This window comes from Delphinus delphis, chromosome 19 (assembly GCF_949987515.2).
Source record: "Delphinus delphis chromosome 19, mDelDel1.2, whole genome shotgun sequence".
Lineage (NCBI taxonomy): Eukaryota > Metazoa > Chordata > Mammalia > Artiodactyla > Delphinidae > Delphinus > Delphinus delphis.
Genome location: NC_082701.1, coordinates 26,544,843 through 26,689,021, shown reverse-complemented (window position 1 = coordinate 26,689,021; position 144,179 = coordinate 26,544,843). Strand labels below are relative to the sequence as shown.

At 42.2% G+C, this 144,179-nt stretch overlaps 4 protein-coding genes across 6 annotated transcripts in view; 3 read left to right on the top strand and 1 right to left on the bottom strand.

Moving 5' to 3' along the window:
* The window catches only part of ACACA (acetyl-CoA carboxylase alpha), a 233,868-nt gene extending 216,290 nt beyond the window's left edge, over positions 1-17,578 (bottom strand). Inside the window, 1 exon segment of the mRNA XM_059997545.1 lies at positions 17,450-17,578. The gene's annotated coding sequence lies outside the window, so the exon portion shown is untranslated.
* Positions 17,579-28,201: 10,623 nt separating this feature from the next.
* Positions 28,202-39,649, top strand: C19H17orf78 (chromosome 19 C17orf78 homolog). Its single transcript, XM_059996629.1, is given in 9 exon segments — positions 28,202-28,262; positions 28,894-28,971; positions 30,198-30,254; positions 31,613-31,804; positions 31,807-31,902; positions 34,624-34,773; positions 35,748-35,872; positions 36,471-36,593; positions 39,572-39,649. Coding segments are annotated over 9 exon segments (960 nt in total).
* A 17,093-nt stretch (positions 39,650-56,742) lies between these two features.
* Positions 56,743-104,547, top strand: TADA2A (transcriptional adaptor 2A). Of its 3 annotated transcripts, XM_059996353.1 has the most exons (16): positions 56,743-56,792; positions 58,811-58,938; positions 67,375-67,481; positions 68,874-68,933; positions 77,640-77,731; positions 80,516-80,673; positions 81,870-81,958; positions 83,520-83,592; positions 89,761-89,824; positions 91,166-91,209; positions 94,442-94,552; positions 96,276-96,347; positions 98,365-98,497; positions 99,301-99,344; positions 101,479-101,552; positions 103,081-104,547. In XM_059996353.1, exons 2-16 carry the CDS (start codon positions 58,914-58,916, stop codon positions 103,264-103,266), a joined length of 1,332 nt encoding a protein of 443 aa, XP_059852336.1. In that variant the 5' UTR covers positions 56,743-56,792; positions 58,811-58,913; the 3' UTR covers positions 103,267-104,547. The 3 variants fall into 3 exon arrangements, with proteins under 3 accessions (XP_059852336.1, XP_059852338.1, XP_059852337.1); XM_059996355.1 differs by lacking the exon at positions 67,375-67,481; XM_059996354.1 differs by lacking the exon at positions 94,442-94,552.
* A 10,922-nt stretch (positions 104,548-115,469) lies between these two features.
* Positions 115,470-141,324, top strand: DUSP14 (dual specificity phosphatase 14). The gene is made up of 3 exons (XM_059998526.1): positions 115,470-115,578; positions 138,858-138,940; positions 140,023-141,324. The coding sequence occupies exon 3, from the start codon at positions 140,115-140,117 to the stop codon at positions 140,709-140,711; it is 597 nt and encodes a 198-aa protein (XP_059854509.1). The 5' UTR covers positions 115,470-115,578; positions 138,858-138,940; positions 140,023-140,114; the 3' UTR covers positions 140,712-141,324.
* The last annotated feature ends 2,855 nt before the right edge of the window (positions 141,325-144,179 follow it).

Below are 144,179 nucleotides of genomic sequence, written 5' to 3'. Positions count from 1 at the left end.
CTTAAATAAACAGTTACAGTACTATAATAATTTCTAGGTGTAGAAACATAAAAGAAGGGTACATTATCCAAACCTGGAGGTGGTAATGGTGAAGAAAAAGATCAAAGAAGACTGCTTGGAGTGGGAAGGCATTAGCAATGAAGAACTAGGGAGAAAAGCAAGGAGGGAGAGGAAGGAGCATTCCATGTAGAAGAAATCACTGAATAAAGACCTAGATGGGGACTTCGCTAGTGGTGCAGTGGGTAAGATTCTGCACTCCCAATGCAGGGGGCCTGGGTTCTATCCCTGGTCAGGGAACTAGACCCTGCATGCATGCCACAACTAAGAAGCCTGCATGCCACAGCTAAGAAGTCCACATGCTGCAACTAAATGATCCCGCATGCTGCAACTAAATATCCCACATGCCACAATGAAGATCCTGCCTGCCACAACTAAGGCCCAGCACAGCCAAAATAAATAAATAAATAAATATTTTTTTTAAAAAGACCTAGATGGTAGAGGGACTTCCCCAGTGGTCCAGTGGTTAGAACTCCACGCTTCCGCTGCCAGGGCCCGGATTCATTCTTCAATCCCTGCTCAGGGAACTACACGGGGTGGCAAAAAGAAAAAAAAAAAAACAGCAACGTATTTCTTTAGGGTATGATAGTCAGAGAAAATAACATGGTGTACTTATCTGTCCTATTCCTCATTTCTCAGTCCAGGGATATAGAATATTTATCAAGGAGGAAGCTGGTACAAACTTCTCACCTTTCAAGAAATCTTTAATGAAGTCTTGCCAAACTTTTGGATAAGGATGGTAGGTTGAACACATATCCACTTTTGCTCCTGCCTGAAATCCCACTAAAACAACAATCAAGGAATTTTTTAAAAGCCATAAGCCATAAAAAGACACTCCTTCCCACCTCACCCCAAAAAAGTCAGGGGAGACAATAGCAAGATAATTTTCTTAGAAGGCAGATGGAAGAGTGATAAATGACTACACAAACCGAAGAAAACTAAATCATGAGCCATCTGTGGTAAACTTAGAATAAATAAAATTTACATCATGGAATCTCCAAAATGTCCAGGAAGTGGAAGTGAAAGATGGAACTATGAAGAGGACTGGCTGAAATTCCATTTCAGAAGCTTCAGATCCTTAGATTTTCTTCCCAGCTGTAAAGCCAGGTGCCTGCTGCTCTACCATCTTGGTAAGAGACTGAAGATTTATACTCTAGAGAGGGTTAAATGGAGGGTTTCTAGGCTGAGGGATGCCAGCAACAGTAAAGGGGAAGGCACCATATTGAAAATGGAGAGATTAAGTAAACATGTTGAGTAAGACCTCCCAGCCTTCTTTCCCTAATTTTCACCCTCCAGGAGGAAAACTGAAGGATCCTTCTTTGCAGAATCTAACCAGACCAACGAAAAAAAGCCTCAAGTAGAACATTAGAGATCCCAAATTAAGATGCCCAATTAGATCACCCACAGTGAAATTAACAGTCAACAAGCCTCATTTATATTTTCATAATCTTGAATCAGCTTTTCAATCCTCTCTAAATTGTAGCAGTCAATTAAGGATTACTAGATGTCTAAGAAAAACCTCCAACATGAAAGAATTTTTAAAAAGTAATGACTACCTGTAGAAACAAACTCAACTTGGGCTTCCCTGGTGGCGCAGTGGTTGAGAGTCCGCCTGCCGATGCAGGGGACATGGGTTCGTGCCCCGGTCCGGGAAGATCCCACATGCCGCGGAGCGGCTGGGCCCGTGAGCCATGGCCACTGAGCCTGCGCGTCCGGAGCCTGTGCTCCGCAGCGGGAGAGGCCACAACAGTGAGAGGCCCGGGTACCACAAAAAAAAAAAAAAAAAAAAATGCAACTTGAAGAGATTATGCAAAAAAAAAAAAAAATTAAAATTAGGGGGAGGGGAGGGGAGGGGAGGAGGGCAACCTGACTTCTGTGGTATTTTCCCCCCAAACACATAACCCTAGTATAATCATGAGAAAACATCAGACAAATTTGAATTAAAGGACATTCTACAAAATACTTGAACAGTCCTCTTCAAAACTGTCAAGGTCATTAAAAAAAAAAGACTAAGAAACTATCACAGATCAGGGGAGACTAAGGAGACATCACCACTAAATGCAATGCCGTTTCTTGGATTAGATCCTGGAACAACAACAATTAAAAAAACACATAAGTTTTAAAAAAAACTGGGGAAACCTGAGTAAAGTCTATAGTTTAATTAATAGTACTGAACCAATGTTAACTTCTTGGTATTGACAAAAGTACTGCAACTATATAAGATATTAACATTAAGGGAAGGCTGGTGAAGGGTGTGCAGGAAACTTATGTACTCTCTTTACAGCTTTCCTGTAAGTCTAAAGTCACTTCAAAATTCAAAAAAATTTAAAAATTTTAATTTTAAAAGACTATCATTATCCTGAGAGAACTAAGAGAAGATATTACTTACATGAAACACAATGGGATATTTTTAAAAGAAACATTTAAAGAAAAGAAAGAGTTCTCAAAAGTTAAAAATACAATCACAGCAATGAAAATACTCAAAACAGAGTTAGAAGATAAAGTTAAGAAAAATCTTTCATAAATCAGAATAAAAAGACAAAAGGATGGACACAGCCTCATCCACCAGCAGAAGCAAGAAGAACTACAATCCTGTAGCCTGTGGAACAAAAACCACATTCACGGAAAGACAGACAAAATGAAAAGGCAGAGGGCTATGTACCAGATGAAGGAACAAGATAAAACCCCAGAAAAACAACTAAATGAAGTGGAGATAGGCAACCTTCCAGAAAAAGAATTCAGAATAATGGTAGTGAAGATGATACAGGACCTCGGAAAAAGAATGGAGGCAAAGAGCAAGAAGGCGCGAGAAATGTTTAACAAAGACCTAGAAGATTTAAAGAACAAACACCTAGAAGAATTAAAAAACAAACAAAGAGATAAACAATACAATAATTGAAGTGAAAAATACACTAGAAGGAATCAATAGCAGCATAACTGAGGCAGAAGAATGGATAAGTGACCTGGAAGACAGAATGGTGGAATTCACTGCCACAGAACAGAAAAAAGAAAAAAAAAATGAAAAGAAATGAAGACAGCCTAAGAGACCTCTGGGACAACATTAAATGCAACAACATTCACATTATAGGGGTCCCAGAAGGAGAAGAGAGAGAGAAAGGACCCGAGAAAATATTTGAAGAGATTATAGTCGAAAACTTCCTTAACATGGGAAAGGAAACAGTCACCCAAGTCCAGGAAGCGCAGAGAGTCCCAGGCAGGATAAACCGAAGGAGAAACATGCCAAGACACATAGTAATCAAACTGACAAAAATTAAAGACAAAGAAAAATTATTAAAAGCAACATGGGAAAAAGGACAAATAACATACAAGGGAACTCCCATACGGTTAACAGCTGATTTCTCAGCAGAAACTCTACAAGCCAGAAGGCAGTGGCAAGATATATTTAAAGTGACGAAAGGGAAGAACAAGATGAAGGAAGTACCAGATGAAGGAACAAGATAAAACTCCAGAAAAACAAGCAAAAAACTCTGTACAACCGGGCTTCCCTGGTGGCGCAGTGGTTGAGAGTCCGCCTGCCAATGCAGGGGACACGGGTTCGTGCCCCAGTCTGGGAAGATCCCACATGCCGCGGAGCGGCTGGGCCCGTGAGCCATGGCCACTGAGCCTGCACGTCCAGAGCCTGTGCTCCGCAACAGGAGAGGCCACAACAGTGAGAGGCCCGCGTACTGCAAAAAAAAAAAAAAAAAAATCTGTACAACCAAGATTACTCTACCCAGCAAGGATCTCATTCAGATTTGATGGAGAAATCAAAACCTTTATAGACAAGCAAAAGCTAAGAGAATTCAGCACCACCAAACCAGCTCTACAACAAATGCTAAAGGAACTTCTCTAAGTGGGAAACGCAAGAGAAGAAAAGGACCTACAAAAACAAACCCAAAACAAGAAAATGGTCATAGGAACATATGTATCAATAATTACCTTAAATGTGAATGGATTAACCAAAAGACACAGGCTTGCTGAATGTATACAAAAACAAGACCCACATATATGCTGTCTACAAGAGACCCACTTCAGACCTAGAGACACATACAGGCTGAAAGTCCGGGGATGGAAAAAGATATTCCATGAAAATGGAAATCAAAAGAAAGCTGGAGTAGCAATACTCATATCAGCTAAAATAGATTTTAAAATAAAGAATGCTACAAGACACAAGGAAGGACACTATATAATGATCAAGGGATCAATCCAAGAAGAAGATATAACAATTATAAATATATATGCACCCAACATAGGAGCACCTCAATACATAAGACAAATGGTAACAACTATAAAAGAGGAAATCGACAGTAACACAAAAATAGTGGGGGACTTTAACATCTCACTTACACCGAAGGACAGATCATCCAGACAGAAAATTAATAAGGAAACACAAGCTTTAAATGACACAATAGACCAGATAGATTTAATTGATATTTATAGGACATTCCATCCAAAAACAGCAAATTACACTTTCTTCTCAAGTGCACATGGAACGTTCTCCAGATAGATCTCATCTTGGGTCACAAATCAAGCCTCGGTAAATTTAAGAAAACTGAAACTATATCAAGCATTTTTTCCGATCACAATGCTATGAGATTGGAAATCAGTTACAGGGAAAAAAACGTAAAAACCACAAACACATGGAGGCTAAACAATACATTACTTAATAACCAAGAGATCACTGAAGAAATCAAAGAGGAAATCAAAAAATACCTAGAGACAAATTACAATGAAAACACAACACTCCAAAACCTATGGGATGCAGCAAGAGCAGTTCTAAGAGGGAAGTTTATAGCAATACAATCCTACCTCAAGAAACAAGAAAAATCTCAAATAAATGATCTAAACTTACACCTAAAGAACTAGAGAAAGAACAAACAAAACCCGAAGTTAGTAGAAGGAAAGAAATAATAAAGATCAGAGTAGAAATAAATGAAATAGAAACAAAGAAAACAATAGCAAAGATCAATAAAACTAAAAGCTGGTTCTTTGAGAAGATAAACAAAATTGATAAACCTTTAGCCAGACTCATCAAGAAAAACAGGGGGAAAAAAAAAAAGAGAAAAGGATGAATAATAAGAGAGAAAAGATGAGAGTATTAGAGAACTTATTCAGAAGGTCCAACATATGAAGAAGAGGCGTTCCCAAAAGCAGGAACAGAACAAAATAGTGGAAAGCCTTTAACTGATGTAATAATTCAATAAAGTTCCTAAAACTGAAATGCATAATTGCCAGATTAAGAAGGTCCATCAAAGGCATACTACAACAAACAAAAACAGACACCAAGGGACATCACTGAAATTTAAAAAAGTGAAGACAAAGAGAAGATCCTATAAGCCTCCAGAGAGGAAAGAAAGGCCACATACAAAGGAGCAAGAATCAGAATGCCCTTCAGACTTACCAACAAAAACAGTGGAAGCCTAAAGGTAGTGAAACAATGCCTTCAAAATTCTGAAGGAAAATTATTTCAAACCTAAAATTCTAGATCCAATCAATGTTTCAACAACTGTGAGGATAAAGATAGTTTTAGACAGAAAAATCTCAAAATAATTACCTCCTAGAATGAAGCAATTAGAAACATATTTCATTTTACAAATGGCAGTGCCATAATTGATACAGCCAAGAATCATAAATGTATGTTAAAACCACTGGGTAAGAGATTATTCAAAAACAGGATATTCCTGTGGTCTTAAAAAAATCACCTTACAGAAGAAGACTCTGGGAAGATGGTATAGTAGGAAGTACTAGGACTCTGTCTCCCTACCTAGACAACACTTGCACCGGCAGAATCTGTCTGATGTAACTATTTTGGAATACTGGAATCTACTGAAAGCTTGCAACTTCCAGGGGCAGATTTTGGAGGTTAATTGTGGTTAATTATGGTCAATTGCATTTCTTAGTATAGCAGCAGCTATCCATCCACCACCCTCAGTTACATGGCAGTTATCACCCAACTGTGTACATGTTTCTGGAGCAACACACATGCAGGTTGCGGGAGCCAAGTGGGAGAAAATAACCCTGTCTTCCAAACACTGGGGATCTGTGCTCTGATCACTGATTGCTGTTTCTGATCACATAGGTGGAGACAAAGAGGTAGACAGCCACAATTGTTACACCTCCTCTCACTGTTGCAAGTCCCTCCTCCTCTAGCTGAAGTGACTTCTAGGGGACTTAAAGAACCAGTGCCTTTTTATGTCCCCTTCATTTTCCTTTTTCCCCCGTTTGGGAGCCAGACACTAAACACTAGTACATTCAAAAACTACTGCATATACAGGGAAAAATTAGAAAGTGACTTAACATGCCCAGAGGAAGACTCAGGAAAAGACTTGAAGAGACCTAAAGTTTATACCTCAGGTTGACCTTCAACACAGAGACAGCCTACAACAGTCAAAGAAACAAAAATCATGATAAGAAAGCATCAAATTCTGGGAAGAAAGAGAATCTGATTTCCAGAGTTACCACATTATTAGAATCAAATGTCCAGTTTTCAACAAAAGATCACAAGGCATACAAAGCAAGAGGAAAATATGGCCATTTCAAAAACAAAAAACAAAAAACTTAAACCAACAGAAACTGTTCCTAAAAAATACCAGAAAGTAGATATTCTAGACAAAAATGTTAAAACAACTGTTTAAAAGTTACTCAGAGAACTAAAGGAAGATGGGGAGAAAGTCAAGAAAACAATGTCTAAATAAAATGGAAATATGAATAAAGAACTAGAAAACCTAAAAAGAAACCAAAAAGAAATTCTGCAGCTGAAAAGTACAATAACTGAAATGAAAAATTCACTAGGGGACTTAAAGGCAAACTTGAGCAAGCAGAAGAAAGAATCTGCAAACTTTAAGACAGAACATGTAAATTATCAAGTCTGAGAACAGAAAGAAAACAGATTGAAGAAAAGTGAACAGAGACTAAGGGAGCTGTGGGACACCATCAAGAAACCAAAATATGTATTGTGAGCTCTCAGAAGGAGAAGTGAGAAAATAACAGAAAATATTTGAAGAAATAATGGCTGAAAACTTCCCAAATTTGATGAAATACATGAATATAAACATAAAAGAAGCTCAACAAACACCAAGTGAGACAAACTCAAAGTGAGCAACATAGACATACTTTATAATCAAACTTTTAAATGTCAAAAGACAAGGAGAGAATCTTGAAAGCAGCAAGAGAAAAATGACTCATCACATACAAGAAAACCTCAGTAAGATTACACGCAGATTTCTCATCAGAAACTTTGGAGGCCAGAAGGCTGTGGGCCAATATAGTCAAAGAGCTAAAATAAAAAGCTATCAACCAAGAATCCTATATCCAGCAAAGCTGTCCTTCAAAAGAGAGGGAGAAATTAACACATTCCCAGATAAACAAAAGCTGAGAGAGTACATTACCACTAGACTTCCCCTGCAAGTAATGCTTAAGGGAGTCCTTTCAAGGTGAAATGAAAGGACACAGACAGTAACTCGAACCCACAGAGAAGTAAAGATTTCAATAATGGTAAATATATGGGTAATTACAAAAACTAGCATTATTGTAATAATGATTTATAACTTATGTTTTGTTTTCTACAAGATCTAAGAGACTAATACATTTAAAGAAAAGCAACAATCGTTAATCTAAAAACTAGTATTATTGTTACGTTGGTTTGTAACTCCAAATCTTGTTTTCACATAATTTAAGAGACTAATGCATTTAAAATAATTATTAGTGTATGCTTTGGGGCACACAATGTATTAAGGTGTAGTTTTGTGACATCAGCGACCAAAAGAGGTAAGGACAGACCTGTAAAGGAGCAGAGTTTTGGTATGTTATTGAAGTTAAGCTAGTATAAATTCAAATTATGGTGTTATAACTTTAGCATTTGTTAAACATAATACCCATGGTAACCACTAATAGCTACAGAAAATATACAAAAGGAAATGAGAAAGAAATTTAAACATCTCACTATAAAAACACAACTAAACACCAAAAAAAAAAAAACCCACAAAAATACAAAAGAAAAATAAAAGGTTTAATACCTACAAATTCAATGCAATCCCTATCAAAATCTCAAGGACATTTTTTGCAAAAATAGGAAAAACCTATCCTAAAATTCATATGGAATCTCAAGGGATCCTGAATAGCCAAAAAACATCTTGAAAAAGAACAAAATGGAGGACTCACGCTTCTGATTTCAAGACCTGCTACAAAGCTACCATAATCAAAACCATACGGTATTGGCATAAAGACAGACGTAAAGACCAGTGGGATACAGAAGAGATCCCAGAAATAAACCCTTGCATTTTTGGTCAAATGATATTTGACAAGGGTGTCAAGACCATTTAATGGGGAAAGGACACCTTTTTTTCAACAAATGGTGCTGGGAAAACTGGATCTCCACATGCAAACAAATGAAGTTGGATACTTACCTAAGACCATATACAAAAATTTAACTCAAATGGATCAAAGACCTAACGTAAGACCTAAAACAATAAAACGCTTAGAAGAAAACATAGAACAAAAGCTTCACAACATTGGATTTGGCAAAAATTTCTTGGCTATGCCATCAAAAGCACAGGTAACAAAGGAAAAACAATAGACAAATTGGACTTCTTAAAAATTAAAAAAAGTTTGCACATTAAAAGATTCTATCAGGGCTTCCCTGGTGGCGCAGTGGTTGAGAGTCCGCCTGCCGATGCAGGGGACATGGGTTCGTGCCCCGGTCTGGGAAGATCCCACATGCCGCGGAGCGGTTGGGCCCGTGAGCCATGGCCTCTGAGCCTGCGTGTCCGGAGCCTGTGCTCCACAACGGGAGAGGCCACAACAGTGAGAGGCCCGCATACCGCTAAAAAAAAAAAAAAAAAAGGCTCTATTAACAGGGTAAAAAGGCAATCCAAAGAATGGGAGAATATATTTGCAAATCATATAACTGATAAGGGATTAATATCCAGAATATATAGAGAACTCCTAAAACTCAACAACAAAAAACAACCCAGTTCAGGGACTTCCCTGGTGGTCCAGTGGTTAAGACTCCACCTTCCAATGCAAGGGACACGTGCTTGATCCCTGGTCAGGGAACTAAGATCCCACATGCCCAAGGAAACTAAGCCCGTGCTCCATAACTACTAAGCCCGTGTGCGCCACAACTAGAGAGAAGCTTGTGCACCACAGTGAACAGCCCACATGACGTGACCAAAAAAAAAAAGGATCTCATGTGCCGCAACTAAGACCCAACACAGCCAAAAATAAATAAACAAATAAATAAATAAATATTTTTTAAAAAACATAAATCAATTCAAAAATGGGTGAAGGACTTGAAGAGACTTCTCTCCAAAGAAACATACGAATGGCCAATAAGCACAACATCAATATCCTCAAATTACTTACCATTAGGGAAATACAAATCAGAACTAAAATGAGAAGCCACTCCACAGTAATTAGGATGACTACTATCAAAAACACAGAAAACTGGGCTTCCCTGGTGGCGCAGTGGTTGAGAGTCTGCCTGCCGATGCACGGGGACACGGGTTCGTGCCCAGGTCTGGGAAGATCCCACATGCCGTGGAGCGGCTGGGCCCATGAGCCATGGCCGCTGAGCCTGAGCGTCCGGAGCCTGTGCTCCGCAACAGGAGAGGCCACAACAGTGAGAGGCCCGCGTATCGCAAAAAAAAAAAACAACAGAAAACAAGTGTTGGTAAGGACGTGGAGAAATCAGAACTCTTCAGGTACTGTTGGTGGGAATGTAAACTGGTACAGCTACTGTGGAAAACAGTAATGGTGGTTCCTCAAAAAATTCAAAATAGAATTGTCGTATGATCCAACAATTCCACTTCTGGGTATACACCCAAAAGAACTGAATGCAGGATCTGAAAGAGATATTTGTACACCCATGTTCTTAACAGCATTATTCAGAGTAGCTATAACTTGGAAAAAACTCCAAGTGTGCACTGATGGATGAATGGATAAGCAATATATGATATATACATACAATATTATTCAACCTTAAAAAGCAATATGCTACAAAGTGAATAAATCTTGAGGATGAAATAAGTCAGTCACAAAATGACAAATACTGTATGACTCCACTTATATGAGGTACTTACAGTAGTCAAAATCATAGACCGAAAGTACAATGGTGGTTGATGGGGGCTGAGGGAGAGGAAAATGAGTTATTGTTTAAAGGGTATAGAGGTTCAGTTTTACAAGGTGAAAAAAGTTCTGGAGATAGATGGCAGTGATAGTTGCACAGCATTATGAATGTACTTAATACCAAACTGTACATTCTTAAATGGATAAGATGGTAAATTTTAGGACTTCCCTGGTGGCACAGTGGTTAAGAATCCGCCTGCCAATGCAGGGGACACAGGTTCAATCCCTGATCTGAGAAGATCCCACGTGCCGCAGAGCAACAAAGCCTGTGCACCACAACTACTGAGCCCACATGCCACAACTACACACCTAGAGCCCGTGCTCCACAACAAGAGAATCCACCATAATGAGAATCCCGCTCACAGCAATGAAGAGTAGCCCCCCACCTCAGGCTTCCCTGGTGGCGCAGTGGTTAAGAATCCGCCTGCCAATTCAGGGGACACGGGTTCGAGCCCTGGTCCAGGAAGATCCCACATGCCGCGGAGCAACTAAGCTTGTGCACCACAACTACCGAGCTTGCACTCTAGAGCCCACAAGCCACAACTACTGAAGGCCGCGTACCTAGCACCCGTGCTCCACAACAAGAGAAGCCACTGCAATGAGAAGCCCACGCACCGCATGCAAGAGTAGCCCCTGCTCACTGCAACTATAGAAAGCCCCCGCGCAGCAACAAAGACCCAACTCAGCCAAAAATAAATAAATAATTTTTTAAAAAGATGGTAAATTTTGTTATATATATTTTACCACAACAAAAAAAACTGGAAAGTCACCTCACAGATTACATGTTAATTAATGTAATTAAAGGGAACAGGGACTTTTACAATGAAGAAATATGGTGGACACCATCATAACTAGGTGTTCAAATTAAACTTCACCAATAACAGGACAAATGGACATTAGGTGCTTCTTGGTGTGATGCAGTTAGAAGTATACGATACTACGAGTAGTATCGTATACTTCTTCTATCGTATACTTCTTCTATCGTAGTATTTTTGACAAAGATGGTTAACTTCAATCTAATAATGATGAAATTGTCAAACAAACCCAGGTTATAGGAACTTTTACAAGACAACTGACTTGGAGTCTTTAAAAATGTCAATGAAAGATAAATGCTATGAAAGACAAAAAAAGAGTAGGGTGACTGTTCTACATTAAGGAGACTAAATACACTTGAGAACCAAGCGTAATAAATGACTCTTGACTGGATCATTAATTAAAACATACACAGTTATAGGGAATTCCCTCAGTCCAGTGGTTAGGACTCAGCACTTTCACTGCTGAATTCAATCCCTGATCGGGGAACTAAGATCCTGCAAGCTGCACAGCGTGGCCAAAAACAAAAACAAACAAAAAAACCATACACAGTTATAAAGGACATTACTGGGTCAAGTGCAGAAATGTAAAAAAAATATATATATATATATATATATACATATATATATATATACATATATATATATTAGATACTGTATGCCTATATATTAGATATATGAACTTTAAATTTGGGGAATCTATAATGGTAAGTGGAAAAATATTTACCTCCCATGCACGCTTTCTCAGGATGCCACTGGAGAATATTCTCCACCAAAATGAGGGAATAAACCAATAATGGGGAAAACATGGGAAATAATTTCTCCATAGCAGAGTAGAAATAAAGAGAACCCCCAGAATGACAGTGAAGAGTAAGCCAGGACAACAGCTATGTACTGGAAGTAGAAGGCAGACAATTTATAGGTTGGAGCCAGTCAGAAGACTCTAAGATTTTACAGAAGATAAAAATTAATAGAATAGCTGATCATCTCAACATTCTCAGAGATTTAGAAAATGATGAAGAGTAAGGTTGAATAAATGACAGATCGGTACAGAGAAAACTAAGCAAAAAAAAAAAAAATCAAGACCATTATTAACTCCAAGGAAAGAGTTGTACAGGAAAGAAATCATGGGATTTTATGCAACCAAATTGTGTATAGCAGTTACACATTCATAAAACTGTAAAGACTGAATATTGATAGAACAAAAGTTACAACATAACTTGACTGGGTAGTTGATAGTGGGAGATGGGAAAGGCAAAGGTGAACAGTGAGGGTAAGGAGAGGAAAGAGAACCAAATCCTCATCTTCCACAGTAGGAATCCAATTAATACCTAAAAATGAAAAATCAAGATGTAGGAAGACCAGTTTTTTATTTACAGACAAAGGGGTGTAAGAAATATATCAGCTAAAATAAATGAAAGTGGGAAGGGGCTAAGGACTGCTGTTTTATTGTAACAAACTTTGTGGAACAATATGACTTTTATTTTTTTAATAAATTTATTTATTTATTTATTTTTGGCTGTGTTGGTTCTTCGCTGCTGCCCGCAGGCTTTCTCTAGTTGAGGCGAGCGCGGGCTATTCTTCATTGCGGTGAGCGGTCTTCTCATTGCGGTGGCTTCTCTTGTTGCAGAGCATGGGCTCTAGGTGCGAGGGCTTCAGTAGCTCTGGCACGCGGGCTCAGTAGCTCTGGCACGCGGGCTCAGTAGCTGTGGCTCATGGGCTCTAGAGCACAGGCTCAGCAGTTGTGGCACACGGGTTTAGTTGCTCCACGGCATGTGGGATCTCCCCGGACCAGGGATCGAACCCGTGTCCCCTGAATTGGCAGGCAGACTGTTAACCACTGCACCACCAGGGAAGTCCCAATATGACTTTTAAACTATGTACACATATCACTTTGATGAAAATAAAAATGTAAACAGTTCATCCTATAATGTTAAGTGAAGAAGCCAAAGATGAAGAATGGTGTGTAAAGTAAGTATAATTTGTATTAAAAAGTTGGCAGAGTGGGAAGAGAATACATGAGCATCTGTTTGAATATGAATAAAATCTTTGGTAATTATTAAGAAATAATTAACTTGAAATTTAAATTAACATGTCTGATAATTACTATTAAGAAATTATAATAAGAAATAAATAACACTGCTTGACTCTGGTAAGGGGAACTGAGTGGCTGCAAGACAGTTAGGACAGAGCCTGTCACTGTATACGCTTTTGTACATTTAAAATTTTGAACTATGTGAACATATTACTTATGTATTAGCATAACTAAAGATTTTAAATAAGTTTAATGAAAGGCTTTACCCATTAGTTTCATGCTACTCTGACTCATCTCATATCTGCCTGAGCATTTAAGTAGACAAATGGCACGTCATTCACTCATTTATTAATATGTGTTACTGTGTAACTGACTCTGTCGTCTCCTCAATGAATAGCTGGAAGTTTTCAACAGGAGTATCAGATAAAATATTTTCATATTAAGTGTAAAGCTGGACTAGAAAAATCCTAAGGTACATTCAAAAACTAAAAGTTCTCTTCAGTACTCGGATTTTTATAAAATGGAATCAAAGGGAAATTAAACAGCTTGCCTTGTCAGGCCCAGGTACTACTAAATGCTGAAGCACAAAACACAAACAACCCAGCTATCTGTCATCTTGATGCCAATTTACTGATATAACACCTAGTAAACTTAAAAACTAATCAAGCTCCTATCAACCTACTAACCCCCCAACATGTGTGCCAACTTATATGACTTAAGGACAGATTTGAGCAGTCTACAAAAACTGAGGGTAATTTTTAGGAACTCCATTAATGAGTGCATTCCCTATTTCTACCATAAGAGATAGCCAAATATTCATAAATGAAACCTTATACTTCTTGAAAAAAATTCTCTAAAACTGAGTCTGCTTTTCAAACTTAACTCCATGAATTCATTCAGAATTTTCAAACTTCATGTTACCATTTCCAAAAATGAAAATCATTATACAAGCTTATTCTGTCTGGGATGACCACTCTGCCACGCAATTTCAATTCCTGATGTCATGTGATGGTAAACACTACTGTGGTTCCTTATATAAAGGAGGGTGAGTGCAGCATGCTGAAAGGATGGAATAAGCCTAAATCCCAAATAACATCATTGGAAGGCCGAACCAATTGGGACCACCAACCTTTGGGTAAGGCATTAACATCCCTTGTTGTTGAAGTCTCTTTTCACTTGCTTCCTTAAACATCCTGAGACTAGAGGCTAAATGGCTTTATGGTAGCGTGAGTAAATAACAAACTGGTAAGAGAACTGGGTATCATTAGAGCATACACAGTAAGATTGACTTGTTGAACTCATAAAAACCCATGCCCTATCAATCAGATTCATACTCTTTGTGTAAGTGAAGTGGCCTTATGACACTACTTGTCATAGTTGCCTCTATTTAACATCATCTCACACAGTCCATTAGATCCAAGTAAAGTAGTGAATACTCACTAAATTTTAAAATTAGTGAAACAAACAAAAAACGAGTTAAGCAATAATCTGTTAAAGTGGAAGATCAATGAAGGCTTCCTTTAAAAATGTTACTCACGGGCTTCCCTGGTGGCGCAGTGGTTGAGAGTCCGCCTGCCGATGCAGGGGACACGGGTTCGTGCCCCGGTCCGGGAATATCCCACATGTCGCGGAGCGGCTAGGCCCGTGAGCCATGGCCGCTGAGCCTGTGCGTCCGGAGCCTGTGCTCCGCAACGGGAGAGGCCACAACAGTGAGAGGCCCGCGTACCGCAAAATAAATAAATAAATAAAATAAAATAAATAAAAATGTTACTCACCTCAATAGTTAAATTTTTTTTGGCCAGTGAGTGTTTGGTGTTCATTTACTTCTTCACAATCTTATTGTTTTAAGGGCTTGGAAAGACGCTTGATGTGTATCTGCTGTTATTATTAATCTTTAAGAACATGTTAGAAATGATATAAAAACTTTTTCTGAATTGTAAAAAGACTCCTCCAACTAGAAATACTAAATTCCAATGTATTATTCCAATAACTTTTATTTTAATTTACTTCTTTTCTAAACCAAGACTTTTAGGATATTAGCTATCAAAAAAAAAATTTTTTTTTAAGAAAAAAACCACTAGCCCCTGACCTGTTAAACCAGTCTGTGTGACAGGTAAAAAAGTTTCCTAGAGCTTCCCTGGTGGCACAGTGGTTAAGAATCCACCTGCCAATGCAGGAGACACGGGTTCGAGCCCTGGTCCGGGAGGATCCCACATACCGCGGAGCAGCTAAGCCCGTGTGCCACAACTACCAAGCCTGTGCTCTAGAGCCCATGAGCCACAACTACTGAGCCCATGTGCCGCAACTACTGAAGCCCACGCGCCTAGAGCCCGTGCCCTGCAACAAGAGAAGCCACTGCAATGAGAAGCCCACACACCACAACGAAGCGTAGCCCCGACTCGCCGCAACTAGAGAAAGCCTGCGCGCAGCAAGGAAGACCCAACGCAGCCAAAAATAAATAATTTTTTTAAAAAAGTTTCCTAGTCATTGACTGAAAAGGAAATAGAATGTTACGTAGTGATCTACACCTGAACCATGTCCACAGCACTTTGAAAAGGTAAGGATCTGATGAGAGAGTTTTAAGACTGGCTTTCGCAATGCCAGTTCTTTGACATAATCTAGTCATCTGAACTATAAGATCATTAAGCCAAATGTCACAATTTCTCAGTATTTCTTCAAACTTTAAAAATAATTAAATCTTATGCTAGATGTATTTCTATTCTGCACTGGTAATTCAAAACAAAACTTCTACAACATGTAAACACAAGGGACTTCATAAATTCTTTGCCTTTGACATCTTTCATATGCCATTTTCCAATGTTTGGTAATTTTTTTGGAGTCACAAGAGTCCTCCTGTTATTGGAAATGAGGAAACCGAGGCAGGAGAAGAGAGTTGCTATTTTGTAGTAAGCAGGCATCCTGCTCTATTAGACCACAGTGCTTTTTTAAAAGTGCCTATCAAGGGGCTTCCCTGAGCTTCCCTGGTGGCGCAGTGGTTGAGAGTCTGCCTGCCGATGCAGGGGACACGGGTTCGTGCCCCGGTCCGGCAAGATCCCACATGCCGCGGAGCGGCTGGGCATGTAAGCCATGGCCGCCGAGCCTGCGTGTCCAGAGCCTGTGCTCCGCAATGGGAGAGGCCACAACAGTGAGAGGCCCGCGTACCACACACACACAAAAAAAGTGCCTATCAAATAGGCAGCACAGAAAGTCTTCTCCTCACAGACATCCAAGGCATCCCCACCAAGAAGCAAGAGACAGAGCAGAGAATTCCTACCCCCCCCCCACACCCCAGGAAGAAGAAAGCATGTAACCAAAGCATGCTTCTCAATCTGCACTGTGGACTGGGAGAAAAAAAAAGAATGAAAACAGAGTCAAGGGGGACCAACTTCTGAGACTCAAGACTAGGCTATTAGGTTTGTTTCACACATTGGGAAATTACTGAAACACTGCTTAAGGAGAAATGGAATCAGGAATTCCTGGGGTCTTTTGATTTCAATCTTAAACCCCCAAACAAAAACACCTAAAGTTAAAGTATTTCGGCAACCTGAGCAGTTTTTAGCTTATTCTTACTTGTTTCTATAAAACCCACAAGGCCTACTTGGAGTCCCTGATATTTAGAGCTGATTCCAAGTGTCGGCTAGCGGCCACCTTCCCGCGTCCAAATCCAAAAATAATGTTGGCGCTGACCCGGGCAAGACCTTCAGGCACGTTTTCCTCTGGAATCATTAGCCTCACACCACCTTGCGACGTCCTATCTCCGATAGCTTCCCTTGGTAAGTATGGCAAAGGTGAGGGATAGAGTTAAGAGCAGGCATGTACCTTTACTACGTCCCACACAGAAAACGTAATAAAACCCTGGGAGCAGGAACTGGCAAGGGACACCTCGTCCGGCCCTGGCTCCCACCACGATACAAAGACACAGCGAGAGCAACAGAAGCCCGGGTCTCTGCACCCCACACCTCACTCTGCAAAAGAGGCAGAGTTCCAGCGCAACTGAACCCAACCCTCAACATCCCCTTCCCACGTGGGTCCTTCTCCCTTTCCCGAGCGCAGGGTCCCATTAGAGACAGGGGTCTGGAAGGGATCAGACCACGCCGGGGCTGGGGCGGGAGGATGAGGGGACCCGCTCCAGGCAGTCTCACCAGCCCCTTCCTAGAGGCCCTGGGCTGTACACCTCCCAGTTCCGGGGTCTGAGTTCCCACGCCCGGAGACCCCAGGCCCCCCAGGTCTCCCCAGAGGGGAACTCGAGGCCCCAGAACTGCGGGGAGGGCTGGGCTGCCAAGCACCGGGTCCAGACGGGATGGAGTCCGGGCCGCGTGCAGCGGAAGATGGGAGGCGGCCCCTCGCAGCCGCCGCCCCTCCCCGGGGCCCAGCCTCTCCCGGTCCCGGATCGCAGGCTCCGGGGCGGCCCTCCCCTCACCTCAAGGCGGCGGCGGCGTCCGAGGTCCGGCGGTACCGGAGCCCCTGCGCGGAGGCGGTGCTGGGCGGGAGGAGACGCCGGCAGCCCCGGCGATGGCTGACAGCCGCGCAGCACCAGGCCGGCCCGGCACACGGGGGAGGGGCGGGGCTTCACGGCGCCGGCCCCGCCCCGCCCCCGCTCCCACCTCAGCCGGCGAGCCCCGTGAGGTGACTACGTCCGGGGTTACTCGAGGCCGTTCACCTCCGACCCCGCTCCCGGCGGCGGCGCGGGCCGGGTGGCAGCCAGGAGAGGCGCGGGCCGGGAGGGCCCGGCGACAGCCAATGGGAGAGAGGCGCGGGGCGGGGCGACGTGAGGCGATGCAGATGGTCCGAGCGCCGCTCTGCCATTCGGGGCCCAGCGGCTAGAGGGCGGGCGGGTCCCGGGTGGCCGCGGGCCCTTTCTCCGGGGGCGGTGTGCGGCCGGCCGGGCGCCTCCCCCTCCCGGCACGAAGGGGGAATGGGGGACTGGCCCCACACGCCCCTCCCACCCCTGAGAGACGCGGGGGTCTGCCGGCTCGCTGCGCGGGAACGGAGCCCGGAAGGGATCAGGACTGACTGGGGCTGGCGGTGTGCGTGAACACCTCACCGTGTTCAATCCCAGCGCCCCGAAGAGGTGGGTATCGCATCCGTGAATTGCCCAGGATCACACAGCGTGGTTTCCAAGTTAGTGCAGGCAAATTAACGCCTGTTCTGGGACAACATAACCGGCCTCGCTGGGCTTGCCCGCCCCAAAGGAGTCTGAGGGGCTGGATCCTGAAGCATTGAGGGGAAGCCTCGATGAAGGAAGCTCTGTAAGAAGAGCAGGGTGCCAAAGGACAGGCTCCTGTGCCTGCCCCGAGCCCGGAAAGTGATGGCAGTCAACTCCTGACTTCTCCGAAAGTAACCTCCACGGTGGTTACACCAGGCCTTTGAGAAGCAGCCAACCAATTTTTCTAGTTTTGCCAGTTATTTTATAGCAGGACTTTCATGGTGGCTGTGTGTTGAAAATTAATAGTAACTGGAAAGAGTCCCAACATATAATACAACTATAGGGCAGGAGAGAAAGAAAATTAGAGAAAATTGCACTTCAGAAGAATGGGTGAGTTTAACTCCTTCCAACCCTGCCCAGAGTACTTTTCTGATCCTTGCACAAGCTTGTGCTAAAGGTCCAGAGGCACAGAGGATGACAGTTTGGTGCCAGAAGAAGTTCTGTGCCAGAGGGCGAAAAGTGAATAGCGTATAGATACACCACCTGAGGTCAGAAGTTCTTGGGTGGAAGCAGAAGCAGGAGGATGGAAAGGGTGGTCAACAGGAAAGAGTATTCATCTAGGAGCCCTCGTCATACCACTAGGTGCTGGCTCCTCCAAGAGTTTACCAACCTACTTTAAAATAATAGAGACTGGAAACAGAAATTTAGAAAGAAAATGTGAACTTTACAGAGAAGTGACCCATGTTTCACAATAACTGTCATTAGGTACATCTGTCAGTTGAACAAAGAGCGGAAAATCACGATGTAAAGATAACTGAGCAAAACCTCAAGGTTTAACAAGATGTTTGACTTGACTGACTCGCAGAAGAAAAAAAAAAAGTCCTGGGAAGAGGGAAGCTTTGCCTCTCCCTGATAGTGCTCTATGAAAGAAGTGACTTTGTAAAGATCCAGAAATCTTGAGGTTGCCTGTTTTATTTTTCATCTACCTTTCCTAGTTCCTATTACGTATAATAGGTTCTTTCTTAGCGGTTTTGCTGTTTATCAGCCTCAGGAGCACTGCAAAACCAGGGAGTGGTGCTCAAAAACTGTCCTTATGGGAAACTTCAGCAAGCCCTTACATGGCCTGCTTTTTGACCTCACTGAACTTTTGAAGTAACTGAGCTCTCTAAAGAACTAGCCAAGGAAAGGCCTAATGAATGAGCTGCCGTGAAAGAAAATGAAGAATGAGTTAGGATACACCACTTACATATGATATAATAATCTAATTATTGTTATCAAACGGTAAGACAACTGGGCAGAGAGGTATGTCTCTAAGACAGTACACCTGGAATTTTAACACCTCCTAAGTGTTGTGCTGTTTGGTGCATGCCACAACCTGCCTATCTCTACTACAGGCTCTTTAGAGCTGTTTCATGGGTACTTGCCACACAAGCTTATGTCTGTAAAAAGTGGAGGAGGAAAGCTAAAGGGTGGAGAGAACTTTGTACAAGACTAACAGGTGTGACAGAAGGGAGTGAGTGGCACATTTCGAGATGCTGAAACTAGAGGCTGTAATGGGCTGAATTGTGTTCTAGGCTGAATTGTGTTCTAAAATTTCTATGTCCAAGTCCCAACCCCCAGCACCTCAGAATGTGAGTATATTTGGAGATAGGCTCTTTCTTTAAATAGGAAATTGAATTAAAATGAGGTCATTAGGTGGGCCCTAATTCCAAATGACTGGTGTCCTTATAAGAAGAGGAGATTAGGACACAGACACACATACAGGGAAGACCATCTGTGAATCACAGTTGATGAAGCACTTACCAGAATGTGGCTGTTTTGCTGGAGAAGATGGCCATCTACAAGCCAAAGAGAGAAGCCTGAGAAGAAACTCTGCTGACACAATCTTGGACTTACAGCCTCTAGAATTGTGAAGAAATTAACTTCTATTGTTTAAGCCATCCAGTCTGTAATACTCTATTACGGCAGCCCTAGAAAACTAATAAAAGTTCCCAAATATCAAATGGCCTTCAGGTTTTTCAAGAAGGTTAGATAACTTTATCAGGGACTTTTTCCTAAGAATTCTAGCTACCTTCCAACCTTAAAGATGGTCTCTCGGGACTTCCCTGGTGGTCCAGTGGGTAAGACTCGGCATTCCCAATGCAGGGGGCCCAGGTTCTATCCCTGGTCGGGGAACAAGATCCCACATGCATGCCACAACTAAGAGTCTGCATGCCACAACTAAAAGATCCCGCACGCCGCAACTAAGACCTGGCACACCCAAAATAAATAAATAAGTAAATAAATAAATAAATTTTTTTAAAAAAAGATGGTCTCTCACCCTACTACAGGGAAAATAAGAAAAGCCTGAGGGCATCCCTGTCTTTAAGATGATCCCAATCTAGTTGGGAAGACAAAACTAAACACCAAAACAGAGCGTCTAGATCTTATTCCTTAAATGATAACCATGTAAGTTTTATAAGAGCCATAGATAGGAGAGAATAAATTCTCAAATCTGAGTAAGCCCAGAAATACATAACAGTATGTGTGTCATTGTCTGGGACATTTTAGCACTTCATTGTCAATTCTACTTTAGTTTATGGTAGTGTTTCTCAAAGTATGTTCCACAGACCATCTTGAAACAGAATCAGTAGGTGCTTGTTAAAAATACAGATTCCCAGCCCCACTGTAGACTTCTTTTTAAAGCAGTAATTATTCACCCTGGAGTTAAGAACAACAGTTTAGGATTTATCATTATTGTCCCCCTCTTTGCTACCACATGTCTCTGATAAACAGCAATGTGTCCTACACACCTGTACTTCCTGGACAGGAAAGTCTGTCAGGTCAGGCCAAAGTTGAACCAAAGGAGGAAAGAAAGCGCCCGAATAGAAAATGGACCCATGAAGAGCACCCTGTCCTGGTAGCTCTCTGGCCATGGTTCCAAATTCCTTAAGTGGCAATGTCAGTGATGGACCTTTAAGACAGAGGATAGAGGATACACTGGGATGTTATTTACCACTGGTTCCCAATATAGAACATATACTCTTATCCGGCTTCCAGCTCTTGCCATGCCTACTCTTACCTTTGCTTATGCTAGCAAACTCATCCTTCCCCCTTCCTAATTTTCTGAATTTTTCTAGTCCTTAGGAGCCCATTTTCTCTAAGAAGATCTCTTTTACATGTCCAGCTCCTACTGATTTATCCTTCCTCTGAATTCCTCTAGCAATCTGTTCACCACCACGTGGTTCAGCATTAGGCTAAAATTTTTTGTGTCTATGTTGGTTTTAGCTCTCCAGCTGAATTTTAATCTTAAAGGCAGAGAGCATGTCTTATAGTGTGGTACTCCCCCTCCATAGCTAGGTAGAGATATTCGTACGGGCTTCATTGACTAAAATAAAGGCTGGCTCTGTACCTGAGAGGCCACTTGCTCCTGATGTCTGCTTGTCCGTCTTCAGGTCACTTCTGGGAGGCAAAACCTCCAGTAGGATACTTAGCTGCTTTACAGACGGACAGATTTCATCAAGAAAGTCAGTGCCTTGAGCAGAATTGAGGCTCCAGTTGCAAGACAGAAGAAAAAGAAGACACTAAGGCCTTATCAGAACACTATGTTCCTTTGCTCTAGTCAACCGTTCAGGTTTGTCCAGGGTTAAAAGCCTGAGGGAACTTCACACCATAAGGTCAGAAAATGTCTTCAGGGAGGCCACCTTATAAGTCTGGTCCTGATGATGAAAGGTAGGATTACACAACGAAGGACGGTGTTCCCAGTGGAGACTCCCCACGATGTTTTCACATGGACACTTGGGTTTTCACAAGGCATATCAGCTCTCCCTCCCTCCTTATTATCCAATCCCAGACACTTCCAGTCCCTATCTGTGCTATCCATAATTGGCAGTCACCAAAGCCTAGCTGCCTCTTACATGACACCTCCAGCATCTTTTTTTTTAAAAAAAGCCCTTTCTAAGTCCTATACACTTCATAACTAAATACCTAAAGAAAGTATAAGGGGACCTTTATCTGAAGGCAGGGAAAATAACTTGTTGAGGTATTGCCCGATCCTGGGATTCTAACTTTTTTTTTTTTTTTTTTTTTTTTAACGGTACGCGAGCCTCTCACTTCCATGGCCTCTCCCGTTGCGGAGCACAGGCTCCAGACGCGCAGGCTCAGCGGCCATGGCTAACGGGCCCAACCGCTCCGCGGCACGTGGGATCCTCCCGGACCGGGGCACCAACCCGCATCCGCCAGCATCGGCAGGCGGACTCTCAACCACTGCGCCACCAGGGAAGCCCCTAACACTTTATATTGATCAGCTTTAAACCTTCTCATCTCTGACCTCACTCTCCTGCAGGCCTGTGAGAGCGCTCCCGGTGAGCTTACTCCCTGCTCCTGCCTCACCTTCTCTTCAGCTTCCCCAGCGTCTCCATTTCTCCCGTGTCCGACCTAGCTTTCTCCTGCTGCATTTCTCCTGCTACCTCTCCTCCTTCCTTCTCACCTGTCTACCCCAAACAAACACCTTCACCCTCCACTACTATTATTATATATGAAACACAGTAAATAATAAAATACACTAATAATTTTTGTAGAGCCTTTAAAGGAAAACTGAGCCATTGCTCAACTTCCTTTTATCCTTTTCATCCCTTCAGTCTTAAAGTTTCCCTGTATCATAACTTGTGCCAGAAGATTTCAGTGTCTTTTTTTTTTTAAAGACAGGTTTTTATATTATTTATTATTTATTTATTTTTGGCTGCACAGCATGGGGGATCTTAGCTCCCCAACCAGAGATCGCAGAGTCTTAACTACTGGACCGCCAAAGAAGACCCCATCCTGTCTTTTTATTTTTATTATTTTTTAAAATAAATGTATGTATTTGTTTTTTTGTTTGTTTTTTGTTTTGTTTTTTTGCGTCACGCGGGCCTCTCACTGTTGTGGCCCTTCCGGTTGCGGAGCAACATTCTCCGGACGCGCAAGTTCAGCGGCCATGGGTCATGGGAGCAGCCGCTCCGCGGCATGTGAGATCCTCCCAGACCGGGGCACGAACCCGTGTCCCCTGCACCGGCAGGCGGACCCTCAACCACTGCGCCACCAGGGAAGCCCATATGTATTTGTTTTTATTCTTGGCTGCATTGGGTCTTCATTTCTGTGCACGGACTCCCTCCAGTTGCGGCGAGTGGGGGCCACTCCTCGCCACGGTGCACGGGTCTCTCACCACGGTGGCCTCTCCCGCTACAGAGCACAGGTTCCAGGCGTGTGGGCCTCAGCAGTTGTGGCATGTGGGCTCAGTAGTTGTGGCTCACAGGCTCAGTACTTGTGGCCCACGGGCTTAGCTGCTCCGCGGCATGTGGGATCCTCCCGGACGAGGGCTCAAACCCATGTCCCCCGCATTGGAAGATGGACTCTTCATCACTGCGCCACCAGGGAAGCCCCATCCCTGTCTTTTTAAATCTCACCTCTGGTTAACATACTAGACCAGCAAGTAGAACGAGCAACACAAGTCTTGTCTATAGTGGAACTACTGTGCTGATGTGCCCAAATTTCTTAATGAAAACGAAAAGGGGTCTTCCCTGGTGGCGCAGTGGTTGAGTCTGCCTGCCGATGCAGGGCACACGGGTTCGTGCCCCGGTCCGGGAAGATCCCACGTGCCACAGAGCGGCTAGGCCCGTGAACCATGGCCACTGAGCCTGCGCGTCCGGAGCCCGTGCTCCGCAACGGGAGAGGCCACAACAGTGAGAGGCTCGCGTACCACAAAAAAAAAAGAAAAAAAAAAAAAAACCCGAAAAGGAAGAAAGAGGATAAAGGAAACCAAAATGAATGAAAATAAAATGTAGTTTAAATCAATGAATGAGATGGCCATATCAATTGACTAGCATAGTTCTGGGAATGAATACAGGCAAGCAGACCTGAGAAGAACTGGTTCTTGGTATTGGCAATCTTAGCCAACAGAGCAGCAGGGACACAGCCTTCTCTGTGTTCTGCACTGTAAAGGGCTGAGTTCTTTAATCAAGTAAACCAGGCTTTAAATCCTGACTCTGTCACTAATCAGCTCCGTGACTTTGAGCAAATGACCTCCTTTCTGAGCCTCAGTTTCCTTGTCTATAAAACTGAGGTAGAACACATACCTTGTGAGGTTGTGTTTTGGATTAAATGTTATAACCAAAATGTAAAGTTTCTAATACAAAACTTGGAACATAGTAGGCATGCTGAAAATATTACTTTCCCCTTTCTCTCTGGGCCCCTCTCCATTTCCACTAGTGTTCAGTTAAGAACAAAATATCCTATGGACGCTCAATGAATTCAGGAATGATTATGTTATTAAATTCACTACCCCAGGCCAATATTCCCAGGGTAACAGAGCATGTGATCAGGGACCTAGGGTTAATCTGAATCCTTTACCCTTACTTGCAGGGAGCAAGTAAACAGGAGAACTGGCTGTGGCTGAAGCATCAATCAAAGGGTTGGCACTGTGAGGGTATGCCTGGCCCTGCTAGGTCCCACGGTTGTACCACACTGAAAAGGCAATTCGGCCCCTTTGGGACAACAGGAACTTTCATATACTGCAGATGGGAGAGTAAATGGGGACAACATCTTAGAAAACAGGTTGGCATTAATTAGTGAGGCTGAACCCTGCATATGTTATAACCCAGTGTCCATTTCTGGGTTTACACTCTGGAGAAACTTTCAAATGTGCCCAGGAACACTGTTCCTCATGGCCCCAAACTGGAAGCAACCCAATGTCTCTCAGCAGTAGAACAGATAAATAAGTATGGTACATTCATACAGTGAAATATTATAAAGCAATGAGAATGAACACATTATTGGTACACGAAACAGTATGGATGAGTTTTACAGACATAATGTTGAGCAAAGAAAGTCAGACACAAAAGAGTGTGTTTCCCGTTATACATAGTTCAAAAATAGGCAAAACTCATCTGTGGTGGTAAAAAATCTGGATAATGGTTACTCCTGATGGTGGGTAGTGACTGGGAGACAACATAAAGAGAGGTGTATTCACTTTGTGTTATACATAATAAAAAGTTTACTTTAAAAAACATAGGGTATGATCTATCCATTTATGTAAGTGCAAGAGCAGGTAAAAAAATTTTTAAGTATTTTTAGTGATACATATGTAGATAGTTCACTATTTTTATAAATTTATTTATTTTTTGGCTACGTTGGGTCTTCGTTGCTGCACGCGGGCTTTCTCTAGTCGCGGCGAGCGGGGGCTACGCTTCGTTGCGGTGCGCGGGCTTCTCGTTGCAGTGGCTTCTCTTGTTGTGGAGCACGGGCTCTAGGGACGTGGGCTTCAGTAGTCGTGGCGCGTGGGCTCAGTAGTTGAGGCTCACGGGGTCTAGAGTAGTTGTGGCGCACGGGCTTGGTTGCTCCACAGTCAGGACTTGAACCTGAGTCCCCTGCATTGGCAGACAGATTCTTAACCACTGCGCCATGAGGGAAGCCCCGATAGTTCACTATTTTTAAAAAGCATGGGAAAATAATGACTGGGAGAAGGGAAAGGAGTGTGACCAGAGGGACAGACATACAAGGAGCTTCTTAGCTACTGGCAACGTTCAATTTCTTACTTTGGGTGATGATTACATAATGTTCACATTATTATTATTATTACAAATATGCTTATGTCCTATATACTCTTCTATATGTATGCTATATTCCACAATAAAAGAATTTAAAATAAATCCAAACGAACAAATAAAAAACATACACCCTTAAAAGACAGAGTAGCAGAGTGTGGCATTGAGATGATAATTTTAGAGCTGGAAGAGGCCTCCGAAATCATCCTGTCCAACCATTTCATTAAAGGAACTGAAACAGAGGCCAGAGAAGGTAAGTGACTTCCTCAAAGTGATTCAATTACAGAGCCTAAGTACTCCTCCCACAGACCCACCCTGTTTCCTACTGTCTTCCAGAGTTACATCTCTCACCTGCACGCAACATAAAACTCACCTATGTTATAGCTTTTTTTCCTCCTAAATTTGAAATTTTTGTTGTGGGGAAATGAGATCAGGAGAGAAATCCTCTCCTCCACAGATACTGCAAACACTTAGAAAACCAGTCAAAATGTCTGTAACAGGAAAGAAAAAAATGTCTAGTAGTAGAGAAACAGTTCTGGGTCTGTTTTTTCTACTACTGGATATTTTGACTCGTTAATGAAGCTCTCCCACTTCTCTGTACCCCACAGTATGGCTGCCCCAACCTGCAGGCTGACTTTTGGGAAGGGTCTGAGAGTGGGTAAAAGAAAACTTCTGCTTCATTTTGTACGAGCACAAGGTCTCTTTTGGGAAGAGTGAGCTCTTCTGCCACCTTGTGACAGAGAACGAGAATAGCCCTCACAGCCTTTCCTACCCCTGCTCCAAGGTGGCAGCACTGTAACAGGGCATCCAGGAACTAATCTACAGAAAATTTCAGACAGAGAGACAGCAGGGGAACATGTCTGACACCACAAGGGAAAAGAGAACAATGCAATTACGTTAAGGAGATAGTAAGCAAAAACCATGAAGCCCAGGAAAGGCAGTGGAGCCCCTTTATTCTCTGCCCACCAGCCCTGCTAGGACAATCAGGCAACTGAGACAGTGCTGGTCTGGACCAATCAAGATTTGAGGCACTGATGTTACCTCTACTCGGCTGGCTTCACTTCTATCCTCCGTTCCATAGCCAAATGTCTTTCAAAGATGATCTACACTTCTTCACCTCCAATTCCCTCTCAGCCGCCTCCTACTTCCACCATGCCGCTGGAACTGCTCTTACAGAATTGTCAAATCCAGCGGACAGTTTGTCCAGTGGACAAATCCATTCCTTCCTTGAATCACCCTCCTTTCTTGGCTTCTAGAACATCCACTCTCCTGGTTTTCTTAGCTCAGATGCCACCTCCTGAGAGAAGTCTTCCCTGACCACCCTACTTAAAGTGGCCTCCGGGAATTCCCTGGTAGTTCAGTGGTTAGTCTGCGCTTTCACTGCCGAGAGCCCGGGTTCAACCCCTGGTTGGGGAACTAAGATCCTGCAAACTGCCAAAATAATAATAATAATAAATAAAGTGTCCTCTGTCATTCCTCCTTCACCTCATCACCTGTTTGTTGCTTCATGATGATTGTCACAATCTTTAATTATCTTGTATGTGTATTTGTATATTATTTATTGTTAGCCCTCTGTACTATTTTATTTTCAACCATGTTTACTGTCTGCTTCCCATTGTTTCACATGAACTCACACTTGGCCTTGCTCACTGCTAGAATAGTGTCTGGCACACAGTAGGTGCATAATAAAGACTTGCAGAAGGGGCTTCCCTGGTGGCGCAGTAGTTGAGAGTCCACCTGCCGATGCAGGGGACAAGGGTTCATGCCCCGGTCTGGGAAGATCCCGCATGCCGCGGAGCGGCTGGGCCCATGAGCCATGGCCGCTGGGCCTGTGAGTCCGGAGCGGGAGAGGCCACAACAGTGAGAGGCCCGCGTACTACAAAAAAAAAAAAAAAAAAGACTTGCAGAAGGAAGGAATGAAAGGCACTGTGGCTGCATGTTCAGCAGTTCCTCCCCTCCGTCCACATTTCAGGAAACATGTCCTTCAGTGACACCTCTGTCCTTTCTGTTTTCCCAAGATTTCCCTTCATGCTCAATTTAGCCAGATTTCAACCTGAATTAAAATGTCAGGAAACAGGGTAGTATTTAAATTATGTTTTGACTCAGACCTCATGAAATATCCTATGGAAAGTCCCTTGAATCAAGCTCCCTTTACATCATTATCAGAGCGTCAGCCTCTAGAACCTTCTTACCCATAATCAAACTTATAATGGCTCCAATGGAGTAAGTACATTCACAGTGGGTAAAGAGACTTCAGAGGGTCTTAGTAGATCTTCATTATTGCTATGATCCCCCTAGCTATGCTATCACAAAGTCTACAATTTTAGAAAAATCTGAAGGATACAATTTTAGAAAAATCTTCTACAACAGTTATCTGTGTAGGAAAGCCTTCCCAAACTGCAGGCAGTATCACTCACCTAGTGTACTTAGCTCTTCCTCACAACCTCTCAGCCCAGTAGTCATAGGAATGTGGTCCACCTACACTCACTTCACTATTCGGGAGTGTGAAAATGTGCAAAACCAGACAGGTATGTCCGTACTAAGGTAAGTTTATGTTTATAACTGTGAAGGGATTCTAGAGATCGCTGGGTTGGAACGCTCCATTTACAGAGGGGAAAACTGCGATCCATAGAAGTCAAGAAGTTTTTCTCACTGTGCCGCACTTAACCACACGGGCTGAACTGGAAGCCAGTTCTGTTGATTCCTAGTCCAGCGCCCTCGCCAGTGTAACTCACTGACTCACTCAGTCCTAGTTTCCTGCTCTATTCTAGAAATCACTTTCCTTAATAGAAATCTCTCCATCTCTTTATGTCGGTGTGTGAATAGCCGTGCCTGTGTCAGTGAGCATGTATGCGAATGTCTACGTGTCTCTGCGAGTATTTGTAAAGCATATCACTGGGTGTTTATATCCTTTCTCCCGGGGAAAGCTCTAGGTAATTACAGCTCCTTACGTCGGCACCAGCGGTGAAGTCAGGTGAAGATCTTCTGAATCAATCATTAACAAACAAACTTGGTCCTGTCTCCTGTCAGGAAATGTGGCAAAATAATTAGGGTGGAACCAGACTCTCCCAGGGTCAAACTTGGTTCCAGGCAGTGCAAGAATTTAGAGACGAGGCTATAGGTGGCTGTGACAGACCAGCAGTGTACTGTCTCTACAAGGAGAACGTGCCCAAGCTAACACGGATGCCGTCTTGGTTTTCAGCCTAATCATTACATCCTACGATGCTAACAAGAAAGGTTAAGTACTTCTCTAGCCTAGTATTCTGGGAAATCCAAAGAGAAGCCTAGCAAGTGTTTAGGGGTCTATTCCGCCAGATAGAGATACAGCCAATACTTAGCAAATGATGTTTTCTCCATGTTATTCAACTCAGAGAGAGAGCTGTTTCATGGTAAGAAGTCTTCAGAGAGTGTGACGCATTCTTCCATTTTGTTCACGTAACTAACATTAAAATTCCTTTCACTGTTAGATGGCTTTCTTTCCTGCAAAGTACTGTCAGAGTTTCAGTATTGTCATCACCTAAGACTCCTAAATTCATAACCCCTCATAAGATGTTGTCTTCCTTTTTAAAGGCATTACATCCAAATAGACGGGGATGCTCATGGATGGGAAGAGCTGAGAAAGGGTAGTCTGAGGGTGGAATGGCACCGCTTGCTGCTCTTTGATAACTGTTTATTTAAGACATGATTGGGCTTCCCTGGTGGCGCAGTGGTTGAGAGTCCGCCTGCCGATGCAGGGGACACGGGTTCGTGCCCCGGTCCGGGAAGATCCCGCGTGCCGCGGAGCGGCTGGGCCCGTGAGCCATGGCCGCTGAGCCTGCGCGTCTGGACCCTGTGCTCCGCAACGGGAGAGGCCACAACAGTGAGAAGCCCGCATACCACAAAAAAAAAAAAAAAAAAAAAAAAAAAAAAAAGACATGATTTTTCAAAGTGTCCTAAACAGTTCATCTCTAAAATTAGCTGACCAAAGTTAAGGCCAAACAGCATAAGGTGCAGCAGTAACAAATTTAACAAATGAAGAAAACTCACAACACCCTGTGAGTTATGTGCCAAAAAGCATAAATAACTATAACCTATCATTTAACCTATCATTCTATGGGAACCTGGAAAGATATCTTGTCCAACGATACACTTATTAAACTTTCAAAAGTTTTAATACAAGAAGGTAGATAGGAAGGAGAAGAAATAATAGGCAGTGTTTGAAGGAATGGGTTGGTTAGTCTTTCATTAACTTAGTTAACTCTTTTACCTTCTTTCTCCCTAAGGATAATAGACTGGTACCCAGTTTTCTTTGTACTAGGCTAACTCCCACTTGCATAAATCTTGAAGTCCTTTTGAGGGAATGTCTGATCTCCCCAAGTGCAAGTTGTATGAGAAGGAGCTGCATTCTTCTGTATCTCCCTCTCCAGTGCCCGGAATTCTCAAGCAGAAGTACCCAGTCAACCCTGACCTTTTTTTTCCCCCAGAACTCAGAGACAGCAGCTGCCAGGTGGAACTGCTGCCTGGTCTCTTCCTCTCAAAGGGCTATGCTAATGCGAGGTAGGGAATGGGCCCTTGAAAAATCGTTTTGCCATTCCTGAACAGTTTTACCTTTAAAAGATGCTTGTCTCCCCCAGTCCGAGCCCAGATCTCAAATATCCTGTTTAAAAGCTATGTATCCCCCTGTGAGGCTTTCTGGAAACCCATTTTTATCTTGTGTTTTTTAAAAAATTTATTTATTTATTTGGTTGCGCCAGGTCTTAGTTGTGGCAGGCGGGCTCCTTAGTTGCGGCTTGCAGGCTCCTTGGTTGTGGCATGTGAACTCTTAGTTGTGTCATGCATGTGGGATCTAGTTCCCTGACCAGGGATCGAACCCGGGCCCCCTGCATTCGGAGCACGGAGTCTTATCCACTACGACACCAGGGAAGTCCCTGGAAACCCATTTTTAAATGAACTGCTATTGACTCACAGACTTAGAGAACGAACTTACGGTTACCAGGGGAGAAGGGTGTATGTGTCGGGAGGGGGGATAGTTAGGGAGTTTGGGGCTGACATGTACACATTGCTAGATTAAAAATGGATAACCAGGCTTCCCTGGTGGCACAGTGGTTAAGAATCCGCCTGCCAATGCAGGGGACACGGGTTCGAGCCCTGGTCCAGGAAGATCCCACATGCCACAGAGCAACTCAGCCCATGCACCACAGCTACTGAGCCTGCACTCTAGAGCCCACGAGCCACAACTACTGAGCCCGTGTGCTTCAACTACTGAAGAGCCCACGCTCCGCAAGAAGAGAAGCCAAAGCCACGACAATGAGAAGCCCTCACACCGCAACGAACAGTAGCCCCCACTCAATGCAACTAGAGAAAGCCCGCATGCAGCAGCAAAGACCCAATGCAGCCAAAAATAAATAAAATAAATAAATTGATTAATTGAAACAAAAAGTTCTTCAAAAAACAAAAAAGAATGGATAACCAAAAGGACCTACTGTATAGCACAGGGAACTCTGCTCAGTATTCTGTAACAATCTAATTGGGAAAAGAATTTGAAAAAGAATAGATACATGTAACAAAAAATAAATTAAAAAATAAAATGTTCACTTATACAATATTAATTAATTAATTAATTAACTGTTGTTACCTAAGCCGTGGCTGCATAAATCAAAGAGAAGGAGGCGGCACTCAAGTGGCTCTGCGTTAGAAAAAACAACCTAGGAGCATCTCTCTGGGCTGCATTTACTGCAGTCACCAATCTTCATGGGACCCACGGCAGGAAGGGGGAAAGGCAGGGCTTGTATATTTAGTACATAGAAACATGCTGAGGGAGAACTGAAGGAAAAAGAGAAGAAAGTACAGCAGTGGGCCATGAACAGAAGTGGGCTGGCTGGGCACCATTCAGATTAAGAACTGGCTTCATTTTCCTACCTGGCTTTTCTCCTTCCAGAAGCTCGGACAGAAGCCAAATCGCCCACATTCATCCTAAATCAGGCTGTGGCTACCTTGCAGTGTCTTGGTTCTAGGAGCAAAGTGAAAGTCAACCTTGTATATTTGGAAAAAAGGCGAAAGGTCAAGCACACTCAGAAGAACCTGAGAGTCGTGCTGTTCCCCGCAGAAACAGCACTGCCCCCCCCCCCCCGAGCTGTCACCTAACCCTCACGTCCAAGGTTCAGATTGGATCCCTTGTGACAGGCAAAGGTGAGCTTGGAAAATGCGATGGAGGTAGGCGCTGCCTTCTGGCTGACGTCCTTGGAGGCAGGTAGAGCTTAATAGCAGCTAAAGCCTCAAGGAAATGGATTAGCTCTCTCTCTTTAGGCAAATCTATGTAAATTTTTAAAATGTCATTTTAGTGCATGGATTAGGCTCTTTGGAATTTGATTAGTATGAACTGATTCCTATGGTCTGTTTACCCCATGAGAAACTGTGGCATACAAGAGAAATAACATCAAACAAGTGTTTATTTCTCCAATGCTCAGTTTCCATAGCTACAGATGAGAGATTTGACAAGATGATCTAATTTCTAGATATGTAAGCCCAACATCAATATGTAAGGCCTCTCAAATAGCCCTTTCAACCTGCTAGTATTATTACAGAATAATCTCTAAAGGAGATTTCCACTTAAATATAATGTACCTAATGTTCCCTATTTAAAATGAATTATTTTGCAATAAAGCATCATCCCCTAAATTATCCATTTCATAACTTTGCATTTCTTGTAGACCTCCTTAAAGTGGGGGAATTCTTGCTCAAATATGCTTAGCCAAAGAAAAGCTAATATTGCAATTCCATCAGCACTGGGAATAGACTGCTTGTATTTACAAACTTGCCCCACCTTAATACTCAGTTACCTAGCAGATGAGACCTAAGAGATGAGCTGCCAACAGGGATGGACATTAATTTAGAAGCTGGGCAGAACTGGAACTACACTGACGGATGAAAAGCCTATTAAGTAGATTTTGAAACAGTGGCTCCCCGGAGGTGGGAAGACATGCCACACTGAAATCCCATTATCCCTGTGGCTAGAGGGCACAGTTCTTCTATGCAGAGACAGGATCTCTAGGTTTTGCCTCCTCTTTCAATCATAATATGACTCAGTTTGCAAAGTGTTTTTCACACCTGCTTTCTCATTTTTGTTTCCGATCTTCACATCACTCCTGTGAAATAGGTAGACCAAGAATTATTTTATTATAACCATCCTGCTGATAAGGAAACCAAAACTCAGAGAACTTATATGTTACTTTTCCAGAGTGAGATTTATCTTCATCTCATCTGACCCAGAAACACATATGCTGTCACTTCAGAGAACTGACTGGCACTATGCTGAAAAAAATGCCACATAATTCTCTTGTTTTTCCTTTTGACCCTGTTGGCTCTTTGTCTCTGCTTATCTTTGCCAACACTGTCTTCCTGATTAAACAAATCAAGGACTACTTCCCCTATAATTTGTGTACAGTACCTGGTACTGTGCCCACTGGCCTCTGAAGTAAAGAACTGTCATTTTCACACAGACTTAAGACCTGGGAGAATGATTCAGAAAAGTCAAGTAGGACGTACAGATCTCAATTTAATAGGCAATGACAGGAGGCCATTAAAAATAGAATAGGAACCACTGTTGGAACTGGATTAGATCAATTTGGGAGGCACGTGAAGGTGGTTCCAGACCACAGCCAGCATCCATCTGCACCCCATCTTTTCCACAGCTGTTTGAGTCACCATCACCTCTCATTTGGATTCTGCGAGAGCCTCCTAACAGGTTACTCTGCTTCTCCCAGGCCCCCCACTACAGTCTGTTTCCAACTCAGCAACCCACTGATCCTTTAAAAACAAAGCCATCCGGTCACTTCTCTGCGCAAAAACTTGCAACGGATCCCCACTTCAAGCAGAACAAAAACCAAAGTCCTCAAACTGGCCTACAAGGCCCTAAGTGATATGGACCCATTTCCTTCAGAAACTCCCTCATCTCCTATGACTGTCGCCTTGCTCACTCCACTGCAATCTCTCTGGCCTCTGCGCTCTTCCTCTAAAACTAAAACATGCCAGACACACTCTGCCCCAGGGCTTTTACACTGTTCCCTCTGCCTAGTTCCCCAGCATCTGCTTGGCTAATCCCCTCACCTCCTTCAAGTCTCAGCTCAATTCTCATCTTCTCAATGAAACCAGCCTATCCTGTAGGTCGCCCAACCACTGCCCACCCGCACCCCTCCGACTGCCCCCTTACCTTTCTCTACTTTGTTTCTTTTCGTAGCACTTATCCCCTTCTAACAAACCATAAAATTTACTGTACTTATTGTCTGCTTCCCCCAGCCCCCCTCAGCCCTCCTTCCCCCTTGCTTGTTCCCATGGTAGAAGGTACCCAGCTGATATATCCAAAGTACGGAAGCAGTCCCTGGCACATACTAGATATTCATTTTTAAATATTTGCTGAAAGAATGAAATTGAGGGGACATGAAGCTGGGAGGTCTCCCCTTCTTCCAGCTCCCCCTTTCCCCAAACCTCTCTCAAAGTCGTTGACTTAGACTCCACTAGACAGACCTGCCGCAGTCATTAAGGCAAATTATGCTACTTCATGTTCTTCCTTGGACTTTGGAGCCATCTTTTTTAAAGAAGGAAACTTTCAGTGGTGCTACACCCTCCATCCTTATTATCATTATGCCCTTACGAGTATGGCCATACTCCTTCACTCTGAACGTACATTAGTCAAAGGCGCCATGGGAATTTAATCCATATCTTATTAGTATCTCTATCCTCATTTATTCTTTGGCATTATTAAGGCCCACACTTTAAACCTATGGACAGATCGATGGGGCCACAGTTAGAAGTTCATATCAGCTGGGTAGAGCTAGGGTTTTGTCAGGTAAAATCAAAGGCAGGATAAAGTTTTCTCAGTTGTCCTTTCATTGTTTCTTTCTTGTTTTATAGCTTTTTTACCAGGGATCTCCCACTGTAAGGTCTACCCAGTGATGGGGGCTTCATCAGAGACTTTTCCCACCACTACCACCTTCGTAACTCCTGGGAAAAAAGGAGAGAAAACTACAAGGATTGATGATTTTTCTAGTCCTCTGAAACAAGGTACAGAATAAGTAGAGGTAAGACAAGAACGGAAAGAAAAAGAAACATTTTCAGTCCCAACACCTGCCTGGGTCTCCTAGGATTTTCCCGGAGGTTGAGAAGTTACACAGTTTGCATTAGAAAATCACTCCATTTCTTATGGAAAAAAAATCAGCGTCTCTATAAAGAAGGTCCCAGAAATGTTTGTAGCTTGACACTATTAATAATCCTTCACCTCCACACAAGTTGAGCTCACCTTGTAGCCAGATTCGGGGACAGCATAAAGGGTATTGGTGTGGTGGGTAATTCCAGCCATCGTGTGAATAGAGAGGCGACATTTAAACTCTAAGCACTCGTTACAGTGATGACAACAACCAAGAAGCATGTTTTCATCTGCATTGTTTTTACAAAGAGCCCTCCCTAAATTGGCCAGGACTAAAATTCTGTAAGATTTCAGTTTGGGTTACATCCCAGTTCCAACAGGAGAAACGTAAATAGGAGATTAGTATTAACAAGATGCATATGAGCCATTTGTCCCCAAATTTGGCTTATGACCCAAAAACAATGGCAATTTACCTCTGTCCCTCACATGCCCCACTAAATTGAGAAGAGCACAGGAAATGTGATTTGCTAATCCCATACAGTATGTGTGTCGAGGCACAAGGACAGAGACCCTGAGAGGGCTGCTGGTGACAGACTCCCTTGCGTAACTTTTCTTTCCATGAAAGCAGTGCAAGAATCAATCCTACTTGATCATGGAAAAATTCCAAATCCTAGTAAAGGTGACTCTGGGAAGAGACTGCAAAGGAGGTTAGAGCAGAGCCCATGATGCCTACTCCACTCCTGACTCTGAACTGGAAGTTCAGCCTCTGTCTCTGAATCAGGCTGGGCCCCTATTCGTCTTGTGAGCCAGGAGACCTTCAAGTCAAAAGGTCAATCTTTTCCTTCTCTCAAGTTCTCTTTTCTCCCTTTTCTATTCCTCTCTCTCTTTTTAGACACAGATGAGGACCTAGAGAAGAGGCAGAAATGGAGCATCGTGGTCAAATTTCTGATTGCAGTCACCTTGTTGTTCAGGGGAATTGCCATTATAGTGTTCATCATTTTTGAAGTCCCATGCCCTGTAAGTTTGCTGATGTACTGGGTCCTTGGGCTTGATCTATAAAGACCTCCTTCTGTCCCAGAGGCAGGCTGGCATAATGAGAAAAGCACAGACTTTGGAGTCTGGACACACCTGCCACTCTACACTCACTAGCTGAGTGGCTTTGAGAAGGTTGTTTGCCTTCTCCAACTGCAGCTGCCTCATCTTTAAAATGGGACTAATGATATTTGCCTCTCATGGTGGTTATGAAGTTTAATGGAGATTCTGTGGGAAAGGCTCCTGGCACGTAGAGGTGCTTGCTAAATGCAAGTTCCTTTCCTCTGCTGTACTTGTGCATTCTCTAGGGAGGATAGAGCCAATAGGAATGTATATTTTCTTTTTCCTTAGAAGAGATGATTTTCAGGAATTCTTTGGAGGTCCAATGCTTAGGACTCCATGCTTTCACTGCCAGGCCCGGGTTCGATCCCTGGCTGGGGAACTAAGATCCCATAAGTCGTGTGGCACAGCCAAAAAAAACAAGAGAGATGATTTTCTTTAAATGGCCTGATGTGAGGTTTGGAAGATAATCAGATGCACAGCAGCCACCTGAAGTTAATACCAGGTCATTTTCTCCCTTCAGAGTCAATGCCTAGGAGCCAGAGAGCTATGCCAATGCCAGAGGTTGTGGAGAAGGCAAGGAAAGGAAGGCCAGCAACCTGGTGTAGCTGAATCCCAGACTGACTCTCAGCCCAAAAAGGAAAGTGTTCTCTGTATGGCTATTGTCATTTGCCTAGAGAAAATGGGGTTAATATATAAATCCTGGGAGACAGGAAGCTGCTTGAACTATGCAGCAAATGTGGGTAATTCTTTTATGTGTCAGGAAATGGGCAGGTATTTGTACTACTGTTTTCTTAACATCTGCAGGGTCATAATACAATAGGGTACTTATTGAAAATAGCTATTTATGGGCATCAGATATAATAAATCAGAATGGCTAGAGTGGGACCAGGAATCTTATTTTTAAGGTTTTTTTTCACTGGACCACCAGAGAAGTCTTTTTTTTTTTTAGATTTTTAACAAGCTCCCTAAGTAGAGGTGGTTTTACTGTGAAATTAATGAAGCTTAAACTCAGGACCCACGGGACCTGCACAAAGGCTTTGAATCCAATTTTGTATTTTTAAAATCTGTATTCTTTTTCTTTAAAAAGGGTCCCTGAAATTGTAAGAGCTTCAGAGCCCACAACCTACGTCTCCATCCCTGCCCCTGGGTAACTCTGACATACAACGGGTAACTCTGACATACAACACAGTTCAGGAACCACCACACTTGAACACAGCCTGAATACTTGGCAAAGCACCTTCTTTCTTCCCTGCCCTGGGGTTTCCTGGCAGGATTATAAATCCATATTGCACTTTAGTGTGTAAGTCAGACACCACACCACCGGCTCAGCATGGCTGCTTTAAATAGTTTTCCCACCAGGAATGGACTCAGCCTTTGACTACAAGAAAGTGATGGGTGCCTTCTCTACATCTAAAAACCCACTGAAACAAAGAGATGAGGTCTCCAATACTTTTTTAAATTAAAGAAGGTGGCCACTTTTGTAGAATTACAGCACTGAGAATGGGTCTCAAAGATTATATAGTCCAGGATGGGACACACTCTTTAGTTCCATGTCAACTGCACATATCAATAATCAAGCAGAGGACTTCCCTGGTGGCGCAGTGGTTAAGAATCTGCCTGCCAATGGAGGGGACATGGGTTCAATCCCTGGTCTTGGAAGATCCCACATGCCGCAGAACAACTAAGCCTGTGCGCCACAACTACTGAGCCTGCGCTCTAGAGCCCGTGAGCCACAACTACTGAGCCCATGTGCTGCAGCTCCTGAAGCCTACGCACCTAGAGCCGTGCTCCACAACAAGAGAAGGCACCACAATGAGAAGCCGCGCACCGCAACTAAGAGTAGCCCCCATTCACCGCAACTAGAGAGAGCCCGTGTGCAGCAACGAAGACCCAATGCAGCCAAAAAATAATAATGATAATAATAATCAAGCATAGTGCAACTGGAAGATGAATACATTCCAGAGGTCTAGTGCACAGCATAGAGATTACAGTCACCATATTGTACACTCTAAAATTGCTAAGAGACTAGATCTTATACATTCTCACCACAAAAAAGCAATGGTAATTATGTGACGTGATGGGATGTTAGCTAAAGCTACTGTGGTAATCACACTGCAATTTACAAATGCATCAAATCAACACGCTGGACACCTTAAACGTACACAATGTTATATGAAAATTAAATCTCAATTAAAAAAAATCAAGCATGGGGCTTCCCTGGTGGCGCAGTGGTTGAGAATCTGCCTGCCAATGCAGGGGACACGGGTTCGAGCCCTGGTCTGGGAAGATCCTACATGCCGCAGAGCAACTAGGCCCGTGAGGCACAACTACTGAGCCTGTGCGTCTGGAGCCTTGTTGTGCTCCGCAACAAGAGAGGCCGTGATAGTGAGAGGCCCGCGCACCGCGATGAAGAGTGGCCCCCGCTTGCCGCAACTAGAGAAAACCCTCACACAGAAACAAAGACCCAACACAGCCAAAAATAAATAAATAAATAAATATTTAAAAAAAAAAAAAAATCAAGCATGGCACTCTTTCCACCCAGGCATGGCATCAATCTTTTTTATCACAGTGCTTTAGGTATCCAATGCCAACTTATTTGTCATCTCTGGTCTAGGTTAATATTTTCTATAATCCTGTTTCTGCTAATGTTAGATGATGAGCCCAGGTAAATCAGTATAATTCTATAATTTAGTGTATTTTTAGTTCTTTAATCCAATCAACATTATCATTTCTACTGAACATTGAAAGAAACAGGCCTGAAGGGGACTAAAAAGTCTAGTCCAGAATTAGAAGAAGCCACGTAACAGCAACTCTGATTGAATTTCTCCCATGAACAAAATAAGATACTAAATGATAAAGGAATTAATTTTAAAAAAGAAATTTTATACACACTGCCTCATTTGAGCCTCATAAAATCCTGGGAAGTAGCTAGGGTGGGTATCTACATCTTACTGATACTTAAACTAAGGCTTAGAAAGGTTATTGACTTTCCCATGGTCACACACCTAGTGGAAATAGAACTAAAATTCAGGTCTTTTAATTCCTATACTGGATTTATTGGCATATTCATCTCTTCCACAAAATTTTACTGAAAGCCTTGAACTGAAGTTCCCTGCCTTCAAGAGGCTTACAGTCTATGTTCATAAACAGTTAAGCATTTAGAAAGTACATACAAAATCAGGTGGGGCACGGTATAATGAGAGTGGGATGGGATTAGTAAAAAATATGTGGTCCACATTGACCCAGATCTTTGCCCCTTCTCAAACAGAGTGAGATTGTTTGGGCCTGATTCCAGGAATGAAGTCGAATCCCTGTGCATCTGGGATCCAAAGTAGCTGCACATCCAGGGCCCTTTCCATTCAAGGCAAATCGGTCAAACAAGGGATGGCTGGGCTGTTTATTAGGAGGTTATTGGTTTCAACAAACTGTAGGTTCTCATACATAAGTGCACTTTGCTGATACTTTCGCAGTGTAAAGCACAATAACTTTTCCTAGAATCGATGGGTAACAAAGGCGAAATGATGCGCACAGGGTTTAGTACTAAGCTATCTCTTCGTTGGTACATTAAGAAATACCCATTTGCATCCTTCTTTATCTTTCATATTTCCTTTCAATCTCTAGCTTGGACAAGATGCTCCCAAATCATCAAGCCCCAAGAAAGCGGCAGAGATCACTGTGGTCCATGAGACATACTTCTGAAAAGTTCTGCTCTGCCTCACACACTGAATGAAAGATACTACATTGTCTTCTCCCTACTATTAATCAGTATGGGCAGATTCTTGCTAATTTTACCCTCGTATCTTCAGCAGGGACATTACGATCAGACAGTAATGCCAGGCCAATGAGGGGGAAGCCTGGGCTCCAGAGTTACTCTCATGCCTTTGCTACTGACTTAGCCACAAGCCTCTGAAATTCACTTGGTAATCCCACAAAAAATGGATATTTTTTTCACCCCATCAAATGAAAACAAAAAGTCTTCCCTCTGAGCACTATGAATGGACCCACTTACTCTCTTTGACAAAAGGTTTAAACACAGCCTCCAAGGAACTGAGCAAAGCAGCCCTTGGCGTGGCACATTCACCAAGTCCTCGATTGTCCTCTCTGCTGACCTCACGCGCACTGGCTCTCAGCCAGCTGAGGGTGGGGCTCCTGTTTTCCCAGGCTGGCATTCATAGGGCTTTATGACTTAGCCTCTGCCACTACATGCAGCCCTCCACACACTGGGAAAGGGAACGTGACCCTAAGCATTCCAGAAGTCCTCCTCGTGACTCATCCCCAAAGCACTGAGGGACTGCGTACAAATAGGATCCAGACTGGGAATTCCCTGGTGGTCTAGTAGTTAGGACTCGGCACTTTCACTGCTGTGGCCTGGGTTCAATCCCTGGTCGGGGAACTGAGATCCTGCAAGCTGTGCAGCACAGCCAAAAGACAAAAGCAAACAAACAAAATCAAATAGGATCCAGACAAGGTCTGCTGATAATCCAGAATTCCTAAAGTTGGTCTGACATTATACCTTACCATCACAGTGAGCTGCAGACATTCTGAACAAGGATTCCAGAGCAACATGATTATGTGCTCCTTCTCACAGAGGCATGGCTCTAAGTCAAGTCTGACTTACTTAAATGAGTTTGGTGAGAAAGTGAAACAGTTGGTTTTTATTTTAATACTCAGTGCAATATTTTACTGTATTTCTTAGCTGTGGTTTCTTCCTTTCCCTTACCTCAGCTAAGAGATAGTTTAAGAAAGGCTCAGTTTATAGAATTTATTATGAAATTAGATTTTTATTTATACATTGTAATTTTTCATAAAACTCAAAACTGGATTACAATGCATATGACTTTTTACAATGAAACGAGACATCTACAATCTATTTTGTGTATCAAAGAATATTCTACTTGTTTTACCATTATAAATTGTCCTACTTGCAAAATTTTCTAAACATGTTAAGTAAAAAACTGTCAACTAATATATCAATACTTTCAATGTTAAGCTAATTGAGTATTACCTAACAATGAATTTTTGCAACAACTAATCTTTTTTTTAAATTAATTAATTATTTATTTGTTTTTTATTTTTGGCTGCATTGGGTCTTCATTGCGGTGCACAGGCTTCTCACCATGGTGGCTTCTCGTTGCAGAGCATGGGCTCTAGGCACGCGGGCTCAGTAGTTGTGGCTCGTGGGCTCTAGAGCGCAGGCTCGGTAGCTGTGGCGCATGGGCTTAGTTGCTCCGCGGCATGTGGGATCTTTCCAGACCAGGGCTTGAACCCATGTTTCCTGCATTGGAAGGCAGATTCTTAACCACTGCGCCACCAGGGAAGTCCCCAACTAATCTTACAAATTCAAAATTACTACTCAAACCTGTGTTCTAAAAACTGCATTTTGGAAATGTTTTTATTATGATGGTGGCATGAAACAGCTGACCTTAAAATAGAGCTTCAGTGAAAAAGGGACTGGCATGAGGGATACAAAGGGTGTTGTCCTGATTCTTTTCATGCGTCTGAAACCATTCCATTTCATTTTGGTGAAATGTGCCTATTCCTAAGTAATTGTTTTCTTAATTCTCTGGTAACAACAACAACATATACAAATCATATCCTCCTTTCTTTCACTTTAAGTACTGTCCAAAACGGTACAACATCTAGCCTTAAGCCCTGATTTGATATTCAAGCTAACCCTAGAAGAGATGGAACCAAGCATGGATGATGATAATTTTCAAGGAAGCCCTAGAGATCCTCTAGGTGTCCTAAAGTTCCACAGAGCATGCTTTGAAAATATGTTAGGCGGAAAGGAAAGACCACTGAGGCTGGCATTTGAATAAATGAGTATCACCCTCCACTGATTCACAGCATCACCTCCAGTTTATCCTGCCATCTGTGGCTCAGTCTAACCATGAAATAGGGGGTAAGAACCCACTCCTTCTCAAGACCACTAGGGAGGATGATTTAAAACATTCCATACTTAAAGCTCTTGGTCTAAGACTGATACCTACATTCATCCCCACCTTCCCAGGCTTTATCCACCAGAGAATGTCATTTCCTTTAATCCAGAAACAGGAGATAAAACCTGTGGCAGAGTCTACACTCATTAGGTCTACTGCAAGAATATAATTTGGGTAACATGTACAGTGACTTTTCTTTACAGAGATTCACCAATGGAATGGAAATTGTTTATTTTGCTTTGGGGACTTGTTTCCCCAGCCAAAGCAAGGTCCCTTTGAGGATTTTCTGACTCCCTAATCAGTTAACAATTTTGAATATCATATTCTCTTACCAGTGGAGATCTTTGAAAACTAAAAGATAAGAGAGAGAGCGGAAGAGAAGGGAGAACTCCCACGTGGACCTTGGGAAGTGACCTTTATTCTTTTTTTCCCTATAGGCATCCTCTGTATTTATTTATTTATTTATTCATTCATCTTTATTGGAGTATAAATGCTTTACAATGTTGTTAGTTTCTGCTGTACAACAAAGTGAATCAGCTACATGCATACATATATCCCCATATCCCCTCCCTCTTGAGCCTCCCTCCCACCCTCCCTATCCCACCCCTCCAGGTCGTCACAAAGCATTGAGCTGATCTTCCTGTGCTATGCAGCAGCTTCCCACTAGCCATCCATTTTACATTTGGTGGTGTATATATGACAATGCTACTCTCTCACTTTGTCCCAGCTTGCCCCGCCTCGTGTCCTCAAGTCTGTTCTCTGCAGATCACTTCACAGCAGGGCACAATACTCCCTGTCACCACTATAGACTGAGTTATAGACTCAACTTGATAAAACGCCATTTCTATGGGGAGCCAATTATTCCTCTGGGAAGTGACTAGTCAGCAAGGTTTTTAACTGCAAATTCTTTCTCATTAAGTTACCACACATTGTGTTTCTGATTATTAAAGTACATCCTCATTATCAAAATGTTTAGAAAATACTGGAAAGTAAAAAGAATAAAAGAAAAAAATTATAGCTAATCCTTCTTCCCAGAGATAACCACTACTAACACTTTGATGCATCTCTTTACAGATTATAAATATATACACGTATACATAAAAAGCTACATATGTTACACAAACACCACCATACTCTTCATACCATTTTAAACCTGTCTCCCTCTTTTGGCTAATATATTACTATCATATTTCCAGTTAGCACAAGTATGAAGTTGTGTTTTTTTCAAGTCTTAGGCTGGTGAGGACTGAAAGTCATTCTACCTTTTTTAAGAGTCTGAGTCACCCCAGTACTTTTTGATAGGCCCAAAGATTAAAGGAGGTAGCTGCTTAGGGCAGAGAAAGCACATTCACAGACACCTCCTGCAATTTAAACTTGTGATGGTATTGCAAAATGACATTCAATAAATAGTTGTATTTGTGTATGTGTTAAAAGCATGACTTTATTCAAAGGAAGCACTTAAAATACACAATTTTATATTTCTGTTTTGCCATTTCTTCATTTTTTAAGATCTACCTGTGATTTCAACAATCAAAGTGACTGGGCTTCCCTGGTGGCGCAGTGGTTAGGAATCCACCTGCCAATGCAGGGGACACGGGTTCGAGCCCTGGTCTGGGAAGATCCCACATGCCGTGGAGCAACTAAGCCCGCGAGCCACAACTACTGAGCCCATGTGCCTAGAGCCCGTGCTCTGCAACAAGAGAAGCATCGCAGTGAGAAGCCCGCGCACCACAACGAAGAGTAGCTCCTGCTCGCCGCAACTAGAGAAAGCCCGCGCGCAGCAATGAAGACCCAACACAGCCAAAAATAAATAAATAAAATTAAAAAAAAAAAAAAGCAAAGTGACCTAGGCCTCTCTGGGTCTCTGACAGGCCTGAGCAGGCTGCCAGCAACCCTCTTTCTCTGCACACCCAGGCTAGTGCAAGGGGTTACTAACCAGAGAGGGACCTAAGGTGGTTCTAGCCCTACACGTTTTTCTCCCCACCCCTCCCTCCCTCTTATTTTGGAGACTCTTTAAGCACAGTCCAGTAGATTCTGACCTAGAGCACTTTTCCTACATTATGTCCCAAACTAGCCATTTTCCAAGGAAGAGTTGCTATGTGTACTTAGGACTAGCAGTCAGGAGCCCTTCTTTGTTTTGCCCTGTTCAGGTTGATGGCCTTACGGGCCTTCCTCCCCTTACACTCTGATCCTCCCCTCCTGCCTCCACTCTTCCCCTGCATTCTCAGAAAGGAATCCTTTCCCAGAGTTCACACCTGGCCCTCATGCTGCCTCAAGTTGCTCTTTTTATGTATACTTCCTAGTTCTTCTGCTTGAAGCCTGTTCTGTCTGTGTTAACTTTTATTTCTCTACATTACTTTGTATTCAACAAAGCACCATGCTCATAGTAGACATTCAAAGAAATTACTGACGATGTCACACCACTAAATGGATAGCTGAGGGTAGCATAACTGACTTTCTAGAAGAAAATGAGGTAACCTTTACTTTTACATCAAAGTTGCTATTGGTTACCAGGTGCATGCAAACCAATGAGGGCCCAACCTGCAATTGTTGATAACACTTGAATTCACCTCTCTAGACTTATTCTTTTCTCTCATGTTTCTTTGTCTCTTCATCTTTCTCTTCCTTCTCCTTATTCCAATGCTTTTTTTCCCCAACACTTTTCTTTTTCCTTTCCTTCTTTTTCTTTCCCTTTTTCACTGACCCGACTTGCCAGTGATCCAATACAAAAAATGTCTCTTAATCTGCACTCCTTGAATCCATGTCTATAGGACATAAATTTCAATCTCCAGAAGGCTTTTCACAGGCTGACCCTCCCTTACTTGGTGCACCTCCGTCTGTAGCACAAAAACTTTCACCAGACTCTTATGAATTTGCGCCACCCAGTGGCTAAAGTTGCAAAGTCATCCTCTGAAAAAAGCAGTGCATATAAATAATTAAATATAAACAAATGTGAAGCCTGTAATACTGCCCCAAAGGAAAAAAATAATTCATAGCAGCCAAATTCTGTCCTATTTTAAAGTCTATATTCTGATACTTGAAACAGGGTGGCAAAGAACATGTTTAGGGCTATAGTGTCACGGACTCCACAGAATAAGATGATGCCCACAAGACTCGCCAAGGACTTATTCAGGTCACTTCTGCTCCCTAATGTACTGGAAAAGAAGAATAAACAGCACAGGTTATAGGGTAAAGTCTTTATTGCTCTCTTGAGGAATCAAACATCCAACATGAGAGACACTATTTTGAAGACTTATAAACTATACATATAATATCAGCAGTTTATTTCTTCTACAATGAACTTTTTTTGGACATGTCTATGTCTAGGACATATGCCAAGGAGTAGAGTTCATGGGTTGGAGGGTACATACACCATCAACTTTGCTAGACTGCATATAGTCCTCCAAATTGGTTGTAGCAAATACATTCTCACCAGCAGTAAAGAGAGTCCCTACAGTTCCACCTCCTCCCTAACTTGGAAATCTCAGACTTTAAAATTTTTGCCAGTCTGATGGCTATGAAGTAGTGTGTCATTGTTGTTCCTATGTGCATTTTCCTGCTTAATGGTGAGGTTGAGCATCTTTCTATATATCCATTTGCCTTCAGGTTTTCTCTTGCTTGCTTATAACCTCTCCCTTTTTTTCTATTGTGTTGTTAGCCTTTTTTATTGAGTTGTAGAAGTCGTGTATTCCTGGCGATATTCCTGAATACTAATCCTCTGTCTTTGAAACATTTACTATCAAAAGTATATTTCTAATATAAAACGTATTCCTCAAAGCTGATTTACACATAAATAAACACCTGCCAGGCTCTGAAGCTCTGGGAGTGCCTTCTGGCTCCAAGATTCTGTTTTCATTTTGACTTCTATGGCTAAAAAGCTACTGGACTTATGTTTCAAAGTCCCAGGAAACTGAACCTATTCCTTAGAAGGACTTCAAGGACTCCCACCTTGAAGGACTCTGCTTTGTCAACACATACGTGACAAAATAAGGTAGCTGGGTTGTCAGCCTATTCCAACCCTATTCAATTCTTTATGGCAGGAAGAGAAATGAGCAGCTCTCAAAAAACTGCTAGTATCTGTTATTGTCTTATTCTGAAATTAAACCAGCTAAGTAATGCACAGGTTTAATTTCAGAGTGATTTATTCAGATATTGCTTTCCTAAGCATTTATAATGACTCCATGGTGTTGAAAAGAAGTGCAACCTGTAGCAATATCTAAACTCCTGGGCCTATTTTCCAGCTCTCCAGAATAAGCCATAAAGTACCTTTGCCTAACATATTTATTTGTCTAAAGGAGTGTCTAAAGCACAGGGAAGATGAACTTTGGCAGAACAGACAGCCCATGTGCCAGAGCAGCATCACATTAGAGATTTCTGTCTGGCCTCCTCTCCTTGCTGCTGTGGTATCACTGTTTACCCTTTTAGCTCCCTCCTTCCCATCTAAAGGAAATCATCTGATTCCCGTATCTATACCTTTCCATGAAATCCTTTCACTCCAACATACTCGTTCTTCCTGGTGGATTAATTTTAAGCCTTTTATCTCTAACTGCAGATAATACTAAGAGCTAACACATAATGCACATCTACTATGTACAGTAAGAATAAAAGTTTTGTCTCCTGCTAAAGTAACTCTGGGAAGCAGGTAGGCCAGGGAGCATCTCACAGGTCTGAACTACCACAGCCCCTGAACCTGTCTCCCCGCGGCAACTCTCCTACCTTGCTTCAATCTGCACACAGTTCTCCACCCTTCAGCCAGAATGAGCTTTCCCCAATGCACATTAGATCTCGTTACTCTTCTGCTAAAAAATATCAGTGACTTCCTACTGCTATCAGGACGAAACCCAAAATGCTTAATATGATTGCCAGTGTTAATCAACTAAACCACAATAAAAAAAATTTTTAAAGACTGTCAAGGCCCTCGCTAGTCTAGCCTGCCCCCTCTCCAGTTTCATCTCTCCTCACTCTTTCCCTTACTCTAGCTTCAGCCACAGTGGACTAGCTTCCTTCTTCCTTCTCTCAGGGTCTACACTGTCCCCTCTGCCTGGAACACTGTTTCCACTCCCTCATCCCACCCTCCCCTTCCTTCACTATTTGCCTATTTAACACCTACTCATCTTTCAGATATTCGCTCAAAAGAACCTCCTTAATAGATCCCCCCCCCTTAGGAATTCCCTGGCGGTCCAGTGGTTAGGACTCGGCACTTTCACTGCGGTGGCCAGGCTTCTATCCCTGATCAGGGAACTAAGATTCTGCAAGCCGTGGGGCACAGCCAAAAAAAGAAGAGTCCCCTTTGACTTCCCAGACCCCACCAGGATCCCCCATTATACCCTTTTATAGTGCACATTTCCTTCATGGTATTCATCTGTTTGTAATGTATTTCTGTGGCATTTGATTGACACCTCGCTTACAGAGGTAAGCTACATTGAGGACAAGGACCATGTCTGTCTTGCTTACATTTACATTATGTCCCTAAGCCTAGGGCTGTGTCTGACACTTAGAGGGACTTAGTAAATAACTGCCCTTAATGAAAGAAGAGACAGATGGGAGTTGAATTGGTTCTCTTCCCTGAATCTCTTTATTTCAAGGATCCCAGATACCAGAAATTTAGGACCCATCTTCTCTGTGTCCTTCCTTCTTTTTACCATGAGGCACCAGCCTGGCCTTCAGCTCACTTAACCCTCTGAAGTAGCTGTAATTATCTGCATTTTATAGAAGAGAAAACTGAGGATTAGAGACTTGCCCGAGGTCACAGGGCTAGGAAGTGGACACAGCTAGGATTCCACTATAGGTCACTGGCCTTAACCTCTATGCTCTTAACCACGACACACGAGCCCTGTCAATTTATATCCTTCATTGATATTTCTCTTGGGTGGCTGATCTCTTTCTTATCTATTTCTTTGTATTAGGAGGATTATTCTTTGTGATATGAGTTGCAAACATTTTTTTCCATTTTATATTTATGTTTGTTTTGTTTTGTTTTTTGAGGTACGCGGGCCTCCCACTGTTGTGGCCTCTCCCGTTGCAGAGCACAGGCTCCGGACGCACAGGCTCAGCGGCCATGGCTCACAGGCCCACACACTCCACGGCATGTGGGATCTTCCCGGACCGGGGCACAAACCCGTGTCCCCTGCATCGGCAGGTGGACTCTCAACCACTGCGCCACCAGGGAAGTCCTATATTTATGTTTTGACATTGCTTAAGATGTTATTTCACTCTGCAGAAATTTTGAGTGTTGTGTGGTCAAAGTATTAACCTCTCCTTTTATGCCTTCTGTATTCTGAGTCATAGTTAGAAAGATTTTCCTTCCCCATACCAAGATTATAAAGGAGTTTTCTCATATTTTCTTTTAGTACTTTTATAGTTTTCAATTTTTATATTTTTATTTAAATATTTAATCCATTTGGAGTTTATCCTGGTGTGAGATATAGACCGACGTTTATTTTTTCCCCAGATGGTTATCTAATTGTCCACACCATTTATTGAGTAGTCCATCTTCATCATACACTAATTCCTATATGTATTTTGGTTTACTTCTGAACGTTCGCTCCTCTTCCACTAGTATGTAAGTCTATCCAAATGCTAGAGTAATTGGTACTTTTTCTTTTTTCCAATGAGCACTTTTTAACCTTTATCTTTGACTTCTCTGTAGTACTTGGCACTGTTGACTAATCCATTTTCCTTGATGTACTCTCAGTGCTATATTGTTAGATTACTGAGAAGGTGAATAAACATGTACTTAGGGCACTAGCAATCAGTGGCACCAAAATAATGATAATAAAGAAGATATAATCAAAGAGGTCACCATAGAAAAATCAGAACTTTGTTGGACTTCCCTTACACATATTTTATAGCTTATATTTTTTTAAGATTTATTTATTTATTTTGGCCATGCCACTCGGCTTGCGGGATCTTAGTTCCCCGACCAGGGATTGAACCCGGGGCCATAGCAATGAAAGCACCAAGTCCTAACCACTGGACTGCCAGGGAACTCCCAATATTTTTATTTTAAACTACATGCGAAGCACTATATTTTCAGTTATTTAGGTCCTATAGGGTCTCAATGCTCTGTTGACTACTGCCCACCCCCATCTTTACTACCACTTCTGTCTCTTCAATCTACTTCTCCCTTTCTGGACTACGGGGTCTTCCTCTGTATCTTACCTGTTGTTGCCGTCCAAGTTTCTACTCTTCACCTTTCTTTTCTCTTTTTCCATTCAATGAGCTCAGGCAATCTCATCCTCTCCCACGGTTTCAAAATTCCGAGATTTGCGCTGACTTCCTAATCTGTGTCTCTGTCCCAGATCTCTCCTTTAGCTTTTGAATCTGCCTACGGAATGTCACCTGTACAACCTGCAGACACCTCAAACTCCACATATCCAGAACAAAACCTGCTCTTTTCTACTTTGTGTCTGCTCTTAGCCCTATGGTCCCTGTCTTGGTGACACCATCATCTACCCAGTCAACCAAGCTGGACATTGAGAACCATCTTTAATTCTACCACCTTAGTTACTCCCCTTCCTCCATTACTTTTCTTTTGGCCACACCACGTGGCTTGTGGGATTTTAGTTCCCCAACCAGGGATCGAACCCAGGCCCTCAGCAGTGAGAGTGTGGAGCCCTAACCACTGGACCGCCAGGGATTTCCCCCCAATTACTTCTTAAACAGCTTAAATCCATTTATTTTTCCTCATTCCCCATTCCAACCATGTTAGCTCAAGCCTTCATCATCTCTTACTTGGACTTCTGAAACTCCTGGCCTTTCCTTTTGCCACTTATTAGTCCACATCACTGCCAGAGATAGGTCTAAAACCAGATTAGTGATATCACCACTCCCCAGCTCAAAATGCCTCACTGGCTCTCCATGGCCTCTGGAGTAACGTCCAAAGCCCGCTATGGTCTGACCTCTGTGTACCTTGTAGCTTCATGGACAGTGGCCCTCCTTTCTTGCTCTCTGTACTCCAGTCACACAGACCAAACTGCATGCTATCTCATGCTTCTGACCTTTGAATAATTTGATCTCTGTTTGGAATTTCCTTCCCACTCTTCTCCAAGACTTAACTCATCACTTCCCAAAGACCTACCCCTTTATTCTCCCTAGAATTGGCCAGTCTCTTCTTGGAGCCCACAGCGTACCTAGCACACCTCTGTTACAGCACATATTACCTTGTATCGCAATTATCTGCAGGCCCATCTGTCTCCCCCGCTAGTCACTGAGCTTCTTTTTGAGGGCAGAGATTATTTGATTAGTCGTTGAATCCCTACTACCTCGGCCTACAGTAGGACTCAATAAATATTTATGGAATGAAGGAATAAACACATAAGAATGCTCTAGAAGTTTCAAATAAAAAGGTTTGCTCTGGAGGTTGACTTGTGGAAGGCTAGCAGGCTGTCTGTCAGAAGACCTCTCAGGCTGTTTTACAAGCTTAGAAACCCAAATTTTCCACGCATAGAGAATGGTTCCATTATTTAGGAGTAGATTCATACTAACCACGCTCATACGTAAAATTATCAACTTATTTATAATGAGAAATACAATAGTCACATGTATAGAAATACTGTCTTCTGTACAACTATCCCGAACCTAAAGGTAGGCCTATATAGGAAGCTGCATTACTCCTGCATCATTGTTTAACCTGTGCACTCTCAATGAAGGAGGAAAAAAAAAAAATCTTATTCTCGAGGAGCAAAAACAATCTTACTTTCTATGTAAAAAGTACAGATATACATACAGTACATAAACAGATATACAGCTAGCATATCTGTGGTCTTAAAAGTTCATCCGGGAAAGCAAATTAAGAAAAAAAAAGTCTAAAAAGGCTCTTTAGGGCTGGCAATAATGATAAAAAAAAAAAAAAAGGTTGAGAAACACTAGTTTAACCTCTGTATGATTCTTTCTTAAGGAATTAGAACAAGTGGAGTTATTTCTAAAATTCAGATATCCAGTGGCATTAGGTTGATATAGTATCTCTATAATAGCCAATACTGGAGCGATTGTGCTTGAAATTCATTGGCCGAGCCTCTTCCTTGAATGGGCACAAGAAAGTCAGCTTCAACAGGCTCCAACTCTTCCATTACTAACTAACTCCGCCCTCTTGCAGGCTGACTCATTCTTCCTTTGGATGTGTATGCATACTCTGTATTTCTCAGGAGCCGTTCTATTTCCTAAAAAAACTTGACATATCTCTGCTGGGATCCATTAACTTCTGAGGTTGTATAAAGTTTAGAGGTTGGGGATAGAAGTTTGAATGACTACTATGCTGCCTGCTTACACTCTCTGAGCGTCAATTTCTGCATCAGTAAAATGGGAGTAACAACACCTCCCTTGAGGGATTTTTAAGGACTAAAATGAGAAAGTGTACACAAAGAGCCTTGCACAGTAGCTGTTTTTAGTGCCAAGGTGGGAGACAACACTGCTGTGTCATTTTGAAGAGTGTGTTCGTGTGTGTGAGCGCATGATTAAATAGTAAAGGGCTTCAGAGAAAACTGCTGTCCTTGGCATGATTATAGATTCCGGAAAATTAGTAAAGTGAGTAAACACTAAAAAATGTGTTTGGCTGTGTAAAAATAACCAGTTACAGCCATTTATGTAAACAGCTTAACATTTAAGGCCTGATTATCATGCAGCACAATAACAATTACATATATCATTAAATATGCATCAGATTAACCTTGTAAGTTTTATTTGATTACAATAGCACTCTATAGAACAGTCTTACAGTTAATTGCTCATAATGCATAAGTCTGTTCACTATTTACATCAATTTAATGAGACAGAGCTCCTGAGCATGTCCTGCATTTGACGTAAGCCTGGATTATTCATCCTTGATCGCAACTGTGCATTTGCCCTATGACCTGTGAGATAATGTACACTCTCTTTAGTTTTGTATAGTGAGGAAGGTGCTAAAGAAGCAGGTAGCAAAAGAAAATTCTGTTTAATTTGGTGTTTTGGAAGCCTACAGGTTTCCAGTAGATAGTTCTTGGTTAAAATAATGAAAATATTCCAAAGCTGAGCACTGGCCAACCTAGCCTAGAACACTTCTAAGCAAGCCCCAAGGTCATACTCTGAAGCACTTCTAGAATTAACATTAAAACTACAATTATAATTCATTTGACTCCCACCATGAACTAGGTACTACACATACATCATCATATCCTTATAAAACTCTTATAAATTAGGTATTATTATTTTCATTTTACATATGAAGAGAAAAGAGACACAGAAAGATAATAGTTTGCTAAATTCTTGAAGGTAGTTAGGATTCAAATTCAGGAAAGCCTTCAAAGTACATGCTTTTTCAATTATATTAAACTGGGCCAGGTTTCTTACAATTCATATTTCAAACACTTACTAGGCACTTGTTGGTTGCAAAAGAGTATAGACTGCCTGTCATCAAATGATGCAAAATACTTTAGGAGCCTGTTTTGAAGGTCAAAAGGTGGAGGCCTCGTTCATCAGGCTGAAAGGCATGCAGCCAGGCTGCCTAGCAGGCATTTAAAATTTTCCTGATAAACAGGAGTCGCTCAGCAACAATACATTCCTGGTTCACCTAACTTTTAGATTCTACCCCAAGCCTGCTGTTTCAACAGACAGACATCCTGCGCTTTGTGGAGATCAAAAAGAAGTCAGTGAGGGTATTCTCTGGCAGTCCAGTGGTTAGGACTCGGCACTCTCACTGCCGGGGCCCGGGTTCAATCCCTGGTCGGGGAACTAAGATCCCACAAGCCGCACGGAGCAGCCAAAAAGAAGAAAGTCAGTAAGGTGAGGGTGAGGAAGAGGCAGAGGAGATGGGTAGCAAAGGGCTGGATTCATGAAAATTTGGCATAATGGCCATGGCATTACGAAAATCCTAATACTTGCTAACTTTTCACTTTGAATAGCCAGAGGGAGTTTATTAGTTACATTTGGACAAACCTGATTTTAATTCTGGCTGTACTACCTAGTAACTGAATGACTTAGGGCAAGTGGTTTTTACCTCTCGGAGCCTTGTTTTTCCTTATCTGTAAAATGGGATGCAGTAAGGTCCTTTGGCAGAATTCTTGCCCCTCTTGTTCATCTTTGAGATGTTTAGGGCCCTCTTACTTATGCAGAAGCACTCCAGTCAAGCCACTGTGTGGAGAAGTAGCTATATGTAGACCTTACATTTCCTTAAGTAGCTTAGCAAGAGTACTTCAACCCTTCCTCTGCAGACTGGTCATGGTTGAGGTTGATCAAGTTAAAAGAGCAATCTAGGAAACTCCTGGATAGGAGTTTAGGATTGATTTCCTATCTCCTCTGACTAGGGTGGCCACAAAAGAAGAAAGATATGGGGGGCGGGGAGCAAATGGGGACAAGAGGATGGCAATGCTTCTGAATGCAAGAGACAGCAACAGAGGCTGAGGAGGCTGGAACCAGTCCTGAGCTGGGCCATGGTGGACCCAGGGCTTCTGTGAAAGTGCCTTAGTGTGTGAACTCAAAGGGCTGAGCCCTAAGAGCTGCAATCCTTGAGGCTCAGGCCTTTTGTGGCACAAAGTCCTCTCTACTGAGTGCATCACAGGAAACTCCTTGCCTTTAAGAGACCCTGCAATTGGCAAAGCAAAGGGCTCTGCTCCCAGACATAAATCTCTGGCTAATTTACATTGACTGGGGTTATCTTAGAGTTTAAAGGGGAGGAAGTTGAAACCTAGAAGGCATGGCTAGACTTTTAGACTTTTTGTTTTTATCTATTTGTATACCAAGGGGATTCCCTGGTGGCGCAGTGGTTAAGAATCCGCCTGCCAATGCAGGGGACATGGGTTCGATTCCCTGGTCTGGGAAGATCCCACATGTTGCAGAGCAAGTAAGCCCGTGCACCACAACTACTGAGCCTGCGCTCTAGAGCCCGCGAGCCACAACTACTGAGCCCACGTGCCACAACTACTGAAGTCCGCATGCCTAGAGCCCATGCTCCACAACAAGAGAAGCCACCGCAATGAGAAGCCCACGCACAAGGAAGAGTAGCCTCCGCTCGCCGCAACTGGAGAAAGCCCACACACAGCAACGAAGACCCAACGCAGCCAAAATTAAATTAATTTAAAAAATAAATTAATTAAAAAAATTTTTTTAATTTAAAAGTATTTGTATACCAAACTACAAAGAGCCACTTCAGATACAGGAAAAATAAATATTAGATGAGGTAAAGTTTATAAAGTCTTTCAGTACTCAGGACATAGCAAGTAACTAGAAATGGCAGATAGTCATTTCCACTAGGAGGAAGGCTCAGAAACTGCACTTCTGGTTCTAACCACAGCAGCTAAGCAGCTCAAGGGGAGCCTGTGGGGATATTTGGAGACAATCAATGGCAGACACATTACAGAGCCTGGACAGCTCTTTTCCTTGCCTGAGTGACTTCATCCATACCTTTGCCTTTACCTGCTCATTTTGCAAATATTTGTCCAGGATGCACTTCTGTCCAGGCACTGAGGTTACAAAGAAGACACACAATCAAAGAAACAATTCTAATATGGTTATAGCATTTTAGCCCTGGCCTCTCTGAGCTCTAAATTCATTTATGTCATTTCACTCAGATTGCAAAACAGATATCTGAGACAGACCTTTCATTTCTCCTCCAAATTTGCCTGATGCCACCACACTGCTGAAGGCAAAAACCCAGAAAAACACTGCCTTAATCACTGTTACCCTTACCCTCACGGTGCATTTTCATTTCTCCACATCTTTCTTAAGCACAATGAATGACTAAATGGGGGCTTAGAATTCTAATGAGGGCCTAACATCAATTGAAGAGGAAGGGTAATTTCCAGATGAATGCTGTGTTTTTAATGAATAGATCCCAGTATTATGTGGGACTGTTTTTCCACAACAGTACAACACTGATGACTCATATTCAGTTTGTTGACAATCGTGATGTCCAGATCTGGATATATGCCCTAGCCAGACTCAAAAACTTTCAGTTTAGATGAGAAAGACATGAAGATAAGTCCTAAAGGTTTGAACCCATTTTCTGTTTGCGGAGGTGAAGGTGTTGTAAAGGTGTAGCTGAAACATCAATGTTCATAAACTACCTGTTGAACAACTGCTGGACGATCAATGATTTAAAGGCCAATTTTTATGTTTCTACTATCTATTCACACAACTGCCAGAGTGATCCTTTTAAAACAAATCTGATTATTCCTTTGTTCTCAACCCTTCCATGGTATTCTATCACATTCTAATAAAATCTAAAGTCCCACATGGCTTACCAGATACACAATCTGGCTTCTGCCTGTTATCCAACTTATTGCTTTAATTTGCTGTGCTCCAGCCTCACTGCTCTCCTTGCTTCTTCTCCAACATGCCAAGCAGTCAGGGCTATTTTAATTGCCATTTCTTTTCTCCTGGAACGATTTCTCTCTAGAAATCCACACAGCTGCCTCCCTCATTTAATGATTAGATTTCTGCTTACAATTAAGAGGACTTCCTTGTCTACCCCATCTAATAAAGCATCCCCTTTCTCCTAATTTTTTAAAAAACTTGCCACATTACTGGGCATTAGCTATTATTTAGTAATATATTATGTGTATTGCTTAATGTCAATCTCCCCCCTTATTATGAGACAGAGACTTTGTTTTGTTCACAGCTGAATTCCCAGCACCTAGAACATTCTTCTCATCAAATATTTGATAAACGAATAGATTTTCAGAATACATCAAATGTAAAACTATTCTAAATTTATTGACATGAAGCATAGAAAAATATCTAGAAGAATGTATAGCAAAATGTTAACTATCATGGTGGGAGCTGGTTTTCACATATTTTTGCTCATGCAAACATTCTAACTTTTTTTTTTTTTTAGTATGAACTTGTATGACTCAGAGACTAAAAAATGAGTAAAGAGGCCACACAGGCATAAAGTGTAAATGAATTCTATAAGAGGTTGAGCAAATTTATGAAAAACTTCTAAATAGATGTATTAGCATGATGGTTAAGCTAAACTACTGTTTGAATCCCCTTCCCCAACACGGTCTAGCAGTGTGATCCCAAGTTGTTCACAAGGCAGAGTCTAAAGGTTTTCACCTGTCAAATGGGGACAATAATAATTGTCTACCCCATAAGGTGGTCTTTGAAGATGAAACGGGACCATGTATGTAACCCCCTTTGTACAATGCCTGGCATGCAGAAAATACTCGACAAATGGCAGCTATTATAATAGTTAGTAGTAACAAGAGATGTTGGGACATACCTAGCCCTCAAGATTGACATCAGAGTGGACCACCACATCCTCTCATCATTGCGCCTCAGTCTGGGCCCCTGAAGCCCAAAGAGGAGATGGTTCTTTCCAAAGAAGATAATTTCGACGTTCCAGAAGCATCTGAATCAAACGTACCCTGTGAACCCTTAAACCTTTCAGGCAGTCTGGTTAATCCATGAGCAGCACTGCAAGACCCGGCTTCGAAAGGCGACCACCGCTCGCCGTCCTTGGGCCCAGTCCCTTAGCCTTGATTTTGTTCAAGGCTGCAACAGAGGTGAGGGGTGGGAATGTTAGAAAACACAAAAGCGGGGCAGTACCGGCCCGCTCCAGCTCACCGCACTCTAGAGCGGCTCAAACGGCACCACGCACCGGCAAGCCTGCGGCAACCAGCAACGCGCCCCCAGGGAAAAATGATTACTGGTCCTACTCAAAACTCAGACAAGCTGCTCAAAGGCCCACCCTCCAAGGCCTCTGCTAGAGGCCAGACGCTAGCGCACGGGTAGGGAAGGGTCGGGGACGGAGGGAGGGGCAGCCGTTGATGAGCCGCACGCTGCAAGGCCGCGACGGCCGGGGCGGGGACTGGGCGGAGGCGGCGAGCGCGCGGCCCGCTCGCGCCTGCGCCGCGCGGGAGCGAGCACGCAAGCCCAGGGCGCGCGCGCTGCTGGCGTTTCCTTGGCGCGGAGGAGGGGAACGAAGTGAGGTGAGGCACGAGGCGCTGCGGGCGGGCGGCGGCGGGGCGCGAGCCCCAGTCTCGGGACAAGGGGGAGGCAGGGATCGTGAGGTGCGGCGGGGTTGGCGGCGGACTGCGGGCCCCGGCGGCGTCGGCGGCGAGGGGGGCGAGGGGGGCGAGGGGGGCGAGGGGGGCGGGCCACGCCGCGCCGTGGGGGAGGGCGGCGTGGGGCGGGCCTGAGCCCTGGGGCCCCGCCCCGCCGCTGCCTGACGCGCCCCGCCCCCTGGGCGGCCCCGCTGGGTCCCAGCCTGGCTCTTCCTGGCTCTGCTGCAAGGGAACGCGAAATCCCGTTCTTAGCTGACGTTACCCCTTGTTTTCAAGAAGGCCTTCCAAGTAGATATTTCAGGTCAGTTTTAGAGGTGAGGTGGTCTGAGGCTCCAGTAGGTAACTTCTTGGAATTTGGCAGATGTTAATGTGGAACTAGCATCCATCCTTTCATGGATGTTAGCGTCAGAAATGTCTCTTGTGTGAAGAAAGAGGAAAAAAGAAGATTCCGCTTATTGCAATATTGCGCTTACAACGTGGAGTGTTTGAGACTGTATACATCCTTTACTTGACCATCTCTACTAACCTCTGTTGAAGTGACTAACTGTAAGACATTGTGCAAGTGACAGTCTTTCAGAGGTTCCTTTCCCTTCTTAAAAAAGCAGCATGCCTCAGAAGGTTGTAAGGATTCAGAGACAATCCACATACAGTGATACTACAGTGCCTGGCATATGAAAAATATTCAGTAAATGTTGGCCATTATTTCATTATTGAGTGCATAATACCCCTTACTAAGCGCATTTTCTTCAAACTCATTTTCCTGGGACCAGAGCAGAGGGGTAACCACTCCAGTTCATTCCTGGAAAAGACAAGTTCATTGACAGTTTTATGTGAGTGTCCCATACAGTTAACGATGAATTATTCCCCAAGCTAAAACTATCAGGTGAAAGAAGTCACTGCAGGAGAACTAATGATGAACTAACCTTTTTGTAGAATTAACATTTATATGTCCATTACATTTGTGTTTATTGAGTTCTTTCCTCTTGGCACTGTGCTTGGTGCTTTAAGACATACAAATTTGTATTGATGTAGTCCCTGCTTTCATTTAGTCTAGAAATGGGGAAAATATGCATTCAGAAGTGATTCTCACAAAGTGGAATGTGAAAAATGCCAAAAAAAGAGATAGATAAAAAGATATGGGAGTATAGAGGGAGGGGGGATGTTTTCATGACTTCGTGTGAAATATGAGTTCATTTATGTCTTCAAAAAGATAACTTTGTATATAGTACATACCTATTAAATAGCTGTTCAAAGAATAAATTAGTGAACAAAATGTACGTTGTAATAGATAGGATTCCTTAGTTTTCTAGTAATAGACGTTCATTCAGATTAAAGTATTACTGGAACGATAGAGAAATGAGAAAAAACAAACAAACAAACCTACACCATTGGGCTACCCTTGGGGATGGGGATCTCAAGAGCCAGATCTCTTGGACCAGATTCTTTGGCTAGTGAATGAGCTCTAACCTGCCCTCTGTCCTTGGATACCTTACTCAAGATTCAGCTTTCGGTAAGAACAGATCTGGTTGCTTTAGCTGCTGTGGGGCTGGGGGGTGGAGTATTGGGATTCGTAACCCCACGAAAGCCATATGAAAGTCAGTTTCCCAAAGGAAGGAGGGCTAAGGAGAAAAGTGAGGCCTGGCAGAGAAAATCAGTTGTTGTTTATTAGAGATATGTAGCCTTTGTAGAGGGCTTACTATGGGCCTGGCGCTATGGTACATTATCTATGTGGATTTTGATATTTAATCTTCAGCAACTCTAGAAGGTAGATATGATTGTATCATCCATTTTACAGAGGAGGGAACAAGCTTGTAGAGATAAACAAATTTGCTTAGCCTTACAAAGCTAGGATGTGGTACAGTTGAGTAAGTTACATTATGTTCTCTTTATCTTGTCCCTTTAAAGTATTTCCTCATCCATGTGCCACTTTTGTTTGTTTATAGGGGGGGTCGTCAGCTTTGGTGTCTGTGTTGGCCAGTTCTGAAATCTCCTTGAAGGAGCCCTGCATTGAGGAAGATCAAAGCAGCAGTCTTTGCCAACTGGGGAATGGACCGTTTGAGTTCCTTTAGCAGTAAGTACCATGGGAACAAGTCCCAGGTGAATATTAATAGCAAACTGAAGTGGAAGTTGATCAAAGAAGAAAAATAAGCACTTTGAAGATGAAGCCATGTGAATCTGATCCTAAAGGAATGAGTATCAAATCAGAATAAAATCAACCACTACTACTGAACACATGATACAAAACTGAGCACATGACACTCAAGGTCTTATAAGAAAATTAAGCTCAGGTGGACCATTCATAATACGATTAACCCGTAGTTCGACTTAAAAAAGCAGTTGAATTTCTCTTTAGAATCAATAACATATTTCAGGCGCCTTGGTAAGAACTAATGTGAGTGGTAGAATAAAGGAAATGCTCCTGCCCCTGCTTTCTTGGCACTTGTATTCTAAGAGTAAACTATAGTACAGTAATAGTGCAGAGATTTATGGCGTACATGTGAAGTAAATCCAGGCAGCCACAACTATGGAGGAAAAAATACACTTTTTCTTTTCTTCTGAAGATAAGAGATTTGGCAGAAATAGAAATCCATTGTTAGATGTTAGTAGTGTCCCAATGAGAAGAATCAGAAAGTCACTTTGGGGGTGTATCCTCCTCAGCAGTTTCTTTCTTCCTCCCTCCCTCCCTCCCTCCCTCCCTCCCTTCCTCCCTTCCTCCCTTCCTCCCTTCCTTCCTTCCTTCCATTTACTTATTTTGCTTTTGGCTACTCCAGGTCTTAGTTGCAGCATGTGGGACCTTTTAGTTGTGGGACGCGGACTCTTTGCTGTGGCATGCATGTGCGGGATCTAGTTCCCTGACCAGGGATTGAACCCGGGCCCCCTGCATTGGGAGCACCGAGTCTTACCCACTGGACCACTAGGGAAGTCCCTCAGCAGTTTCTTAAAGGGGCTCTAATTTACTCTCTCATCAGACTCCCTATATATATTTAGGACAGAATGGAGTCTTCCAATACATCTAGTTCAGATCTTTCATTTTTCACACAGAGAAAGAGCCTAAATGAATTATCCCCATGCTGGGAGTATAAACTGAAACCACTCTCTCCCCCTTATCAAAATAATTAAAAATTTTTTAAAAAGTGTTTTTTTTTAATATTTTTAAGCTAAACTTTAAAATTTTTATTTGGAAACAATTTCAAACAGGAAAGTTGGAAGAATAAGAATAGTACAAAGAATATCCATACACCTTTTGTAAACCTTTTACTCTATTTTCATAGTTCTCTATCTATAAATATACATATTTATTCACATATATATGTATTTATAAGTAGATATACATACCCGATATTTTTTTTTCAGAATCATTTGAGGGCTTAGGGACATACATCGTGGCCCCTAAGTACTTTAGTGTTTATTTCCTGAGACTAGGGATATTCTCTTCTAACTTCAGTACATTCTAGCCTCAGTAGAGTTGCCAACTTTAGTAAGTATAACACTGATAAAATACTTTTATCCAACCTGCCGTCTGTATTGCAGTTTTGTCAGCTGACTCAATAATGTCCTTGACGATGTTTTTTTTCCTTCCCATACAGGATACAGTCAGGGTTCAGGTCTTGCATTAAGTTGCTGTGTCTCTTTAGCCTCCTTTAAACTGAAACATGTCCACAGCCTTTGTCTTTAGTGATTGACACTTTTGAAGAATACAGCCCCTTTCTCCCCTTTTTAAAACTAGAGGTGTCTCATTTTGGGTTTGTCTGGTCTTGGTCTTGCTGTGTTCCTCATTAGCGATGTTAATTTTGAAAACCCAGTCAACGGGGGCTTCCTTGGTGGCGCAGTGGTTGAGAGTCCGCCTGCCGATGCAGGGGACACGGGTTCATGCCCCGGTCTGGGAAGATCCCACATGCCGCGGAGCGGCTGGGCCCGTGAGTCATGGCTGCTGAGCCTGTGCGTCCGGAGCCTGTGCTCCGCAACGGGAGAGACCAGAACAGTGAGAGGCCCGCATACCGCAAAAAAAAAAAAAAGAAAACCCAGTCAAGGTGTGCATTTGAGTTCTTCACTGTTTAATGTCTATTTTTTCTCTTGGGTCTAATAAGCAACCCATAAGGAGACACTTTCAGGCCATAAAATATCCTGTTCCTCATCAGAATTTCTCCCTAGTTAGCATCCATTGATGATTTTTGCCTGATCCAGTCTTTACTACGACGGTCGCAAAATGATTTTTCCCCCTGCATCCAGGACTCTCCATATTTACTAGTTAGCATTTAGCATTCTACTATAATCAAGAGACCTCCTGTTTCACTTATTTATTATAAGTATGCATGCATGAATTCCTTTATTTTCAGTGGTTTATAATTCATTATCATACTTACTTTGGTTCTCAGATTGTCCTAATTTGAACACTGTGAGCCCCTTCAAGCCGGCTCTTGCAACCTTGTGACGTGCCCCGTCGCTTTTTTGAGCATCTCCTTACTTTTTGGCATGGCTACATGTTCGAGGTGCATCTTCTACCTCCCATGCCCCAGCCCTAGAATCAGCCACTTCTCTGAGGAGCCCTTGGTCCTTTTAGAAAGGAGTGACATTAGAGACCAAGATATGGCCATTGCTTATTTCTACTAGAGTATCTTGGCATCTGGGCCTTTTTGGCCCACAGCGCTGGGAAATACATGGTAGGTATACACTACGTACATATATACCAGCATATGTACATAGTTGCATATACATGCGTATATCCATAGATGCACTTTCTTAGAAATCATGAGTTCACACTGATAACCTCCAGTTCACCTTCCTAGGCCCTTTTTTTGTCCCCCCACCCCCACCACGTTCCTTGTTTGTGTGTCCTTTCCTCAGTGAAAACCCTGGCTCCCAGCATTAGCACGATTATTCATTTGCTCAGTCTTTTAATACATCCAGAATTATTTCAGAATTGCTTGGTGCATACCACTACATAACACAGACCCACTTCAACAAGTTCAGGATTTGTTTGCAATTCTCTGCATCACCCAAGACTGAAGGTCTGTTGTTAAATGTTTATAAGTTACTTGGATTGGTTCTTTTTTTTCCCCTCCTCATTGTGGTTGTGATATTCCTTTGAAATACTTTTTGGTTCATCTGTTCGTTCTGCTTTCAGTTTTCCCTTCCCATATTTAGTGGTTTAATTTTCTAATTTGTAGAACATAAGTATGCTTCCAAAAGTCAAAGCTATGCAAAAAGGTATATTTGGAGAATTGTTGCTCCTTCCTGGGTCTCTTCCACTCCTTTCCATTCCCCCTCCTTCAACCCTTCGTAGGTATTGTTTTCTAATTTATCTGTCCTTTATTTCTTTTTGCAAAGACAGACGTGTATATGTTTTTGCTTTTGTTTTCCCTAATTTTTTCCTGAAAAGGTAGCATACTATGTATGCTCTTTTGCACCTTGTTTTTTTCACTTAATAGTATCTCCTGGAAATACGATGCTGCTTTATAGAGATTGTTATTTTTATTTATTTATATATATTTTTTGCGGTACACGGGCCTCTCACTGTTGTGGCCTCTCCCGTTGCGGAGCACAGGCTGCGGACGCGCAGGCTCAGCGGCCATGGCTCACGGGCCCAGCCGCTCCGCGGCACGTGGGATCTTCCTGGACCGGGGCACGAACCCATGTCCCCTGCATCGGCAGGCGGACTCTCAACCACTGCGCCACCAGGGAAGCCTCCGAGATTGTTATTTTTTTATAGTTGCATAGTACTCGATTATGTGAACGTACCATAGTTTGTTCAACTACTGTCTAGTGCTTGGACATCAAAGTAGTATTTGCAGTTATAAATAATGTTCTAATGTATAACCTTATACTGTTGGAGGTGTATATTCAGGGTAAATTCCTAGAAGTGGGATTTCTAGGTCCAAAGATAAATGGATGCATTTATTTAGATAGTGCTAAATTCCCTTCTATAGAAGTTGTGCCATTTTGCATTCCCGTCAGCAATATATGAGGTTGCCTATTTCCCCACAGTCTTCTTAAGAAAGTATATTATCAAGCTTTTGAATTTTTGCCAATCTGATGGGTAAGAACTTATATCTCAGTGTAGATTTCTCTTATTATGAGTGAAGTTGAATGTCTTTTCATGTTTAAGGTCCATTTTATCTCTCTCTTTTTTTCCCTAATTATCTCTTCGTGACTTTCACAGTAGGATTTTTGGTCTTTTATTTTCCTCTCAATTTTTAAAAGTTCTCTCTATATTAAAGATGTTAGCCCTTTATGATATGTTTACAAGTATTTTCTTCTAGTTTATTTGCTTTTTTAACTTTGCTTATGGTGTTCTTTGCCAAAAAAGAGCTTTTTGTTTGTTTTGTTTTGTCAAATTTATTACTCTTTTATTGCCTCTGAAGTTTGAATGATGGTAAAAAGTCTTTCCCTACTCTTAGGTTACAGAAAAGTTCTGGAATCCTTTGTGAAGGACACTTTGGCTATGTGTATCAGAAACCCTTTGTACACTCAACAGTTCTAGTTCTAGGAAAATAGAAATCCTGAGGAACAAAATGTGAACTGTTACGTGTACAGGAATGTTGATCTCAGCATTTTGTATAATAGTGAAAAATTGGAAACAACTTAAATATCCACCAATAGGAAACTGGTTAGATTAGTGGTTCTCAGTCTTATGAGACCCAGTGATTTCTTTTTATAATGTTTTTAAAGCCCCTTTTACTATTTGGAAATGAAATACATAGATAATATAACATAACTATGCCCATGATTTCAAAGAAATAAAAACAATGCCCTAGGACTTCCCTGGTGGCACAGTGGTTAAGAAATCTGCCTGCGAATGCAGGAGACATGGGTTCAATTCCTGGTCCGGGAAGATCTCACATGCCATGGAGCAACTAAGCCCGTGCACCACAACTACTGAGCCTGTGCTGTAAGCCCGTGAGCCACAACCACTGAAGCCCGAGCGCCTAGAGCCTGTGCTCCGCAACAAGAGAAGCCATCTCAATGAGAAACCCGCACACCACAACAAAGAGTATTCCCCACTCGCCGCAACGAGAGAAAGCCTGTGCACAGCAATGAAGGCCCAACACAGCCAAAAATAATTAAATTAAGTAATTAAAAAATAATAATATTGCCCTAACTATACTATAAAAGATAAATAAAAGAGAAGTGATTTGTAATAAATAATGTAATTTAATAATATGTATCAATATGTTTAGACATTACAGTGGAAAACATAATGCCTTTAGTCAGATGCTTGTACCCGTAAGTCAAATCACTGTGCATATTACAACTACAAATGCACAGTGATTCACGTGTGTTGTATTGGTGACTCAAATACCACAAGCTTGAATAACTCTTAGTAAAGTTCTGAATAAAACAAGGTAGAATCTCCTCTTGACGTAATGCAGTTGCCTTCCTGGAAAATTCAATACATATTAAAACTGTCAAAAACATTTTGTTGTATTTAGTATGGAATTATGTTCCAGGTCATGTCATTATGAGCAAGTTTTCACCTACTTGAATGTCTGGTGGGACATTTGAAAGTTGTGCAGGAGACTGGCCAATTCTTTGTTGTGTAGGAATATCTTGAGTGTTGAAGGATATCTAGCATCCCTGATCCCAGCCTGCTAAGTGCCAGTAGTGCTCCCTAGTCATTGTGGCAACAAAAAAGCATCTCCTCAGATTTCCATAATGCCTTCCTAGGAGGCAGTTGAAAACCATTAGGTTAGATTAAATAGATATAATGGACTATTATTCATCCATTAAAAAGAGTGAGGAAGATCTATGTGTACCATCATGAAAGATGTTGACAATATATTATCAAGTGAAAAAACAGGCTATAAAATGTGTGGTATCCCACTTTTGTTAAAATATACACACATGTACATAGAAGAAAGGCTGGAAATCAGAATGTTAATAGAGGATGACATACTTTATACTTCTTATTGTCTAAAATTTTTGAAACTATAAATTGAACTTTTACAAAATAATTATCTTTTTTTAACATCTTTATTGGAGTATAATTGCTTTACAGTGGTATGTTAGTTTCTGCTTTATAACAAAGTGGATCAGCTGTACATACACATATATTCCCCATATCTCCTCCTTCTTGTGTCTCCCTCCCATCCTCCCTATCCCACCCCTCTAGGTGGTCACAAAGCACTGAGCTGATCTCCCTGTGCTATGCAGCTGCTTCCCACTAGCTAGCTATTTTACATTTGGTAGTGTATATATGTCCATATTACTCTCTCACTTCGTCCCACCTTACCCTTCCCCCTCCCTGTGTCCTCAAGTCCATCCTCTACGTCTGCATCTTTATTCCTGTCCTGCCCTTAGGTTCTTCAGAACCTTTTTTTTTTTTTTTTTTTAGATTCTATATGTGTTAGCATACGGTATTTTTCTCTTTCTGACTTAGTTCACTCTGTATGACAGACTCTAGGTCCATCCACCTCACTACAAATAACTCAATTTCATTTCTTTTTATGGCTGAGTAATATTCCATTGTATATATGTGCCACATCTTCTTTATCCATTGAACTGTTGATGGACACTTAGGTTGCTTCCATGCCCTGGCTATTGTAAGGAGAGCTGCAGTGAACATTGTGGTACATGACTCTTCTTGAATTATGGTTTTCTCAGGGTATATGCCCAGTAGTGGGATTGCTGGGCCCTATGGTAGTTATATATTTAGTTTTTTCAGGAACCTCCATAGTGTTCCCCATAGTGGCTATATCAATTTACATTCCCACCAACAGTGCAGGAGGGTTCCCTTTTCTCCACACCCTATCCAGCATTTATTGTTTGTAGATTTTTTTTTTTTTTTTGATGTACGCGGGCCTCTCACCGCTGCGGCCTCTCCCGTTGCGGAGTACAGGCTCTGGATGCACAGGCCCAGCGGCCATGGCTCACGGGCCCAGCCGCTCTGTGGCATGTGGGATCCTCCCGGACCGGGGCACGAACCCACACCCCCCCGCATTGCCAGGTGGACTCTCAACCACTGCGCCACCAGGGAAGCCCCTGTTTGTAGATTTTTTGATGATGGCCATTCTGACTGGTGTGAGATGATACCTCATTGTAGTTTTGATTAGCATTTCTCTAAAAAACAATTACTTCTTGACATGAGGGTTTAAAAACTCTTTAGGTCAGTCATTGGCCAATTTTTTGTTGTTGAAGAAAGTTTGAGGAAAGAAAAGCAAGCTCATATCATTAAAAGAAAAGGATGCGAGGGCTTCCCTGGTGGCCCAGTGGTTGAGAGTCCGCCTGCCGATGCAGGGGACACAGGTTCGTGCCCAGGTCCGGGAGGATCCCACGTGCCACGGAGCGGCTGGGCCCGTGAGCCATGGCCGCTGAGCCTGCACGTCCGGACCCTATGCTCCGCAACGGGAGAGGCCACAACAGGGAGAGGCCCGCATACCGCAAAAAAAAAAGAAACAAAAGGATGTGAGGAAGAAGGTAATTTGGTAAAAATTGACATTTAATATAAAATAATTTTTGTTCTTCCATTTCAAAATTTTAAATGGGAGAAGTGGGGTAGTTGCTGTTCCACATGTTTATTTTGAAGCTACTGCCAGAAAGATTACCTTTCTTTTCCTCTGTCATTTTTTTCTCCAGGTCTTCATTTAGAAGCAAAAGAAAAGAAAAATAATCACCACTTACAGGAGGGAAAGGTGCCTTGAAGAGTGTTTCTTGGACTTTAGGAAGGAAAATGCTATTGCAGAATGTGAGAAATTCTGCGCCAGGCCAAACAGATTAAATCCCTTCTCTACCTTCAGAGCCTGTTTTCTTAGACTTCTGTTGATCACAGAGAACAACTCTGCTAGGTTGCCCTGACTCAAGAGTGGCAGAGTTTGGGACAGCCAGGGACACACACACATCTGCATTTTTATGACTTTAGAGAGTTTGGATTATACTCCTTGCCTTGATATTGCGGAGACATTACTGTCATTGGAACTGGAGGAAGGTCTGCTCTGTTCTCTACTTACTGTGGGAGAAAGGGAGGGAGCTGTCCTGAGTTTAACTCCCAAATCAAATATGAAGTAGTACATCCCAAGACATGTTTAAAGGGTTTTTCTTTACCAACTTTTTATTATGAAAAATTTCAAACTTATAGAAAGTTGAAAGAACAGTACAGCAATTATTGCCCATTACCCAGACCCAGCAGTTATTAACATTTTGTCAGATTGGCTTTATCTATAACTATATATGTGTTATGTAGGTATGTGACATTATTTTCCCCTGGGAAAATAAATTGTGGGCATTATGAAACTTCCAGTTCAAACTTGTGTTTGTAAATTTCTCTGCAGGGGCAATATCTACTTAAATGCTATTTAAAATAGTAGATATACTGTAGGTAGGAACAAAACTGGCCTGAAATAAAAAGGAACATAATTTTTGTTTTTTCTTATTTGGAATGAGCTCATCTTGTCTCCATGAACTTTTCAGCACAGCTTACTACCTTGTGTGATCATTTGCAGATTTTCACCTTCTCGCATTTAATATAATCATAAGGTGTTTTGAAGCTAGTATATTTTTCTTTTTGTTATAGATGATCCCTCTGATAAGCCACCTTGCCGAGGCTGCTCCTCCTACCTCATGGAGCCTTATATCAAGTGTGCTGAATGTGGGCCACCTCCTTTTTTCCTGTGCTTGCAGGTAACTCTTTAAGGGGAGGCTTGCCTAGTTTTATGGATATAGTAAATTCAGAGATGACTATCAATTCCTCAGAAGGACCATACCTTATTAAGTCTATTTTTTCCAGTCAATATTGAATTACACATTTTGCCAGTGAAAAATTGGGGAACAGAGCAGGATGGATGAGATAGACTGTTGAATATTCCACTTCCCTGTATCAACCTAATGCTGTTTTTACCAGTAAATTTCAAGTATTGGGACTACAGGAAATAGAATTGGAGGATTATTCCTTTTGATAGCACCTATGACACTGTTTTTTGGTCTTACCGAAGAGTGATGTTTGGGCAGGTGACAAACCAGGGAACAAACTATTTCGTCGATGATAGTGGTAATAGCAATACTAATGATAAGTGCTGGGCTTCCCTCATGGCGCAGTGGTTAAGAATCCGCCTGCCAATGCAGGGGACATGGGTTTGGGCCCTGGTTCTGGAAGATCCCACATGCTGCGGAGCAACTAAGCCCATGTGCCACAACTACTGGGCCTGCGCTCTAGAGCACGCGTGCCACAGCTACTGAGCCCGCGTGCCACAACTGCTGAAGCCCATGCACCTAGAGCCCGTGCTCCGCAACAAGAGAAGCCACTGCAATGAGAAGCCCGCACACTTCAACGAAGAGTAGCCCCCGCTCACCGCAACTAGAGAAAGCCTGTGCGCAGCAACGAAGACCCAACGCAGCCAAAAATAAATAAAATTTTAAAAAATTGTTTAAAAAAAATACTAATGATAAGTGCTTACTCTGTGCCAGGCACTATCTTGAGTACTTTGCATGAATTAACCTTTAAATCATAACTGCAACCCTAGGAAGTAACTATGATTAGTATTCCTATATTATAAAGGAAACTCAGGCAAAGAGAGGTTAAATAATTGGCTCAAGGTCACACAGCAAATACCATATTTTATCAGATCCAAGATGCTGTTGATTAAAAGAAACATCCCAATTTCAGAAATGTTAAAGTGTAAAAATGGCTGATGGAAGTTGTAATATACTTTTCATTATAAGATGAATCCACATTTCAGAGTTTTAAAATATGAAATAATACATGTCTTAGAATCGCTGAAATAAGCTAAGAGCCAGGATTCAAATTTAGGCAGTCTGCTTCCAGGGCTTATGCTTTTATAAAAGGAGGAGTTGTCCTAGGAAAAACTCTTTTTTTCAGATCATTGTTTTTCTCTATGTGGGCCATTGAAAGGCTGCGATCATGAACTTAACCTTCCTGTTGTGGCTGCAGACAAGACTAAATGAATTCTTAAAAACTCATCACAAGAGTAAAATACCCCCAAGCCATCTTCTGTCCTTTAAGAAAGCATTTCAAAACGTAGCTTTTTGGTAACTTAATTTTCTTTTCTTTTGCAGTGTTTCACTCGAGGATTTGAGTACAAGAAACATCAAAGTGATCATACTTACGAAATAATGGTAATGATGAAGTTGTAGGAATTTCCCTTCATTTTCAAGTATTATACTGGGAATTAGTCTTTTTATTTCTTCATCTGCAAGTATCTCACTTTTCTTTCGCCCACTTCTGGATTAGGTAATCGTTGCGCAATAAGCTTTTTAGGGTTTTATGGATCTTCTAAGGCATTTAAGTCCAAAAAATCATTCATATACTCAGATTTTTGGTTTAAATTAGAAGGAATTTAAAGGAAGTGCTTTTTGACATTTACTAATATAAGGATCAGAGGTTTGTGGTTTTCTAAGTTCATTGATAAACATGCAGTAAATGTGTTGTCGCTGTGTTTGGCTAATGGCATTTTTACGTGGTTTGTGTGGGCAGTGGTGATGTTTATATCTGGCACTCAACCTCCCCAGCCTTGGGAAAATTAGTTACCCTCGGAGAGTTAAGTTGTAAAATGGATGTAGGGTGAATAACATAGTAATATACAGAATCACTTTGAAGAGGTAGACTGACTTATAGGCCAGAATAAGACTTGGCTGTAATTTGATTGTTTGCCGCCTCTAAAGAAGGAATGAGAGGCAGATGTTGGCAGTGTCCTTCCAATATCTAGCCAGAGGAACGGGCACTTTAATAAGCCAAAGTGAATATGTGGTATGCTTGACAGGTCTATATACAGTACCTTTGTCAGTTATCAGAGCCTAACTCCTAGGTCACCAAGTAGTTTTCTTACATTTGGCCTCCCATGTTGTTTTTCTTACAGGAAGGAATGCTGGTTGGGCATCTACTTGACAGTAATTTCACATCATGGGTTAATCCATTGATACATGTGTTAGTTTTCTCTTGCTGCCATAACAACTTAACCAAAAATGAAGGAGCTTAAACAACAACACAAATTTATCCTCTCACAATTCTGTTGGTCAGAAGACCATTAGACTCAGTGGTTTGCTCCAGATTCTGTAAGGCTGAAATGAAAGTGTTGACCTGTCTGGGTTTTTATCTGGAGACCTTGCGGGAGAATCCACTTCCAGTCTACTTCCATTCTCATTCAAGTTGTTGACAGAATTCACTGCTGGGTGGTTGTAGGACTGATGCTACTGTTTCCTTATTAGTTGTTGGCCAGGGCTTACTCTTAGTCTCTAGAGGTTCCTGGCCCTCATTCTCAGTATTCAAAGCCAGCAATGGCAGGGAGTCCTTGAGGGTTACTGATGAAATGCTTGGCGTCTCTCTGACCTCTCCTGGTTCATCTCTCCTGTGCTGAATCTCTCTGACTCTTCTGCCTCTCTCTTCTACTTTTAAGGGCTGTGTGATTATATTGGGCCCACCAGCATAATCTCCTTATTTTACAGTCAGTTGATTAGTACCTTAATCCCATTAGCATAGTCCCTTCACAGTAATATCTAGTTAGTGTTTGATTGAATAATCAGGGGACAGGAATCTTGGGGGCACTGGGGGACATCTTTAGAATTCTGTATACCGCAGCGCTGTAGCATATCTACTTCAGTCTCTTAAAAGTTTAGAAAGGGTAACTCAGCATCTCCAAGTCTGATTATTTATGAAGTCTTATTTAAGTGAGTTTCTGGGCCTGTAATGCTGAGAGTGAGATCCTGGTCCATAATGAATTAGTCAAAGAAATGCTCCTTAGTAAGAGTTCTTGGCAGCCAGCTGTCTAGCCTTCCCCTGCCTCTTTCTAAACACCCTCAGTCTTCTAAGTAGTTTCTTCACTAATTATAAGATTTGGAATACATTTTTTAATATTAGACTGTTTTTTAGAGAGTTACAGGTTCACAGCAAAATTGAGTGGAAAGTACAGAAATTTCTCTGCCCCCGCAAATGCATAACCTCCCCCATTATCAACATCCCCCACGAGAATTGTACATACATTATCATTGACGAACCTACGTTGACACCTCATTATCACCCAAAGTCCATAGTTTACATTAGGGTTCACTCTTGGTGATATACATTCTATGGGTTTGTAGAAATACATAATGACGTGTACCCACCATTATAGTATCATACAGAGTAGTTTCATGTTCCTAAAAATCTTCTGCCTGTTCATCTGTGCCTCCCCCCAGCCTCTGGTAACTACTGATCTTTTTACAGTCTCCATGGTTTTGCCTTGTCCAAAATGTCATATAGTTGGAATCATACAGCATGTAGCCTTTTCAGATTGGCTTCTTTCACCAAGTAATATGTATTTAAGTTTCCTCCATGTCTTTTCATGGCTTAATAGGTCATTTCTTTTTTAGCACTGAATAATATTCTGTTGTCTGGATGTACCACAGTTTATTTATTCATCCACCTACTGAAGGACATCTTGGTTGCTTCCAAGTTTTGACAATTAAGAATAAAGCAGATATAAATATCCATGTGCAGGTTTTTCTATGGACATAAGTTTTCAACTCCTTGGGCAAATACCAAGGAACATGGCTGCTGGATCACATGGTAAGAGTATGTTTAGTTTTGTAAGAAACTGTCAAACTGCCCAAAGTGGCCATACCATTTTGCATTCCCACCAGCAGTGAAAGAGAGTTCCTGTTGCTCCACATCCTCGTCTGCATTTGGTGTTGTCAGTGTTCTGGATTTTGGCCATTCTGATAGGTATATAACGCTATCTTGTTGTTTTAACTTGCATTTCTCTGACAACATATGATGTGGAACATCTTTTCATATGAATTTTTTTTCCCTTTTGTTAATTGCAAAATGAATGAAGGGCTGGGGGAGAGTATGGTCAAAGTAGCTGTGGCTTTGAGTTCATTTCACCAGGGTTATCAGATCTTCAGAAAGTTGACTTATTCTTCCTAAATTCACACAAGAATGCCTAGAACCAGAATACAAATTTATTCATTTGAATTGTGAAAATAATTCCTTAAAGGATAATTCAGTATGGTTTGGGTAGATTGAAGTTATCCACTGCCGGCAAGCTGACCATGAGCTCTCTTCAGCTGTTCTGGGCACCATCCCTTCTGCATAATGCTGACGGCACGAAGTTTCACTCCAAGTCCACCTAACTCTTCAGATTACTTCATCCTTTTCTCACATATTCTTTACCCATACAAACACATTTCAGAATTCTGTCCTTTATTTTGTAGAGCTTTTGGAGGTTACTAATACTCTCTTTTTTCTGCTAGTCTTTATCTATTCCCAGATAAGGAAAAGAAGAATCTTTCCTTCCGTAGGAATGATGACCAAATTTTGCTCCTCTACACACGAAGCCACTAAAAACTTGATTTTTTTCTTTTTGCATATGAAGCCTCAGAAAACTTTAAATGGTTTTCAGTACTTTTGCCATCTCACAGTGCTGTATTTTTGGAAGTTGCTCATGCTGTAGTGGGTGGTGCATTAATCAAGATTTCTGAGTTCTTTGCCTATTTTTGTCTTATAATTCTTAGAACCTTAAACAAGTCAAGGCACCTCTTTCAGCCACACCCTTTATACCAGTGATTCTTAAACTTTAGTGCATAAGAATCACCTGGGAGATTCTTAAAATCATAGATTACTAGGCCTCACTGTTAGAAATTCTGGTTCAGTAGGGCCAAGGTTGGGTCCAGAAATTGAATAATATTGATTCAACTTTAAGAAAAACTGACATGCCCATTTATTTTTTGGTGTAGGAAGTCTTTCTGGTTTATCTCACAGTAAAGTTGGTGAGGACTAATTAATATTCTAAAATACTCTTTTAGAAATAACAGGCTTTTCAACTATGAGTTGTCATATTTACCTGTATTCATGGTACTTTCCAGATTGAGTGATTATTTTGAATTTAATACAGACATAGACTCTGAAATTTCTCTTTTGGATCTCGTATCTGAAATATCTCATGTGAGGCATATTCCTAGTACGTGCTTAGATAAAATGTATTGCTTATTAGTAATGTAATTTCACAGATCACAGATTTTTTTTGCCATTAACAAAAGATAGAACAATTTATAAACGCCCGTGTGATCTGAGGATTTCTTGTGTCACTTTTTTTTTTTTAACTTATAGTAAATTTCAAGCATATACTAAAATACAGAAAATGGTGTTTCAGTTATCTGTTGCCTCTAATAACTGCCTCAAAACTTCATGGTATAGGGACTTCCCTGGTGGCGCAGTGGTTAAGAATCTGCCTGCCAATGCAGGGGACACGGGTTCGAGCCCTGGTCCAGGAAGATCGCACATGCCGTGGAGCAACTAAGCCCGTGCGCCACAACTACCGAGCCCGTGCTCTAGAGCCCACAAGCCACAACTGCTGAGCCCACGGGCTGCAACTACTGAAGCCCACGTATCTAGAGCCCGTGCTCCGCAACAAAGAGAAGCCACCGTGATGAGAAGCCCATGCACTGCAAGGAAGAGTAGCCCCCGCTTGCCACAACTAGAGAAAGCCCACGCGCAGCAACGAAGACCAGACTCAACACAGCCAAAGATTAATTAATTAACAAACAAACAAACGAAAAAGCTTCATGGTTTAAAATAACAGCCATTTTATTATCTCTCACAGTTTTGTGGGTCAGGAATTCAGATTGGCACCATGAGAGTAGCTTTCATTGGTTCCACATGGTGTGCTGGGAATGGAAGTCCAAGGGGGTTTTTTCACTTTTAGCACCTCAGAATGGCTTGAGTTGGTTGAACTGGAATATCTTAACTGCCTGAGGCCTTTGGTTCCTCTCCAGGTAGCCTTAGGGCCTCCCCCTCTCCCTGTGGCCTCTCCACGTGGTCTTTCCAGAAAGGAGGCTAGAAATCTTATGTGGTGGTTCAGGGCTACCAAAGACGAAAAAGTAGAAGCTGCCAGGCCTTCTTAAGCAAGTCACAGGTTCAACCCATATTAAATGGGAAGGGACCACGTGAAGGTGTGAATTCTAGAAGTTCATTGGGGGCCACCATTGTAATCAACTACCACGTTTAGTGTAATAAATTCCCATATACCTGTCACTGGTTCTTAAAATTACCAACTCATACCCTATCTTGTTTCATCTAAACCCATACCCCTCCAGCTTATTTTGAAACAAATCCCCTAGATATCATATCATTTCATCTGTAAATGTCTCATTAGGTCACTCTAAAATTTTAAAGTAACTCAGTTCACATTTCTCCAGTCATCTCAAAAAAGCTTTTAAAAACAAAACTCTGCTCTCTTCTCCACACCTGAAACAATCACTATTCTGATTTTTATCACCATAGATCAGTTTTGCATATTCTAGAACTGCATATAAATGGATTCATTCTGTATGTACTCTTGTGTCTGGTTTCTTTCATTCAGCATGTTTTTGAGATTTATTCAAGTTGTATATAATAATAGTTCATTCTTTTCTGTTACTGAGTAATATTTCATGGTATGAGTATAGCACAGTTTGTTTATCCATTCTCCTGTTGATAGAGACTGGGCTTTGCCTAGTTTGGGGCTATTAAGAGTAAAGCTGCTGTGAGGGACTTCCCTGGTGGTCCAGTGGTTGGGATTTTGCCTTCCAATACAGGGGGTCTCGTTGGAGAGCTAAGATCCAACATGCGTCAGGGCCAAAAAACCAAAACATAAAACAGAAGCCATATTGTAACAAATTCAATAAAGACTTTAAAAATGGCCCACATCAAAAAAAAAAAAGAAAAAAAGAAAGGGACTTCCCTGGTGGTGCAGTGGTTAAGAATCCGCCTGCCAGTGCAGGGTACACGGGTTTGAGCCCAGGTCCGGGAAGATCCCACATGCCGCGGAGCAACTAAGCCTGTGCGCCACAACTGCTGAGCCCGTGCTCTAGAGCCCGCGAGCCACAACTACTAAGCCGACATGCCACAGCTACTGAAGCCCGCGTGTCTAGAGCCTGTGCTCCGCAACAAGAGAAGCCACCGTGATGAGAAGCCCACGTACTGCAACAAAGAGTAGCCCCTGCTCGCCGCAACTAGAAAAGCACACGCAGCAATGAAGATCCAATGCAGCCAAAAAATAAATACATAAATAAATTATTATTATTATTTTTTTTTTGGCGGTATGCGGGCCTCTCACTGTTATGGCCTCTCCCGTTGTGGAGCAGGCCTAGCCACTCCACGGCATGTGGGATCTTCCCGGACTGGGGCACGAACCCGTGTCCCCTGCATTGGCGGGTGGACTCTCAACCACTGCGCCACCAGGGAAGCCCATAAATAAATTAATTTTTAAAAAATACTTTAAGAAAGAAAAAAAGAATAAAGCTGCTTTGAACATTTTTGTATAAGGCTTTCTATGGACGTATATTTTCGTTTTTCTTGGGTAAACACTTAGGAGTGGAATTGCTGGGTCATAAAATAAATGATTATTTAACTTTTAAGAAACTGTCAAAAAGTTCCCTTAAATGGTTGTATCACTTTACACCTCAGCTAGCAGCGTATGAGAGTTCTGATTGCTCCACATGCTTGCCAAGTTTTGTTATTGTCATTTTCTTCATCCTGGTATTCTAGTGGGCATGGTGAATGTGTAGTGGTGTCATCATTTTTCTTTTACCTTTTACAGTGCTATTTGGAATTCAGATATGGTCCATACATTCCAGTTGATTGCCTCATATATTTATCCTGTGGGTTCTCCCTCTCCTTCCCCTCCTTCTCTCACTCTTTCTCTTGTCTCATATAGTTTGATTGTTTAAAAACCTGGGTTTATCTTATGGATGTTACTGCAGTCTAGATTTTGCTGATTAACGTGTTCCTCTGACTTCTGTGTTTCCTATAAATTAGTAGTTAATATATACTGGCTATATCAGATTCATTCATGATCATTGTTTAGACCTTTTCTTCTGGGATTGCAAAATACATAGTTATCTTTCAATTCTATCACTCCTTTTAATTTATGAGATTAAATAATTCTATAAAAAGAAAGTTTATTATCTATGTGGTCACCCTGAGGTAAAGTTTGTACAGAAGGGCAGGATAAATTATTTCCATTATTTACTAGTTTTCAAAGTATGAGTTGGTTCCCTGGCATCCTCTAGATATTTAGAATGTTTAATGTGTTGTAATCCTTTGCAGTTCTTATTAATTCAGAATGTTCCATTTTTGGTCAGTGGGAGCCTCTACAAGTTGACCTCTGAATCCTTTTGACAGGACTCTTTTCGTCTTTGAGAGTTTCTTTGATTTCCAGTGTAATGAAGTGTTCCAGTCTCATCTTGTACATTTCCTACCCAAACCTGGAATTGCCTTTTTCTTCAAGGAGCCCTGGTTCCTTTAGTGGGAAATTGTATTTAGAGACCACATACTGGGTACTAGAAGTGTTAATTGCTACTGGGTTTGTCATTTTTTCTAGACCTTTTCACTGAACAGTGATAGGAATTTTTTTTTTAATTTCTTGTACAATTTTTAAAGGTGACACGTCATTTACAGTTATTACAAAATATTGGCTGTGTTTCCTGTGTTGTACAATACATCCTTGTAGCCTCTCTTACACCCAGTAGTTTGTACCTCCCACTTCTCCACCCCTGTATTGTGCCCCCCTCTCCCCGACTGGTAATCACTAGTTCTCTATATAGGAAATTATTGTTTTAAGACAAATACATCATGAGTTCATACTAAAACTTTCTTGTTTTTTAAATTTATTTATTAATTTATTTTTTATTTTTTTGGCTGCGTTGGGTCTTCGTTGCTGCACGCGGGCTTTCTCTACCTACAGTGAGTGGGGGCTGTTCTTTGTTGCAGTTCCCGGGCTTCTCATTGCGGTGGCTTCTCTTGTTGTGGAGCATGAGCTCTAGGCATGCGGGCTTCAGCAGTTGTGGCACGCGGGCTCAGTAGCTGTGGCTTGTGGGCTCTAGAGCACAGGTTCAGTAGTTGTGACGCACGGGCTTAGCTACTCCTCAGCATGTGGGATCTTCCCAGACCAGGGCTCGAACCCATGTCCCCTGCATTGGCAGGCGGATTCTTAACCACTGTGCCACCAGGGAAGTCCCCATATTAAAACTTTCAATTCAAATAACAAGAGTACATGGTTTTACATAGCCTCATAGATCTTACATCTCTTTTTTTTCCCCAAGCTCCAAGTCCCACTGTGCAGTGACACCAATACAGTTACTTATTTGCTTTACCCCACAGCATATCAACATGTAATAATCTCAGAACAACTGTACCAACACTACTTGAAAACAGTTTAAGATTTTTTTGGCAGTTCCTTTTACTTTTAAGGTATATTCTACTAGAAATAAATAGTCAAGTTACTGTGTTTTAGTCACTTGGGATTGTTTCTTCCTGTGTGATTATGCCTTAAAATTAATTCACAGGTTTATGTCATTTTGCTTTTGATTCTTGTGATTTTAAAATTTAATAGTTAATGTACAGTGTTTATGTTTTCAAAGTCAAGTCTACAAACAAGGAATATTCAGAGAGGTCCAGCTTCTATCCTTGTCCTTTCCACCCTATTTCCTCCCTCCCTCCCCCACAGGTAAACTTGGTTTTAATATATGGTTTATTCTTGCATTTTAAATGATAGGAATATGCATATTTGTATTCCTATCTTTCTTAGCTAAATGGGAACATACTATAATACTTACCTTTACCTTTTTGCTAAGTTTAAAAAAACATATATTTCTGCCTGAGTTACAGTGGCATTTATGGTTGATAATATTTATTGTAGCTAATGGTGGAAGTAGAGGTGGGGGGGTGTGGACAGCTAATAAGAATGTACTGTAGGCACCTCTCAATACCATGAGAATGACAGCCATTTGACTATAATTAGGATTACATTTGGGGTTGCCGGGTTCCATTTCTGTGTCTGTTCTTAGGCCAAACTTTTTCTTCCTTAGACCTCAGATTTTCCTGTTCTTGACCCCAGCTGGACTGCTCAAGAAGAAATGGCCCTTTTAGAAGCTGTGATGGACTGTGGCTTTGGAAATTGGTAAGAGCTTGGGAATAAGGGTTCTCCTGCGCTAGTGGGCTCCAAAAAGAAGGTGCTGTTGAGGGTAAAAGGAGGAGCCTCAGGAAAAGGAGTTTGGGGGCCATATGTTGCTTTTCTATTGACCCATGACTTAGAGACAAGTCCTCTTCCCCTCTGCACATTATTTTCCAAGGCCTAAATGCCTCACACGGCTATGAGATGTTTAGTGGTCCATGACTCGATAGCTCTAAAGGGCTGCTTTGGACATATCCACACAAGGAAGGTTGGTTATTCCTTTCTGAATAGTGGGGAAGTTTAGACTTATTAGTTATTGCTCCTTTCTGATTTCTGAATTTTTCTTGGCTGTAGATGCCCTCGTCATTTAAGTGAGTCAGACTTTAGACAACCATGGCTTACCTGAGATTCAAGTTTGACAGACTGCCTATCCTCATTGCCTGTTTTTAGCTTGTAGATACCTGCAAGAACTGAATAGCACTCATGGCTGTTGCCATGTGAGGTGACACTGCTTACTAATAATACCACCACTTTCATTTTTACCTTTTGGGAGTATTTTCACACCGATGATTTCATTTTGTGAACTAGATAGCAGAGGCTTTTTTTTTTTTAAATGATTTTATTTATTTAGTTAGTTATTTTGGCTGAGTTGGGTATTTCTTGTGTTGCGCGGGCTTCCCATGGCAGTGGCTTCTCTTGTTGAGGAGCACGGGTTCCAGGCACGCGGGCTTCAGTAGTTGTGGGTCGTGGGCTCTAGAGCACAGGCTCAGTAGTTGTGGCTCATGGGCTTAGTTGCTCCACAGCATGTGGGATCTTCCCGGACCAGGGATCGAACATGTGTCGCCTGCCTTGGCAGGCGGATTCTTAACTAATGCACCACCAGGGAAGTCCCAGCAGAGGCTTTTTTTTTTTTTTTTTTTTTTTTTGCGGTATGCAGGCCTCTCACTGCTGTGGCCTCTCCTGTTGTGGAGCACAGGCTCCGGACGCGCAGGCTCAGCGGCCATGGCTCTCGGACCCAGCCGCTCCGTGTCATGTGGGACCTTCCCGGACCGGGGCACGAACCTGTGTCCACTGTATCGGCAGGCGGACTCTCAACCACTGCGCCACCAGGGAAGCCCCGGAGGCATTTTTAAATATATTTTGTTCATGAAGAATCTGAAGCTTAGGGAGTTAAAATGACTTCTTACGACCACATAGTTTATTAGTGAAGGGCCCTTAACTAGCTCTTCCTTGTCCTGACTTCCTAGTGTAGATAATCTATCCTGATGTTAATAGAATAATACTGTGCTGCCTCCCTTACGTCCAGGGCCTTGAAGAAGGAGAGTTGAGTTCAGTTCACATTTTGCTCGTATCCATTCATTCAACACTTATTAAGTATCATAAAATACTGTTTACTATGGGAATACCAAAGAAGATAGGAAAAGTGATCATTCGCTTGCTAGTTATCTTTGGCCTGGTTTTTCACTTTTTGCCTACCATTCTAACTGTAAAATAGGCTAATCCTCTTTGTCCCCCTTCCCTCTCAGCAAAGACCACAAAAAGACCATTGTTTCTCTATCCGCTAAGATACTATTAAGTAAGTAAGACACTAAGCTTGGTGGTGAGGATGCTAGAGCCAAGAATTATGACACGTATCCTGACCTCAAGAAGCTTATAGTCTAGTAGGGGAATCAAAATATATGTACAGATGATTGAAGTGCACAAAGCAGAGCATAGTAATGGCTTAGGAAAAGGACAAGTGAAGTACTGTGGAAGAGAGAAGTTGAGAGCAGACTTGGAGAGATTTCACCTCTACCTTTCCATCATCTGGGCCAGGAGTCAGAGGTCTTAAGTAAAAATTAAGTGGCTTTGTCACTTATGTGCTTTGTGTTCTTAAGCAAGTTTCTTAATCTCTTTGGGCCTCATTTTTTCATCTGTGAAATTGAGATAGTAAATACACTACATAGTTAATACTAGGATTTATTTAAATTATGTTGTGAATATTTCTAGCTGAGAGCTTGTTCTGTCGTGAGAGCTGTAGTAAAGAAATGTCTGTTCATGTGAAGTGTTTTGTAAACTATAAAACATGTGAATATAAAACTATTCTTGGGGCTTCCCTGCTGGCGCAGTGGTTGAGAGTCCACCTGCCGATGCAGGGGACACGGGTTCCTGCCTTGGTCCGGGAGGATCCCACGTGCCGTGGAGCGGCTGGGCCTGTGAGCCATGGCTGCTGAGCCTGCGCGTCCTGGGCCTGTACTCCGCAACGGGAGAGGCCACAACAGTGAGAGGCCCGCGTACCGCAAAAACAAACAAAAAAAAAACTACTCTTATGTACATTTTAAATGTTCTGAAGTGGCTTATTATTATTTATAGCAATTCTTTCGGTGGAGCCTAGCTTACATATTTTCTAGTGGTCTTCCTTTCTTTTGGTAGAAAGGAAAGGGCTTTTTATTTTTTTGGCCATGCCGTAAGGCATGTGGGATCTCCGTTTCCCGATCAGGGATCGAACCCGCACCCCCTGCATTGGAAGGGCAGAGTCTTAACCAGTGGACCGCCAGGGAAGTCCAGGAAAGGGCTTTTTAAATATTGTTTCCGTATCTCGGAATAGCAGGATTTGGAACATCAGATTGCACTAGTACTATGTTTATATTTGTCTCAATGTTCTGCTGATAGCTCCCTGATATCAATTTGGAGGTGTCAAGTTCCAGGCATTATATAGGTAGGACTTAAAATATGGAAAGAACAAACCATGCTTTGACCATTATGTATAAATGAAAGCACTACTTCCTTCTCTCTTTTTCCACACTCTAGGCAGGATGTAGCCAATCAAATGTGCACCAAGACCAAGGAGGAGTGTGAGAAGCACTACATGAAGCATTTCATCAATAACCCTCTATTTGCATCTACCCTGCTGAACCTGAAGCAAGCAGAGGAGGCAAAAACTGCTGACACAGCCATTCCATTTCACTGTAAGTACCTCCCTGTATCAGTAAGAGAGTTCAGTATTTAGCTTATTATAATTAATCATCTCAGTGTTAAGTCCAAGAAGCAATTTGTTATTTTTGTCCACTTGGTTGTGGTAATAATAGCAAACTTTTCGTTGTCTTTTTTTAAATTTTATTTTATTTTTAATTAATTTATTTTTTTTTTTTTGCGGTATGCGGGCCTCTTCCGTTGTGGAGCACAGGCTCTGGACGCGCAGGCTCAGCGGCCATGGCTCACGGGCCCAGCCGCTCCGCGGCATGTGGGATCCTCCCGGACCAGGGCATGAACCCATATCCCCTGCGTTGGCAGGTGGACTCTCAACCACTGCGCCACCAGGGAAGCCCATCGTTTTCTTTTTTTTAAATCTTATGTGACTTAGGGACTCATGGGTCTTCTAACAAAACGTAACCAAACCCATGATGAATTATAAATGGACATCTTTGCTGAATGACTCCCAGAGCACGAGTAATGAAATATGAATGTTTTTCTTTCCCCGCCTCTTTCCTCATACTCTCTGGAAACAGTTTCATAGGTGACTAACTCAAAACCTGATGATACCTCCTATTTGGATAGCCCTTTGGATGTTAGCACTTTGTTCTCAAATGCCTTCGACCATTTCTTCTTCATGGCAACCCAGTGAGACAGGCAGAGCAAGTGCTTTTGTTTTGCACACAAGGAAACTGAGATTCAGAAAGGTTAAATAATTTGTACAAGGTCATGGGACTAGTGGATGTTACAGTAGAGCCTGGACTCAATTCTGGCTTACTCCAAATCCAGTGGGGTTTTTTGCCTGTCAGTTGGATGGGATTTGTAAATTGAGATTGGTCCTAAGGGGTAAGGGAGCTGAAGCAGACAGGGTAAATACTTAAGTTCTGTAATACTGAAGAAAAGATCCTTGATTTTCTTTCATATTAGGAAAGCAAAAATAAGAGGGAATTTCTGTATTTACTTAGAGGATTCCCTAAGTCTTAGTTTCCTTTTCAAGAAATCAATTTGTTTCCATTAATACTTTATCTTTCTTTACTTTTTCTTTATAAAAATCTCTTGCATTTTATTTATCCTCTCAGACGCTGTCTTTTTCCAAACAAAAATATTTCAGAGTCTAAATTAGGACTTGCTTTGTGTCACTTTTTTATGCTAGTATCTTATTAAGTAACTAAGAAAAACTAAATTCTTTCAGCTACAGATGACCCTCCCCGACCTACCTTTGACTCCTTGCTTTCTCGGGACATGGCGGGATACATGCCAGCTCGAGCAGATTTCATTGAGGTAAGAGAAACTTGTTTTTGTTTAGGATGAGGCTATCTCTCTTACCTATAGGTTCCATACCACTAAAAAGAGATTTTCATAGCACTGTAACTTGTGGAGCCACATTTTCTCCATTTGAGTGCCTTTTTCTCATTTGTAAATATTTCTTTTAGAAAGGTAAAAGTTCTTCAGAGCAAAAACTTATTTCTTTTAAATTATTTTATTTTATTTATTTTTATTTTTGGCTGCATTGGGTCTTCGTTGCTGCGCGCGGGCTTTCTCTAGTTGCGGGGAGCGGGGGCTACTCTTCGTTGCAGTGCGCGGGCTTCTCATTGCAGTGGCTTCTCCTGTTGCAGAGCACGGGCTCTAGGTGCCTGGGCTTCAGTAGTTGTGGCACGCGGGCTCAGTAGTTGTGGTGCATGGGCTTAGTTGCTCCGCAGCATGTGGGATCTTCCCAGACCAGGGCTCGAACCCGTGTCCCTTGCATTGGCAGACAGATTCTTAATCACTGCACCACCAGGGAAGCCCCAAAAACCTATTTCTGAAGTTTCACTCCACATCTAGGGGGTTTCGAGGTTGTACTGTATCGGGGGTTGGCAAACTTTCTATTAAGGTCCAGATAGTAAATATTCTAGATTTTGTAGACCATAAATTCTCTGTTGGAACTAAACTTTGCCATTATTATGCAAAAGCAGCATAGATAATAGTAAACAAATGAGCAGGCCTGTGCTCCAGTAAAACTATTTACAGAAATAGGCAGTGGGCTGCATTTGGTCTATAGGCTGTAGTTTGCTGACCTCTATACTATATTCACAAGTTTTTAAAGAATGATGAATGTGTATAAAAACTACATGTTCTTCATTCAGCCCTGGAGTTAAAAGCCATGTGAATGTAGTCAGAAGTCTCTTGATTTATCACCTAATCCGCAATTATAGTACTCGTGGAGGTAATTAAAGTTCAGCAAACTACAGACAATTTTGCTAGCCACACCCAGGTCAGCATTTTGTTCATGGCAGCTGCAATTGTAGAGCTACCTCAGAGACACTACCCCTACAGATTGTAGTCATTGAATAGAACATGAACAAATCTACCCACTGAGCTAGGTAAGCAATATTATGGGATAAATAGAGCCCTAGATGGTGGTAAAAAGGTAGATGAATTAATGCAGGCAATTTTCTTACCTAAATATTGGTTAGGCCAAAAAGTTCGTTTGGGTTTTTCCATAACATCTTACAGAAAAACCCAAACAAACTTTCTGGCCAACCCAATGCTCGAAGGGCTAGTAGGAGTTAAGTTTTCTTTAGTTAGATTTCATGAACAGACTACTTTTAGTTTTTAGAACAATATGTTTGGCTTTATTCCTGGACTCATAACTTTCTCATTTTTTGCTGTCACTGCTGCCTGAAAGCCTCTCAGTTTTCTCCCATGACTTATTTACTTATGACAGTTGTCCTGGCCTTGTACTCCATTCAGTACTTTTTAGCAAGTGTTTGTTTATGTATTTGCTTCTAAAGCATGGCTCCTGTAAAGGCATTACTCAAAGCTGATGGATTTTAGATGGGAATTTTTTTTCCCCAAACAGGAGTTTGACAATTATGCAGAGTGGGACTTGAGAGACATTGATTTTGTTGAAGATGACTCGGACATTTTACACGGTAACATTTTATTACAGCCAGTGTTTTTATTGATTGCAAACTGTGATGACACTGTATTGGGTGCTAGAAATATAAGAATGAATAAAACATGTCTCCTGCCCCTTATGGGACCCAAATTACAGTGGTTAAGTTGCTGAACTTACCCTGTTGCTGGGATTTGACCATAATGAGAAAGATCATTTGTGATGGTGGTGAGAATGTTGATCACATAAGGGTAGTTGGGAATATCCCATCCCTTGGACTGTGTAAGCTTTCTTTTGGCTGAGATAAGCCTACACTGAGGTAATTGGTTAAATGGCCCTCACTGCCTCCTTAAAAGAAAGGGAATCAGGGTGAAGACCTTGGGACTTCAATAACAACTGCTGATACTAGATGTTCACTATAATTTGTTATGCAAAATTTCCCATAGCAGGGGAAAAGAATGGAAGTTCAAGAGTTTTTAGACCAAGATTGGAAATCTCGTGTTTCTCAGAACTGTTGAATTTTTAGCACTTCTGAATTCTCATCTAAGATTAACCCTCTAAGGATTTATGTCAACTCTTTTGTTATAACGTAAATGGCTAATGCCAACAGGGCTTTCAAAAGTGGATGGTTAGACTTTCAGTGAATGTCTTTTTTTCCTTCTTTCCATTTTCAGTGAACTACATATTTAAAATAATCCCCAATCTTCTGTTTCATTTCAGCCCAGAATTGAGGGTGATGCAGTAGGTGAATAATGCTCCTTTGGATTCTGTATTTCCTAAACAACATCTTCATTGCTTTTCTTAAATGTATATCCCAGGTAGGAAAGGCAAGTTAGAATCCTTGTTGCATTTTAAATCAAGTTTTCATGTTGCATTAACTGGTCCTCTGTCACTTGAAGGGGAGTTTTATTCTTCTCTCCGCAGAAGAGCTGACTAGATATTTGTTACATCAGATCTGGGACCAAGAAAGAGTCCTCATAAAAATTTTACCTTTAGAGTTTTTTCTCTACATATTTCTTGAGCAGTTTTTTTCTTTGCAAAATTTCATTTCTCTTCTCCCACACAACTTTAAGGAAAGTCAAAGTGACGTAGATTGAACTAAAAGAGGAAAGCTTTAAAGCAAACTGCTTTAGCATTCACTAGAGCCATTGTGTTTGTTCAGTCTTCCATGTCAATCTCTGCTTTTCAACCCTGATAATTCACGTTATTGTCTATTCTCACCTCGTGTGTCATTCTCTTGAAGGCAGTGTGCAGGTTGCCATTCAGTATTCCTCATCATACACACCAGCTTTAATTAAAATGGTATTGTTTCCTGGCTTATATCTTTCTTATCCAGAATACAAAAAAGCAGTTTCATAAATATCATTCTTTTAGATAGTATTCAAAAGTACTGAACTTTTGAAAGTCAAAATCTCTTATGTCAGTCATGGCTCAACTATGTAAGGGACTTGCTGAATCACTTCTCCAGGCCCTAATCCAAGGTCTTCATTCTTAAGCCTCAACATTATTAAGAAAACTGTAGTAATGGTTGGTATTTAATTTCACTCTTCATCCTTTGTGGAAGCATGATTTGCAATTTCTGCTGGTACACTTATGGTCCCTTCTGTAATTAAGTGAGGGCAAAAGGGAAAAAAATCAAAAAGAAGCAATTGATTAGCAAGTTTTATTTCAGTTAGCATTTCAAACCTATAACATACTTTAGTTATTTGTGTTCTTTCTACAGTTTCTACAGCCTTTTAAGTTATTTGATTCTAATTCATTTGAACTAAGAATCAGTTATTGATTGTTATATATAAGTAGTTTTTGTTTTTTTGTTTTTTTAATTAATTAATTTATTTATTTATTATTTTTGGCTATGTTGGGTCTTTGTTTCTGTGCGAGGGCTTTCTCTAGCTGCGGCGAGCGGGGGCCACTCTTCATCGTGGTGCGCGGGCCTCTCACTATCGCGGCCTCTCTTATTGCGGAGCACAGGCTCCAGACGCGCAGGCTCAGTAGTTGTGGCTCACAGGCCTGGTTGCTCTGCGGCATGTGGGATTCTCCCAGACCAGGGCTCAAACCCGCATCCCCTGAACTGGCAGGCAGACTCTCAACCACTGTGCCACCAGGGAAGCCCCATAAGTAGTTTTAACAGCGCTTATATAATAATAATCCCTGCCTCTCCTTTCCCTCCCTGTCTAGTAGTGAACTGTAAGATGTTTAGATGGGTGCTTTTTAAAAGGTGATAGCGTCATAAAGAGGTTTGGCAGGACTGGAGATCAAAGGGAAGACTTGCTGGTGCCACAAAGGGATGCTTTGTTTATGGTTCTAAGTTCTCATATTAGCTCCTTTGGCAGTATGACCCACTGTCCAGTTGGGCACATATTGTTCCAGCAGTTTCTCCTGGAACTCTCAGTGAAGGGGACTAGGAGCCCAAGGAAACTAGGAGGGAATGAGAAGGAGCTTTCTATGCACACCTAGAACAGAAAGAGGGGCACATATTTTGTGCACATCAGGACAGTGATTCAACCTCAGGCTTGCTTCTGAGTCACTGTGATCTTGGGCAAGTCCTTGGAAATTTGCATGCTGTTTCTTTGTGTCCCTGGCCAGCAAAGAACAGATGATGCTGATTAGTCAGGGTGAATGTCTCCAATGAAACGTGGTACATAATTCAGATTGGTGTTATTGCCATTCCATTATACCATTATACTCCTAATATTACTGAGCATTAATAACATTCCTTTTACGTTTCCTCACTTACAACTACTAGAAGGAAGTAAACTGTTTGGCTGGGCTTTGTATCCCATCCCTTACAAAGACTACATCTAGAAAATTGGGTGATGCCAGGAAGCTCTTTTCCTCACCCAAGACTTTTGCTGTGATTCACGGAATTTGTCTAATAAAGGGGGTTTAAATGGTCCATTATAGAGGCCTGGGACACAATGGAGGGACATGTAATTACATTCCACCATACCAGAAGTCTTTCAGAATGAGCCCCCAAAAGATATTGCATGTGAAGTAGTGTCTAAGGAAGAAAATAAGGAGGTTCTGAGATCCCTAAATGACACCTCCTCGTATTTTATTGAAATAAGCAGAAATTATTGGTCCAGAGAGAGAGATGCAAAAGACATAACTCGGCGCTCCCTGTGGCATGTTGTGTGATGTCAGTGCAGACACACAGCATAGTTTCCTTTTCCTTAGGGGACATCGCTCTCCATCTGCTTTCATTTGGGGAAATCTCTCCTAAATTTGTGGACTCTTCTTTCTCAGAGTTTCACAGGTGCTAAGCCCTGCGTGCAGCATCTTCTAATCATTGCTGGCCCATAACCCAGGCAAGCAAGAGGCATCAAGAGCTCCTTCCTCTGCACTGGGCCTGTGTTTTCAGCACTTCTCAGGGTTGCACATTAGAGCAGTTTACTCTCCTTCTATTTGGAAAGCCAATTTCAGTAAAATTTCTTGGCCAGATGTGGATACTCCCCCACTTTTTCCCCCCAAATTTTCTTTCTTTGGTCCGTATTGTCAGCCTTTAGAGCCTTTAACAATTAGTCAGTCAGAGGTCCAGCCTGGTCACTGTGCCTATTACCTACCTATTGGCAGTGCCCTTCCCTTGATGGTGATTTGGCTGCTTCATGTTTAGGACTTTTTAGACATGAATGCTATTAATAATAATAGCTAATACGTATAGCACTTACTGTTTGCCAGGTACCATTTAAGTCCTTGACACACATGAACTCATTTAATCCTCACAAAACTCTCTGGGTTAGGTGTTATTACTATTACCCCCATTTTATAGATGGGAGAATTGAGGAGTAGAAATCTCAAGTAACTTGCCTGAGGTCAAGAGGTAACCTGCAAGTGGCAGGGCCATCTTGAGTCTACGCTCTTAATACTGTGCTATACTTAATGTCTCTACAACCTTGAACCTTTTTTTTTTTTCTTTTTAGATTTCACATTTTTTATCTTCTATAGCTTAACCACATTTCTGAGAAGTGGAAATCGATATTTTCCCATTCTACTTTCAGAGAAATGCACAAAGGAGTGAAGTGACTTGGCTAAGGCTTCCTAGTTGCTGACTTCAACCATTAGGTCACTTGGTTGGCTTTCCTTCATAGCACTACTTGCGTACATCTCGGCCAAAATCTTCGGGGGGAAATGACTTTTAAAAAGCTTTGCTTCTGGGGAATACCTGAGTCACAGGTTTGTGCTTGTGCGCTTGCAGTAGGGCTTTTGATTGGCTTCCCTGTAGTTAAGGCCTCTGAGTAGGTTTTCTTGCCAAGCAAGCAGTAGGTGCCTTCTGTCAGGAAAACAGAAACATGTTGCCAGCTATTTTGAACAATGTTAGAAATACACTGCAGTGGGAAGGAGCTGCCTCTGACTTCTGCCCACTTCTTGAAATATTTTAAGGCCAGCCGTTTGGAAACTTTGTTATCAGTCCCCAGTGTGGTCACAGGGAGACTAGTCATCCCCCGAAACTGAGATTTCAGAGGCCTGGCATCGGTGGAGAGGTTATGGGTGCTTTGGGTTTGTTTGTTTCTAAGGAGCTCTCGGTCTTTGCCTGCTTTACTAGACCCTCCACTCACTTTAAGTAGAATATGAACCTGTGATTCTCATTCTTTCAGCGTCTCCCTCTCATTTCTGTTCTGCCTGCTGTGCTGTGGTCCTCCCTGGGTTATTCGTGCAGTTAAGATCTTATAATCAGTTGCTGCTATCGGAGTGTGCTTCATAAAGACAAGGGAGAGCTTCAACTGTGAATTTTTCTCTGGGAGAATTCCAGTTCTCCCATTTGTTTCTCTGTGTTCCCTTCCTTCCCTTTGTTCTCCAGGGCCAGTTGTACAAGTTTAAACTACTGAAATGATCAAGCACCAGAACCATTTATCAGCAGGATTTATTTATAGAGTTTTTCTGTAACACAGTCTCTTCAGTTTTTTTTCTGTTTAATTAAGTCATTCCCACACAAATCTCAAGAAACAACATGATAAGTTAGTGTCTTAGAAAAATTACCGAAATCTTTTGTCAAAATTAGCACTAACTTCCACTGGATCTTCAGGTAGTTTCTTTCATGTTGAACTCATCTTATTATTGAGTAGATAAACGAGATAAGGCACCTAAAGATCCTGGAACATGAGAAATACTCAGTGGATGTTAACTATTTACTTAGCTATTTTATTTGCTTCTCTTTCTGCCTTGAACTGTTGACGTCCTAATTTCTCTTTCTCATAAGAAGTAAAGGTAGAGTCCACTATAAAACTCGTACTTGGTTGTACTGCATGTCAGAGACAGTTCCTCTTCTCCCCATGCCTCCTTCCTCTCCCACCACATAGTTATGTAAAGCGCATCTCCACCAGCACAGCGTTCTAGAGCCTATCATTCCCCAGCATTTACTAGGAAACACTGGCAGGGTATGGGGCATTCTGTGGTACCTATGCTTCTGTATGGAACACATGTAAATCAAGAAAGAGTTCATTTATAGAAGGAGTTCTGCAACCTGAAAAAATGTTTGAAAACCATTGCCTTAAATCTTGGACCTGATATTATTGAATTATTTTTAGTTTGTGGGCAGTTATGAGGAAAAATGAAGCAATGTTGTTTAAATTTTTGAACTTGTTAGAAATGAACAAAAGATCCATGATAGTTAATACTTTTTTTTTAATACTTAAAGTTTAAAAAGTATTGCGGTCATTCATCTCTTCAGGTCATCCAGCTAGAATTTATGTTATTTTTATCTCAGACCCAAGGGAGAATGGCCTGGATAAAGTATTCCTGGTCATTTCCCAGTGATTGAAGTTATATACAGATGTAGTGCATCTGCTCATAGCTCAGCATGCTAGATTTTGGTATTTCTTTCTTCTAATCTGAAACTCTGACAGATGTAATTTCTAGTCCATGTGTTACTAAAGTTCAGACTCCTTGTTGAACTGTTTTATGAAAGCTAATAATATACATAGGAAAGCATGGTCAAAAGAGATGTTCAGGAAAAAGCAGAAATTGTTATCTATAGCGTAATCCCATATAAACATATACTTAGGAAAAAAGAACTTTACTGTAATTTACTGATACAGAAATTCACTATCCTAGGGTATTTTTGTTTCCAAGAGACAGATTTCCTAGACCAGTGCGTGTGGAATAGTTAGCAGTATGAGGTTGAAAGTTTAGGACAGCTTGGGCAAAAGATTTCTTCTTGTCTTGGCTTTATTTATATGTAAGGGTTTGTTTGTTTGTTTGTTTATAGCTCTGAAGATGGCTGTAGTAGATATCTATCATTCCAGGTTAAAGGAGAGACAAAGACGAAAAAAGTAAGTCTAGAAAACCATCCTGCCTTCTTTTGGCTTTGGACTATTGACCACATATAGCCCATAAGAGCAAGTTCCACTTGTGGCTCATCTTAGGACCTTGAGGAATACACTTAACCTCCTTGGATCTCAATTTTTCCATCTGTTAAAAGGAGATAATAATACCTCTCCTTTTCTTGCTTTTTAACCTCCTCCTTCCTTACCCTTTCTTGATGTTTTGGTGACCAATGAATAATATGGACACGGTGTTTTAAGGAAAAAAGGAACAAGAAAAATTCAAGATATTATTAAGTTGTTACACTTAATAATGCTCTATTCTAACTGCTCAGTTTTTATGAGAAGTCTTTTATATACAAGGATTTCAAAGAAATTATGAACAAGTTTCAGTCACTCTTGGTTATTCCTTCTCTTTGCAACAGAACAAAAAACATACATTGAGGCTGAGAAATTATGGATCCCAAACCCCTATTGGATTACAGAGACTTTAACAGTTCAGAGAAGGGTATGCGGAGGATGTGTATGTATGTGTAGGCATGTTACCATGGTGTTAATAACTAGAGATACAGTGGCATCACAACAAGAAAAAGGAATGGGACTTGGGAGGCACTCTGGAGGGACCAAGACATGATCTGAAGTAGAGCTTACTCTCTGCGTGTCTGGAGTTAGCTTCCAAGAAGCGCTGAAGAAGATTACCCAGCTGTTCTTGTGAGAAGTTTCATTGCTAGTCATGAATACCTCCGGTATAAATCAGAGGTTCCAGACACGTAACTCTGCATGGTTTACCTAAATTCTGTTTCTCTTAAAACATGGAATTAGAACTAGACAGTGCTGTAGAACTCAGTAGTTGAGGTCGCTATTAGATCTTCTGTTTTATGATGACCTTCCATTAAACATGCACAAGATTTATTTCAAATAGCTTCAAGGCATTCTGTGAATGTACAGTTGTAAATGTTGAGTGTGTGATCACAGATTTCCCTTAAACGGCTGTTCTCAATTATCATTTCCCTAAGCTGAATAGATGATTTTTATGATATGGACACAGATTCCCTTCTGTTTCATCTAAGTTACAGACGTGTTTTTCACTATTTGAGTGCTTATTGATCTGTTCATTCATCCAGCAGATAGTTATTGAGAATCTGCAGTGCCCAAGGAGAGGAAAAATATATGACGCTTGAGAGCCTAAAATTGTGCTAGAGACTTACTGACCTGCAGAACTTTGTGGGGAATGACTTCTCTGGACCTCAAGATTCCCCCTTGCAGTGTTTAGGATGTCTAATGAAAGCTGTGTGTGGAAAACATTGTTAAATGTGAAACTGATTATCATATATATGTTTTTCATTCTAGAATTATAAGAGACCATGGATTAATCAACCTTAGAAAGTTTCAGTGTAAGTATTAGTTTTCCTTACTTTAAAATTTCTCCCAATATTATTGAATAGTTTTAAACAAATCATTTATGACAGTAGTTCTCAATCAAAGTTGCATATTAGCATCACCTAGGAATCTTTAAAAAATTCTGATCCCTGGGGCTTCCCTGGTGGCGCAGTGGTTGAGAGTCCGCCTGCCGATGCAGGGGACACAGGTTAGTGCCCCAGTCCGGGAAGATCCCACATGCCGCGGAGCGGCTGGGCCCGTGAGCCATGGCCACTGAGCCTGCGCGTCCGGAGCCTGTGCTCCGCAGCGGGAGAGGCCACAGCAGTGAGAGTCCCGCGTACCGCAAAAAAAAAAAATTCTGATGCCTGACAGTCACCTCAGACTAATTAAGTCAGAATCTCTGGAGGTAGAACTACAGCATCTGTATTTTTTTAAAGTCTTCAGGGCAATTCTGTTGCGTCGTAAGAGTTACAAGCCATTAATATATGGTCAATAACACTAGCATGAGAATTCTTTTTTTTTAAATTAGTATAGTAATTAAAGCATGAATATCAATGGATCATTTTCTGGAACTGGGTAGGGTTGTGTTTTGGAATTATATGTTAAACATAAAATAACTTTGACCATCAGGTTGTGAAAATATTTTTATGGAAAAAAATTAACAGAAAATGATAGCTTTATTTTGCATGGTCGGGGCAAACAAACCAGAAAAGACATTAGCATTGTATGATGATGAAATAAACCTATGATTTTTAAATGATTGCTAACTTTGACCTTACTTTTAAATATTTGGCGATAACCTATGCTGGGCGGAAAGAGTCTCTGTACTTTTTCTTCTTCTACACTGTAGAGTTTGTTCAGAACATAAGAATGATGATATCATAATAATTGCAATATTTATATATGTTTATAATAGTTATATGTCACAAGACTTTTTTTTGTAAAAGTGCCTAATGATTGTGCTTCACATGCTAAATTGATAGAATCTTATAGGGTTTGACAGTCTGTGCCAGGAGGGTTCAGGTCAGCCAGTCTTGGGTTAAGTATCATTTAATAGAGTCATGGTCATAAGTAGCTTACATTATATGTCCTTTACTTTTTCACTTTCCATTACACACATTATGGTGTTTTGATGATGTCACTTCTAATAGTTACATAATATGTTGTATAGATACATAAATATATAATGAAGTGCTTAACCTGTCTTTTATTATTAGATCTTTAGCTTATTTTCAGTGTTTTTCTAATCATTATAAATAAAGCTAAGGTAAACTTGTTTGTGAATAGAGCTTTGTCTGTATTTAGAATTGTTTTTTTAAGATAGATTCCCAGAAGTGGAATTAAATAGGTCGAAGAATATGATTATTAAAAATGCTTAACACATGCTGCCAGATTGTTTCCTAAAAGATGGTTTTATCAATTTATATTCCTTCTAGCAGTATGCAGTATTGCCTATTTAACCTCGTCCTCATCGAGAGCTGTGGGTTTGCAAAAATAACCCAAGGTCAGATCTCCCTTGCCCTTTCTGTAGACAATAATTGGTCACATTCTGATAGCCACAGTAGTGGGTTCCTTTGTCTGAATTCCTGGGCTTTCCACGATAGGTCAGTTGATTTTAACCATTACATAGTAGACCTTGACTCTTGTATAAATTCTGTTCTCAGCTGGTGGACAGAGGTCAGTTTAGCCTCTTTATTCTTTTAACTGTATTTCTTACATACAGAGCTGAGAGGAAGCTCTGTTGCTTCCAAGAAAGAAGTGGTATGTGCGTTGTGGTTTGAGAGGTCTTCAGTTGCCATTATACTGAATGTACATGTGACCTTAATATGTAGGCATAGGAGTTTTTTTCATCAAATTAAAAAGTTTTACTCCAAATGTTTCTGTATTATCCCTATAGAGGGGGACGGGGGGTTTGGTGGTGAAAATAATCAATTTGTGGCTGCCCATCAAATCAGCTCCTAGAATTTGTGGGCAAGAATTTCTCCTGCAAAGAAAGAGATTCATCTGAAAAGAGGACTTGATTTAAGTAACTGTCATAAGTGATAGCCTGTATCTTTAGCCTGAGAGTGGACAAAACTAGCCTAGTTACTTTTATTGAAATGACTGAGTAGCAGTTCGAGAGTTCCTGGCCACTCCAACCTACCAGTTACTATTGGTGGGTTTTACTACCCATCTTTTTTGCTGATAGCTCTTTTTATTAGAAATTTGGTCAGTAGTGATCCTCAAAGTTGCTGACCCATGTGGGTATCCCAAATGGCATATTTGACCCTTCGCTTCCATCATAGTTATCAAAATATAACTTCATTAGTAGTACATTAAGTTGTGGTACCTAATTAAGTTTAGAGAAAGGCAAAATGACCCATGTAGAAAGTGAAGAAATAAATGCCTCATTTGAGGATATGTAGTTACAGAGATTTTTATTTTTGGTGGAGCGTGCAGGAGATCACACTTTTTCCAGGCTAATCTACCTCTTCTAGATGAATTAGTATGTCTGCACTTCCCTTGTTCTGCAGAAGTTATTTTTTATTTTTTTAAATTTATTTTATTTGTTTATTATTTTTTGGCCGCATTGGGTCATTGTTGCCACGTGCGGGCTTTCTCTAGTTGTGGCGAGCGGGGGCTACTGTTAGTTGCGGTGCGCAGGCTTCTCATTGCGGTGGCTTCTCTTGTTGCCGAGCACGGGCTCTAGGCGCGTGGGCTTCGGTAGTTGTGGCGTGTGAGCTCAGTGGTTGTGGCTCGCAGGCTCTAGAGCACGGGCTCAGTACTTGTGGCACACGGGCTTAGTTGCTCCGCAGCATGTGGGATCTTCCCGGACCAGGGCTTGAACCCGTGTCCCCTGCATTGGCAGGTGGATCTTAACCACTGCACCACCAGGGAAGCCCTCTGCAGAAGTTAATACCAGAGATTTTGCCCCACATTGTTTCTGAGAACACACGACCTAATCATCTTTCCCGTTACTGCCAGTACTTCCTGCCCTTGTATAGATTAAGAGGCAGCAAGGTGTGGAGGTCTCCAGGGTGCTCAGCAGTGCAGATGCTCTCCAGTGATAACAACCTCTCTGTGTCATAGTCACTCTGATTCTCTTATCATTATGATTAGTGTGCTGCGTTCTTAGCTTTCCAGTTTGCTTCCTGTCATTGGTAAGTTAGTCATATGAGGTTAGGAATAATGTTCTTCCATTTTACTTCTTGTAAAAAAAAAATGCAGAAAACTTAGAGATCTTTATATTCTTTACTTTCTCTGTAGTAATGGAACGGCGGTATCCCAAGGAAGTCCAAGACCTTTATGAAACAATGAGGCGATTTGCAAGGATAGTGGGGCCAGTGGAACATGACAAGTTCATTGAAAGCCATGCATGTAGGTGGTTTTTTAACCTTGAGCAAATATTTGTGTGTGTGTTTTTATATAAATAGTAGAGATAGTGGTGTGTTTTATGTGAAGTTCTGTAAATAAATAAGTGGATTTTTTTGTATTGCTTCCACTTTATTACTATGAGATTAATTTGGGACTTTGGGGGTGGGAGAAAAGAGCTTAAAAAGCCTAGTGGCTTGTTTTCCCCTCAGATAAACAATAGTTTAGTAGTTTTTCCCCCTTTTTATTATGGGAGTTTTCAAATACATGCAAAAATAGAGATCATAGTATAATGAACCCCATGTGTCCATCACCCAACTTCAGCAGTTATCAACACATGGCCAATCCAGTTTCATCTTTACCACCCACTCCCCTCCCATCCTCAACTGGATTATTTTGAAGCAAATCATATTATTATTATTATTATTATTTTGCGGTACGTGGGCCTCTCACTGTTGCGGCCTCTCCCATTGAGGAGCACAGGCTCCGGATGCGCAGGCTCAGCGGCCATGGCTCACGGGCCCAGCTGCTCCGCGGCATGTGGGATCTTCCTGGACCAGGGCACGAACCCGTGTCCCCTGCATTGACAGGCAGAGTCTCAACCACTGCGCCACCAGGGAAGCCCTTGAAGCAAATCATATTATTTTGTTCATAATTATTTTAGTATTAAAACTAGTTTTTTAAGTGGGGACAGAGTTGGACGACTCATCAAGATAGTATATAGTACTTCCATCATTTTCTTGCCTTTTTCCCTGAGAGAGCTCTATCTAGTTACCATTTGATTTCTCCCTGTAAAAAATTGAAGTTGTTAAGGCAGTAAGGCCTAGACTATAAAACAATCTGGACTGGGGGGCTAAGTCTTTACCTTTACTCATGAGAGTCAGGTGTTTGACCCCCAAGTTTAGTTCTGGAAAGGTACTTCATGAAGGCTCTTATCGTGTACCCATCATGCAGACATTTCTTGCATGACATTGTAGGCACGTATCTGAGCCAGGTTGGTTGTCCTCACCAGACACCCTGTTTGGTTGGCATTCTTTGTGTGATTTATCCTTCACTTCCTGTCCCAGTTTGTGCCATCCCTGGTTTATGTGTCACTCCAAAGAACAACACCCCATGGATTGTCCAGGTTCTTCCTTCATCCTCTGTTTCAAAGCACCCAAATTTGAATGTTCTATCACATAATAACCCAAGCGGTGCAACCTGATCTATGTGCTCAGAGGAGGCAGAAATCTTTGATTTATGGAAAACACAATGCTCTTTTGTTCCTATAGGAGAAAAGCTGTAAAGAAGCTATCCAGGACTTGAAGCCCAGAGCTTTTGTCCTTCCCTTGCAAAAGGGCCACATCAAGTAATACCAGAGACAGGTTTCATAAAAGAATTTGGTTTTGTGACTAGAGCTTTTAACAGAGAATAAATAGAGCAGGGAAACTTGGTGGTTTAAAAAATTATATTCATTACTTCTGTAGCTAAATGAATTCAACCAGTTCACTATAAGTTTTCTAGGAAGCAGCTGGAGACAGAAGCCAAAAGACAGCTGGAGTACACTTTTGTCAGCTTTTGGGTAAAATTTCTAATGAGATATTAGCAACAATTAGGATTCCCCAAATGGAATTACCCAGTCTTTTATAGAAGGCAGAATTACTGAAAATATTCAACAGTAAAAGTGCTCATTAATGTTGATTTTGTTTTTCCAATTTTTCTCCTTTGTTGTTTTCGGGGGGATAAACAGTGGAATTCGAACTCCGAAGGGAAATCAAGAGGCTCCAGGAATACAGGACAGCAGGCATTACCAATTTTTGTAGTAAGTATGCTTAAGCTACACGCTAAATCAGAGGGCAAGTCTTCCAAGCACATAGAGGGTGTCTCTGTTTGAGGTGCCATGGAGTTTTTTTTTTTAAACAAGCTTTCACATTTCAGAATGAGTTTTCAATCTTTCCCATAAAGTTTCACCTATTTAATCCTTATAAAATACCATTATATGGATTATCTGAGGTGAAATAAAAGTTATGAGACAGAGAAAAGAGGGATGCTGTTTTAGATTTAGGATTCCGTTGTGGCCTCTGAAAAAAAGGATTTTGTATTCCAGTTTTTAGCCTCAGCCTTTTTAAATTTAGTGATGCATAGTCTGATCATTCTTATTAAGGGACCTTCAACTGGTTCTAGGCGCTTGCATCCCAGTTACTTGAGGTAGTGATAATTATATTCATAGCAGTAACAGTTTACCATGCACCAGGCCCTACCCTGTGCACTTCACCTGGATCGTGTCATTTAATTCTTGTAACAAACTTATTGTTATTTTCATTTAATGGAGAGACTAAAGTTTAAAGTGATTAAGGAGCTAGTTGTAGTAGAGCCAGGTCATAAGGGAAGGTAGTGTGTGTTAGTAGTTAAGAGCTGAGGTCTAGACTTGGACAGCTTGAGTTTGAATTCTGGCTGTTCTTTCACCAGATCTATAATTCTGTTCATTTCAATTTTCCAAGTCTCTTAACGTTAGTATGAAGATTAAATTAGAGGGACTTCCCTGGTGGTCCAGCGGTTAAGACTCCACGCTCCCAATGCAGGGCACCCGGGTTCGATCCCAGGTCAGGGAGCTAGATCCCACATGCCACAACTAAAGATCCCGCGTGCCGCAACTAAGACCCGGTGCAGCCAAACAAATAAATAATTTTTTTTTTTTTTAAAAGATTAAGTTAGAGATAGTGCATGAAAACATAGCACAGTACCTGGCACACAGTAAATCCTCAGTAAATGGCAGTTTCTGTCATTTTGTTGTTATTGTTGGAATGATCTTCGGCATTTCCTCCTCCTTGCTGTTGGTTGAAAGCTGTCACCCACTGCTCACAAGAAGTAGCCCTGTGGGTATAAGTTCAGCCTACTGTAATGGCTCTTTATTTCTAACAATGGAAACAGTTTACAAAATGAAATTTTATGTGGGGCACTAATCCATAAATAAGATAAAAGTAGAACTACTTTGATTGAAGTCTGATGGTTCAGGTCATGTGTGGAGCACAGGACTACTGGTATGTGCTGGTGCCCTTGCTCTTCCCCGTAATCCCTGAGATATTTTCTTGGTATCCTGGGCCTCTGTGGAACACTGTGTGAAACCCACTGGTGTGATATTTTGGATCCTATATACATTTGTAACATGTAGAAAACACTATGCAACTGTTTATCAAGATGCATATAAAGGCTCTGATACCAGGTTTGGGTTACCTGATATTGGTTGCCTCTGGGAAAGAGGGGAAAGGAATGGTACTGGTCAATGAGGATTTATTTTTATTTGTAATTCTAACTGGTTTTTAAGGAAGAGTGTATGTGTATAGCACTTGTGTGACTTGGAAAAATATATGGATTGAAAAATACAGAACAGGAAGTAAATACGACAGTGTTAAAAGTTACTTTTAGGGGATGGAAATATGAGGGACTCCTTGTAATTTTCTGTTTTGGGGATTTTTCCCCAAAATGTCTTAAAGGTAGAAAAGGAATAAAAATATTTTTATTTCTTGTCAAAAAAGGGATTTCAAACTAGGGGAAATGACTTTGCTCTTAGAAAAATGTGGAAGCAGTTTTGCAAAGGAAATTTAAAAATGACTGGGAATTCCCTGGTGGTCCAGTGGTTAGGACTCGGCGCTTTCACTGCGTGGGCCTGGAGTTCAGTCCCTGGGAGGGGAACTAAGATCCCACAAGCCTTGCGGCACGGCCAAAAAAAGTTTTAAATTAAAGATTAAAAAAGATGAAGTTTGCTGATGAGTTAGGAAACCCTTCGGTTAGTTCTGCTGCATTGTCATTGTAGTCACAGTGTTTTTTAATACCTCCAGGTGCCAGAACCTATGATCACCTCAAGAAGACTCGAGAAGAGGAACGCCTCAAACGCACTATGCTCTCGGAGGTTCTCCAGTACATCCAGGACAGTAGCGCCTGCCAGCAGTGGCTCCGCCGGCAGGCTGACATGTGAGGAATTACTCCAGGGGGAAGGAGCAACCTCTTGGAGGATTTGGCCTTTACCTGTATTTTCAGAGAATTCTGTGGGCACCCTATCCTACACGGCAGGGCAGTAATAATTGAGTGACTAGAAGAATTCAGAAAATTTTAGCAGGCAGTCTCAGAAACAGTACCACACTGGGCTTCCCTGGTGGCGCAGTGGTTGAGAGTCCGCCTGCTGATGCAGGGGACACGGGTTCGTGCCCCGGTCCGGGAAGATCCCACATGCCGCGGAGCGGCTGGGCCCGTGAGCCATGGCCGCTGAGCCTGCGCGTCCGGAGCCTGTGCTCCGCAACAGGAGAGGCCACAACAGTGAGAGGCCTGCATACTGCAAAAAAAAAAAAAAAAAAAAAAAGAAACAGTACCATACTGACAGTTTTGAGAAACATAACTGGCCTCCTAGAATCCTACTTTGCTACTTTGACCTTATTTTTTTTAATTAGTAAATTCCCTCCCCATGCTTTCTTTCTCCCTCTGTTTCTATTGGTATGATTTTCATTGGAGAATCATGTTCCTCTCCTTTCCCCATGAATGGTCTTTGTGATGTGCCAGGCCAAGAACTCTTCTTAACAAATCCAAGCAATTTCCTTCTCTGGAACAGATTTCCTCTCCTAGGTAGTACAGTTGGGATATCCTGTAAAACATAACGCAGTCTGTCTCATTACTTCTCTTCAAAGTAACTGACCTGATAAGTGTCACCCAGTCTCACATGGGCTTTTGGAAATGGCTTTCTTTGATGTGATATAAGTTTAAATTCCTCTTCTTCTCTGTAGTGATTCTGGCCTGAGTCCTTCCGTACCAATGGCTTCGAATTCAGGTAATTATTTTTTAGGCTGGAGCAGGTCTTGATTGTGAAGTGTTCATTCTAGGGGTTATGGTAACCCAGCAATCCCTTCAGCTGTGTGGGAGCTGGGCGCTTAGGCAGAGGAATGATAATTAAGTGTTATCCCAATTTATACACATAAGCAAGTTTTTAGAATATTCATGGCCAAACAGGACTTTCCTCAGGTTTGGAGTACAAAGACAGGGGAAGAAAGAACTCCAGACAGGTGTTTTCTCTATTTTACCAATGTTCATGGGCAGTTAGTTTACTATGACGCTGTCTACCACAAACTTTGAGATTTGTCTCATAGGGGATAATTAGAGGCTTTGTATCCTATATGAGCAAAGAAACATGTTACTTGCCAGAAAAGCAAGACTTTCTTTATAAGTTGGAGACTTCAGGTATTTCTATTTCTTATCTCTTTGGGTATTTCGTCTTTTGAGGTTAGTTTACAGAGTAAGATTAAGCCATATGCTATCTGGTAATCCTTGGTTCTTGGTAATCAGTGAATGGTAGTTTGGGGTGGTATTAGCTGTAGAACTGTGGTCCAAGATCATGGTGTTTCTTTGCCTGTTTTCTTGGTTATCATTCACCCCTGCTCCATATGGTAGATTAGCCACTTCCCCTGGTCAGAACATACAGGCTGCTCCACTGATTACAGATTGGACTTGGCAAAAAGATGACCCACTTGCAGTTTTACCATTTTTTGGAAGCTTGGAACAACAGACCTTGTGATCCCATTCATAATCTCTCAGATTCAGGATCTAGACAGGGCTCAGAAAAGGCGGCTTTATGGATGATAATTTTTTTTTCATTTATTCCTTTGTTTCAAGTAATAATTTCTTAATATTTAAAGGAGAAAAGAGTGTCTTTTAGGGAATAGCCAAGACAGTTAAATCCAAGTTTTTAAGTTTCTTACATCCAACCCCTCCCCAATCTAAATACAGATATACAAATAACTTAATATTGGCTAATTAAAATGAATGAATGGACGTGACCAAGCTCCTCTGGTATTTGTGTTTTCTGAACCATTCACACTTGCTCTTTGCTGCGTCCTAGGTGGGCATTTGCCTTCCTCACGCCCTGTGTTTAGGTTGAGGCGACCCCTTACTCCTCTTCACGCTCTGAGTTGCTCCTGAAGTAGTGCAGAGCTGGAAGCCTGGATCCCTGATCGTAACCCAGCCTCTGGGAACTTTGCTGAGGCACCAAATGACTGTAGTCTCCCTTTTTGAGCATTTAGGGTATGGCTAGGCCTGTCAGTTATGGAGAAGTCCTCATCCCCTTTGTTGATATTACAGAGAAGTCTGTTTTGCAGTACAGCAGGCTGCAACGGTCCATCCCCTTTCTCTCCACCACCTAAACCAGCAACCCCCATGAAATGTAACGTATTGCCCTGAATTTTCTTTTGTTTAACGCAGTCCATTCATTCAAGTATACATTCAAAACAAAACCAAAAGGTTTTGCACATCAGGCTTCCTATCCTGGGCAGTGACCTCACGCTTGGGTTTCTTTCTCAGGTATGTGAGTTCACCTCAGCCTCTACTTTGCCATATAAGTGGCTCATTCCTCTGTTCAGATCTTTCAGGTAAACAGGGCTACTTTGGAAGGAACAGGTATTCCCTCACGTAATAAATAAGGGCCTTTTGCTGGCCTGACACTCTGCCTTTGATCTCAAGGCGAATGGTACGTGGTTAGTTACCATGTTTGCCTTGCGCTGCCGGCAGAGTGGCAGGGGTTAGGAAGTGTCTCTCGCGCAGAGTTGTTGTTTCCATTCATCAGCTGTCACGGCAGGCAGCGTATGACCTTTCTTAACTGGACGACATCTGGGCCGTAGATTTTAGAATCTCCTGCTGGCTTAGGAAGAATAGCCATATTTGACACCGAGGTATGTGTGGTTATATGTGTATCTTATCAGAGCAGAGGGCACGAGGCTTACCGTTTTTATTTTCAAGTGAACATTGGGATACCTGTGTTGCCAGATAAACTGAGGCCTGAGGAGTATATATACAGCTGTGTATAGTAATCTTGTACCTAACTGGCCTGACTGTGGTGAACTTTGTTATACACTTTACTCCTGAGGGACTGTCGCTCTTACGAAATATATGCCTTTTTCTGTCTATATCTGTAGGTAGACGAAGCGCACCGCCCTTGAACCTCACTGGCCTCCCTGGCACAGAGAAGTTGAACGAAAAAGAAAAGGAGGTAACAAAAAGAAGGGGAGCTGGTTAGAAGAAAGAGAGTAGGGGCTGGTTATTCATTGAGTTGTCATTAAAAGCATGTTATAGGATCAAACCCGTTTTGCTCTGTTCATGTCACACGTGTGCGTGTAACAGCTCTAGTCCATCCCAGAGGTCTAGGTGCTAAAGAGCTGACCTCAGCAGGTCTCAAGGACTCCTTTCCGTATCACCCAGCCACCATTCATCTCCTGAGAGAAGAACATATGAGATGTAAATCTAAATAATAGCAACTATCATTTATTGAGCATTTACCATGTACTAGATACTGTACTGTGCTTTATGTCAGTGAATTTAATTTTTTTCAAACTTAAAATAACTGGTATATGAAAATGATTATTTCCTATTAGAGTGGGCATTTTCAGATGTTCTACTGTTATTCCAACAATATGACCATCACTTAAAAGATTTTTGAATTGTCTCCATAGTATGTGTATAAGCATAAAAGAGGAATTCATCGTCTTATATAGTCACACATTAATTTTGATTAAAAAAGCCATGACCTACTTTTCTCTTACATTATAATCACCGGATGTGTCTTCTTCATATTACTTTTGGCCGTTTCTAAACTTTAAATCCAGCCTCACAACGGTCATCATCAAGCGTTTTCAAAAGAATGTGCCGCAGCTCTCAAGTCCATTCCAAGAGAGGATCCTCTTTTGTTCCTCGTGTGCTCCTTTCACGGTTCCCAAGATCAGTGTCTTCAGCTGCCACTCTGTATCAGTAATTCAGGTCAGACAGTAAGGAAAAGTCATGGAGTAGGCGCTAGTATTAGTCTTTTATTTTACCCGGTAGGAACAGTAAAGATTAGTTTGGGAGTAGAAGGAGGTGTATGTTATATCCAAGTATTGCTGAAGAAGTATTGCCATTCTGAATCAAGGGTGGAATGGCCTGGAGTTTCAAGCAGTTTTTATCCTTACCCACAAAGTGGTAACCTCAGGCTGTTCATTTCTGGATAGTGGCAGGTGAACTGGAATCGAGCCAGGTTTCTAGATTTTTTAGCAGTTAAAGCGACCTCTTAGCAAGGTCTCTATATCTCTTCTCCCTCCAGAGTAGGAAATGTAATCACAAAATCAGGGACTAAAGATTTAATGCCGATACTAAAAATAATGCGATTCATACTTGGGAACCCAAGTATCAGCAGCCTCACCCGCACGGTGCCCTGTGGCTCCTCCCTGACTGGCTGAGCTGGAAGGTGCCGGGCCTCTACTCCACACCGCTCCTCAGCACACAGACTTGTATCCCTGACAAAGCCAGGTGAGCCAGCCGGTAGGTGCTGGAGCTCTCCCGGCATCACACTCTGCCTTTTTCTGTCTGTCTTTAGAGAGTATTCTCTCCAAAGAAAAGACAAACTGGAATGTGATCTAGCCACCAGCAGCTCCTATAAATAGTTGGAGGTTGATGTCACTCTTTAAATTTTATTTTGGCTATACCTGCTGGATTAAATTATGAGAATGACAGATGTTAATGTTTATTAAATTTGCCATGTCTTGCAGCTCTGTCAGATGGTGAGATTGGTCCCAGGAGCCTATTTAGAATACAAATCTGCTCTATTGAACGAATGTAACAAGCAAGGAGGCTTGCGACTGGCACAGGCAAGAGCACTCATCAAGATAGACGTGAACAAAACCCGGAAAATCTATGATTTCCTCATCCGAGAAGGGTACATCACTAAAGCCTGAGGCTCTCCGGGCCTGGTGGGCCAAAGGACAGTACGGGCATTGTGGAGTTTTGTTTCTGAGCTGAATTCTCCTTGTAAAAAGAGGGGAAGAACAAAGGAAACCTTAAGTTGTATTAATGTCTACTTTCTTCTCCACCCGGCTTTAAAATACTCCTGTTGTTGGTATTGTGCTGCAGAGTTATGTGCTAGATAAGCTATTATTAATTGTGTGTGGGCATTCATTCCTAACACCTCTTGTAACTAAAACAAGAACCATAGTACCTCACATCACAGTGTTGGTAGAAATAGAACTAAACCAGTCTTTAGTCCCAGGAGTCCAGCTCAGATCCTTGTACTTACTTGGGAGGTTGGTTTTCTGATTATCTGTTTTGCCTTCAAACATTACAGACAGATTTAAAATAAAGAGGTTATAGAGAGAGAAAGCTTTCTCTTTCTGTCTGAGGATTCTTTTAAGCTGACAACTTATGTTTATGAGCAAAGAGAAGGAAAATCTCCCCGTGATGGTCTTATCCCAAACTGCATCTTCAACTTTAATGTCTGGCTTTGTAAGTTGAAGTCTGGCTGTCTAATCTGCAGTAGACTTTTGAGGAGGTGGCACTGGATATAAAATGTCTCTTATTTTTAGAATTAATGGATTAAAAATGTTTTGCTACTTACTTTGTGGGTGTGTCAAATATTCTGGTAACTAAAGCGCACTTAGGGGGTTGGATGCAAGCCTCATCACGCTGCATTGTCTCTGGTAACATGTGTGTCCTGGGCTCACCCTATTCTAACCCTTGGCTTCCCTGGATACCAGACCCCTGAGGATGGAGGTGATGCAATTAACCTCAGTGTTGCTTAGATTAAGACCTGAACCCTAATTTCTCAATGGTGAAAGGCTAGCCTACAATAAGAGCTACTTGTAAAACAAAAGGAAAGCCTTTTCATATATGGAACTCACTAGATATGAGGGTGAGTGACCCCACCACATCTGAAACTTGGTCCTCAAATCTTTCTGCACAATAAGAAGCCAAACTCAGAGTCAGGGTTTTTCCCTTTTCTGTTAGAAGCAAAGTTATATAGAAATACTTCAGAATGTGCACAAATTACCTCCAGTAGCTGACTGATTTCTTTAATTCTTTCAACATTCAAAATATCTAATTCAAATATTATATGCTTTGTTGGAAGTATCTGCTCAAACTTCTTGACTGCTGAAAATATGCATGCAGTTTGCTAATAGACTTCATCTAGGGGATAACGAATGAAAAGGAAACGCGTAGGATCTGAGGGAAATAGAATAAAGGACTTCAGTGTTTCAAAAGGGCGGCTTGTGGTTTTCTTGATATAGTCCTGTCTCTTAGAAAACGTTATCCTACCACCAGCATCCCCCTGAGTTGCTTATAAAGGGGTTGCCTCTTATCCTTGGAAGGCAAGTCCTGTTCTAAAAGTGCATTAGACGTCTGTGTCAGGTGATGTCTGCTGTAGTCTGAGGAGTCCTTGATCTTGATTAAGGAAGGCTTCCTGGGAGAGGTGCACTTCTGAGGCAATGATAAGACGGAGATGAGAGAAATAAAATGGCAGATGGAAGTGGGAGACTGTTCCAGACGTAGTAGGTGGAGGGTGATGAGTAAGGAAAACAGTGCCAAGAGATTTAGCTGGCTAGTACACAAGGAGCAGCTGCGGTGCTTAGGGCTGGGAGGATGGCGGATGGCAGGACAGTCTGATAGAAGCCCTGGAACAAGTTGAAGTCTGAAAAACTGGCGAATCAGTAGACTGGATGAAGAAAGTGGCATTGTTGAAAAGAGTGACAGAAAAATAAGGCTATAATTTCAAATGACTGGATTTTAGAAAGGAGGATTACTATGGTTTTGGTAAGCCCAACTTCACAAAATTTAAGACCTAGAATCCTAGTGGGTTTCTCAAAGATCAAGCCATAATTTTGGGTGAGGAGTACTCTTGAAAGGCGTCGTTAGAAAAGCACTTGCTGAGGTTTGATGTCGATCACTAGCTTAGTACATTATTTCCTTCCATCTTCTTGTCACCAAAGGAAGGCCCTTCTTGTTACTAAAAATCCAGAGCTAGGAAGGATGTTCCAAAGAAAATTCCATCCTTCCCCTTTTCAACTAGATGGGATTGGCCATAAACCAACTCCACTAATTTAGGTCCTTCTTGGTGCAGATCATCTCAGAAGAAAGAGAGTTTACTCTGAAACTCAACAACAATGAACTATGAAATAAAGACCTTTAACTGCTAGGAACTTTATTACAATTTAAGGATTTCTGCTGGAATTTTTTTTTTTTTTTTTTTTTTTTTTTTTTTTTGCGGTATGCGGGCCTCTCACTGCTGTGGCCTCTCCCGTTGCGGAGCACACGCTCCGGGCGCACAGGCCCAGTGGCCACGGCTCACGGGCCTAGCTGCTCCGCGGCATGTGGGATCTTCCCGGACGGGGGCACGAACCCGTGTCCCCTGCATCGGCAGGCGGACTCTCAACCACTGCACCACCAGGGAAGCCCTCTGCTGGAATTTTATGCATATCGTCCTCCTCTGTCCTGGTGGGGAATAGAGAACAAATTTCTTTACGTGTAATGACCCTTTCTTGGGCTTCCCTGGTGGCGCAGTGGTTAAGAATCTGCCTACCGATGCAGGGAACACAGGTTTGAGCCGTGGTCCAGGAAGATCCCACGTGCTGTGGAGCAGCTAAGCCCGTGCACCACAGCTACTGAGCCTGAGCCCTAGACCCGCGAGCCACAACTACTGAAGCCCACACGCCTAGAGCCCGTGCTCCGCAACAAGAGAAACCACTGCAGTAAGAAGCCAGCGCTCCGCAACAAAGAGTAGCCCCTGCTCACCACAACTAGAGAAAAGCCCACGTGCAGCAACGAAGACACAATGCAGCCATAAATAAATAAGTAAGTAAATAAATTTATAATGATCCTTTCTTGTGCTCAAAGACCTCAACTGTCTCTGTTGAGACCAACTATTTATGATTTATCTCTTCTTGGGTTCCAGTTTTCATCCTTTTATCGTTTACAACTCCCCCCACCCTAAACCCCCTTTTTAAATCTGAACTTAGTTAATTAACCAGTCGCTGCTGAGTGATAACAAGTTTCCCAGTTTTGAGTATTGAGATCCTCAGCTTGTAGTTAGCGGGAAAGGGGAGAAGACCAATGACATTCATCAATAACAAAGTTCTAGTTGGGAAGTCATTCCAGCTTTAGGAAATATGTAGGTATGTGATAAGAACTAAAATGTCCAGTGTGATAAGTCAGAGGCCCAAACTACAAAGAGAAGCTTGGAAAAACTAATTCATATTTACTCCAAAACACTTCGACGGGTCTCTAGCCAGGAGAGCAGTACTGTGTTCTAAACAGCATTCTGGAATATTGCTCATTCATTTTCTTTTTTTTAACATCCGTATTGGAGTATAATTGCTTTACAATGGTGTGTTTGTTAGTTTCTGCTTTATAACAAAGTGAATCAGCTATACATATACATATATCCCCATATCCCCTCCCTCGTGCGTGTCCCTCCCACCCTCCCTATCCCACCCCTCTATGTGGTCACAAAGCACTAAGCTGATCTCCCTGTGCTATGCGGCTGCTTCCCACTAGCTATCTATTTTACCTTTGGTAGTGTATATATGTCCATGCCACTCTCTCACTTCGTCCCAGCTTCCCCTTCCCCCTCCCTGTGTCCTCAAGTCCATTCTCTACATCTGGGTCTTTATTCCTGTCCTGCCCCTAGGTTCTTCAGAACTTTTTTTTAAGATTCCATATATATGTGTTAGCATACGGTATTTGTTTTTCTCTTTCTGACTTACTTCATTCTGTATGACAGACTCTAGGTCCATCCACCTCACTACAAATAACTCAATTTCGTTTCTTTTTATGGCTGAGTAACATTCCATTGTATATATGTGCCACATCTTCTTTATCCATTCATCCGATGATGGACACAGGTTGCTTCCATCTCCTGGCTATTGTAAATAGAGCTGCAGTGAACACTGTGGTACATGACTCTTTTTGAATTATGGTTTTCTCAGGGTATATGCCCAGTAGTGGGATTGCTGGGTATATGGTAGTTCTATTTGTAGTTTTTTAAGGAACCTCCATGCTGTTCTCCATAGTGGCTGTATCAATTTACATTCCCATCAACAGTGCAAGAGGGTTCCCTTTTCTCCACACCCTCTCCAGCATTTATTGTTTGTAGATTTTTTGATGACTTGCCCATTCATTTTTAAAGATGTCTTTATAGATACCTTCTAGATATACACTGTTATTGTTAACACAAAAAGCTTTTCCACAACTTACATGTACCTGGCTTTTTATTTGTTTGAATTTCTATTCCAGAGGTACTGATCTGGAAGCTTTGCTTTCCTTTCCAATGTGTTTAGCCAAATGTGGGTGACCTCTCCGATCTGTCAGAAAGGACCACCTCTGGTACAATGGGACACTGCTACGTCTGTGGCCCTGTGTAGAAGAGGTAGTCCAGCTAAGATAAAGAATTTCCCTTCAATCAGGCACAATAACCAGCCCTCTTAGTGAAATGTAAGTGATATTGAGCAGGATCTCAGGGCGCAAGGAGAGTCAGAGCAGCCTGGTTAGAATAGTATTGGTCGTGCTGACAAATACTTGCTTTGGGAGAGAGAACAATAGTGAATAGCACTTAACTAGGGAGTATTTTGGAACCTAAGTATCCACAAAATACGCATTGGCACTGAGTGTTCATTTGTATGCTGCTTTTGAGGGCTAGGGGGTGGGGACAGGTGAATCATTTCTGAGAAGCTTGGAAAGCCAGTTTATCTAATGGGAGGGAGTTCTTTTTCTATTCATTGTTTGCCTGCTGCCTTGGCTTCTACCAGTTGAGATGCACTGAGATTAACTGCCGTTTGATTTGAATGACCAGACTTACAAGTTAAGAGACATAGGTATTTAAAGGAAGGATGAATGTCTTGAATCTGACATTAAAATTCCTTTGTCGGGCTTCCCTGGTGGCGCAGTGGTTGAGAGTCCGCCTGCCGATGCAGGGGACACGGGTTCGTGCCCCGGTCCGGGAGGATCCCACATGCCGTGGAGCGGCTGGGCCCGTGAGGCATGGCCGCTGAGCCTGCGCGTCCAGAGCCTGTGCTCCGCAACGGGAGAGGTCACAACAGTGAGAGGCCCCGTGTACCGCAAAAAAAGAAAAAAATTCCTTTGTCACTAGGAGTTACTTGCTTGGTATGCGTTGTGTGCTGGGCCCCCTTCCCAGTTAAGAGTAAGAATAAGGAAATTGAGATAAGAATGCAGAAAGGGACCATTAAAAGGTTTAAAACCCCAAATTGAAAGCTACAAAAAATTTGATTTGATAGATGCAGCCCTGAATATCGCCGTACCTCCCCTTGCCTTTGAAAGCTCTAGTTAACCTTTGCCAGCCCAGATTTGTGTCTTTCAGGACTGGAGAGTTAAGTCTGATGCACTTATTTTCTACTTTGGAGCACAGGGGATGGATTTCTGTGGCACCAAACTAATCATTTGGTTGAATTAATCTCACATTCTTAACCAAGCCACACTTTTTTTTCAGCTTTCTCTGGTCTCCCCAGAGGTCTTATGTGGCAGAAAGCTTCCAGGTAGCTTGCTAATAATCTTGCCTTGGTCCAGAGTTATGTGGAACAGAAGTAGCATCTTAGGAAGTGTGGAAAGGAGAAGACCTCACAATTGTTTTAAGAAACCAACACTTTATTAATCAAAGCAAAAACGCTGAAATCACACTTCAGTGAACTGACAGCCAAGTGCCAACTCACGACACTTCCAATGCACCTCTCCCTCCCAGAGAGCTGTCTGCCAAGTACACTCCCTTTATCTGAATTGCTGGCAGTGACCTCTTTTCTCCCATTAAATGATAGATAGCTAACGATTTGGATCCCCCGCCCCTACCCTCCCCATTATCATGACATAAAATATATATTATTTTAAGAAATAAAAAAAATAATGGGACCTGCACTGTGAAGCTTAATTTTAATGTTCCCCTACAATATACCCTATCAGAAAACTGACTTTGAGTTGAGGCTGTCTGATGTTTTTACTTCGGTTTCCAATCTTAGGATGTTGTCTAAGATGAAGAAGGCAATTTTCAGGGTAATTTAATAGCTTTTCCCCAAAAATTATTGAAAAAGGGTGAAAAGTTCCAAAGTGCCATGAAGACACGAGCTCCCAAGTACCAGGAGCCTCAGAGATGGGGGGGGGGGGGACTGATAGGAACTTTCAGTAAAGGAAGAGAGGGCAGCAGTGTCCCAGCCCTTACCCCATGGGAACTTGCTTTGCTTTGGAGAGGTGGAACAGTTTTCCCACACAGTATCTTGTCTGGAGCCTCTTTTTAAGTAAAGTCAAGCTGCAGCAGAAAAAGCCACTCTACTGGGGCAGGAGCCAGAACCCTTATTTTTTGCCTAGAGGATGACACCTTGATATATTTTTACCAAAGGGCACTTATCTAAGCTCTAGCCACAGGGAGGTGACAGCAATGTCAACCTTACCTGGCTGCCCCTGCCCCAACAAGAAGATCTTTGCCTTGTTTGGGGTGTGCATAGTTTCAGATTCAAGACACCTGTCAGAGCGAAGTGAGCACAGGTTTAACTTCAATGATGCAAAGCAAAACGCTTTTGAGAGCAAAATCTCCCAGGAGTGCCTCCGCCCCCAGCAACTGCAGAAAAGAAGGCGTTGGTGGGAGAGAAGGGTGGCTATAGACGTCATTACATCTTCCAGATCCCAGCTGTGACCTGGCTCAGAGTTTTACAGTTAAAAATAACCGTGGCTTAGAGTTGGGGGGAAAAAAGTAAACTGTTTCATCTCCATGGAAACTGGGGGCGGGGGAAGGCAAGCCATGGATTTCCAGCAGATGCGGCAAGAGGGGGCGGATGTAGGGGCTGGGAGCTTAGAGGCCCTCTGTTGAGAGGAGGTACCCCTGATTAGCATCCAGGATGTAGCTAGACATTTTCCAGGGCTCTGGAGACACGCGGCAGGGGATATGTTTGCAACAATGTGTACATTTTGGGTGGGTGAAGACTTATTTGAGGCTTACAACTTCCTGTAACACAGATTTGCTACTATTTGGCAAAGCAGAGAGCAGATGAGCAGCACTGTAGGTTAGATGTTGCCTCCTAACCAATCTGGGAAACTGCTACACACCCTACGCCTCACCTTCCATTCTTTCATTTGCATAGTCGGAGGCTTGACATCAGAATATTATAACAATTTATAACTAGAGGGGCGGTCTTCAGGCTCTTGGGCTGATATGGACATCTACTTCCTTTTAGTGGGACCAGGTTTTTTCTCTTTGGTGTTGTAGGAGATTATGCAAAGTGGCATTAATTACCTAGAAAGTCCTTAAAGTTACGTCTCTTACCATTTCATTATTGTTTATTACCAGAGGTTACTAACTCTTGGGGGGAAATATTTTAATTTTTCATTTCCCTGTTCTTTAAAGGTTTCTTTTAAAACAATTTTTTCCTCAAGAAATACATGAATATATTCTAGTTTTTAAAAAAATTTGAACCCCTCTCTTTTCCTTTTTAAATAAAGGGTGTATATGCTTTCTTGTTTACCTGCCTGGTGTACTGGAAAGACCTAAGTGCTAATCCTTGTTCTGCTATTAATAATGATACAGCCTCGGGCAAGTTTTTTAACCCCTCATATCTGAACTGTGGTTGATAAAACCTACCTGACTGTGTTTGATGAAGATAAATGGGATAAGGTATATATTACACCTGACACCTCCCTTCCCTTCCCTTCTCATTGAGCCTTTGATATTTTCATTTAACTCCAGCCAGGTCTGAACAAGCCCTTGATTTTCCATGGTAAATGGTACATTCACACCATGATAAAGTCTCACAGAGGGACACTAAGTTCTGAAGGACACAGAGCAAATGTTAAAATAGGCACAGGTGCATTTTTCATGGATGTTGTTGTTTATATTGGAATCTTCATCACTGTGCATCATTGCCACAGCCCCAGGGTTGAATTAAGGGCAGAAAATTTCAGACAGATAGATATTAAATGACCTAGTCATCCTAGATATGTTGTAATATTCCCTTATATAAGCCTAGCTCAAGAAGCTTGAACTCAGGTTACAAAACTGTAGGCACGCTATGATTGTAATTGTGTAAAGAAAACTAAAAAAAATCATGCATAGAAAAAAAAAGAAAAAGGTGCTAATTTTTGTTTCGTTAAGTAGTAAAATTAGGGGTGATGCTTTCTCTCTCTCCTGTTTTGTTTTGTTTTGTAATGTGACTTTTTTTATTAATGGAAAAATAAATTACATGAGAACTATTAAAACTCTACAGATAGGACTTCCCTGGTGGCACAGTGGTTAAGAATCCGCCTGTCAATGCAGGGGACACGGGTTTGAGCCCTGGTCCAAGGAGATCCCACATGCCACAGAGCAACTAAGCCCGTGCGCCACAACTACTGAGCCTGTGCTCTAGAGCCTGCGAGCCACAACTGCTGAAGCCTGTGCACCTAGAGCCTGTGCGCCACAGCAAAGAGAAGCCACCGCAATGAGAAGCTGGCGCATCACAACGAAGAGTAGCCCCCGCTCGCCACAACTAGAGAAAGCCTGCAAGCAGCAACAAAGATCCAATGCAGCCAAAAAGTAAATAAATAAATAAATAAAATAAAGTAAAACTCTACAAATAAAAGTTTAAAGTATTTTACAATTAATAATATCTAGTTAATCCTTATGATAGCTATATAAGGTGTTATCTTATGTCTTATAAAATAGTGCAAGCATTAGGCAAGCTTGAATAGTAGATGAAATACGTGTTTGGACTTCTATCCCCCTAGTTCTTTTATCTTTTCCACATTTGTAGAGTTTTCTCCCAGATACCTGGTGTCCACTATCCCTCTTAAACGTGTGAAAGTTTAAGATAGCTTAAAGATTTACTTCTCTGGGGGATTTGCATTTTTGTAGCAATTAATGGCATATACTCTGGAATTACAGGCATTAGCAAGCAGGTGTTCCAGAGCCATGGGACCTGATGGCACCCTGAAATCTAACTTCTGTAGACCCGGGAGCCCTGATCACAGCTGTCTCCCAATTCTAACAGATATATCAAATCTGTTGCCAATTTGTTAACCAGAAGAAATGATGCAAATGGAAGATGCAGCTATTCTTTGAGGGGCTCATCAAGGTCTGATTAGTCTCAGGAGAAGCCATTGCCCAAGCAATTAAGGAGAATATTTTTGGAAAGGCAGACATCAGAAGCTAAGCAGAGTAGAAGTTTCCACCCTCTATTTACTGTGTCTAATCAGATCAGCTCTTATTCTGCACAGAAGCTGCACTGCTCTAAAGCACTGCTTATTTAGACATAGTCAGGAGCACCCACACCTTCTCTGGGCATAGACAAGTCAGACTTTTGTAACAGACGGTCTCTAAGATGTTAATACATCGAAAGCAGTCGACACCTTTAAAGGTACCTATTTACAGTCTAGTAATGTGCTGCCTGGTAAGGTAGCCACTAGCCTCATGTGGCTATTTACATGTAAATGGATTATAATTAATTACAACTTAAAATTCAGTTCCTCAGTCACACAAACCACATTTCAAGAGCTCAGAAGTCACATGAGGGACTTCCCTGGTGATGCAGTGGTTAAGAATCCGCCTGCCAATGCAGGGGACACGGGTTCAAGCCCTGGTCTGGGAAGATCCCACGTGCCGTGGAGCAACTAAGCCCGTGCGCCACAACTACTGAAGCCTGCGTGCCTAGAGCCTGTGTTCTGCAACAAGAGAAGCCACCGCAATGAGAAGCACGTGCGCAGCAACGAAGACCCAACGCAGCCAAAATAAATAAATAAACAACAACAACAAAACCCTTAAAAAAAAAAGTCACATGAGACTAGTGGCTACTGTGTTGGAAAGTACACGTATGGATCATTTCCAGCCCCCAAAGTTCTATCAGACAGTGCTGGTTTAGAAGATAACACCTTCAAATTGCATTTTCTTCCTTTGTTTTTTTTTTGTAGAGATACCTATAAGCCCACACTTCCACATTCTGTAAAGGCATAAAGCACCTCCCTACCCACAGACGTATATGTACAGTCACTATATGATCTTACTGAGTTTAGCACTTCTTCCTACTTTCCTTAATCTCTAGATCTTCACACATACATCACACTCAATACAAACTCTATTTTAGTCCTTCTCCCTCCTCTTCGCTGATGAGGATTTGATTCTTCATGGTAGGCTTAGTTCTAGAATGCGTGAAAATGCCCAGTTCCTTGTCACTAACAAGTGTTGTTCTGGAAACCTGCCTTCTGTGTAACAAATAAGCTTGAATCTGAAGAGGGATGTATCTTTTGTGCTGCTGAGTCATTGAATTGACTGAAGGAAGACTTGGTGGGGGGGGGGGGTCGGGGAGAAACAGAAATAAAGCGGCATACAATCGTTTCTATTAGAGATTTTGCTATTTTGGTATTGGCATGTCAAAAATAAGTCACTAGATAAATTGATGGTGGAGCAATTTGGCGCTGGGAAGATGCCTTTCCCAGGCAAGATTGAACTCCTAATGTGTTATCCTGAATCAGATTCTGCGTTGTTCTCTCGCAGAAAGATTAATTTTGCTTAATTTTAAAGCTTTGATTCTCTCTTTATGAAGGGAAAAATAAACAAAATCTCTCCATTCTAGGCCTTTTCAACTCCCTTAGGATTATCACTAAAATGGCTTTGATGTTATATTTTTGTCTGGGAAGCAGACAGAACTTTTAGATATTCCTGTACCCACGGGATGACTCGGAATCCGGTTGGAGACCAGAAAGCATGAAAAATCCCCAAAGCTTGTGGTTGAAGATGCGGGGGGATGTGGCGGGGTGGGATATAAACCCAAAGCGCTGTTTTTACTTCCCTCACCAATCCTTCCCCCTAAAACTATGATTACTCGTTTGAGTGTTCAGCTGTTCTGATGCCAATGATTTACAACGATGCGTAGCTGGGGCTGGTGAGCAAAGGGTTGGGCGTGGAGTCGGGACTCTTAGGTGTTAGACTCACTGCAGAGCCTCGAGAAAGTTGTTTACAGGGCAAGATTGTGCTGAAAAAAGTCCGCTTTGCATCTACTCATGTTATAGATGGACAAACCTACATTTAAAAAAAGACCCTCGGGCTTCCCTGGTGGCGCAGTGGTTGGGAGTCCGCCTGCCGATGCAGAGAACGCGGGTTCGTGCCCCGGTCCGGGAAGATCCCACATGCCGCGGAGCGGCTGGGCCCGTGAGCCATGGCCGCTGAGCCTGAGCGTCCGGAGCCTATGCTCCACAACAAGAGAGGCCGCGATAGTGTGAGGCCCGCGCACCGCGGTGAAGAGTGGCCCCTGCTTAACCACAACTAAAGAAAGCCCTCGCACAGAAACGAAGACCCAACACAGCAAAAATAATTAATAAACTCCTACCCCCAACATCTTCTTAAAAAAAAAAAATACCCTCAGCGTGACACAGCAAATAAGCCTTTCACGAATCCATGCGTTCAGCCTGGGCTCCGGAGACCCTACAGTTCTGCCTTGGAGGCATAGGCTGTGGACCTGGTGTTTTGAAACTCAGGTGGCACCTGTGGTTTATGATGGTCTCGGGGCAGGCAGAAGATGGCCATATCTATAGCTACTTCTGAGTCTCAGACAACACAGCTTCCCACAGTCGTTAGAAACTGCCCATACCTGCCCAAGCAAAATTCATCCAACAGTTGCCATGAGATTTATTTCCCCTTCACTCTTTGGTCCCAGCTCCTGGGCTCTCCCTTGCAGGACCGAAGGTGGTGGTGGGGTGGGGGGAGAGGCGGAGATTAGTCACTAATTGCACTCTTCACACCCTTTACATTTGTATTGCTTTCTTGCCTTTAACCCTCTCACATCCAGAAAGTACCCTAGTTCATCATCCCTGCACCCACGCCCAAACCCAGTTTGTAGGTAGACGCTGAAGTGGGGAAGGAGCGGGGGCGTATGTTGAGACACAGATGAGGACACAACAAGAGCCCCCTGAGCAGAGGTCTGCCGCTGCAGCTGGGGCGGTGCGAGCCGGGGTCGCGCCCCGGACTCCCCGCTCGGCGGCGGAGGGCACAATGCGCACGCGCGCCGTCCGCAGCTCCGCGCGTGCCCCCCGGCTTGCCCCGCTACGCGCAGCTTGCCTCTAGCGCCGAGGCCCCGCCCCCGCCCGGAGCGCCCGCCCCGCCTGGGGAGAGGGCGGTGGGGCGCAGGGAGCGTGCGCGCGGCCCGCCCCGGGCGCGGGCGGAGGGGAGAAGGAGGGGCGTGCGCGCGGCGGATAACCGGCAGAAGCCGGGAGCAGCGCAGGAGGGAAGAGCGTCAGCTGCGAGCCCGGGCGAGCCGGTATGGGGCCCGCGGGCTCGGGCAGGGGGCAGCGGGCGGGCGGGACTTGGCGCCGACCGGGCCCCGGGGCCCTGGCCGGACCGGATGGCCGAGGGCCTGCGCGAACGTGGTCTCTGGAAACTTTGTGCCGGCGTCCCCCACCTGCTCTCGGGCGGTTCTCGCATCCTTTGGGCGGCGGGGAGAGGAGAGGCCCGGCGCCCAACGCAGCGCCCCCTCCTCACCGCCCGACCCTGCCTCGCCGGCTCTCGGCGCGCATTCCCCGCCCCCCGCCCCGCCACCCCGGCTGCTTCCCCACTGCGGCGACGCCTGGGCCGGGGTCCCAGCCCTCTGGTTCCTTCGCGAGCATCCTTTCTGTTCCCCTCCCCCTCCCTGACCCCTCTGCTCTGCGGTCCAGCCATGGCCTCTCTGCCTCCTCACCCCGTCGCCACCATTCGCCCGCTCCGAGCCACGGGAGCGTCGGCGGCTTTTTGCGTCTTCCAAAGGTTTCTGGTGCGTTGGTAGAAGCAACTTGACTTTCAGCAATGCCAAGTATTCAACTTGAGTATTTCTCTACGGTGGTGGATTGGTGAGCACAGTGCTAACATGTCTTTTTATTTCTCCTAAGTACCCTTGCTCCACAGCGAAGTTGAGTCGTTGTTTGTGTGCGAGAGGAGTTGCATGCTGTATGTAGTTGCCTTAAGTGGATTGTATAACGATATTTTATTTAGGTGGATGTTTCCAGTGGTGCCAGCCAGTGTTATGGTAACTGGGCATCCCAGAGGCAAGGGAAGGAGGAGTGACTTAAAAATGCAGTTCTACTGTGTAGGGATTTTTTTTTTTTTTAAGTGCCTTGTGCTTTTCATCCAGCAAGACCTCAGGGCGTTTAGCACGTGTTAACTAGCTGTTCAATGTAGTTTTTGAGAGAGGTAAGTAGAAAGCATTACGTCCCATTTTACGGATTTGAAAACGGAGGCAAAACGACAAGTCCTGATTCTTTACTCACCTGAAAGGAATATGGACCAGAGTTCCTGGAATTCCTAGTCCATGAGGCCACTCAGAAATGTCATGGAATGTTGGAACGTACTCCCTGAGACTGTACAGATCAGTTACAAGTCACGGGATGGGGCTGCCAGCAGCTCCACGCTTGGGACTCAGCTCTGTCACAAAGTTAAGTGATACTGAACAAGTCACAGCTGCTCTCTGCGTGTTTCCTAGTCTGTAAAATGAGGGGAACAAAGGTGCTGTATTCTTTGCAAAGTTGTGTGAGTGTATCTGGAAGCTCCACTTCCAGGAGCTGCATTTGGTGACTGTTAACTTGTTGTGGACTCTTAAAGGCCCCCATTCTCAAGTTCCCTTTAGAAATGCAGGGAAGGAGGAGCCCCCAGAATGAATAACTGCCTCATCTTCACCAGAGGCACCTGAGAATTCACATCAGGGACAGGCTGAGGCAGGGACCCCGACGTGGGTGGGAGCAGAGGGTTGCCTGGTGGAGGAAGGAAGGAGCCCTGCACAGGCGGCTTGACACATGGGCCCTACTCCTGCCTCCAGCTCTGACTCATCTTCTGACGCTTGGGGGAGGAGAGGTAGATGCTTGATATTTTTGGCTTTCCCCCATAAAATGGGAGACAGTTTACTTCATTCGAAGGCTTTTTAACGTTAGTGTCCAACGTATCTATGCTGTGTTCTTAGCTGAAATCTCTCACATTGGTTGAATGCAGGTATGATTTGTGTAATATTCTTTAATATAATGGTATAAATCTATATTCTTACCATAAAAAAATTGGCCAGGTGTGTAAGTACAGGAAATCCTTTAAAACTTTAGCATTTTAAAATGTTGCTCCTTAGGGAAGGAACTGTGTTTGGTAGGTTCTTTAGCAATTGGGATTTTATTTTAAGGCGAGGTGGATTACAAATACTTTTTCCCAATACCAAGAATTAATCATTCTCTGTTTGGAAAAATATTAAAACTTCACAGATAAGATTAAAACCTTCTTTTGAGCATCTGTCCCAAAAGTAACTGCTGCGTGTATCTTTATTGGTCTGTGTGTATTCTTTTAGACTTTTCTAAGCATTTTCATAAATGTCTGTTTGCACAAAGTGATTTTTTTTTCTGGTTTGCATAGTCTGAAAACCTCTAGCTTATTTTTTTCCTGAGTGACTTTTTAAATTGAAATAGACTATTATAAAATTAACCAATCCTGTTTATAGAGACTGGGTTTCTGTCTAGAACAGGTAGCATGTGTTTTAAATAGAGCTGGTCGTAAAGTTGTATTAACCCTGATAGCATGGTAGTATTTCTCCAGGCAATGCAGAAATGACCCCTTCTTAACTTCAAAACAGTTAAATCATTAAGAACCTTGGCGTTACTCTTGGTTGCAAATGAAAACTTCCCCCATTAAAAACAAAAATCTACTGTATTCGTCTTTTCTTTGTTTGTGAGGAGGCATAAAAGGGAGTGGAAAGCAGGGAGAGTTGCTAAAGCAACAGCACCTAAGTATAAACTTACAGAGCGAATATTTAAGATGGTAGCTTTAGTTATTTATGAAAGCCTGACTGGGGTGAAGACAGAAAGGGAAATGTTAATGTGGGCACAGTTCAAATCAGTAATTTCAGAAGAGAGGTGGGTTAAAACAAAATTCACATCAAGAGTGTATGGGTTTCTGGTGGTCCAGTGGTTAGGACTCTGCGCTGCCGAGGGCTCGGGTTCGGTTTGATCCCTTGTTGGGAAACTAAGATCCCACAAGCCGTGCAGCCCAGCCAAAAAAAAAGTGTTTATAGATAGACATTTATTGAGACTTTTGCCATGCGAAAGGTTCAGTGCTGACTACTGGGGTAGAAGGCAAATAAGGTCCTTGCCTCATGAAGCTGACAGGCCAGTAATGATATTCAGAGAGGAAGTGTTCTTTCCCCAGATAGGCCAGAATTGTAAGGGTTCTGAATTACTGGAAACCAACATTGTATTTATTTAACTTTTTTTATTGTGAATTATAACACACAGAAAAGGGTATAAAACATAAATGGATAACTTAATTATTTTAAAGAAAACAGCTGTAACCATCTTGCAGGTTAAGAAGTACCCTCTTCCCACTCTTTCCCAATGACCACCTCTCTCCTTACCCCAGAGGTAACCCAGCCAGTAAATAGCTTCATTTTTGTGAAAGTCATTTCCTTTCTTTTCTACAGGCTTTATCACCTAAATACTAACCCTAAACAGTATAGTTTCATTTTGCCTGTTTTTCACTTTTATGCAAATGGAATTAGTGTAGGTATTCTTGTAAATCCATTTTTGGGGGGGGTCAACATCATATATCTGTATATGTATGTAAGTGTGGGTATTTATACATATATGTATATACACACATATATAATTTTTTGGTTCAAATTCTTACAGCATTTATGGTTTTTAAGATTTATCCATGTTGTTACCTGTAACTGTAATTAGTTCATATTTGTATGCATATACCACAGGCTATCTATTTGTCTTCCGCTGTTGATGGACATCTGGGTTGTTTCTGGCCCAGGGCAGTTATGAATACTGCTGGTCATAGATGTGCATATCCTCAGCTTTACTAGCTGATGCCTATTTTCCAAAGCGGTTGTACCAATTCCTCCAGTGGTGTCAGCCTTGAATTTATAATCCACTGTACTTGCTGTTTAACCACAACATGTCTGGCTATTCCTTCTTTTTTTTTTTTTTGGTGGTACGCGGGCCTGTCACTGCTGTGGCCTCTCCCGTCGTGGAGCACAGGCTCCGGACGCGCAGGCTCAGCGGCCATGGCTCACGGGCCCAGCCGCTCTGCGGCATGTGGGATCCTCCCGGACCGGGGCACGAACCCGTGTCCCCTGCGTCGGCAGGCGGACTCTCAACCACTGCGCCACCAGGGAAGCCCTGTCTGGCTATTTCTTGAATGAATGAATAAATTTCACCTAGGTGGCTTGACCTCTGGCCCTTCATGTGCCACTGTATTTTTATACACTTAAGTTTGTATGGTTTGGACTACATACCACCGAAAGCCAGAGATGGTTTTCCACTCTATGTGGCTGACGGGTACCCAATAGAATCCTTCCATTGATTTTGTTTTTTTAAACAGATGTGTAGTTATAGAGAAATTTAAATATGCAAAATGAAGTATTAAAAATTAAAATGTCTAGTACCTGGAAGTTTTAAAGATTTTGGAAGAATTTTACCTCTTGGGCCACCAGATGCCTTGATGTGGTGATTTGCATTGTGCTGGAGAATACTTGCCTTGTGCCCAGCTCTGAATGTGCAGGCCGGCAGTGCTGGCTTTAGTGTGTGATGTGTGCAGGAACCCAGGCCAGTACTTGTGAAAATACCCTCTAAGGACCGGTACTCACATGATTGTGTACACATGCAGATCCCTTAGAGGCACCAGCACAGGAATTCCTTGGCAATTCCAAAGGAACCACAGCTTCTTTGCTACAGGAATAAATGCTTCTTTTACAATCTTTGAAGTGTCCTTTTCTCCAAGTCTTCCTTTATACTCGACAGTAGAGGTAGTACCGGGTTTGATAGAGAGTTCCTGCTTTCTGAGTAGACAGTTGCCAGGGTAACTTTAATTGCCTGTGTTTGGTGTTGCTAGCTGGATTTAAAGCTGGGGTGTGTGTGAGAGAGAGAGAGAGGGAGGGAGGGAAAGAGAAAGAGGAAGGGAGAGAGGATAGGGAGGGATGGGAAGGTCAGGTCAGGACAGCTATTAAATTATTAAGTTCAGGTGTTTGTTGAGCATCTACTGTGCCTGGTGTTATCTGCTAACAGTCTCTTTCTATCCTAAGGGCAGAAATACAATTCTGTACGTTTAGAAAACACCTTTCAACTGTCATCATTAAATTATCTCTGAATAATAAGATAAATTAGCATCTGAAAAAAAAACCCACCCTTAAGTAGATCTTTTTCTTAGTTGGAGGGCTGATAGAAGAACAGTAGTCCAAAGAACGTGAGATTTGTAATTCCTTTAAATTTCTTCTGTAAGGCATCTTGGAAAATGGCTAAATTGCTCTATTTTCAGTCTTTACAAATCATGAATACTTTTTTACTCATATACTAAAGGTTTTTTTTTCAGATTCTCTAAAATAACCATAATTTTAAAAACTACATATGTATAAATTAGAAGTTTTTAAGAAAACATACCCATAGTAGGAGGATGAAAAGTAGTGTCAGAACGTCTTAATCTGAGTGATGGGGGGAGAAATTTTGTTTCGTGGTATCCTTTTCCAAAGGCTGTAATTTACAGAGGAGCTTTGTTTTCCACCTGTTGCAGGGAAGAGCGGGGAGCCCTGGTGCCAAGGTTACGGCCGTGTCCTGTTACGTGCAGCCCATGGCCCTCCCCGCTCACCTCAGCACTTCCCATTCTTGCTTTTACCCTGACAGAGAGTAACCTCCTATCCAGTTTGGTCAGCTTTCCCCTGCCATCTGGAGGTCTCAGTGGACAAAAAGGCCCTTCTGAAATTTATATGCAACTGCTTGGTGCCTTGTCCCAGAACAGTTTCAGCATCAGTGGAGCATGGCAGGCCTTTTTGACTCCTTAGGTCTTTGAGTTTGCAGAGCCACAGGAGAAGACTCTTGAACAAGAGGGTGTTGCTTCTGTTAACTGGTAAACAGTGATGTGGCAGATAGAGCCACAGAGCCTTCTGACCAGCAGCCCAGTGATTCTCATGCAGGATTCTCATGCAGGGTCCTTAGAACCGCTTGGAAAAATATTCCTTTGCCATATACTATGATGGCTTTATAACATAATTTCAACTAGTGGTTGGCAAATGTTTTTCTGTGAAGGGTCAGGTAGTAAATATTTTAGGCTTGTGGGCCATACAGTTTTTTTGTTTTTTAACTTATTTTATTTTTGGCTGCATTGGGTCTTCATTGCTGCACGCGGGCTTTTCTCTGGTTGCAGTGAGCGGGAGCTACTCTTCGTTGTGGTGCGCGGGCTTCTTATTGTGGTGGCTTCCCGTTAGGAGCACGGGCTCTAGGCGTGGGGGCTTCAGCAGTTGTGGCACGCGGGCTCTAGAGCCCAGGCTCAGTAGTTGTGGCTCATGGGCTTAGTTGCTTCACGGCATGTGGGATCTTCCCAGACCAGGGCTCGAACCCGTGTCTCCTGCATCGGCAGGTGGATTCTTAACCACTGCGCCACCAGGGAAGTCCACAGTTTCTGTTGCAACTATTTAACTTGCCTTTTTAAGCTTGCCTTTGTAGCATGAAAATGCCACAGTTAATGTGTAACAAATGAGCACGGCTGTGCTCCAGTAAAACTTCATTTATGAACACTGAAATTTTAATCTCATACAATTTTTATGTGCCATGAAACAGTGTTCTTCTTTTGAATTCTCTTTTAACCATTTAAAAATGTATAAACCATTCTTCTCTCATGGGCTGTACGGAAACAGGTGGCCAAGCAGACATGGCCCGCCTGCCATAGTTTGTCGGCCCCTGATTTGACCAAGAGTAGAATGAGGTTCAGAGACCATTGCATTCTCGTTTAGCATATGACTAGTAATTAGTAGTATAATCTACAAAGAACTATGTGTATTATCTCTTTGTATAAGACTATTTCTTTAGGAGACAGTTAAAGCCAAGGGAATAACTTCAGGATGCTATGTTCTTTGACTCCTATTTAGCTAAAAACTTGATTCCTTCCTTTGCTCCAGGGAGGCTCAGATACACCCAGTTGCCCTCAGAATTCGGGAGGCCTGCTGTCCCTCAGCAAGGATAGGGGTATGCAGCATCCAGCTAATGCAAGAGACTTACCTGGTTATCTTATTCTGCTCAGAAACTCTCATAGATGATTATAGATGCCTTTGGTTTATAAAGAAAAATGGGAAGTTAATTCATCAGTAGTTTACAAATGAGGTTAATTTGGTGTAAAAGCACCAAAAATGTGGAAGCGGCCAGAGGTATGATATAGAAGCCCTGCAGGGAGAAGGCTGAGGCTCACTGCTTGAATTTTAAAAATGTTGATATATCTAGTGAGACATCAAATGGTTAGATGCTCAAGGAGTGCTCAACTGTTCACCATTGAGGTCTTAGTCCTGTGAACTTTATTCTAATTTATAAATTCGTTTTTGTCTCCCTTAAAGTAATAATGAACTTCTAAGGACTGAGATCTTCTTTATGAAAGGTCCTGAGATTTCATGATTCTGCTTTTCAGAGGGCAGTAGTGACTTTCGCAATTTTGAGGCAAACTTATACGTGCCATGGGTTTAATTGCTGACGTGATTTTTTTTAAGTACTCTGGGTCTAGATGTTCTGACCTATACAAATCAAAGTTCACCACTTAGCCAGGAGTCTGTGATTCATGTTTAATTTTTACCACTTACTCTTTGAAGATTTAAAAGTATGATTTGTATAGGCTGTGGCACAAATTAGTTTCCAGTTGTCACCAAACAAGCTTAAATGTGATTGTGGAATTTTGCAAGCATTTTCTGGGTTCAGGATGATCAGACTTTTCACACCCAAAGACCATCTCATACCACTTAGCAGTTTAGGATTTTTTAGATGAATATCCAGATTATAGATAAAGTACAGACTAAATTTATGTTCCTTAATTTCTGTCTCTTCAGTTTTTATTTTCTTCCCCAGTGAAGTGTACATTTTGGTAGTCCTTAGATCAGTTGATCTGTTGTGGTCAGATTGTATGACTAATCAACAAATGGACAACTCATGGAGAAGGGGTTCTGGTCCCAGTGGGGTTACTCATTTTCTGTGTAGAGTCTGGAAAAGCCTCTTAACCTCCATTTACCTCTGATTCCTCATCTGGGAACCATGACAGCAGAATGACGCTGATCTGTGAGAGGCTGAGCATGCTCGTGTGGCTTAAACAAAACAGGCGCTCGAGTTGGCTTCAGCAAGTCCAGTGGGACAGACCGAGGCAGATTAATGTGAGCTGTGTCTCTCACCCTTTAATGTGTAAACAGATCACCTGGGATCTTGTTAAGCGGTGGCGTCTGATTCTGGAGGTCTGGGATGGGGCCTGAGATTCTGCATTTCATTCAAGCTCCAGGTTGATGCTGCTGGGCCTTGGACCACACTTTGTGAGTAGTGAGGGGCTATAGAAAAAGGCTGGTGTTCTTCATTTGGAATCTCAAAAATAAGGAGGCTCTTGCAAGGCAAGAATGGCAGCATGTTTTAAATGGATTGGAGAAAAAGCATGATAGTGTAATCTATGAGACACTTCCCCAAGAAACAAACAACCCAGGTTTTCAGCACCACTGACTGTTTTACTTTGTCTTAACCCTGTGCCTTCTCTGCATTACTGCAGCACCTGCTGTTTGCACCACTCATTTGATTCGCTCATTGTTAGTCTATCTCTAATTGTTATTCATCTGTTTTATTCATTTTTAAAAATATTTATTTATTTTTGCCTGCATTGGGTCTTCGTTGCTGTGCGCGGGCTTTCTCTAGTTGCGGCGAGCGGGGTCTACTCTTTGTTGTGGTTCACGGGCTTCTCATTGCGGTGGCTTCTCTTTGTTGAAGAGCGCAGGCTCTAGGCATGCGGGCTTCAGTAGTTGTGGCATGCGGGCTCAGTAGTTGTGGCTCGTGGGCTCTAGAGCACAGGCTCAGCAGTTATGGCGCGTGGGCTTAGTTGCTCCACGGCATGTGGGATCTTCCAGGACCAGGGCTTGAACCCGTGTCCCCTGCATTGGCAGGCGGGTTCTTAACCACTGTACCACCAGGGAAGTCCTCATCTGTTTTATATGTGTATCTTGTGTCGTCTCTTGAAGATGATAAAATCCTAGCACAGGGTGATGTCTTCTGTTACTTTATATCCCTGTTCTAGTGACTGTTGCTGCATAGCACACCATTTCAAAACTCAGTGGTATAAAAATCATTTTTATTCTTGACCTACAGGAATCTGTGTTTGCTCACAGATTCCTGTAGGTCAAGAATTTGAACCTCCTGTAGTGGGGACAACTTGTCTTTGCTCCACAGTGTCTGGGGGTGACTTAATGGCTGGGAGCTAGAATCACTGAAGTGTCTTGACTCACATATTTAGTAGTTGATCCTGGCTGTCAGCTGGGATCTCCGCTGGGCTGCTGGCTGTAACACCCACATATGACCTCTCCACATGGTGACTCTGCCCAGCTTCTTTGGGCTGCCTCACAGCATGGCAGCTGGGTTCCAAGAGCAAGTCTCAAGAGACTAGGGAGAGGTGTTTGACATGTTTATGATCTAGCCTCTGAAGCGTCATTTCTACTGTTCTCTTTTGGTTGAGTTGGTCACGTTGTAAGAAGGTCATGGGGGGTGCAGGGTATTGTTATGGCCATTTTTCGCCAATACATTCTGCCACAGTCCCCAACAGCACTTAGAATAGTGTTGAACACGTGGCATGAACTCAGTAAGTACTGTTGTGTGAATGAGTGACAAGTAACTTAAACACCAAGGTGGATGAGGACCAGACTAAAAAACTCAATTCCAAATGTAAACAGATTGCCCCTTGATACCCAAATAAATGCATATGTTCACCTTTTATAGATAGTTATTTATAGTCTCTTTTCTCTACTTATTCTGTTTCCAACATGAGAATCGATGAATTTATCGTATGGAACTAAACTTCTAAAGAATGTGCATCTCTGTCACTATTAGCATGCTTTTTTTCCTTGCTCTCATCAAGTGGACTGCCTGTGTCCTCCTTTGGACTGTGGTATATTCTCCATCCAGCAGCTGGCTAGTGTCTTAAAATGATCAGCCTTTGTTAGGCTCAGTTCATGGGCTAGTGGTCCACATGAGGATATCAAGGTGTCAGCCAGGTCACGACTACACAGGCAGTTGCTCTACAGCTACACACTGGGGGAATATCGGTGGCCAAACTAAAATGGTGATTCTCAGATTCTTTAGTTCTATGTGTATTATGTGTATTTATCCTCTTCCCAGCCATCTTATCAGTTAAATTATATGGTGGGAAAAGCAAAAACAACCCCTTCTCCAAATGTAAGATGTTGAGGTGTTTCAGCAAATTATTAAAGCTTTCCAGATTAACTGAGAACAATTTGTGAATATCTTTTATTTCATTTTATTTTAACATGAATATAACTCAGTATTTGAATTTCATTCTTAATTTTTTAAATATAAATTTACTTATTTTTGGCTGCATTGGGTCTTCGTTGCTGCGTGCAGGCTTTCTCTAGTTGCGGGGAGAGGGGGCTACTCTTCATTGTGGTGTGCAGGCTTCTCATTGCGGTGGCTTCTCTTGTTGTGGAGCAAGGGTTCTAGGCATGTGGACTTCAGTTGTTGTGGCACGTGGGCTCACTAGTTGTGGCTTGCGGGCTCTAGAGCGCAGGCTCAGTAGTTGTGGTGCATGGGCTTAGTTGCTCCGCGGCATGTGGGATCTTCTTGGACCAGGGCTCGAACTCGTGTCCCCTGCATTGGCAGGCAGATTCTTAACCACTGCACCACAAGGGACGTCCCTATTCTTTTTTTTTTTTTTTTTGCGGTACGTGGGCCTCTCACTGTTGTGGACTCTCCTGTTGCGGAGCACAGGCTCCGGATGTGCAGGCTCAGCGGCCATGGCTCACGGGCCTAGTTGCTCCACGGCATGTGGGATCTTCCTGGACCGGGGCACGAACCCGTATCTCCTGCATTGGCAGGCGGACTCTCAACCACTGCACCACCAGGGAAGCCTGGGACGTCCCTATTCTTAATGTTTTGTCAGAAAGTTTTTTCCCTTGAATTTTGCCACACTGTGATTTTTATTTTTAAGAGTATTTTAACTTCTTTCCCCAGTGGAACACATTTCTGATTTAATAACGAAATGTAATGAGAAAAGTAGTATTTATTTACAACAATGTAGGCTAAAATGCCTCTTTTATTTTTTAATTATTTTTTATTATTATTTTTAAAATGAATTTATTTTTGGCCGCGTTGGGTCTTTGTTGCTGTGCGTGGGCTTTCTCTAGTTGTGGCGAGTGGGGGCTACTCTCCGTTGTGGTGTGCGGGCGTCTCATTGTGGTGTCTTGTTGTGGAGCATGGGCTCTAGGTGTGTGGGCTTCAGTAGTTGTGGCACGCGGGCTCAGTAGTTGTGGCGTGCAGGCTCATAGTTGTGGACCAGGGCTGAACCCGTGTCCCCTGCATTGGCAGGCAGATTCTTAACCACTGCACCACCAGGGAAGCCTACCTCTCTTTTAAAAAGGGTGACTTTAAGAGTTTTTTTTTTTTAAGAGTGTTTTTTTTTGAAAGAACTAGATAAACATTTACTTCAATGGAAAAAGAAAATGTGATTACGTAGGCTTTTCATGTATTAAAAAATAAAAACAATGTAGGCCTCCAGTATATACTGGAAACCTCTGAAATCCCTAAAGCTAAAAATATCTTAGATCATTTTACATGGTCATCTCTAGCACCACTGTGGCCATTTTTCTGCTTATTCAACATGAGGAGAAAAAGCAGTAGATAGAATTTCAGTTCTTTAACTCCTGATTCTAGTGATTTTTGTCATTAAAAAAAAAAAAAAAAGTAGCTTCTGTGGCAGTGGGACGGATGCTCTGAATAGGCTGTGACACCAGGTAGCAATTCTGCATCTGCTGCCGGTATAGACGCTGGTGCCACATTCCAGGAGCTCTCCAGTGCAGGGAGCAGGCTGTTGTTAATAGCTTAATGCATTATTGAGATTACAGGCCCACTGGGTAGACACTAATTCTGCATTTTACTTATTAGCATTTAGCACTTTGATGTTCGTTATTCAAAGAGACCAGCATCATTCCTGACATTTCTTATAACTTGTTAAACAACAACAACAAAAACACCTCTCTGGGGTTGGTTTAGGACACCTCCTCTTTTTTGTCTTTCACCTCACCCCACCCCCATTCCCCTGGCCAGGAAAGCATTTTTCCCTCCAAGAAGTAAATGCAGCTGCCAGAGCAGCTTGGGAGGGCTGAGTTGAACACCATGGACAGCGACATGGACACTCCTTGGTGTTCTCTCTGGTCATCCTTGTCCCAGAGACCAGTGTGCTGCAATGGGAGTGGTGCTGTCACTCAGAAGGCATCTTGCAATCATTGGTCCCTCAAACATGGTCAGTCTTTTACTCTCCTAATAGATATCCTTCTCCGTTTTCCTGTACACATTTATTAAGTTGATTTTGACACACCTGTGATGTAATATGCATGTTTTCTTTTTTTCATTATGATCAGAATCTGCTAATCTTAGAAATGAAGCAAACTAGGGCTTCCTGTTGTGCCTGCTCTGGGGCTGCTCCTTGCTGAGGTCCCCCTGCTATCAGGAGAGCGTTCTGGGTCCTGAAAGGTGTACCTGTCTGTGGCAGTATTTCCCTCTTCTGGGCAATAGGAGAAACTGGGGCAGCCCATTTGGGGTCATTCTTCTCTGTGTGTAGCATTTGAACATGTCCTGCTTAGGCAGATCTAAGGCCCCTCGTGCACTGAAGGTGCTGGTGGGGCGGGAGTCCTGTAGGGCAGGTAGTGAGGCCACAGCCACCCCCGCACAGGCACAGAGAAGCTGTGTGTGGGCTTGAGCAAGGGATCCAGACACCTTGGATCTTCTCTTGGCCCTGTGACTTGTCTTCTCCAAGTTGAAATCATCTCCCCCTTTCTGAACCTTGTATTTTTCGATCTGTAAAAGGGGTCGGGAGTGTTGGTCAGAGGAGCATCTGTGCCCTCTGAGTGCTCTCTGGCAGAAGTTGTTTTTCTAAACCTTGGACTCAGCTTTGGCATTTTAAACAGGTTTTTGGCACGAGACTGACTAGCAGCAGCAGGGAGGGAGCATCATGTCTGTCTCACTTGGATTCTGCCCTGAGGACTCACAATCTGCGTTCCTTTCCCTGCAGCACCAAGTACCCTATCACTGCCTGACGAATGGGAGTTAACTGAGTAAGCTAGGCTTTCAGCCCACCCATCACTTACCCATGGCCCTTGATGAAGACCTTTCTGCTGAAAAGGCCAGTGAGCCTGGGACACATGCCTCAGGAGGGCAAGTGGTTTTCCCAAAAGTATAATTATTTGGGAGACCACGAGACTGAGTTCCTCTTAATTAGACAGTAACTAGATAACCTGGTTGGAAATTTGATTAGCATCTTCCACATTGAGGATGGAGTTATCACCAGCAGTTCAAAAGCCTAACTTTGTGTGTTTATTACCACGGTGACTTTGCTTTTTAAACTCTTAGGATTCTGCCAGGGAAAGACTTGGAAGTGGCATGAGAATGTGCTCTGCTGCAGGACAGGCTGTTCTTTTAAAGTTCTGCCTGTTTCCATGCATATCTGACCCTCACATCCGCATGCATTTCCTTATGCGACTACTTCCTTGTTCGTCTTCATGATGCAGTTTCACCTATATACGTCTGTGTACCTCTGTATCATTGGTCAGCAGGTGTGGTCCCCAAACGAGGGGGGTGGTAAGCTTGGGCAAGGCAGCTCCCTTCAGGCACGGGCGGTTTCTGGGGAGAGACTTGTGATCCGTCGGCACCTGCATTCTGAGTGCCTCAGTCTTGAAGGGGAATCTGGGTGGCACACCACAGCATCCACCTCTGCAGCGGTTCTCAAAGTGTGTCCTCTGACCAGCAGCATCAGCATCACGTGGGAAATAAGTGGCAGCTCTAGAGCCCATCTCCAGAACTACTAAACCAGAAACTCTGGGGGCGGGGCATAGCAATCTGTTTTAACAAGCCCTCCAGGTGATTCTGATGCAGGCCAAGTGTGAGAACCACTGCAGCATAAAGCTGGAATTATTTTAATTTTTTAAATTGAGGTATAATTGATATAGAACATTGTGTCAGTTTCAGGTGCACAACATAATGATTCAATATTTGTGTATATTGCAAAATGATCATCATGGTAAGTCTAGTTAACGTCTGTCACCATACATAGTTAACAGAATTTTTTTCCTGTGATGAGAACTTTTAAGATTAAGTTGCTCTCTTAGCAACTTTCAAATATGTAGTACAGTATTAACTATAGTCACCATGCTGTACATCACATTCCCATGACTTACTTTATAACTGGAAGTTTGTATCTTTTAACCTTGTTCACCCATTTAGTCCCCACCTCTGACAGCCAACAATCTGTTCTTTATATCTATGAGCTTTTTGTTTTTAAAGATTCCATGTATAACTGATGCTATACAGTATTTGTCTTTCTCTGACTTACTTCACTTAGCATAGTGCCCTCAAGATCTGTGTTGTTGTAAGTGGCAAGATTTCCTTCTTTTTTATGGCTGATTAATATTCCATGGTGTGTATATATACCAAATTTTCTTTATCCGTTCATCCATCCATGGACACTTAGGTTGTTTCCGTGTCTTGGCAGTGAACATGGGGATGCATATATCTTCTCGAGTTAGTGTTTTTGTTGGATAAATACCCAGAAATGGAATTGCTAGATCATATGGTAATTCTATTTTTAACTTTTCAAGGACTCTCCATACTGTTTTCTGTAGTGGCTGCACCAATTTACATTCCCATAAACAGTGCACAAGGGTTCCTTTTTCTCCACATCCTTGCTAACACTTTTTATTTCTTGTCTTTTCAATAATAGCCATTATAACAGGTGTGAGTGAAGTGATATCTCATTGTGGTTTTGATTTGCATTTCCCTGATGATTAGTGATGTTGAATACCTTTTCATGTACCTGTTGACCATCTGCATTTCTTCTTTGGGAAAATGTCTATTCAGATCCTCTGCCCATTTTTAAATCAGATTGTTTGGGGTTTCTTTTTTGCTATTGAATTATACACACTGTTTATGTATTTTGGATGTTAACCCCTATTGTTCATATCATTTGCAAATATTTTCTCCCATTCCATAGGTTGTCTTTTCATTTGTTTAGTTTCCTAAACAAAAGCAAAGGCTTTTTAGTTTGATTTAGTCCTACATTTTTATTTTTGCTTTTGTTGCCGCATCCAAAAAATCACCACCAAGACCAGTGTGAAGGAGCTTATCACCTCCTATGTTTTATTCTAGGAGTTTTATGGTTTCAGGTCTTAACATTCAACTCTTTAATACACTTTGAGGTTTTTTTTGTATGGTATAAGATAGTGGTCCAGTTTCATTCTTTTGTGGTGTTCAGTTTTCCCAACACCATTTATTGAAGAAGCTGTCCTTTCCCCATTGTATATTCTTGATTCCTTTGTTGTAAATTAATTGACCATATATACATGGGTTTATTTCTGGGCTCTATTCCGTTTCATTGATCTATGTGTCTTTTTTTATGCTGATGTCATACTGTTTTGATTACTATAGCTTTGTAATATAGTTTGAAATCAGGGTGTGTGATGCCCCCCAGCTTTGTTCTTTTTTCTCAAGATTGCTTTGGCTATTCAGGGACTTTTTGTTTCCATACAAATTTTATGATTGTTTATTTCTGTGAAAATGCCATTTGATAGGCATTTGATAATTTTGATAGAAATTTTATAGGGATTGCACAGAATCTGTAGATTGCTTTGGGTATTATGGACACTGTAACAATATTAATCCAGTTCATGAGCACCAAATATATCTTTCTATTTATTTGTGTGTTCTTCAGTTTCTTTTATAAATGTCTTACAGTTTTCAGTATACAGGTCTTTCACTTCCTTGGTCAAATTTATTCCTTAAATATTTTATTTTTCCTGATGCAGTTTTTTTTTTTTTTTTTTGTGGTACTCGGACCTCTCACTGTTGTGGCCACTCCCGTTGCGGAGCACAGGCTCCGGGCGTGCAGGCTCAACGGCCATGGCTCATGGGCCTAGCTGCTCCGCGGCATGTGGGATCTTCGGAGACCGGGGCACGAACCCGTGTCCCCTGCATCGGCAGGTGGACTCTCAACCACTGTGCCACCAGGGAAGCCCCCTGATGCAGTTTTAAATGGAATTGTTTTCTTAATTTCTCTTTCTGATAGTTCACTATTAGTCTATAGAAATGCAACGATTTCTGTATATTGATTTTGTATACTACTTTACTGAACTCATTGATTAGTTCTAACTTTTTTTGTGTGTGTCCAGTCTTTAGGGTTTTCTATATATAATATGTCATCTGCAAATAGTGACAGTTTTACTTCTTCCTTTCTGATCTGAATGCTTTTTATTTCTTTTTCTTGCCTAATTGCTCTGGCTAGGACTTCTAATACCATGTTGAATAAAACTGGCAGGAAGGGGCATCCCAGTCTCTTTCCTGATCTTAGAGGAAAAGCTTTCAGCTTTTCATCACTGAATATGTTGTTAGCTGTGGACTTGTCATATATGGCCGTTATTATGTTGCGGTATGTTCTCTCTATACCTGCTTTGTTAAGAGTTTTTATCATAAAGGGATGTTGTATTTTGTCAGATGCTTTTTCTGTACCTATTGAGATGATCGTGTGATTTTTATCCTTTTCTTAGTGTGGTGTACCACACTGATTAATTTGCAGATGTTGTACCATCCTTGCATCCATGGGATAAATTCCACCAGATCATGGTGTATGATCCTTTTAGTATATTGTTGAATTTAGTTTGCTGCTATTTTGTTGAGGATTTTTCCATTATGTTTATCAGAGATATTGGCCTGTAATTTTTTTTTCTTGTGGTGCCCTTGTCTGGTTTTGGTAGTAATGTAATGCTGGCCTTGTAGGATGAGTTTGGAAGTGTTTGCTCCTCTTCTGTGTTTTGGAAGAGTTTAAGGATTGGTATGTATTTTCTTTTTTTAAAAAATTTATTTGGCTGTGCTGGGTCTTAGTTGCAGCACATGGGATCTTCGTTGTGTAGGCTCTTAGCTGAGGAATACGGGATCTAGTTCTAGACCAGGGATTGAACCCAGGGCCCCTGCCTTGGGAGCACAGAGTCTTAACCACTGGACCACCAGGGAAGTCCCTAGTATGTATTATTTAAATGTTTGGTTGAATTCACTAGAAAAGCTGACTGTGTCCTGTACTTTTGTTTGTTGAGGGGTTTTTGATTATGGAGTCAATGTTCTTCCTAGTTATTGGTCTTCAGATTTTCTTCATGATTCAGCCTTGGTGTATAATTGTTAACAGTAGTCTCTTATGATCCTTCGTATTTCTGTAGTATCAGTTGTAAAAATTTCTTCCTTCACTTCTGATTTTGAGTCCTCTTGTCTTTTTTTTTTTTGAGTCTAGCTAAAGGTTTGCCAATTTTATCTTTTCAAAGAGTTTCGCTTAGTTTCATTGATCTTTTCTATAGTGTTGTCTTTTTAGTCTCTATTTTCCTTCTGATCTTTGTTATTTCCTTCCTTTTACTGACTTGGGTTTTTGTTTGTTCTTTTTCTAGTTCCTTGAAGTGTAAAGTTATGCTCTTTTTTTAAAAAAAAGAATTTATTTTTGGCTGCGTTGGGTCTTCATTGCTGTGTGTGGGCTTTCTCTAGTTGCGGTGAGCGGGGGCTACTCTTCGTTGTGTGTGGGTTTCCCATTGTGGTGGTTTCTCGTTGCAGAGCACGGGCTCTAGGTGCACGGGCTTCAGTAGTTGTGGAGTGTGGGCTCAGTAGTTGTGGCTCGAGGGCTGTAGAGTGCAGGCTCAGTAGTTGTGGCACACAGGCTTAGTTGCTCCACGGCATGTGGGATCTTCTCAGACAAGGGGTCGAACCCGTATCCCCTGCATTGGCAGGCAGATTCTTAACCACTGTGCTACCAGGGAAGTCCCTAAAGTTAGGTTCTTTATTTGAGATCTTCCTTGTTTCTTGATGTGTAGGCATTTATCATTATGAACTGCCCTCTTAGAAGTGCTTTTCTTGTATCCCATAAGTTTTGGTATGCTGTATTTCCAATTTCATTTGTCTCAGGTATTTTTTTGATTTCTCTTTTGATTTCTTTTCTGACCCATTGGTTGTTCAGTAACATGTTGTTTAATCTCCACTTATTTGTGAATTTTCCAGTTTTCTTCTTGTATTGATTTCTAGCTTCAGACTGTTGTGGTTCGAAAAGATGCTTGATGTGATTTCAATCTTCTTAAGTTTATTAAGGCTTGTTTTGTGGCCTAATATATGTCCTAGAGATTGTTCCATGTGCACTTGAGACGAATGTGTATTCTCTTGCTTTTGGATGAAGTGTTCTGTATATATACGTTAAGTCTACCCGGTCTAATGTGTAGTTTAAAGCTGATGTGTCCTTACTGATACTCTGTCTGGATGGTCTATGCATTGATGAAAATGGGGTATTAAAGTCCCATATTATTGTACTGTTGTCTGTTTCTCCCTTGAGGTCTGTTAGTATTGCTTTAATTAATTTAGTTTTTTAAAATTTTGGCTGTGTGGTGCAGCATGCAGGATCTTAGCATGTGGGAACCTAGTTCCCTGACCAGGGATCAAACCCATGCCCCCTGCACTGGGAGCACAGAGTCTTAACCACTGGACCTCCAGGGAAGTCCTAATATTGCTTTATATATTTAGATGCTTCTATGTCGGATGCATAAATATTTACAACTGTTATATCCTCTTGTTGGATTGACCCCATTTATCATCATGTAATGCCCTTGTCTCTTTATTTTAAAGTCTATTTTGTCTAATTATAGCTACCCCAGCTTTCTTTTGGTTTTCATTTGCATGGAATATCTTTTTCCATCCTTTCATTTTCAGTCTGTGTGTGTCCTTACATCTGAGGTAGGCAGCATGTCTCTTTTTTTTTTTAATCCATTCAGGCCCTTTCTGTCTTTTGATTGCAGAATTTAGTCCATTTACATTTAAAGTAATTATTGACTGCCATTTGGTTGTTTTCTGGATGTTTTGTAATTCCTCTGTCCCTTTCTTCTCTTGCTCTGCTACTTTGTGGTTTGATGATTTTCTTTGTGGTATGCTTAGATTCTTCTCTTCTTAGATCTTTTGTGAATCTGCTATAGGTTTTTGCTTTGTGATTACCATGAGGCTTACACATAACAACTTATAACAGTCTACGTTTAAACTCATTCTAAAGCACAACATTTTTACTCCTCCATCCCCCACATTTTTGTTTTTTATGTCACATTTTACACCATTTTATCTTGTATATCCCTTAATTATTATACTTTTACTACTATATCTTTTAATCTCCATACTAGCTGTATGAGTAATTAATTCATACCACCTTTACATTATATTTTTCTAAAGTGTACTATAGTTACCTCTATCAGTGAGACTTATGCTTCCATATGTTTTCCTGTTACTAATTAGTGGCCTTTATTTTCAGCTTTAAAAAGTTGCGTTCATTCTTGTAAGGCCAGTTTAACTTTTGCTTGTCTGGAAAACTCTAAATTCTGAATGACACCTTTGCTGGTATTTTTGTCTGGAAGTTTTTTCTTTCAACACCTTGAATATATCATGCCACTCCCTTCTGACCTGCAAAGTTTCTGCTGAAAAACTTGCTGATAGTCTTATGGGGGTTCTCTTGTACATAACTAGTTGTATTCTTCTGGCTTTTAAAATTCTCTTGTGTTTTTACTTTGAACAGTTTAATTATAATGTGTCTTGGTGTGGGTATCTTTGGGGTTTGGTTTATTTGGAACTCTCTGGGCTTCCTGGATCTGGATGTCTGTTTCCTTCCTTAGGTCAGGGACGTTTTTATCCCTTTTCTCTCTCTCTTTCTTCTCTTTCAGACCCCTATAATGTAAATGTTGGTTTGCTTGATGTTATCCCATAAGTCTCTTAAGCAATCTTCACTTTTTTCATTCTTTTCTTTTTACTGCTCCAGTGGTTTGAGTTTTACTGCCCTGTGTTCAGGTTCACTGATCCTTTTTATGCTGTCATCTACTCTGCTGTTGAACCCCTCTAGTGTATTTTTCAGCTCTGTGACTTTTTTCATACTTCCTTATATTTTCTGTCTCTTTGTTGAAGTTCTGTGTTCATCCATTCTTTTCTCGAGTTAAGTGAGCATCTTTATGACCATGATTTTGAACTCTTTTTAACAGGTCAATCACTTATCTCCATTTCATTAACGACTTTTTCTGAGGTTTTATCTTGTTCTTTCATTTGGAGCATATTCCTCTACTTTTTCATCTTAATTTTAGACTCTCCCTGTTGGTTTCTGTGCATTAGATAAAAGAGCCACCTCTCCCAGTCTTGGAGGAGTGACCTTGTGTAGGAGATGAATCTTACCATTCAGCCCTGCCTTAATCTTGGTTGTCTCTCAAACCTTTGTGATTGTCCAGACTATTTTATTTTTAGTGGCTTCCAGTAGTTGCAGGTGGGTCCAGACCTGTCAGTATTCTATAGGGAAGGGTCTCAGTCACCAGCTTTTAAAGTATGTAAATATACAGTCTTGTGGGATGACTAGCAGTAAGTCCCACTGTCTGCCAGAGCCAGGTGATCTAGAGGTGTCCCTTGGGCAGCAGTGACAAAAATCAGGATACCAGATGAGTATACAAGTTCCTTTCTGGAAGATACCAGAGACTTGGAGTGAGGCAGAGGGTGAACACACAGATGGCATCCACTGGCTTCTGTCCCCAGAGTGTGCCAAAGCAGAAGCTGGCCCCTTAGGCTGAAGCTCCAGGAAAAGCAAATAGGCCTCTTTCACAGAAAGACTGAGGGTGTGTTTCAGTTGGCTGGCTGTGTTGTGCCCCAGGGTTGGTAGCCAGCCAAGAACTGTGTTTGCCCCCAGAGCTGGGTGATCAAGAGGTGTCCCCTGGGTGGCAGCCACAAAAGCCAGGGCACCAGACACACATAGAAGCTACTCTCTGAGAAACACTGGTGCTCTGGAACACAGCAGAGGGACAGCACAAAGACAGTGCCTGCCCTGTGAGGTCTCTGGAGAGGATTACAGTAGACCCTTATATGTGTGTTTAATTAGAAGCCTGCCTCTTAGGTTGCAAGCTATAACTATTTTTTAAAAACTATTTAAAAATGTTAAATATGCACGTCATAGGGCTCAGCCCTTCCACTCCTAGGTATTTAAGAGAAAGGAAGGCATATATGCACACTTACACATGAGTGTTTACATCAACTTTACTTGTACTAGTCTAAAACTAGAAACAACCCATTTCCATCAGTAGGTGAAGAGATAAACCATGTTGTATCTGCACAATGGAATACTAGTCAGCAATAAAAAGGAATGACCTGTTGATAGACACAGCTTCGTGGATGAATGTGAAAATAATTATGCTGAGTGAAAAGTCAGACCAAACAGAAAAACCCTACATTGTATGATTCCATTGTATAAAAGTCTAGAAAATGTAAACTGTAGTGACAGCAGATCAGTGGTTGCTTGGGAATGGGGCTAGAGGGTGAGGGAGGGATGAATTATAAAGGAGCATGAGGAAATTCTGGGGGTGACGGATATGTTTATCATTTTGAGGTCATGGTGTCTTGAGTGTATACATATGTTAAACCTCATCAAGTTGTACATCAAATTGTATGTCAGCTGTGTCTCAACAGAGCTGTAAAAAAATGAAAATTTAAGTGCAGTGGTTACGTGGGAAAGGCAGAGGGACATACGGGGGAGGAACACTTCTTTTTTCAATTATATATATTCTTTTCCATTATGGTTTATCACAGGATATTGAATATAGCTCCCTGTGCTACACAGTAGGAACTCATTGTTTATCCATCCTGTATATAGTACTTTGCATCTGCTAATCCCCAACTCCCAATCCTTCCCCTCTACCCCTCTTTGGCAACCACAAGTCTTCTCTCTATGTCTGTAAGTCTGTTTTGTAGATATGCTCATTTGTGTTGTATTTTAGATTCCACATATAAGTGATATCATATGGTATTTGTCTTTCTCTTTCTGACTTCGCTTAGAATGAGAATCTCTAGGTCCATCCATGTTGCTGCAAATAGCATTACTTCATTCTTTTTTTATGGCTGAGTAGTATTCCACTGTATATATGTATCGCATCTTTATGCATTCATCTGTCGATAGACATTTAGACTGTTTCCGTGTCTTGGCTATTGTAAATAGTGCTGCTATGAACATAGGGGTACATGTATCTTTTCAAATTATAGTTTTGTCTGGGTATATGCCCAGGAGTGGGATTGCAGGGTCATATGGCAACTCTATTTCCAGTTTTTTGAGGAACCTCCACACTGTTCTCCACAGTGGCTGCACCAGTTTACATTCCCACCAGCAGTGGAAGAGGGTTCCCTTTTCTCCACACCCTCTCCAGCATTTATTGTTTGTAGACTTTTTGATGATGGCCATTCTGACTGGTGTGAGGTGGTACCTCACTGTAGTTTTGATTTGTATTTCTGTAATGATTAGCGATGTTGTGCATCTTTTCATGTGCTTATGGGCCGTCCGTATTTCTTTGGAGCAGTCTATTTAGGTCTTCTGCCCATTTTTCAATTGTGTTGTGTTTTTGCTGTTGAGTCGTATAAGCCGTTTGTATATACTGGAAATTAGGCCCTTGTCAGTGGCATCATTGGCAAATATTTCCTCCCAGTCTGTAGGTTGTCGTTTTGTTTTGTTTATGGTTTTGTTTGATTTCTGTTGCCTTGGGAGCCTGACCTAAGAGAACAGCGGTACAATTTATGTCAGAGAATGTTTTTGCCTGTGTTCTCTTCTAGGAGTTTTATGGTGTCATGTCTTATATTTAAGTCTTTAAGCCATTTTGAGTTATGTTTTGTGAGGGTGTGTTCTAACTTCATTGATTTGCATGCCACTGGGGAAGGAACACATTTTTAATGATACTGATTGGTGTTCATATCGTTACATAAATGAGTAAATAAGAGGGCCAACCTGGAAGAGAATACAAAATGAAAGCAATTTCAAATTGCTGTCCACCACCAGCACCTCCTGTAGTTGACGTTCAGAGCTGCAGCCACCTCTGCAGCACGGCTCTTCGCAAAGCTGGCTGGCTGCTGCGCCCACTGTAGCATCTAGCACGCTGCAGACAGTCCCACACTGCCAGGTGGACTGTGGGCACAGGGAAGAGAGTCCAGCTTGCTCTGCATCTCTTGCTGGCCCCGTGAGCAGAGCCTTACATTTCAGCATGTTGTAGTCTCTGAATCTCCTCTCAAATTCATCTCGGTTGTGGCCAAAACAGCACTTAATATTTTTCACACCGTGGGTTGTGTGTCATTAACAGAAATCTGAGACTTGGGTTGATATTTCTTACTGGCACATTCTTTACAGGCACATGGAGATATATTTAACATGCTTTCCACTTCCTAGATTTATTCCAGTCAAACCCAATTTCGTAGTAAAAACCCAGGAGGAGGGCTTCCCTGGTGGCGCAGTGGTTGAGAGTCCGCCTGCCGATGCACGGGTTGCGGGTTTGTGCCCCGGTCCGGGAGGATCCCGCGTGCCGTGGATTGGCTGGGCCCGTGAGCCATGGCCGCTGAGCCTGCGCCTCAGGAGCTTGTGCGCCGCAGCAGTGAGAGGCCCGCGTACTGTAAACAAACAAACAAACAAAACCCAGGAGGAATTCTTTTGAACTTCCTGATTGACCATATTCTTGCCTCTGTCTTTCTGCAGATCTGAGTTGTATCCACTCTCATCAGCACTCACTCACTTAGGACTTTGCAGACGCAGGACTCCAGAGTAATCAGACTCCTCAAGTGAGTAGTCCCAGCATCACCGGTCTGTGGAACCGGGGATGTTCTTGTCTAACTGAAATCACCGTGGGCATCCCTACGGTACCCTGGGTGGGGATAAGCACACTTCTCAGAGGGCACAGACTATAAAGTGGTATGAAAGACTACATAGAGATTATATAATATTGAATGTCTTTTATAATAACTACTGTACTAATGAAAGAATATAGATGTTCAAATGTTAAATTTTAATTCCAATACATCTTAAGCCAGTGGGATACATCTTGGAGCTTAGAATTGGCTGAGGAAGGTGAAGTAATTTAGCCACACCCAGGGTCAGGTCAGCTAAAATGCTCATTAACTTAGACGAATGAATTTTTGAGACCATGGCCTTCAAATTGCCTAGGATTGTTTCCACGGAAATGACATAGCACAGGTATTCAGATGTCACAAATATGATAGTTAGCTGTTTTTTAAATTATAAAGGGCTAAGGTGACCATATGTCCTGGCTTTTCTGTAACTGACCCAATTCAGTATCTCTTTAGTCTGCAAAGGCCACGCATTGGATGTATTACCTAAAGCGATATCGTTTTTATACTTTGTAAGTATAATCTATGTACGATCTCTATGTCTAGATTTAGGTTTAGGAGAATATGGCCATCATGGATGTGGAGGTAGGCAAGAGAAGTATATGAAAGAACATGGCCACAGAAAGGATCACAAGTTCTGATTTCTTCCTGATTACCAGGGAACACCACTCCCTTCAATAAGAGCAAGACCCTGCAAGGTTGTTGTTCAGGGAGTAGTTGGGCTTCTTTCTGTCTTTAACTTTTCCTAAAATAGGATGACTTTCTATTTAGTGCCTTTAAAAAAAAAAAAAAATCACCAGAGTGCTGACTTTTACATTGGTTTTGCATATTGGCATCTTAGACTACTTTTCCTAACTGTTAATCGATGAAAATGATTTGTCTACGTCCTGGAAAGCACACACTATTATAGAAAATAAGCATTTCTAATCCTTTTACCTTCCCATTCCACAAACACTGCAGAAGGCTGTGATGAATCAGTAGCATTTAAAGTACTGATATATACCTGTATTTTGCAGGAAAGTGACTGTAATTTCCAGTTCCTTGGTGGAGGAAAACAAAACACTCTGGTCTTACTTCCAATGATGCAAGTGTGACTGCTGGCGTCTTCATGAGCTCCAGAGGTCACAGCACGCTACCACGGACTCTCATGGCCCCTCGGATGATTTCTGAGGGAGACATAGGAGGCATTGCTCAAATCACTTCCTCGCTCTTCCTGGGCAGAGGCAGTATAGCCTCCAACCGGCACCTCCTCCAGGCTCGTGGCATCACCTGCATTGTTAATGCTACCATCGAGATCCCCAATTTCAACTGGCCCCAGTTTGAATATGTTAAAGTGCCTCTGGCTGACATGCCTCATGCCCCCATTGGACTCTACTTTGACACCGTGGCTGACAAGATCCACAGCGTGAGCAGGAAACACGGGGCCACCTTGGTGCACTGTGCTGCAGGGGTCAGCCGCTCGGCCACGCTCTGCATCGCATACCTGATGAAATACCACAACGTGTGCCTGCTGGAGGCGTACACCTGGGTGAAAGCCCGGAGGCCCGTCATCAGGCCCAACGTGGGCTTCTGGAGGCAGCTGATAGACTACGAGCGCCAGCTCTTTGGGAAGTCGACAGTTAAAATGGTACAGACACCTTATGGCATAGTTCCAGACGTTTACGAGAAGGAGTCCCGACACCTGATGCCTTACTGGGGGATATAAGTCACCAAAGCCTGCATCAGCAGCCCCTTGAGCAGTACCAGCATCTGCTGCACGCGTCTGCTCCCCTCTTCACCTTTCTTTCCAAACGGTTGACTTTTGGTTCTCCCTGAAGTGTTTTTTACACTGGGTGTTCATGTCTATCTTAAGAGAGAAAGGAGGGAGGGGAGGAACGTAAGGGGAATGCTTACATGGCTACTGACATTTTTAAAACTAACATTTTGGAATAGTGTTTATGAAAATCTTTAACTGGCTTTTAATCCTTTTTAACAATTTGAACAGTTTAATAAACTGGTTCTGCTCTATTCTCAATCCCATGCCTTTTGGCATCATGGGAGGAGCTCAGTGCAAAAAATCACTTTGGGCCCCGATTAACCCTTTAGATACAAGCTTTGCCCAAGGCTGCCGACCAAACAAATGCTTAGGGAACATTGATACCAGTGTCAGTCTCTACTGGATCAGCCCTCTTTCCTTTCCTCCTATTATTTAGTGACTCTGTAAGTTAAAAAACAAGCCTTTATTATTTAGCTGTTAATTATAATGGAATCTGCAAACACTCTGTTGGAATCAGTGTGCCCCAGGACTATATTAGCATTATTTTTAATAAATATATCTGCTTAACATATTGGAATTTTTACTGATAAGAATTTCAGGGTGTGTGTGTGTGTGTGTGTATGTGTGTGGATGAGGGAAGAAAGATGCTCTCCAACAGCTATTAAAATACGGCTCCTGTGATAATTATGAATGCTCCTTAAATCAGACATCCCACTTGAATCATGTCAGCACTGCCCATCCTTGCAGATGGGCAGGTATTATTAACCTCATTCACAGTGTTGGAACAGTAGAAAACAGCACAGTGTACACTCTAATAAAAGGTACAGTTTTCAGTTGTCTCTTGGGAACTGGAGGGCACCAAAGCAGTGAGTCCTCCATCAAAGGAACTTTTTTTGTTTTTTTATAAACTTTAAAAACGTATTTATTTTTGGCTGCACTGAGTCTTCGTTGCTGCGCGCAGGCTTTCTCTAGTTGTGGCCAGTGGGGGCTGCTCTTCGTTGCGGTGCACAGGCTTCTCATTGCGGTGGCTTCTCTTGTTGCGGAGCACGGGCTCTAGGCATGTGGGCTTCAGTCATTGTGCACATGGGCTCTGGAGTGCAGGCTCAGTAGTTGTGGCACATGGGCTTAGTTGCTCTCCGGCATGTGGGATCTTCCCGGACCAAGGCTTGAACACGTGTCCCCTGCATTGGCAGGCGGATTCTTAACCACTGCGCCGCCAGGGAAGCCCCCAGAAACTGGCTGGGACTTGGTAGAAGTTTCTATTAGCTCTTCTCTATTGCACGCTCCTGGGAAACCACTGGGTGTTAGCAGGTTGCTCCTTGCTTTTATAGGGGAGCTGCTTGTCCCAGCAATGGCTTTGTTTTACTTCATTTCCTTGCTTATCTGTAGAAAAATTTCCTAGATTTTCAGTCTTTTTGGCAAGAAGCCCTACATATAATGCCAGTGGCCACATATTTCTATACATTATATCCTCCAGATTTTACCTGGTTTGTGGCAATGGTTTCCCCCTAAATTCCACCTTTTCTTATTTTATACACTTTTTGTCCACTTTTATAAGCATGCACCATTACTGTCTAGAAGGGAAAATTAAAATGAAATTAATAGTTTCTATGGGAAATCAGAGCACCCCATAAATGCCTCAGCAGCACATGATCAAAAATCAATCAGAAAAAACAAACTGGCTGTGGAGGCTACGGCTTCTACAGTATGGAGGCAAACTCTAGTAAGTCTGGTAGTCTCTGGATAAATGTGCAAAACTCAAATTGTACACAGCAAGAGAATGTTCTTGGTAATTAAGAAAAAGTTCCTGCAGAAATCCTGGCAAATGCCGCTACTGGGATGTAACTTGGCACTTGGGAAGCCTAACACCTTTCCAATCTAAATGTTGGAGTTTATTAGCTAAAGGTCACGAAGGAAGGTACGTGACCTCCAAGGTGTGACGGGATATTTTGTAGTGATCCCCAGTGCAGAGCAAACATTTCAGATTTCTATAACATAAAGGCCCTATAATTTCAAATATTAAGAACACGCTAGTCATTAAATAAAAGGCAAGTCGAAGGCATCTGTAAATCAGCAAAGAATTATGCATATGCACACAAAAGATACTCAAATAATTTAAAATATGCAACCTATATGAACTAACTAGGAAAAATAAAGCATGGATAATATCCTAATATACCCTGTGCTGCTTCTACCTCAAGCATGTCCAGACAAAAATGACACGCTAAGCCATAAAAAATTTAAAGGCAAAATACAACACCAAAACTGCTTACCAACTGCCACTCAAGAAGGGGGTGAAGCAGCTTGCACAATGCACTATATGGAAGTAAGTAACCTTGGTTACTGTTTCCAAGGACACTGGGCTCTTGGCTAGCAAGCGCTGAGGTGAAGCTGCATGCAGTGTTGACTCATTTTAATAAACCTGCATAAAGAAAATCAATGCAACGGTATTCCACACTCCCCAAATCTTTACTGGTGGATCTAATAAAACATTTCCAGTACTAAACAGATACTGAAAGTAGTGAATACTCTTTATAGCAAAGGCTTTTTATTGATGTCTGCTGTATTTTCCCCTGGCACCTCCCATGGAGTGACTAAACCTATCATACTTGGTAAGGTCAGCAGTAATTATACTTAGGAATTTTATCTGAGGCATTCTGGAATATATCTAGAAATGGAAGCCGATCTAGTTAACAGGTGAGCATACTTTTTGAAATGTCATCAATATGGACCACTGTGACAGAACAGTAGTCCACACAGCATTTCCAGAAAATGTCTCTGCAATGTAAATTCTGTCCAACTGCGAGACACTTCTTGTCGCAAAGGTAGATTTTCTTATCATGGTCTATCATGGAATGTATGAGACCACTTAGAAGGCTGCTTGAAACCTGGTGCCGTGTTGAAACCCTAGGTGCTGCACAGGCTGAAGTGGAACCCAGAGGCCTCAGGCAAAACCTGCTAGAAACCAGCCCACTTGTGTTGTCACTAACACCCACTGACTCTGTGGAGGGCAAAGGTAACGATTCAGAGACAGCTGTCCCAGGCATTAGTAGCTGGACATGGTATCATCTGGAGCAAATGAGAAAAACAGATTTACCTCATCAACAGTTCTCTGTGCACTCGGGCGCGCAGCCAGGTGAAGCAGAAGCCTCTTCAGGAGCTCGGGAATGAAAATGTCTGCCTTTCTTGGAGCGGATGGAAGTAAGAGGTAGTAAGGTGGAACAAAACAATTTCCTCAAGTTTTGTCCTCAGGAGGGAAAATGATCTAATTAATTATGTAAAGCAGCAATTACACAGACAAAACCAACTCTTCCAGTTTACAAATAAAAACTAAGTCTAGGTCAGAGAGCTTAAGCCATACAAAGTGAAACACCCAAGATTCAAAATCTCTTCGTAAAGCACGTAATTAACAATTGA

Bases quoted from the DNA above. Each gene is read 5' to 3' on its own strand.
- TADA2A (XM_059996353.1), top strand. From the start codon at position 58,914: ATGGACCGTTTGAGTTCCTTTAGCA. The intron at 77,732-80,515 runs GTAAGAGCTTGG...TCCACACTCTAG, and splicing joins GACTGTGGCTTTGGAAATTG to GCAGGATGTAGCCAATCAAA. The intron at 80,674-81,869 runs GTAAGTACCTCC...AAATTCTTTCAG, and splicing joins CACAGCCATTCCATTTCACT to CTACAGATGACCCTCCCCGA.
- DUSP14 (XM_059998526.1), top strand. From the start codon at position 140,115: ATGAGCTCCAGAGGTCACAGCACGCTACCACGGACTCTCATGGCCCCT.